Genomic DNA, 141,988 nt, shown 5'->3' with positions numbered 1-141,988 from the left:
TGCAAGGAAACAGGGATATACGATCTCCCTAGGTAACACAATCTCTATACGCAGTTTTTGTGTTTTTTGCGGATTTTGCGCACCAATCTTCGCACGACGATGAACATCTTTTTGGGAATCGGGGATTTTTGTTTTCTTGTTCTTCCGCTGCGCATATGATGTCGCCCCCCCTATGATTTCCTAACAGTGGTATCAGAGCCAGGTTGTTCGTGCGAATGATTGGTTTTGAACTGCGTGTATTGTGTTTAGGAAGAATTTTGACGTCAAAATCGTTGACGCAAAAGCAAGGAAGGGCAACAACAGTTGCTGCCCTCGATCTGCATGCCTGCAGCCACCTGCAGCGGCAGCCGCAGCCGCATCCAGGCAGCACAGCGCCGGCGCATGCGCAAGCGCTGTGCCTGCAGCAGCCGGCCGGCGGCCTGCTTGCAGCAGGCTTGCTGCCGGCGGGGCTGGCAACCCACGGGCAGAGGCGCCGCAGGGCAGCGGCGCCTACCGCCGAAAGGAAGCGGCGCCTGCCGCCGCAGGGCAGCGACGCGCGACGCCTGCCGCCGCAGGGCAGCGACGCGCGACGCCTGCCGCCGCTGCTCCCGCGGGCGAAACCCCCCCCACAGGGGCGGCCGCCCGGCGGGACAGCACCGCCTGCGGAGGCAGCGGCGCCCGAAGAGGGCGCCCACCCGCAGCGGCATCGCCGCCAGCGGGCGTGCCGCCTGCAGGCGAGGGCAGTGCCCTCGCCCCGCCGCACAGGCCGCCGCCGGCACGGTGGCGGCGGCGGCAGCAGCGAAAAGGGGAAAGGGTATTAGGGTTTTCTGCGCAAAAGACAGTTTTGCCCCTCGGAATTTGAGAAATTCTAGTTTCTGTCTTTTGTCCAAATTACGAAAATACCCTTAGGAATTGAGAAATTCCCTATATATCCCTGATTTCAGAAAATATTAATTAATTAAAAGGTTTAGTTGATTATTATTTTTATTATTATCTAGTAGTCCTACATGATGATGATTATTTATACATGTGATGTATGATGAGTGGACGGATGATCATGGACCGTGTGATGTGTGTACTTGTGATTATTATTATTGAGGTCTGCGAACCTCCATTATATTTCTCGTTTATTGTCGGGCCTGCGTGCCTATGATTAAGTTGTAATCACATGAGGAGGCGCAGCGGGAGCGTGGAAGCCATAGCGGGACCCACGAGACGGACGATCGTGATGCATGGAGATGCATCAAGATGTCGACGGAACCGACGAGGACGAGATGGACGATCACAAGGCATGGAGATGCACCGTTGCACACATAGATCTTGATGTGAGTGATTAGGCCTATTGGCTCGGGCCTAATCATATTAGGTTGTGGTCCATGATCATCTGGTGTGATTGCTTATACACATACTAGATATGTATATATATTTGCATGCGATGTAGATATATATTAAATATGTATATGTGTGACATGTCATATTAGGAGACCAAATCATAGAAACATCTCTCGATAATATTAAGTCGGTAAACGTGAGGTAATTAGATTGACCCACGTGGCCTTCCATCGTTATGAGTAGGAACCGAATCCCGGTGTAGGTTGAGTTGGTCGAGTCCCTCGAGACTCACCTATATCGCGATTCGCTATCTTGCTTACGACATAGAGATGTCACCGGTGACCTGAGGGCATGATATGCTTGGTCGAGTCCCTCGAGGGTATATCATCAAATCAGACTCATCTTGTAACGAAGGTGTTGACTTAACCGAGCATCATGGTTGGTCGAGTCCCTCGAGGCCATGGTGATTCGGAGGCCGAACAGGACGGGAATCACAAGGAGTTGTGATCGGCAAGAGTTGTCTACCTTTTAGGCTTAGTGTGATTGGTCGAGTCCCTCGAGGTTACACTAAGACGCTGATTGGATCCTGATCCTCACTAGAAGTCTGCCGGAGACTTCCGTTTCACGTGCTGAGGGTGTCGCGTGACTCGTTAGTAAAATAGTGGGAGCATATTAAGATAGAAGTCCATATCTTGATAGTTTATTTCTTGCAAAATCTGCATATTATTCATTTTTGCTACATCTTTATTTTCAGAAAATGTCGCTTTCAAATCCCTTACGTGGCATACTTGATGTCAACCGCCTCACTGGTCCAAATTATACGGATTGGCTCCGTAACTTGAGAATTGTTCTCACAGCGGAGAAAATCATGTACGTCCTTGATACAGTGATGCCTACGCCCGAAGAAGGGGCAAGCGAGGATGAGATCGCTCGCTACGTGAAGTACATTGATGACTCCACTCTTGCTCAGTGCTATATGTTGGGCTCTATGACTCCAGAGTTACAGAGACAACATGAAAAGATGGATGCCAGATCCATTCTCCTACATGTCCGTAAATTGTTTGAGGAACAGGGAAGGACTCAACGATATGAGATATCCAAGAGCCTTTTCCGCGCTAGGATGACTGAGGGGACACCGGTTCAGAACCATGTCCTAAAGATGATTGAGTGGATAGAGAAACTCACAGGTCTAGGAATGGTCCTAGAGGATAACTTGTGTGTGGACATTGTGCTTCAGTCCCTACCAGATTCCTTTTCACAGTTCATAATGAACTTTAATATGAACAAGCTTGAGGTGACTCTCCCAGAGCTCCTCAATATGTTGAGGGAGGCAGAGAGTACTATTAAGAAAGAGAAGCCAGTTCTCTACACTGGTGAGACCAGAAAGAAAAGGAAAGCAGAAAGGTCCCTTAAGAAGGGAAAGGGCAAGGGCAAACAAGGTAAAGCAAAGGTTGCTAAGAAAGACCCAACAAAGGACAAAGGCCAGTGCTTCCACTGTGGTAAAGATGGGCACTGGAAGAGAAACTGCAAAGAGTACCTTGCAGAAAGGGTGAAACAAAAGCTTGATGAAGCTTCAGGTACATTCATGATCAGTCTCCATTTGTCAGACTCTTATGATAACACATGGGTATTAGATACCGGTAGTGCTTATCATATATGTAATTCGTTGCAGGTTCTGGCAAGGCCTAGGAGACTAGAGAGAGGCGAGATGGACCTCAAGATGGGTAATGGAGCAAAAGTTGCTGTATTAGCTGTTGGCGAGGTCGCCCTACATCTGCCTAGTGGAGCTTTTATTGCATTAGATGCATGTTATTTTGTTCCTTCTATTATCAAAAACATTATCTCCATTTCATGTTTAACAGTTAGTGGATATAAATTTGTTTTTGAGAACAATGGTTGTTCGATATTATTAGATGATAAGATCATCACGAAAAGAACATTGTATAATGGTTTATTTATGTTAGACACCACTCCACATATCATGAATATAAATGTGTCCAAAAGGAAACGAGATGAGTTGAACAGTGCATACCTGTGGCATTGTAGGCTAGGTCACATCCATGAAAGAAGGATTCAAAAGTTGCTAAATGATGGATATCTAGATCCATTCGACTATGTGTCATATGCAACTTGTGAGCCTTGCATTCGTGGAAAACTGACCAACTCTCCATTTAGTGGAACTGGAGAGAGAGCCACTGAGTTGTTGGAACTCATACATAGTGATGTATGTGGACCCATGTCAACTCATGCCATTGGAGGTTACTCCTACTTCATTACATTTACTGATGATTTCTCAAGGTATGGATATGTGTACTTAATGAAGTACAAGTCCGAGGCCTTTGAGAAATTCAGAGAGTATAAGAATGAGGTGGAGAACCAGACTGGAAAGAGTATCAAAACTCTTCGATCAGATCGAGGAGGTGAGTACTTAAGTACAGAGTTTACTCACTTCCTCAAGGACCATGGGATATTATCCCAATGGACACCTCCTTATACACCTCAGCTCAATGGTGTCTCTGAAAGGAGAAATCGTACATTATTAGATATGGTACGGTCCATGATGAGTTTCGCTGACCTACCCATCTCATTCTGGGGATATGCCCTAGAAACCGCAGCTTACCTTCTGAACAGAGTTCCAACTAAGTCGGTGGTGTCTACACCATATGAGATATGGAAAGGGAAGAAGCCTGATCTTAAAGTAGTTAAGATTTGGGGCTGCTCTGCCCATGTTAAAAGACACAACCCCGATAAGTTAGAATCAAGGACAGGGCGATGTAAATTTGTGGGATACCCCAAGGAAACTTGTGGGTATTATTTCTATCATCTCGAGGACCAAAAGGTCTTTGTAGCTAAGAGAGCAGTGTTCCTTGAGAAGGAACACATTCTTGGCGGAGACAGTGGGAGAATGATAGAGTTGAGCGAAGTTAGGGAACCAAGCTCAAGCACCACTCTACAGCCCGAGTCTGTTCAGGTATCTAATACACAAGTTTCAACTTTACGCAGGTCTGATAGAGTATCCCATCCTCCTGAGAGATATGTGGGACATATTAGAGCAGAGGATGTAGAGGATATTGATCCTCAGACCTACGAGGAGGCTATTATGAGTATAGACTCCGGGAAGTGGAAAGAAGCCATGAATTCTGAAATGGATTCTATGTACTCCAATAAGGTTTGGAACCTAGTTGATGCACCCGAAGGTATTGTACCCATCGGTTGCAAGTGGATCTTTAAGAAAAAGATCGGAGTAGATGGAAAGGTAGAGACCTATAAAGCAAGGCTAGTGGCTAAGGGGTATCGTCAAAGGCAAGGTGTTGACTACGACGAAACTTTCTCACCCGTAGCAATGCTAAAATCCATCAGAATTCTATTGGCTATTGCAGCACACTATGATTATGAGATCTGGCAGATGGATGTGAAAACCGCATTCCTCAACGGGAACCTGGAGGAGGAGGTGTATATGATGCAACCTGAGGGATTCGTGTCCAAGAACTGCCCAGATAAGGTGTGTAGGTTGCTTAGATCCATTTATGGACTAAAGCAAGCTTCCCGAAGTTGGAACATAAGATTTGATGAGGCAATCAGATCTTATGACTTCGTTAAGAACGAAGATGAGCCTTGTGTATACAGAAAGGTAAGTGGGAGCGCTATTAGCTTTTTGGTGTTATATGTGGATGACATCCTCATCATTGGGAATGACATAGGAATGCTATCCACAATAAAGGCTTGGTTATCTAGACACTTCTCCATGAAGGACTTAGGAGAAGCATCTTATATCTTGGGGATTAGAATCTATAGAGATAGATCCAAAAGGATGCTTGGCTTGTCCCAGTCCAGGTACATAGAAACTATTGTCAAAAGGTTTGGCATGGAAAATTCCAAAAGAGGTCTCATACCGATGAGACATGGGATATCGCTTTCTACGAGTATGTCCCCAAAGACTCCAGAAGAAAGGGTGAACATGGATATGATACCTTATGCCTCAGCAATAGGGTCTATCATGTATGCCATGCTATGTACTAGGCCTGATATAGCGCATGCTCTGAGTGTCACGAGCAGGTATCAGGCGGATCCAGGCTTGGAGCACTGGAAAGCAGTAAAGTGTATCCTTAAGTACTTGAGAAGGACTAAGGATCTTTTACTAGTATATGGAGGTAATAGCCTTAAGGTTGAAGGCTACACTGATTCAAGTTTTCAGTCTGATGTCGATGATAGCAAGTCGAATTCAGGGTATGTGTACACCTTGAATGGAGGAGCAGTGTGCTGGAAGAGTTCCAAGCAAGATACCACTGCTGACTTGACCACAGAGGCGGAGTACATTGCTGCATCAGATGCAGCAAAGGAGGGAGTCTGGGTGAAGAAGTTCATCACAGATTTGGGAGTCGATACAGATAGCGACAAGTCGACTTCCTTATATTGCGACAACTATAGGGTGATTACTCAAATAAGGGAACCCGGGTCTCATCAGAAGTGTTCTGAGGAGGTTCCAGCTTATAAGAGAGATCGTGACCCGAGGAGATGTAGCAGTGGAAAGAGTTCCATCCGAAGATAACATTGCAGATCCACTAACAAAGCCATTGTCTCAGATTGTCTTTGAGCGTCACAGGGGTCTGATGGGGATCAGACACATAGGTGATTGGCTTTAGGTCAAGTGGGAGATTGCTAGTCATAAGTGCCCAGCAAGCCAATCACGTGAGTGATGGCACGTGTGACTTGATACAGAATCTTTTTGCTTATTATATTTTGGCATATATTACTTTATAACTATTGCATAAATGCATATATATTGTGATGTCCTTGGATTTGTGCAATGGGAATCGGATCGTGATGAGATCACGATAATGAGATCGATTCACCTTTAAACACATATCCTAAATAATCCCGGTCATAGGTTACTCGAGAGGGACATCGTGATAACCGGATAGACTGGTGTGCTGTATACCCGTCCATATGATGGATGCAGCTGGTCTCATAGCTGCTCGTGTAGGGACACTAGGGATACAGTACAGGTGCTCATTGGAGAATGAGTTCACTGATTGATCCGCTTACGGAATGCTGGATGGTTGATGATGCCTTATTGTCAGACAACGATTCCGTAGTCCTAGTGGTGTATCTGGTTCTTAGACTTGAGACACCAAGGATGTCCTGTATGAGTGCTCCACTCTTTGATACCAGACTTATAGGTTTGGCTGTTCCCAGATCTAGTACAGCTGGTCATTGGGAGTGGTAGTCGACCTTACGAGGGCTATTGAGTGTCGATAGAGGATCATCCACTCTCGGTATCATGAGAGGAATATCCCATGTGTTCTTGCTCAGACAAATCCCTGGCCAGGGTCATTCGGGTTGAGAGAGAAAGAGTTCTCCAGGAGAATCCGATTAGAGCGAGACTCGAGTAGAAACCGTATGGGTCTGACAGCACCATGCTCGATATACGGTCTCTGGGATATTAGATGGATGAGGGACTATAGGTACATGGTAACTGAGGACAGACAGGTCCAATGGATTGGATTCCCCTGTATCGTCTGGGGACTACGGCATAGTGACCTAGTACTTCCGTAGTCGATGAGTCGAGTGAATTATTACAGAGATAATAATTCACTGAGTTAGAAGGAGTTCTGACAGGTATGACTCATGGCCAGCTCGATATTGGGCCTAGAGGGTCACACACATATGGTAGGCATTGCGATGAGTAGAGGTTCGGATATGAGATATCCGACGGAGCCCTTGTCTTATTGGATGCAGATCCAATACCCACTAGGGAAAGGACCCATTAGGGTTTTGACACGGGATCTCTATAAATAGGAGGGATTCACAGCCTCATAGGCTAGAGTCTTTGCTTGCCCTTCCTATTCTCCTCTCCCTCTCTACCTCAGAGTAGGCCTGGAGTTTTGAGGAGCGTCGTCGCAACCCTGCTGTGTGGATCACCGCTAGAGAGGAGGACGCTTGACCTCCTTCACCCTCTCCTAAGGATCTGCAAGGAAATAGGGATATACGATCTCCCTAGGTAACACAATCTCTATACGCAGTTTTTGTGTTTTTTGCGGATTTTGCGCACCAATCTTCGCACGACGATGAACATCTTTTTGTGAATCGGGGATTTTTGTTTTCTTGTTCTTCCGCTGCGCATATGATGTCGCCCCCCCTATGATTTCCCAACACTCACCACCTCCTTGGTATCTTTTGGTGTAAACAACTTTTTTAGCCGTGGCCTCGGGGCCGACACGGCTTGTTCGGGGGTCCGAATGACGAGGATCTAGCGTGGCGTTTCTCGGGGTCTCCCGGTGGCCGATCGCGGTGGTCTGGTTGGAAGAAAAGCTTCGCCGCGGCGCCGGGTAGGGACGACTCCGGTCTAGCACCTGCACATAGGTCGGGTCGGAAGTTCGGCCCGACCCCTCCGACGATCAAGTCAGTGATGTGGAGTGGGGTTTTGGATGAGGAAGTGCTTTTTTTGTGTTCCCCCCCATTTTGTTTGGAGCCCGGGGGTATTTATAGGTAAGTTTGGTGTTACCTGATATGCCAGCCTGTCGGAGCAGGACCATACCTCTGATGGCGTCTGACATCGCTGTTGGTGTTGCGTGGAGGACAGAGCTGCCGCAGGGTATGGGTGAGCTTCGGTCGACGCTTTCCCCTGCCTCGGTCTGTCGTGCGAGGTCAGACGATGAGGTCGTTTGGGAATGGTTGACGTGGGTGCGCATTAAGTCGGCGTTAATGCTCACTTCCTTGGGCAGTGTGTCGTCCAGGCGTGGCTGACGTCATGGCGCACCATGTCGCCATTTTTGTCCTTATCATATTCCCCCCCTAAGGAAGCTATGCCTCGATTGATGTGAGGGGAGGTCCGAGGCATGGCTTCGGCTTTAAGAAACTATACCTGCCGGGTGGTTGCCGGTCTGTTGCCAGGGGTGTGGGAATTGCGGAGCTTAGCAGCTAAGGAGGGTTGGACGCGTAGCGGTGATCTCGGGCAGTGTGTGGCCGTGGAGCACGGCGCAGGCGTGGTCTCGGGCAGCGTGTAGCCGAGGAGCACGATGCAGGCGGGCTGGCCGCGCAGGTGTGGTCTCAGGGAGCATCAAGCCGAGGAGCACAACGCAAGCGAGCTGGCCGCACAGGTGTGGTCTCGGGGAGCATCAAGCCGAGGAGCACGACGCAGGCGAGCTGGCCGCGCAGGTGTGGCCTCGGGGAGCATCAAGCCGAGGAGCACGACGCGGGCGGGCTGGCCGCGCAGGTGTGGTCTCGGGGAGCGTCATGCCGAGGAGCACGACGCAGGTGGGCTGGCCGCGCAGGTGTGGCCTCGGGGAGCGTCAAGCCGAGGAGCACGACGTAGGCGAGCTGGCCGCGCAGGTGTTGCCTCGGGGAGCATCAAGCCGAGGAGCACGACGCGGGCGGGCTGGCCGCGTAGGTGTGGCCTTAGGGAGCATCAAGTCGAGGAGCACGACGTGGGCGGGCTGGCCGCGCAGGTGTGGTCTCGGGGAGCGTCAAGCCGAGGTGCACGACGCAGGTGTGGCCTTGGGGAGCGTCAAGTCGAGGAGCACGACGCAGGCGGGCTGGCCACGCAGGTGTTGCCTTGGGGAGCATCAAGCTGAGGAGCACGACGCAGGCGGGCTGGCCGCGCAGGTGTGGCCTCGGGGAGCATCAAGCCGAGGAGCACAACGCAGGCGGGCTGGTCGCGCAGGTGTGGTCTCGGGGAGCATCAAGCCGAGGAGCACAACGCAGGCGGGCTGGTCGCGCAAGCCCGAGGAGCTGCTTGTGCTATTTTCCCTTTTTGCCTGCTTAGCCGTAGCGGGGGGCGAAAAAACTTTCGTATTTGATTTTCTTTTTGAGGGGGAGCCGGTTGCTTTCGCTGCACGCTTTCGGGCATTGGGATCGAGGCGTCAGCCCGCTGCCGCTTCAGCGGGGTTGCCACGTCAGGCTTTTATTAAGGCGGGGCGCTTTTTGGCATTTTCGATGCGACATGACGGTTACGCACGTGCGCGGGTGGGCTGTCGCCCCACTCTCGAGAGGTGAAGGGGCGTTGGTTCTGGCGGTATATCTCCTTTAAATAGCGGATGCCCAGCTTTACTTCTATCTTTTGCTGCTGAGTCTCCCTCTTCTGGCCTTGCCGTCCCCTTTCCAATCTTCTGCTTCCTGCGTCGTCCTCCCTTTCCCCGTAGCACCTCCTTGTTAAGGTTAGTTGAGATGTCGTCCTTTCCTCCTTCCCCTTCTTCCCCTTCCCGTGTAGCTGAGGGGGGACGTCCTTCGATGCCCCCCGTAGAATCCTCTGATGGGGAAGCGGCGCGGGCCCTAGAGGCCTTGATGTGGCCGCATGACTTTGACTCCACCGTGAGTGGGTCTCTGCTGGGGGGGCTCCGGGAGCGCTATTGCATCCCGGAGGACCACATCCTTAGTGCCCCAGAACTGAGACAGCGGGCGTATGACCCCGTCCCAAAGGGTTTTGCGCTGACTTTGGATGCCCTGGAGGCGGGTCTTCGCTTTCCCCTTCATCCCCTCATTGTGTCCTGCCTGTCTTTCTGGCGGATTTCTCCATCTCAAGTGGCACCGAACTCTTGGCGTTACCTAGTGGTATTCCTAGGGGAATGCCACTACGCCAATATCACCCCCACCCTCAATCTCGTTCTTTCCTGTTACCGCCTTTCCAAGGGTTCGGGGGGTTACTTCCTATCTGCCCGGACGGGCTTTCGAGTCGGAGGGGCCCCTTCCAATAATAAAGGGTGGAAGGGGAGGTTTTTTTACATTTGCCATGCACGGGACTGGGGTTTTGGGGTTCGGTGGTCTGCGAGGCGATCGACAATACCACCCCATGCTTAGGCAAAGCAGAGCGCCAAGATCTGGGGAGGCTCAAAGAGATTCTCCCCAGGTCGCAGGCCATATGAAACATGACCGAGCAATGGCTGGTCGAGGCTGGTCTCAGCCCGATGCCTCTGGGTACGTTAGTGACGTTTTGTTCGGGTATTTGCGTGGTTCATTTCTGGTACTAACACTTTTCCTGTTTTTTGTAGAAATGGTGAACCTCCGGTTGCTTTTGGGGGGTCAGGCATCGCAAGCTCCTCCCCCAGCTCCGCCGGCCGACCTACAGCCCGGCTCGGAGGAAGCTCCGATGGAGGTCGAGGCCGGGCGCCCTCGAAAGAAAGCGAAGGCAGCACCTTCAAAGGGGCCTGAGGCGGGCACCAGTCGGGGCGAGACCAGGCCTAGTCGGCGGGCGGCTGGGAAGGGTCCGCGCCCTACCTTCGTACGTGACTTGTGCCGACTACCAGCCGGGGACGGGGCGCCGTTCCAGACGTGGCTGGTGAGCGAGATCCCACTCGGGGAGTCCAGCGACCCCCTGGTCGCCCGATGTGGGGGCTTGTCCCGGGGGGACAGAGTGTGGGCCGGAGGGGACCCCTCCGCAGCATTCCTCCGAGGCGCGCTTCATCCCGACATGGCTCGGGATTTGTACGTCCTGCCCTCGGAGGTGCTGCTCAACAAGTCTGCCCAATCCTTGATCTGGGTAAGTACTTCTCCTCTTTTCTTGTTTGGGTTTGTTCGTCTGACGCCGCCCTTTCTAACCCGTCTTTCCTTTTGCAGGGCCTCCATTATGCGACGGCCCTGATGGACAGGGTGCGTGACACCGGCCGGGTTATCGGAGGCCTCGTCAACCGCAACGCCGAGCTCCACCGCCAGGTCGAGGAGGTCCGAGCCGAGGCCGGCCCGGAGGCTGTGGCGGTCGCCGAGAAGCGCGCGGCGGAGTCTGAGGCGGAGGCGGCTCGCCTCAGGTCGGAGCTCGAAGCCGCCAAGAAAGCAAATGAGGAGCTCCAGAAAACAATAAGAGTGGAGCGGACTGAGCTCCGTCTGTTGAAGACGGAGGCGAGCGCCCTCAGCAAGAAGCTAGAGGAGGTGAAGGCCAAGACGAGAGCGACCTTGGAGGCATTGGCGGAGGAAGCCCGTCTTCGACCCACCAAAGATAAGGAGCTCCTCGAGGCATATAAGAAGTCCGAGGGGTTCGAGTACGGATACCGAGTCACCATGTCCCGTTTCCACGCTCATAACCCCGGCCTTGAGGTGGAGGAGGACCCCTTCGCTCCTCACCCCGAGGATCTAGGGGTAGACATGCCCGAGGACATCCCCTTTGACAACCGCCTGGTTGTCCCATAGTAATAATAAGGAAGGGTCCTGTATTTTAAGGTGCTAGTTAATTTTGTAAGTCGGGATCGAGTCCTGTAAGTCGGGGTCGAGTCCTGTACTCTTAGTTTTGAAATATAAAGCAAATTTTTCTTCTCGTGTGTTGCTTGTCTACTTCTTCTTCCTTTAGGCGAAAAAGACTTCCTCTTCCCTTGGGCGAAAAAGCTCCTTCCTTAGACGAAGAACTTCTCTTCCCTTAGGCGAAAAGTTTCTTTATTTAAGTGAAGAACTTCCTAAGGTTCTGGACGTTCCATGTTCTTGGTAAGAGAGAACCGTCCATTGTCGCGAGCCGTTATGTACCCAGTCAGACTATTTTGTCGACCCGATAAGGTCCCTCCCATTTGGGGGCCATCTTCCCCCTCGCGCGGGTCGGGTCGCTGACCTCGGTCTTACGTAGGACTAGGTCGTCTAACTTAATCGGTCGGGGCCGTACCTTCCGGTTGTAGATCCAAGCGACAACTCTTTTGTAAGAGAGGGCCTTCAGGTGCGCGTCGGCACGCCGCTCCTTGAGCAAGTCGAGGCCGGCTCGAATTCCTTCGTTCGTGATTTTCTCATCGTAGTTTCTCGTCCGAAGGGTGGCGATGGCTACCTCGGGTGGTAGGACGGCCTCGGTTCCGAACGCGAGGCTGTAGGGGGACTCTCCAGTCGCGGTCTTGGGGGTGGTGCGTAACGACCATAAGACTCTCGGGAGTTCGTCCGTCCAGGCTAATCGTGCTGCGGACACTCTTCTTTTGAGCCCGTCTAGAATGGATCGATTGGTTACTTCCGCTAGCCCGTTCGTCTGAGGGTGAGCCACCGAGCTGAACCTCGGTTGGATTCCATGGCTTGCGCAGAACTACCGAAACCTTCTACCGGAGAACTGAGGCCCGTTGTCCGTAATGATGGTTTTGGGCAAGCCAAACCGGGTCACCAGGTTCCTCCACACGAACTTCTCCATTTGCCGCTCCGTGATCGTGGCCAATGGTTCGGCCTCGACCCACTTTGTGAAATAATCCACTCCCATGACGATGTACTTCCGCTATCCCGAGGCTAGTGGGAAAGGCCCGAGCAGGTCCAGACCCCACTGCGCAAATGGCCATGTGCAATCGATGGGGGTGAGCGGGATCGTGGGCTGCCGGGGCATGCGGGCATGTTCTTAGCACGAACTGCACCGCTACACATAAGCCTTCGCGTCGCGGCACATGGTCGGCCAGTAGTAACCTTGGCGAAGTATTTTGTGTGCCAGGGTTCGCCCGCCGATGTGTTCCCCGCAGACCCCCCGGTGGACTTCAGCCAGAACCGTCTGAGCTTCGTCGGGCTCCAAGCACCATAAGAGGGGGTATGTGAAGGACCGCTTATAGAGCCGTCCACTCACCTCGGAGTACCATGCATGCGTACGACGCAGGCGCCGAGCCGCAGCCTCGTCGGGAGGAAGGGTCCCGTCCCGCTTGAAGCGTAGTAACTCCTGCACCCACGTGATTGGAGCGCCACTGGAGACCGCGGCTACGATTTCGATGGCATGGGCAGGGAGCTCGTCGATCTCGGGCCGGACTCCGGGGGCTGGCTTCGACGCCAGTTTAGCTAGCGCGTCTGCTCGCTCGTTTTCTCCCCTCGAAACATTGGATAATGCAAAGTGAGAGAACTTGGTGGTCAGGTTCTTTACCTGCGCCAGGTACTTGGCCATGACTGGGTCCCGAGCCTCGTATCCGCAGTTGAGTTGTTCGGCTACCAACTGCGAGTCGGTGAGGACGTGTAAGGCATCCACTTGCATTTCAAGGGCCAACCTGAGTCCGGCTAGGAGCGCTTCGTATTCCGCCTCGTTGTTGGTGGCTTAAAACCCGAAGCGGAGGGAGCGCTCGAATGATCGTCCGTCGGGAGACCGCAGCACCAGCCCTACACCGGCGCCCTTTGAGTTGGCCGACCCGTCCACGTGCAGGACCCATGGTTCAGGAGGTTGCTCCAGATCCGTGTCCTCGGTCTGGGTTAATTCTGCGATGAAGTCGGCCACGGATTGGGCTTTGATGGCAGTTCTGGGCACGTATCGTACGTCATGCTCGCCGAGCTCCACCGCCCATTTGAGAAGACGTCCCGCAACATCAAATTTAGACAAGACCTGCCGAAGTGGTTGGTTGGTGATGACCTCCACTGGGTGAGCCTGGAAGTAGGGGCGTAGCTTCCGGGCTGATAGCACAAGCGCCAGTGCCAGTTTCTCAATCGGTGGGTATCGTTCCTCCGGCCCGTTTAGGACATGGCTGACGTAGTAGACCGGTAGCTGCTCGCCGGAGTTTTCTTTGATCAGAACAGAACTGACTGCGTGCTGGGAGGTAGCCAAGTAGAGGCCGAGCTTTTCCCCGGGAGAGACAAAGGCAAGTCGGGGGAGGCTGGCCAAGTGTTGCTTCATTTGCTTGAAGGCTTCCTCGCACTCCGCCGTCCATTGAAAATTCTTCGGGTTCTTCAGCGCCCTGAAGAAGGGGAGGCAGCGATCGCCCGAAAGGGCAAGGAAGCGTGACATGGCGACGAGTCTCCCGTTAAGGCGCTGTAGGTCTTTGATCGTCCGAGGCGACTGCATGTTGACAATTGCCTGGACCTTCTCTGGGTTGGCATCGATCCCTCTTTCGTGTATGATGAACCCGAGGAATTTTCCCAAGGTGACGCCGAAAGCGCACTTCGTGGGGTTGAGACGCATGCCGAACCTGCGTAGCGTGGCGAATGTCTCGGCCAGGTCGGTAAGATGAGTTCTTGCCTCTTGGCTTTTCACGATCATGTTGTCGACGTAAACTTCCATGTTTCGCCCGATCTGGTGGGCGAACATCTTGTTCACTGTTCTTTGGTACGTAGCCCCGACGTTCTTCAATCCGAAAGGCATGACTTTATAAAAGTATACCCCTTGATCGGTGAGGAAGGCCGTGTGCTCTTGGTCTTCAGGCGCCATTCTGATCTGGTTGTATCCTGAGAAGGCATCCATAAATGAGAGGCGGGCGTGTCCGGCTGTGGCGTCTACCAATTGGTCGATCTTTGGGAGGGGGTAGCAATCTTTAGGGCATGCATTGTTGAGGCTGGTGTAGTCAACGCACATCCTCCAATTTCCATTGTGTTTCCTTATGAGGACTACATTGGATAGCCATCGCGAGTATTTGGCTTCTTCTATGAAGCCGGCCGCTAAAAGTTGGTCCACTTCTTCTCGTATGGCGAGTTGCCGATCAGGGGCCTGGCGCCTGGGCTTTTGCTTTACCGGGCGAGCGTCAGGTGAGATGCTGAGGCGATGTTGCGCGAGCTCTGGGTCGACGCCCGTCATGTCAGATGGCGACCAGGCGAAGACGTCGGCATTTTCCTATAGGAGACAGACGAGCTGCTTTCATTCCCGCTCGGGTAACTCCAACCCGATTTTGACCGTCTGATCCGGCCGCTCTTCTAGCAACGGCAAGTCGACGGTGGATTCCCTTGGCTCGGGATGGGGGGTCAGTCTCTTCATCTCCCGAGGATCCTCCAGCGGTGGTTCGATCCTCGCCCTCTTGTTTAACGAGACGACTGTCAAGTAGCAACGCCTGGATTCTCGGGGGCTTCCCGTGACTTCCCCGACCCCGGCGTGAGTCGAGAATTTGATAGTTGTTAGGATCAAGAGCACTAAGATGGGGAGGGGGTGAATTAGTGCAGCGGAAAACCTTTTGCGATTAAAATCGAAAACTGCGTTCATTCGATAGAAGTGATTTTGGTAAGAAAGCCGATTCGTAAATCACTTCAACTTTTGACTAGGAGAGATGCAACAAAGATATGAACGCAGTTTGCAGTTATGATAGAAATCAGAATATAAGCGCAAACTGAAATACGACGTTCGTACGATAAAAGCGATTTCGGTATAAAAGCTGATTCGTAAACTACTTTAACTTGAGATATGGCGAGATGCAGTTAAAGCAAAGATATAAAGGCAGTTTGCAGTTATAATGGAAATCAGAACGTAAGCGCAAACTGAAATACGACGTTTGTTCGATAAAACTGATTTGCGTCTTAAACCCTGATTCGGAAAGCACTGAACTTTGAAACATGTTCGTAAAAACACAGAAGGCAGTAAGCTATTGAGGAGGTTTGCAGTAAAGATAAGATGCTCAAAGTAAATGCAAACCGAGATTTAGAGTGGTTCGGTCAATCTTGACCTACTCCACTTTTGGCTTCCTCCACCGACGAGGTCACCGACGTCAACTAGAGGCTTTCCTTCAATAGGCAAAGGCCAACCACCCTTTTACAGTTTCACTCCTTTTGACGGGCTTAGGAGACAACCTTTACAGAATTTTCTCTCCTCTCTTTACAACTCAAAACTTAGAAGAAAAGAGGGAGAAAAACTTTTGGCTTTTACAATAATTTTGAGCTCTAAGAATCACAGAAAAAGATCAAGATTTCGATGTAAGTTCATGCTCTTTCAGTGCTGACTGGGTAGGGTATTTATAGGCCCCAACCCAGTTCAAATTTGGAGCTCAAAACTATCAATTCCCAGAATTCCGGGATCAGGCGGTTTCACCTCCTGACTGGAGCGGTTGCACCGCCTGGCAGAGCTCAAAGACTGAGCCTCTGGGCGGTGCTACCTCCTGTCAGGAGCGGTTACACCTCCTGCCAGTGCTCGAAGACCGAGCTCAGGCGGTTGCACCTCCTGACTGAGGCGGTTGCTCCGCCTAGCAGAGCTCGAAGACCGAGCTCAAGCGGTGCCACCTCCTGTCAGGGGAGGTTGCACCGCCCAGTCTCACTCGAAGACTGAGCCCAGGCGGTGCAACCTCCTGCCTTGGGCGGTTCAACCGCTTGGCAGAAATCAGGGTCCGAATGGGTTGATCCATTCGACCCAATTTGGGTTTTTTAGGGGCCCAATTGCCCCAAGATTAAGTTAATGGGATCACCTCCCATTTCCAACTTAATCATTGTGCTAACTACGATATTCCCTAAAACATTTACTGCAACTTGCTCCGGTGCGTCAATCGCTTCTTCCGGCGAGCTTCCGGCGAACTTCCGTCGATCATCCGATGAACCCTCGGTGATGCTCCTGCGGACTTCTGGCAAACTCCTGAACTTGCGACGATTCACTCAGCGAGTTCCGACGAGCTTCTTCGGCAAGCTTATGGACTTCTCGGATTTGTTCCAGCAGAACCTCCGATGACTGTCCAAACTTCCGTCGAACTCTCGAACTCCCAACGTGATCATTGTCATGACTCCAGCGCAACTCCTGCTGCATGTCTTACTTTCATCGTAGTTAATCCTGCACACTTATCTCAACATACAGATTAGACAACAAATGACAATTGACTTCATCATCAAAATCCGAGATTCAATAATCTCCCCCTTTTTGATGATGACAATCAATTGATAATGGAGTTAACCTTAACTCCCCCTGTCTATATGCCATACTTGAGATAAGTCATTCTTGAATTCAAAACCTAAGAATTCAAGAGACATATTGATAAGTTAAAATCATTTGAACTTATCAATACTCCCATCGTGATTCCCATCATGATGTATCTCTTTGAAGATGATGTCAAGGCTTGACATTCATTTTCAAATTTTACATTACAAGTTTGAATGATGGTAATAGTAGCAATTCATCATATTGTAAGATATCAACATGTAAAGCTGCGAAGTAAGATTTTGATATCATTACATGATGCACACATTTCAAATATTTTAGCAAGTAATGCATTTCATCACATGGTAAGATATCAACTCGTAAAATTACGATGCAAGTTTTTTGTCTGATATCTTGACACGATACAAACAAGGCATAATGCAAATTAATCATAGCATCTGTTTATGTATCTCTTGGTGATGCAAGCATGGCATAATCATAGCATCAGTGTGTATAGCATCAATTCATATATTTCTCGGTGATGCAAGCATGGAATAATTATAGCATCAGTGTGTATAGCATCAATTCATATATTTCTCCCCCTTTGTCATCAACAAAAAGCATGGTAGTTGTGATACCAAGAGAACAATATAAGCAAATTTTGAGCATAAGTGCGATAATTGTTCATGCCTTTATTGGGTTATGTTATTTTCCAATAGTAAGTGATAGGAAATCAAGCATATAAAGGAAGGCATGATACGTAGATTGCTTTGAATACTTCTTCCTTTTTATTTGTTATAATCTTTTTGCATGAAGGAGGAAAGCCATTTGTGATACCAGCTATTTGTGAGTTTACTTTGAGTCAAGATGTGTGTGAAACCGCTCTTTGCAAGTAAAAATACTATCATCCATATTTCAAGATGGAATTCATAAGCAGGAATCATTTCATCAAATCCATTTCAGAAAAATATTTTTCATAAGAGTGTATGAGAAAATCTGATTTTTAGCATTCCAAATGTTAAGCGAATCCGAAAATGAAATGAACACTTTCATGCATTCGGACAAGACTATGCTACAGATTTTCAAATACAATCATGAAGACAAAACATTTTTGTATTCAACACATAATTTACAACATATTATTTAGGCATGTAATGGCAATCACGTGATTTGATCATTCAATAAAGTCTGAAAAATAATTTTAACTAGTTTATGTATTCGGACACATCAACATTCCTAATTCTCTTCTTATGAAATCAAATTATTCTTCACTTAGAGGTTTTGTAAAAATATCAGCTAGTTGATGTTTAGTGTTAATATCATGGCAATGTCATGACTTATCAACCGCATTGGTATATCATTTTTTCAAATTATATTTATCATGGAAATCAAGGCACAAGGTTTTCAAAACATTTAGTTTCAATGTAAGATCCGAGATAAACAATGAGAGATGTTTGTAACTCTGCATATGCTCAAAAATATATCAGGTAACCATATCAAGGATCAAGGCAAAGCCCATCATGGTGAGTAACATAAGGAGTTTACAATAACAACAGGTGATTGTGTTCATACAAGCTCATTCATGAGGTGGAAAATTAAAGTGCCTAAATAAAGAGTCAAATTGTCGATGAATTTGCTGCAGCTCAGATAGGATTTGATCTTGTCGATGTTCAAGCCGTTCTTGTCTTTGTTCGAATCAGTCCATCCGAATCCAAATATCTTCGACAAATGATGTATGAGTTTGCTCAAATGGATGTGTTTCCTCAAAGGGACAGATCGGAGGAGATTGGGTACCCCTAAAGACTGGTATTTCCGGTTCTGGTTCAGGTTGAGGGGGATCGGTTCTTCTAGGCATTCTAACCCAGTTACCGTTTCTATAAAAACATCTTAATCGGTGAAGTAGATTTTTATTTATTATGCTAAACCTATCTACTTTTATTACTTCTTCTTCCGGTGGTATTAGAATATCGTAGGCTTTCATTATTCTAGTGATTATACCACCATATGGGAGCACCATGTCTTTCTTAGATAGTTCTAACATGTTTTGTTGGATAAGATAACCAAGACAGATGTCATGTCTTTTCATAATCAAATATATAGTTCCTAATTCTAATTGGCTTACTTCATCATGATGGTATTGTTTAGGGAGAATGATGCTAGTTAGGATATGATGAAGTACCTTAGTGTTTAGAGGCAGTAGATGTTCACAACTTTTAGGAACAAATGCTAAGTTGGGATTGGCGAAAATTGTTCCTAAGGCTTCAACATATGTTGTTCCAACAGTTTCATCATCCCATGATCCTCTAAAGTAAAGTCCTTTACTTTTTATGGGAATGCCTATCATGTCGCAAATTAATTTATCTGTAATGGAGATGTGTTGTCCTAAAAGATAGGTAGACATTCTTTCTTCTTCATCTATTTGTATGTTGTAAAATAATCTAACAAGTCTTGGATAGATGGGTTCATTAATTTGCAAAGGAGTAGATCTAAATTTGTAAACTATTGGATTATCTCTAAGTCTCTTAGTTCATTTAAATCTACATGTTTTCCCTTATTGACACTCCTAAGTTCGAAAGAGGAAAACTTTTCAGCATGGTATTTTGAATCGAAAAGGGTGAGATCAAAATCTTCCACTAATCTCCTATTCCCTTTGTCCCTTGAGGATCTTCTAGATCCCATAACTACTGCTATTTAGAAGAATAGTGATGAGCAAGAGTAAATGAATCAAAAACAGAATTTAAGGGCTTCTTAGAGAATACCTTAGTGAGATCTTCAGGAGAGGGAAGGATTGTTGATGTTTTGCTCCGAAATGAGGAGTATTTGGGATGCTATGAGGGGAGAAATGGGGATGGAGGAGCTTTGGAAGAGTAAAGAGGGGAAGGGAGTGAGTTGGGGTCGGTTTCACCGCCGGCCCTAGCTTGGGTTAAAAAGGGCAGAGTTGCGGGCGGTTGCACCTCTGGCTGGGGCGGTGCAACCGCTTGCAACACGTGACAGCTGGAGGTGCTACCTCCAGCTGGGGCGGTTCAACCGCTATAGGCAGTGAGCATAGTCTTGAATGTTTTTGACTTTTTATTTGTGGAACAATCAACTTCACTTACGTAATTACGTAAGAATAAGAATTTTTGCACGATCAAGATGCATACTCTCAATGTCGTACACATGTTTGTGATAGATTGTTCAAGTTGGTAAGCCTTGCAAGTTCATGACAAACTTAGTCAGTTCATGATATAGAATCGGATTCGAAAGTTACGAACGGATGAAATTGATGGGTTCGAAAATCCAGAGGATATGTGAATTGGGAATCATGAGTTTCCAATTCTGAGAAATCAAATAGGATTGTATTCAAATCGTATTTGTGATTTTAATTTTCTAATCCTCTTCTGTTATTTGGGGTAGAGAGCATTGCGAGTTCCATTTTGGACTTCGGGTCATGAATATCGAGAATCCAAGGAGCAGGATATTATTTTTTACTCCAGCTTATAATAATTTTTTATGTCTTTACAGGAAAGGATGATTTTTAGGTACCCATTTACTTTTGGGTGCTTCAAAAATAGATCTATATTATTTATCATGTTGCATAGAATTTGTCATGGTTCCTTTAGGAACCCAAATTAATTTATGGGGACTAATTTTCTTGAATGGACAATAATGCGTTTTGTGTCCAAGTTTGCAACAAAAGTTGCATTTGCTTTGGTGTCGAACATGTAAGATGGGGCCTTTTATGAAGGTGGTTGGATTTTGGTGAGGACTTCTCACAAATCCAATTCCACTTCTTTTGGGAACGTGACCCTTGTTTGCAAGGATCATGTTCAATGACTTGCTACCAACCTCGAATTTCTTCAAGGTGTCCTTAAGTAGCAAGTTTTCCTTTTGGAGAGTTTCTAGATCATGGCATTTTATGCATGAGCCTAAACTATCATGATATTCAGCTTTTAACTTATCAAAATTACAAGTAAGACTGTCATGCTCCTTTTTTAGCAATTTATATTTTCTACCAATAATCTTGCATTCATCAAATAAGTCATGGAAGGCATTTAATAATTCATCAAATGATAAATCTGCATCTATTAAATTCATTACCTCCTCTCCGATGGCCATTAAGGCGTAGTGAGCAACTTGCTCGGTGTTGGACTCCTCTTCTTCGGACGCGCTCGAGTCATCCCACGTTGCTTTGAGCGCCTTCTTCTTTGATGTTCTCTTTTTGGCTTGGGGACAATCACTCTTGTAGTGTCCCGGCTTTTTGCACTCATAGCAAATAACTTTGTCCTTTTTGGGTTCAAGTTTATTTTTTGCGTCATTCTTAAACTTGTTTCTTTTAATGAATTTTTTAAATTTTCTTGTTAGAAGTGCCAAGTCATCATCACAGTCCACATCACTTGAGTTTTCTCTCAATTGGTCTTCTGAAGTTCTAAGTGTCATATCCTTCTTGTTCTTTGGAAGGATGTCTTCTTGCTCTTCATGAGCTTTGCAGGTCATCTCGTAGGTCATTAATGACTCGATTAGTTCTTCAAGAGGGAAGTTGCTTAGATCTTTCGCCTCTTGAATAGTAGTGACTTTAGGATCCCAACTCTTAGGAAGGGATCTTAGAATCTTATTTACGAGCTCAAAATCCGAAACACTTTTTCCGAGTCCTTTTAGACCGTTGACAACATCCGTGAAACGGGTAAACATGTCGCCAATGGTCTCACTCGGTTTCATCCGGAAAAGTTCGAAAGAATATAACAGAAGATTGATTTTTGACTCTTTCACTCTACTTGTGCCTTCGTGAGTCACTTCGAGTGTGTGCCAAATATCAAATGCGGTTTCACAAGTCGAAACACGGTTAAACTCGTTTTTATCAAGTGCACAAAATAAGGCATTCATAGCCTTTGCATTAAGAGCGAAAGCCTTCTTCTCCAATTCATTCCAATTGATCATTAGAAGAGAAGACTTTGAAAATCCATTTTCGACAAGATTCCAAAGTTCAAAATCCATAGAAATAAGAAAGATCCTCATTCGGGTCTTCCAATAGGTGTAGTCCGTCCCATTGAACATGGGTGGACGTGTAATAGAATGGCCCTCTTAGTTTCCGGCGTATGCCATCTCTCTTGGGTTTTAATCCGTTAAAGAGTTAACCCCGCTCTGATACCAATTGTTAGAATCAAGAGCACTAAGAGGGGGGGGTGAATTAGTGCAGCGGAAAACCTTCTATGATTAAAATCGAAAACTGCGTTCGTTCGATAGAAGTGATTTTCGTAAGAAAGCTGATTCGTAAATCACTTCAACTTTTGACTAGGAGAGATGCAGCAAAGATATGAACGCAGTTTGCAGTTATGATGGAAATCAGAATATAAGCGCAAACTAAAATACGACGTTCGTACGATAAAAGCGATTTCGGTATAAAAGCTGATTCGTAAACTACTTTAACTTGAGATAAGGCGAGATGTAGTTAAAGCAAAGATATAAAGGCAGTTTGCAGTTATAATGAAAATCAGAACGTAAGCGCAAACTGAAATACGACATTCGTTTGATAAAACTGATTTGCGTCTTAAACCCCGATTCGGAAAGCACTGAACTTTGAAACACGTTCGTAAAAACACAGAAGGCAGTAAGCTATTGAGGAGGTTTGCAGTAAAGATAAGATGCTCAAAGTAAATGCAAACCGAGATTTAGAGTGGTTCGGTCAATCTTGACCTACTCCACTTTTGGCTTCCTCCACCGACGAGGTCACTGACGTCAACTAGAGGCCTTCCTTCAATAGGCGAAGGCCAACCACCCTTTTACAGTTTCACTCCTTTTGACGGGCTTAGGAGACAACCTTTACAGAATTTTCTCTCCTCTCTTTACAACTCAGAACTTAGAAGAAAAGAGGGAGAAGAACTTTTGACCTTTACAACAATTTTGAGCTCTAAGAATCACAGAAAAAGATCAAGATTTTGGTGTAAGTTCATGCTCTTTCAATGCTGAATGGGTAGGGTATTTATAGGCCCCAACCCAGTTCAAATTTGGAGCTCAAAACTGTCAATTCCCGGAATTCTGGGATCAGGCGGTTGCACCTCCTAACTAGAGCGATTGCATCGCCTGGCAGAGCTCAAAGACTGAGCCTCTGGGCGGTGCTACCTCCTGTCAAGGGCGGTTGCAACTCCTGCCAGAGCTCGAAGACCGAGCTCAGGCGGTTGCACCTCCTGACTGAGGCGGTTGCACCGCCTGGCTGGAGCGGTTGCACCTCCCAGTCTCGCTCGGAGACTGAGCCTAGGCGGTGCAACCTCCTGCCTTGGGCGGTTCAACCGCCTGGCAGAAATCAGGGTCCGAATGGGTTGATCCATTCAACCCAATTTGGGTTTTTCAGGGGCCCAATTGCCCCAAGATTAAGTTAATGGGATCACCTCTCATTTCCAACTTAATCATTGTGCTAACTACGATATTCCCTAAGACATTTACTGCAACTTGCTCCGATGCGTCAATCGCTTCTTCCGGCGAGCTTCCGGCGAACTTCCGTCGATCATCCGATGAACCCTCGGTGATGCTCCTGCGGACTTCCGGCAAACTCCTGGACTTGCGACGATTCACTTGGTGAGTTCCGACGAGCTTCTTTGGCAAGCTTATGGATTTCTCGGATTTGTTCCAGCAGAACCTCCGACGACTGTCCGAACTTTCGTCGAACTCTCGAACTCCCAACGTGATCATTGTCATGACTCCGGCGCAACTCCTACTGCATGTCTTACTTTCATCATAGTTAATCCTGGACACTTATCTCAACATACAGATTAGACAACAAATGACAATTGACTTCATCATCAAAATCCGAGATTCAACAATAGTTTGGTAGTAAGTTGAGACGACGGCTCTGACCTTGTTGAGGGTTGGTCGGCCGAGGATGGCGTTGTACACGGTGGGGAGGTCGACCACTAGAAAATTGGTCATTACTGTCTTCGACCTTGGCGGGGCCCCCAAGGTTAAGGGCAGGGTGATAGCTCCCAGCGGTGAGATCGAATCTCCGGTGAATCCGGTGAGCGCCGAGCACATTGGCTTCATGTTCTCCCTAGCCAAGCCGAGCTTTTGGAAGGCATCGAAGTAAAGTATGTCGGCTGAGCTCCCGGTATCGACCATGATCCTCCTTACTTGCGCGTTGGCGATCCTGGCAGATATCACAAGCGCGTCGTCGTGCTCGGGTTGTTCGGATGCTCCGGTCGGGAAAGTGATCTCGGGTTCGGGCCCGTTCCCGTGAGCTTCGGTCGGGGCGGCTCTGGCGTAAGCCTTTCTTCCCGTCATGGAGCCCCCGCCAAACGCGGGGCCGCCGGCTATCACATCGATGTGTCGCTCGATAGGGCCCTCCAGTCACGGCGAAAGTTCCTTGTATGGTCGAAGGTACTGGCCGAGATGCCATCTATGGATGAGCTCCTCGATCTGCCTTTTTAACTCACGACACTATTCAGTGTCATGCCCATGCTACCGATGGAAGCGGCAATATTTTGATCGGTCTGCCAGCTCTTGCGGGCTCCTCATCGGGTGAGGATCTTTGAGTAGTCCCTTCTCCTTTATGTGGAGAAATATTTTTGTTCGGGACGAGTTCAAGGCGGGGAGAGGGGACCTTGGTGTCGGCGGGTCGAATCTATCTAATCTACGCCGGGATGCGGCGGGTTGTTGCTACCGGGGCGGTTCCGACTTGCCCCTCTACGTTCTAATCATGGGAATCATTAATTTTTGAATCACTATTGGTGAATCATTTTCTTTGTAAGAAACCTAAAACACATTTCAATGATATGTACAGTTGAATGATTTAAAATATATTTTGATGGCACGCGTAATCGGATTAATCTAATGTACATTTTGATGATTGTGCCACCCAACTATTCTAAAGTTCATTTTGACAATAGACATAGCTTAATCGGCCTAAAACGAATCTCGACGACATACGTGATCGATCATATCGACGTAAAGTACAGATCAATGTAAAGTATTTTTTAATGATATACATAGCCAAGATAGTCAAATGCACTAAATAACTTATGATTAGGTTTAGTATCGATTGTTTAACAAGAGTCACTTCCTGACTTGACCTCATCAAACTCTACATGCATTGGGTGGGGCAAACGAAGAGCGATAAGAATGTGACGATACCTTAACACCACATTGTCAACAACTTAACATCATATAACTGACACCTTGGTACCATGTGATTAGTATCTCATTACCACGTGATGAGTACGTGGTTGACATCTCGGCATAAAACTAAATTAGTTAGATCTCACTATATTCTGGATTCGATATGACCTAATCATTGACGTTATAATTGACGTTAATCACAAGAGTAATGATATTAAGAGCCCACTGTGAAAAGCTCACAAGACAGCTCAAAGCATAGGACCAACCTTTCGACCCCACAGCTTAGGCATCGTCGAAGATGACGATAACACTGGTATATAGGTTGATTTTGGAATCATCAGAGTGTGGTGATAGCTGAAACAAATCTAAATTAAGTTGTGACTGCACAACTTAAATCTCGATCGGCTCCAAATCATTATTGGCTTGGTCAATTAAGTTGTGACTGCACACCTACAACTTGATTTCCATTGGTTAACGAGTTTATAGTCGATCGATAACTGCATGTCATGTTTGGAACTTTAGTCATTATTTTCTCAGCGTTAGATTCCTCCTTGAGGCGTGTAATATATTACTTAGAATAACGTATGTTAGTATGACAGAGTATCGGAAACACAGGCTAGAATTTGTGTTGGGACAATGTGTTTGTGAGAATGCATGACAACAATTTCATACGGTAAGCTCTGCTTTATATAGCTTTCTTTGTTTGATCGCATGACTTGGCTCGAATAGAGTCACAGTACAGCTTTGTCTGTTTGCTCCATGACATGTTCCGAGTGGAACCACAAAATGGTAGTCCTAAAGGCAGTGATTCCATCCATGGCGTTGTGTGCAGGCGATGTTTGACGAAGGAAGAAGCTCGTTACGACACGGAGCAGATATCTAAGAGGAGGGTGCCACTCCTCTGTTCCCATCCAGTGAATTGGACTCGAAAGAAGGTAACATGGTATCCTTCCAATCTCTAATCATACCCACCCAATTAATTGGTTGGATGGATTGACAAGAGCATAATTATTTTGGTTATGTACTCTATGCTGCTTATTAATTTGGTATAGATTTCGGTATCTTTACGAGAATGATGGTTGCCTCAAGAAAGAGACGATGGAAGAAGGGAAAAAAAAGCAGATGCAGCATATTCGACAGGAGCCTGACAATTACGAAGAGAAAGAAAACAGCATATCTTAATTGGACTTTCCTATCGATCTGATGGTTGCATCTTTCTATGACATAATAGCCAAAGTAGTAAAACAATCTTCTACCCTACCGAGGATTTTGTACTGCGAACGTTGATTCCTCAGTGGAGCACAACGGTCTCGAAGCAGTTAAGCCCGTCGAGTTCCACAGCAAACCGTGCTGCCCTCCGCTGCGGCTGCAACTCATTGTTCGGCGGAGCGAGGCCGGACTCGTTGCTCTCATCTCTGTTCTCTTCTTCCTTGTCCTTCTTCCCGAACCCTCCTCCTCGGGCCTTCCCTTCGCCGGCGAAGAAGAAGCTCCCCGTCGAGCTAATAAGAGAGCTGAACCACTGTGTTTTCGGAGCGGCCATAAGGTCAGTATGCACGAGCGTAGTCGAGGCGAGGAAGCGCTGTGTGTGTCGAAGACGAAGAGGGCAACACGGCACGAGGGCTTATATAATGACAGGAGAAACGGGAGGGAAGAAGGCACGGAGGAATCCTAATTTGCTCAGGGGAAGGAAAAGAGAGGCGTGTGGAATCGTCGAGATGTTGGAGATTCACGAGCGCTATTGATCGAGGCTCATCATTCGGTCCGGCATCGGAATCGATTTCGTTACCGAGTCTTCAACCGTCGACATCATTAGAAATTATAGAACCGACTTTTGGGTTATGCAATTGGGACTCGTGCCATAATCCAATAGGGACAACGATTTCGGTGACGGCGTCGTGCCGAGGCACGTGGATCACGATTCCGAGGAATCATTTGAATTCTCACACGCTGTGTACATCTAATTCTTTCACATCCCCCTTAAAATCTCAAATTAAAAAGATATGATATTCCTCAAATTTCTCGAGAGTAACTAAAATTTTAGTTCGTTTGCTTGTTTTATGTTTAACTAAAAATTAAGTAAATTTTAATTTCTCAAAATTTTCAAATTAACTAAAATATCTCAAATTTCTCAAATTAATTTCTCAAATTTTAATTTCTAAAATTAAGTAAATTTTAATTTCTCAAATTAACTAAAATATCTCAAATTTCTCAAGAGTAACTAAAAATTTTAATTTTAACTAAAATTAAGTAAATTTTAGTTAATTTACTTAACTAAAATTAAGTAAGGAATCTAAAAAATATCTCAAATTTCTCAAGCATTACACCTATGCTTGTTTGTCTTGTTTAATAGGATATTTGTTCTCTTACTTAATAAGAGTGCTAAATATTGGGCAGATAGTCTATTATTCAATCCATAGTAGATTTTAATAATTCATAGCCTATTTTAACTTAAACTCTTTTTTCTTTTAATCTAAAGGTGTGACGAATAAGGATAGAAAAAGAAGGTAGTGGTGATTATGAAAAAGGAAGAAGCACAATGGCAATTGAGGATAGAAGAACAAGAGAGAAAGAAAATAGAAGAAGACGAGGACAACGAAGAGGTTGTTCTCGATCATCCATACAGTATTATCACTTCATGTTAGATCAGATTTATAGTCGATTCTTGTTGTAATCACTTGGAGAGATTTTAGATATTGTACACACTAACATAATCCTTGTATCCTAATTATTCTCTTGTGATTGTTATTTGAGTTTTAAACAAGAAACTCCGAGATGTGTACATTCATTATTGTTATATTAATTTTTTTCTTATTTATCTCATGGTTTTTACCGTTCGTGTTGGAGAGGTTTTTGAATGTAAATCTTGGTATCCTATTTGATTATAATTTTTATTTAATTTTACTATATAATTTTTTTTATCACATCACTAAAGACATTTCCCTTGATTGTTCTATCTCGCTACCATTAGGGACTTCTATTAGTGTTTATCTCTTTATTTTTTCTGTTGTCAGTTCATGACTTGATGTGTTAGTATTGTTGCATCAGAATTTGTTTTGTTTTTGGGCAATTGCAGTTTCTTTGGTATAGTCAATTTCTTTTGGCAAGTGTAGTTTCTTTAGTAATAATGGATCTAAATGGCTACTCGGCTTTCGTCCAATTAAAGCCTTGTCCTCCCTTTTGCTCGTCACGTCCTATTGATTTATTTCTTCAAATTTTTGATACTCGATGTATATTTATAAGAATAAATCTTAATTATTTATTTATTTATACTTAAATCTTTATTTAAAACTAAATCATCTTACCTAAATCCCTGATTAAAAAAATTAAATTTAATTAAGATTCCTTCCGATAGTTAACTAAAATATTTACCAAAATGATTGTATCACATCACAAACTATTCAGTGATTATAAAAATAATGGCGCTATTATATATTCCAATGTTCCAGTATAATCTAGATCTGAAATGAGAAATAATGATCATGATCACCCATCACCTTGATTCAAACTTTCTTTCTTGCTATTCTGAATGGTGATGACACAGGACATGAATCATGATCCTCATTTTTCATTTCCACAATCATGTTTTTTGCCCAACAAAGACCACACTACGTGGAACATTTTATTTTGATTAATAAAGAAGATACCATGCGTGGGATTGGAACAGTTCTGAATACTGCCGTGTACCTCATGAATGAAAGTCGTATGACATCTTGTCACTATTTTAGTGGAATGCCCAGTGGATTCGCTATCTTACAGTGAAATGAAATGGCAATATGCATCTAAAGATGTAGGATGTTGCTGGTCTCAATCATCAGCGCATGCCATCACTGAATTCTGTGCGAGTGGAAAGGAGCACAGGCGATGACGTCGGACACCGAAGTGCTTCCACACCACCAAACCATTATTTATTGCTGCTCGCAGTGCCTCTTTACATCATGCAATGCAACACCTTAGATCCAACTCTCGTTAGATCCTTGTCAGCGGAAGAAATCAAGAGTCTGCGAAGGAGGAACATGGCATGCGACAGAAGAGCAGCTTAACAGTACAGGCCATGAGAAGGTTTTGTGGACATGGAAATCCCAACACCCGCTGTTCCATTCCATCAAGCACACAATACAGAGCACCCTATACACGTAACACTCCACCGCCCACCCCGGAAGCACGAGCGCCCTCAGGCGGATGCTGCTGCAGCCACGCACACGGGGAGGTCCTTCTCGAAGTTTGGCGGCGCGCTCAGGATCGGATTGCTCTCGAAGAAGTTCACCGGCTTGAGGTCGAAGCTGGCGGACACGGTCGGCATGATCGGGTAATCTTCCTGGCAAGGGATGTGGTGGAATCCCAACGTGTACCACAGCACGATGTCCCTGTTCTCGATGGCCCTGTCCCTGCACATCACAGCCTCTCATGGTCACTTCACTCGGAGACGAAGAGCACCCACAACTCACCGTTACATCAGTACTGCAGCATCGTTCCTTACCTCTCAGACCAAACAGCCAGTGTGTCCTCCCCTTTGCTCTGGTACACGAACAGCCCGCCCGCCCATTCCTCGCTCTCGTTGTACGGTGTCACCCATATCTAGCATCCAAAGGAGGCGTCAGTGCGAGCGTGGAAGTGAAGCTGTGAGTTCTCATGGTAAACACGGTCCTCATCACCTGGTTGTTGGTGAATGCGCCTCTTCGCTGCGGGGGATCGTCGTGGTCGAGCAGGCTGGCCGCCGTGGCAGCGGGCACCACCTTATAGCCGACGGGGTTGCCGACCCTCGTGGTCTTGGACGGATTGATCACATGGAACTCCGATGGCTCGTACAGCTTCATCTTGATCTGCGCGTCCTTCTCGGTCTTGGCGACCTGCCTAGTGGCCTTGATGTAGCTCGTCCTCGGCGACTCCCCGGGGTTGGCGTCCTCTCTCGCCATCTTGACCTTGACGAAGGAGTTGTTGGCGCCGTCGACGTCCAGGTCGAGGTGGAAGGTGATGTAGTGGTCGTGGATGACGCCGATCACGTTCTCCGACAGGATGGTGCCGTACATGTCCTCGTTCTGCGGGAATTGGTTCAGGTGCGAGAACGGGGTTCCTTTCACCATGAGAATGCCGCTGAGCCCAACCTGCTTGTTTCATTTCAAGCACAGAACACAATGCATCGCGAAACTAAGACTCTCATGGTGTCAATATGCCGGAGAGCAATACGTCTAAGAAACAGAGCAAGCAGTGCCGCCGCCGAAGCATACGCTCGTAAATAGCATCACCAAACAGAGCACGTCTCTGCATCTATTTGTACAAGAAGAATCTACAGCTATGATCTTTGTATGTTGTCTTCCGATGCAGGCATCGGTTGAAGCCTTGCGATCAAGACTTCCTAGATGAGGAGCTGACGAGGACAGGAAGCCTAAGATTTTTTGCATTAGTGAAATCCAACAATTGCGGGCTAGAAGCGTTGGATGCAGTCAACTTATGTCGTTGGCTCCTGCCATCAACATGTCCTATGTCCTATGTCAGACGAATTACGTTGCCACTTGCTAACGTAAAGAGGAAGAACAGAGGGAAGAAAGGAACAAATGAGCAAAAAGATCTGAGTGCATGAACGCAAACCTTGACACGGATCAGCCCATCTGTTTGGAACTCCCAGTCGATGATGTAGTCGTAGTTCGCCACTGACGCTGCCATCCTCGCCATGAGCGTCACCTTCGGCCTCGCCTCCCGTATCTGCTCACAAGTCACACTAATGATGCATTTCATTCGATCAGATTGGCGTGACCGCCTTTGGATTGTGTCTTCTGTGAGCTTACATCCATGCCAGTGATCGGACTCTCGGAGTGGCGCCACGCGATGTCGCCCGCATACCGCTCGAAGATGCATACCATGTTCTCCCTGACGTAGGGCCGGCCGTCGGCGGCGGCGAACACGCCATCCATGTAGTGCGCGTTCCGGGGGCAGTCGTTGAGCGGCACGAGCGGCATCGCCTGCAGGCCGAACCCGTATTCGCCGGCGTCCATGTAGGTCTTGAAGTACCAGGCGTCAGTCGGGTCCATGTACGGCACGAAGAGCTCCGACACGAAGCCCTTGTGCATGACGCCCCGCCACTCTCCGGTGTCCGGGTCCCTCGCCCGAACTCGCGACACCACCACCCCGGCCCGCGCGTCCGCCTTGAGGTGGAACTCCCACCCGGCCCACCGCACCATGTGCCCCCCCTCCTCCACCTCGAAGCTTGGCCCCGCCGGCTGCTCGATCGATATCGGCTTCAGCCCCAGCCGCGGCGGGTCATCGTTAAATCCCGCCACCGCCTCGTACCGGTACTCGGTGCCGGCCGACTTGGGGATCGGGATGCCCCGCCCCTGTTCGGAGATGCTCACCACCTCCTTGGTATCCATGTCGAGGAGGACGGTTAGGCCCTCAATAGGCCGCATGTAGAAGTTGGCCGTGCCCTCCGCCGAGTAGCACTGCACCTTGATCAGCCGCCGGCCTTCCTCCTTCTCACCGTACCAGCCGGGAGAGATGGGGAGGCAGGCCACGTCCGAGAGGCGCACGCCTCTGGCGAGGACGGTGCTGTTGAACGCCGCGTCCGACAGCGGCGCCCACGTCGAGGACGACATGTCCTCGATGGTCATGGTGGGGAACCCGGAGGCCGGGATGGGGAGGGTGGTCAGGGCGCCGGAGGCGAGGTCGACGGTAAGCGCGTAGGACTCGCCCTTGAAGCGCGCCACTACCGAGGCGCGGCGAGCGGGGAGAGGAGAACCTTTCGACCACGCCTCGACGGAGGACTTATCGGGCTCCGAGAGGGTGAGGGTGTGAAAGATGACGGAGGATGGGGAGGAGGAGAAGGGAGGCTGGGAAAGGAGGATGGACCGGGCGGCGGAGATTTCTCGCAACGTCAGCGGGTCGAGGGGGTGGCGCGGGACGTCGTCGGAGTGGTCACGAACAGCGGCAGAGGAGGAGGCGGACCGAGTTGTGGATGAGGAAGAGGAAGGTGTGGTCTGCTTGGTTTGGATGCGATTCTTGGAGGTGCACCAAGAGGAGAAGCGGTTGCAATCAAGTAAATCAAGCTCATCGGCGGCGGGGGAGGGGAGATGGATCCATGAGCGGGTGAACAGTAGGAGGACGACGGCGGCGAGGATGAGGAAGAGGAAGCGGATGAAGGAAGTGGACTCCATTGTCCTTTTCGACCTAAGCTCTATGTGGAAACGAAGTGGGGGGCGTGGTGGCGTTTAAGAAGGACTAGTGAAGGCTGACGGCATAGATAGAGACAGAGCAAAGGACAGCTCTGCCGGAAATATCGCTGGAGAATCTCCTAATTTTCTCTCGGAATCAACACATTTCCATATTTTTCTGAAACGACATAAATAAACGATCACTTCCCAAAATAAAAAGGAAGGCTTGATCGAGCAATTATTGAAGGCCAAGCACGCAGCATCCAACACACTCTGACGAGGATGCCATTAGTGGACCCAATTTGTTTGTCAAGATTCGAGATGGCTCTTCTGATTCTTTTGGAATCTCCATGGTTACCCTACTTTTCGTACGGTGTAAAATTAAATATGTTTATCAATGCTCTTTCGTGAGGAGTCAAAGTCAAATTGTTAAATTAAAAATTAATTATTGAAATTGGATATTGGTTCAAAGCTTATATCTATCACAGTTCGATCTTCATCGGTATACTCATTCGGCTTTGTAGATTTAGAATCCTATAGAACTGTGTTAGAGATATTCTAAATATTTTTTCTCTAATACTTAAATTGATTTTAGATTTATATTTTCTAAAGTATTGAATTAGTATATTGAGAATATATATGATGAGTCATTTTACATTCATTCTTATGATTATCACTCTTTCGATCAATTACGAAAAGTAAATATACATGCTCTTATTGGACTGATCATAATCATTGACACGGAAGTGCTTAATTTGTTACAATCTGCTTATATGAATTTTGCTGATGCTATAGTATATTTTTCGGCCTATAATATTGTCTCATAGTTTTTAACTCGATCATTCAAATATGATAACTCATGAGCATATTTTTTGGATAAAATTATAACTGTTTCAAGGTACTTTTCTTAATAATTAAGGAATAAATTAAAGAAGTTAGTTCCTAACTATAGAACACTTAATTTCAAATTCTGAATGATTGTTTCATATACTAATACTTATTTTGGTATTTATGAGTTAGAAATAATTTTAAAAACTGATGATACGAGCACAAGCTCTCTTGGAATGCTCTCTTAAACTTTGTATCTCTTGGATGCATCCTTGAGTGGTGAGTCTTGTGGTGATTTTTCTGTATTTATTTTTGATTTTATGAGTTCATTCCTTTTCTAGTATCGACTTTCTTCCTAAATTCATTATGCATTACCTCCGGTATCAATCATGTGTGAATTTGGGATAAGTAATATATGCTTAAAGAAAAAAAAAAAAAGATAACTCCCCAAGTCCAAATACTGATTCAATACGTGGGTGGTTCTCCCTTACATATGGGAGGAACTTAAGATGATAATTCATCGATAACGCAGAACCAGCGAGAATCGCGTTTCATATCTTACTTGCATATATTTGCGCCACGATTCTATCCTCTCCTGTGGAATAAAGAATGGGCAGTGCAGGGCGCCCCTCCCTCCCCTGGAAACGTGAATCTATATCTGGTGGTCATGGCTCCCGAGAGACAATACAATTTGATCATAGGGATCCGAACCTGCCTAACGTGTTTGGTTATGTCTATTTTGAATGCCTTTGAATGATCTTACAGCGGTCATTTGGGATCCAAATCCGATCTCATACATGGAATATTTGACACGGTCATTGTCAAGGGTTCCAACTTCCATGCACTGATGATTAAAGGCCCATTATTGGCCCAAGCCCATTCAAATAGCTATCGTTTCACGGGAAACGCCTTCTATATTGCATGTAACAAATTAGACTACGAGAAATTTAAGATCTCCTGATGGGGGTTTCCTACAAAGAGGGGCGGAAGGGTTTCCCGCTCCCCTCAAGGCTTCGGGGTTTGAATACGGGTTTGTTACATCTCCCGGCTTCTCGCCTCCCACGTTTCGTGCTCCAAGAAAGAATCGAGCGCCCGAAGGGCTTCCCCTTCCCCTTTCCCTCCCCTTCCCCTTTCCCTCCCCTCCCGCTGCCTTTCTATGCCCCCTCCGCGCGATCGGACCGCCGGCTGTCCTTTTGCAAGCCCCGCTTTACCCCTCCTCTCCGTCGCGATCCCCTTCCTCCGTGGGTCGGTTTTTATCGGAAGCCACCCAAGGAAAGAAACCGGCCTAGAAGCAAACGGCGAATGGCTCCCGCTCGGCCCTCCCTGAGCCGCTCACGAACTTCCGGGATCTTCTTCCTCCGACGCATTGTGACCTTATTCGGATGGTCCGCTCTCTGCGCCCTAGGTGAGATTTTTCAGATCTTGTAAAGACCCCCTTCAGTCGGCCGCCCCAATGACTAGATCGGGGCGGGTGCCGCTGTGTCGAGGGGGCCGTCCTCTCATATTACGCCATGGCCTCCCCGAACCTTCCTCCAACGATGCTTTCAGACCCTTTTCTGATGGCCCGCTTTCATCATCCCCCGTAAGATCTTCCAGGCTTGGCGAATATTTCCGTATATTTTGGATCGAAGTTTCCAGATCGTCCACGCTGGATAGATCGGGACGCATACCGCCTTGATGGGCGGAGCCACCCTCCTGTCTCGCCGTCCCCAGTTCCATATGACCTCTCCAGATCTTCCTCTTCTAATTCCGTTGAAAACCTTTCTGCGAGGCCGCTTTTTGCACCATTTTCAAGATTTGGTGAAGAACCCTTTTCAAGTCCTGGATTGAAATTTCCCTTCTGATCAATGGCCAGATCAGGGCTGGCGCCTGATTGCTCCTGGTTCGCCCTCTCTGAGTCTGTCATGACCTCCGCAAATCTTCTTGAAACCCTTCTTCCATGGTGCTCTCTCTGATAAGATTTTCCTTATTTAGTACAGAATCCCCAGGAATTTCGTATCCAAATTTCCTGGCCGACCAAATTGTAGATCGGGCTCGCTGCTATGATCGGAGAACAGGCCTCCTTGCTCTCTCCGTCGGCCATGTCCTCCCAAAATCTTCCTCCTCCTGACCTTTGAAACCCTTTCTCCGGTTTCCCGATCACTGCACCTCCCCAAGTCTTCTTCCAATACTTCGAAACAACTTTCAGATGGCCCGCCCTGTGAAACCCTTGCGGTATTTTCCACATCTGGTAAAGAAACCTTACGTGTTTATCTTATCTCTCTCTTGCTTTTCAGAACTAGAATTGAACTAGAGCCAATATCGTTTTCCCAATATCAGTTAGAACCTGGATTTTGGAAAGATCATTTTGAAACTACCTAGATACTCCTGAATTGGTTTACGGTCAAAGCTAAAGAATCTAAGCCTATGCATCATGTTCTAGCATTTCATTACGATTCTTCTGTACTGGGCCTAAGTTTTGGATTTGTTGGCTAATGGTCTGTAATAATCTTCAATTACGGTGTATTATTATCTAGTACAAGACAGACTCATTTGGAGGAATTTGTTTTGAGATATAATACATTCTTGAAAATGGAACATTTACATAGTTTTTGGTTGTTGCTTTGTCACGGATAAACTTTTAAACAGGATGTATGATGTAATGCTTATATATATTCGTCTCTTTTGGTATGTTCATGCTTTGCATAGCATATAGAGAGACGGTCGAAGGTTTAATAGTTTCATTTTAGTTAGGTTTGATAGTCGTTTTAGGCTTGTAAATAGAGGTTGTATTATGTGGACACTTGTGAGAGATTATTGACCTATAATGGATCATTTTGACCCTTTGTTGTGTAACTGTTCAGAGCTTATAAAGTCTGTTTGTAATTTATATTGTTTATGAAGTGTTTTTGGAAATATTTGCTTGTGGATTTCGAATGAGGCGTTTTTCTATCTCGTTCTCTCTTTTGTGGGTCTTTAGGGACCATGAGAGGCTTTGGGGAGGATGACTTTTGTGGAAGGATATGCAAGGGTGTCGCATGATTTAGGCAAAACTAGCTAAGTTCGTGACAGATGGTATTAGAGTGGGACAAGCACTTATAGAAACACTTGACGTGCAAACGTGGGGGACCTAGCGGGGTTGTGTTGAGGGCAATCAGCACACGCGCGATCGTTTGAGGGGGAAAACAGACATGATGTAGGGAAAGGAGTCGCTCGGAGGGGCGAACATCTGTGATTGACATTCAAAGGAATGAACCCTTCGCGCAAGAGGCACCACGAGAACAAGCAAGCTTGGAAGAATTCAAAGCGCACAAAGGTTGAGATGGCTAAGTTCGAGCTACGACTCGACGTTGACAATTATACTTGATAGTGCTCAAGGCAAGCGAGAAGCTTGGTAAAGGATGAGACAATGTAAGGTGGAATGAGTTGCTCAGCGATCGAAAGAGTTGTGCAAAGCTCACAGAGGTCAGGGGAATTGCTAACTCGAAGAATTTGGTACTCATGCATGGGCTTGTATGCGGACGATGGAATATTCGTGGCCATCCCAAGGCGATCGAAACTCGGCGCTATGGAACATTGAAATTTTCTCTTCGTCATGTGAAGGATACGTCCGTAGGAGGCTGAAGTGTGCAATGAGTTCAGCATATTGCTAGGCCTTGAGTGGTGTAGCAAGGGACTGTATTGACATGGAGTTGCAATCTAACAAGTGCGTTTGTAGGAGGCAGAATAATGCACAGTTTGTTCAGCAGATCGGAGTAGTCCAAGGGGATGGTGGTCTCCGAAATGAAGAGAGATATTGCTCCAACAGGATAGATATCCAGGAGGGATAAGTTTCAGCTCTCTGGAGAGAGAATCATGTGCAACAGACCGCACATGTTGAGGAGGAGTACCTCAACAAACAACAACTCCACGAAACTCAATAGACCGAGTAAGCAACGATGAGTTGTTGAATGATATCACTTGAGAGAATGCATTGGTGGATACATTGTGAGATCAAGTGGGGGAGTGACCCAAAGCAACATAAATGAAGGCACACTTGGAGTTGATATTGAGATCGGACTTAAGGAAGGGTTGATCCATGGAATGGTGGGTGCAAGTGCCACCATCAACTTAATGCAAAAATGAGGAGCGGAGCAACTTGAGTGTAACTTTGCGAAGTACCCAAGCCGTATGAAGGGAGTTAGCATAGAAGATAGAACATGAAGCGGAGGCACATTGCTTTCCTTAGACAGAGGTCAAGGACATGAACTCTTGCAGAGGCAAGAGTATGATCAAGTTGTTCCATGGGTCTTTCATTTTGACGGAGCAAATTTATCTTGCATGGTGCCAAAGATGAAGGGAGCTTCTGGGCACATGTATCTTATCTTGGAGAAGCATTTGATGGAGGAACTAAGGCGACTCAACTTGCGGAGGCGAAGTTGGGTTCAGAAAGCCTTGGCACGGGGTAAGAGGATGCGAAGGTGGGTACTCTTAAAGAATATGCCACAATGTTGCCATGAAGGAAGCGGTGCGCAGCGAAGATTGTGCTGGTAGGGGCAAAGGCCCAGGATCCAGACAATGGTGTACTAATTGCAGCGAAGTCGGGGAACTTCGGGAGCTACTAGGTGATGAACTGTCCTAGAGCGGTGCTTCATCTAGGTGTGACCCAAGAGTGGGTGAATGAAGATCGATTGTCAAAGAAGCGAACAAAATCGAAGGTGAAAGAAATCCTGCAATGTATTGGCAGAGGCCACACATGGAGGGATCACAATTCGAGTTCATCCCACAAGGATCATAATGCAATGGAGATGTCACTAGGAGGCGACATGGTGCAGCGGATCGTGGTGGAATAGTTCATGGCAATGCGATACACATGAATGTGTCCCGTGAGGGACTAGATCATACGGAGGTATGATCGGGAGCTACTGAAAACTCCACTTCGGTGAACGACACGACGACAAGAAGGGCTATGGATTCAAAGAGTGAAGGCCATGGTACCGCAGATGCGGGTCTTTCGTGCATGTATCGAATTTTGTATCGGATGAAAGCCTTAGTTATCAGCATATGACGGTTGTGTTTCACCAAGGGAAAAGTTCGAATGCAAGTACCAGTGAGTCTCATAGGAGGGACTTGATCATGTAGAGGTATGATCGAAGCAGTTGGAGAGTTGGACTACTCCAGAGCCTATATTCGCTTAAGGGAGCTCGACAAGTCAGAGGACAAGGTCGAGTAAGCGAACGTTGCTACCAAGGAAGCTAAGGAAAACAGAATCGGTGCAAACCCTATAATGTGATGGTAGAGGCCATGTATGAGAGTTGCAGTTTGTCTTTCCATCGACCAAAGGGAGCTACTTGGAGAACACAGAGGTGTTAAAGCAGGGGGTTAAAATGGGCGAAGAAGCGACAACGAGTCCAGAGGGACTTAGCTACCCAAAATCAAGCATCAGTTAGAATGGAGGTGGACTCGGAGGAGTGCCACAGAGACATATCTACTGATCGTGAAGAAAAGAGACGTAGATGCGAGGCAACGGATAGTAGGGCCATAGCATAGCAGCTCCATGGTATCGCAGAGGCGGGACTTTCGTGAAAGCCATTGATCCCTTGCTCTCATGGAGTGAGAGCGCTTGGTCGTGAAAGGGGCCAAGGATGTGGAGCATGCAGAGGTAAACTCTAAGTACCGAGATAAGGCTGAAGGGCAGAGGCCAAGGAACTTCGTAAGACCGATGTCAACGAACTTCTCATCAAGATAACCGAAAGTGAAGGATTTCGGGTCATGCAAGAGTGCACGACTAAGGAACGAAGTAGGCAGTACGTGGTGCTGTACTTTTGCTACTCAGTGGAGTAGGCGATTGGGTTGATGGATAAGACGGTACAATCCTAGAGGCGATCAATTCTATTAAAGAATTACTCCAAGTTGGGGTGAAAACTTCATACATTCCAGAAGTTCGATGGCATTGAGAAGGTAAATCATAATAACTAACTCAATGCAAGGAGTGCGAACACTTCAAATGCTTCAGAAGTGTGAGCAAAGAGCAGGCGAAGGCCAGTAACTAGCTCGATGCATAGAGTACAACCTCGAGGAGGCAGACGAAGTCAAGTAACATTTGCCTTTTAACTCTTAAGAGAATGGGCAAAACCGAGTACCCCAATTCTCTTATCCAATAGAGGAGCTCTGTATAGGTTCAAAGATCATTCGAAGATAATATAAGACAATAGTTGTCAAATTCTCACCAATGATGATCAGTGCTACTGAGAGTAGATTGTCCGCTTTATTTCCTAACGAAATGTCAATCGAAAGCGAAAGTGATGCAAATCTACTTGGAAGTGACAACTAAGTGAAAGAAGAGTCAATGAGCAAATTTTATGGAGGAAGGACCCAAAACATCAGAAGTTTGTGAGGCGATGCTCGTTAAAGCTCCAACAAGCATCCACCCAGTTCAAGCAGCATGAGGCATTTGAGAGATTGGCGCATAGTAAGAATGGCCTTTTCCTTCATCTGGAGGATTCACAGGAACCAACAGGGATCAACACAACTCAGCCAACCCCATACTAGAGTCTGAGTCATTGGCGAGTTGAAGCAGCATGGCGGATCAAAAGGTTCGACTACTTAAAAACAACAGCGAAGAGCAATTGGGAGCCAAGAGGCGCATTGCAGCTGGAGCAGAAAATTGAAGATTCAGTAAAGACGTGGAGTTGCAGTGTCGGCAAAGGCTTCGACGAGGACGTCGAAGGAATAAGTGGGGGAGAATGTTATGGACAAACTTCTAAACAGGATGTTTGATGTAATGTTTATGTATGTCTGTGTCTTTTGGTATGTTCATGCTTTATACAACATGTATAGGGACGGCCGAAGGCTTAATAGTCTCATTTTAGTTGGGTTTGGTGGCCGCTTTAGGCTTGTAAATAAAGGTTGTGTCATGTGGACATTTGTGAGAGATTATCGGTCTATAACGGACCATTTTGACCCTTTGTTGTATAAATGTTCAGAGCTTGTAAAGTCTATTTGTAATTTACATTGTCTATAAAGTTTTTTCAGAAACCTTGTGGATCCCGAATGAGACATTTTCTCTATCCCGTTCTCTCTTTTGTGGGTCCTAAGGGACCATGGGAGGCTTCGGGGAGGCTGATCTTTGCGGACAGACACGCAAGGGTGTCGCATGACTTAGGCAAAACCAGCTAAGTCCGTGACAACTCGGTAATATGAAGACCCTAATGCACACTAATTGAATTCTTTGGTAGAAAAAATTTAGTTCTCTTCGTATAGACATTTCCTGCTCATAAATTTAAATGCTCAGTAGGATAATCTTATGAATGTCTTCTATCATATTTGCAGGAAGAGTTGATATCTTTATCAAAATTTGTACCTTCATATTATAGTGCACTTTCATATTCCGTGTGCTTTTTTGGACTTAGATGCGTCCAAAAAAGAATGGCTGAAAATGCTGAAAATGCTTGCTTGCTTAATAAGTGAAAAAAAACATTTATATAATTTTCATGTAAGCTTTTACATTAAGAATCCATTTATAGGTGAAACACTAATTTTTTGTATCAAAATATGTACTTGTAATTGTTTTGAGGCTATATTTTGCTTTCCATTTTCATTAGGTGTTTTACAACACAGGCATACTGCCCTTTCAGTTGTATCTCCTAGGCTTGAGAATGTTAACAAGTACTGTATAGATGACTGTTCTTAATTTTGCTGCTGGAATTGTGACTGAGGTTTTGGTATGTTCTTGTAAGGAATGCTTTCTTTGATAGTGTTCTCTGTTAGAAGTCCAGGTAGCACAAAGGATAAACTAAGTTGAGGCTGGCAACAGGTTCTGAAGGTTATCACAAAACATTGATCATGTAGAAATCAAACATTAATGTGAAACTAGACAGCATCAATCAATTGAAGGTATGATTTGGTCAGTGGGCATTGATCTAATCTTTTTGTTCACATTTTTCCATGCAACACAAGGAGAATGAGAAAATGTCCATTGTGAGTATTTTATGCTTTTAGTTTGAGTGTAGGTATTCCATTACTCAATATCTTTAAGCTGAACGAAGCATTGCTCGATTGTATCCACCTTTTGTGAAAACAATTTGAAGTATACTGACTAGGAAACATCCACTTAAAAAGAAGTAAAGAATATATTGTTGTAGCTTTTATTCAGAACACCTTTGCTCCCACTTATCATAGAAACATCTCTAGACCTGGCAACGCAATTCCAGCATGTTTTGTGGAATACTCTTGTTGTAGGTTGCACAAAAACATGACCTTTGCCAGTTTATGCCTTCTGATTGCTAGTCCAATGATTTTGGATTAGACCAAAATGACCTTTTATGTGGATGAAACTTAATTTCTGTATTAGTTTTTAATTTTCTCATGCCTTTTATGTTTTGCACCACAAAATTTATGTATCTTTTGGAGGAAAAGAATAGGTATCACAACGCAACAAAAGGGCAAAGCTCCCAACAAATGTTAGCCAAAAATTCTTTTGAATTAGTTGTCTTTTTTATTTGAATGTTGCTAAGAAATGGGGGAAAGCGGTACAAACGAAGCACGATATTTTAAAATGTTTTGTGGGGATTAAAACTATTAAATACATGCTGGCAAATACATGTAATACGGCAAGAACATCTAAACTGCAAACAATCAATTTAATTATATAATATGGTTTTAGCATATATATGACAACATATCCTCTATATTTTTATACTTTTACAATGTTGTACTGCAACAATGTGACGATAAATGAAGCTTGCACGAGAATGGATAAGGGAATCAAGTACTTTCATGCTGCCAGTCTCTCTGCGCAAGAAGTTGGCATTTAAACTATGATCGCTGGGTCCCGTATATTCAGGCTGAAGGTTACTGGCGCCACTGGGTCCCATAGGTTCGGGTTGTTGAGGATCATCCGTGGCACCACTTTCTCCATGTCCAGAAGGATTATCGTAGTTTGAGGTATCATCACCATCTCCATCTTCTAAACTATCTTGTACTTTGTCTGGCTGTGCTTCAACCCCAACCCGTCTTAGATGAAGCTGCCATACCTCTGGTTAAGTCACGCATGAGGCAGAATAACTGCTAACGAATCTGAAAGATTTACCTGGAGGTACAGGTTGACCTCATCAGAACGAGAAAGAAAAGGGAAATCACCACCGGTCTTGAGGATTGCTTGACTAGCTCCAGGAAATCTTTCGCTCACTTGATCTTTCAGCTGTTGGGGAATAGCACAGTAGTCGTTTGTCTGCAGGGAATTGCATCAGTTAATGAACATGGGACCAATCACAGTGCCCTAATTCAGTGTCCCTCTTCCTCTCTCTTATATTATGACATCCTTTCCTTCCCCTGGCCTCTGTGTCGCCATTGGCCAGCAACCCTGTGTTCTAGCAACTCTTCCTATACACCTCAACCATTCGAAGCTGCTGATACTACCCAGCCAAATACGTAAGAACCACCATTAAATTAATCTAAAACAATAGTCAGATCCAAAGCCAGAACAGGTCAGAATGAACCTTTTATTATCAACTTTTTAACATTGTAACATTATAAAATTTTGGTTACCTTGTATAAATGAAAAACTGAAATCATAGCAGGCCTAATTCCATATTGAAATCAAACTGACGTTTAGGTTGGGCACCATGACCTCAGTGATCCATCTGGGATCGACAACCAAACAGAGAGCATATGAGTTCGAGCAAAAATAGTTGTATTGAAAACTAAATGCTTCTATAATCTAATATGGGCCCTCTGAAAATCCAAATAAGCAAACAGATGGCTGTTTATTAAAAACTATGCACCAAAACATTATCGTTGCAAGATATTGGAAATCCATTGTCGTTGCAAGATTGATTTGCTTCTGTCAGTAACACCACAAAAATCTTATCTTCCTTCAAACCTTATGGGAGAATATGATGGCATCTGAAAAGATGGTGGCAACTTCAGTTTTGATAATAAAGTTTTTTTTTTCTCCCAACAAGAACTAATTGTTCACATGTAATTAACTAAAAAGTGTTTTGGCTTGGCAAAACATGATCATAGGGCGATGTAGAATAAAGAACGGTGAAACCATACATACATACATACATACATACATACATACATACATACATACATATATATATATATATATATATAAAAAGAAAATTTTGGGGGCATCTCCTGATAAATATGATAGAATAACATAAATTTAAAATAAAAAGATGTAGGTATTGAACTTACATCCATGATAGTGATGAAGGAATCTGAGAGCAACAGAGGGCCAACTGATGCAACATTAACATTCAGCTTTAACCTTGATGATAGATCCTCCCTAGTCAAAGTCTCAACCTACACATGGAAATGTTTCTCAATATTATAAGGGAAACAAAAGTAAATAGGTGCCTGCTTGCTTCATTAATAAAAAGGAAAATGATGCTCTACATCAACCGATGATGGACATTTAAAAATATGAGGGTGTCTCCTGATCTAGCAACTTAAGAAAAATATCAAAGTGGAAAAAGTTCATCATTTAAAAATGATAACCTAAGAAAAAAATCATTTACAAATGCTAACCCACGAAAGGGACAGGACAATATCCAAGCTTAGTCACTCAACCCATGGAAGGACAGGACCCTCACCCACCTTGAATAACATGTGAAATACATACTGGCAAGCAAGAATAATTTTTTTTATAATTATAAGCTCCACATAATTCAAAAGTTGGTGAAAAGTTGAACTGTTCCAAGAATGAATCTGGCTTGATATTAAGAGACTATGACTAGTATTTGTTGGCTTTGCCTTGTCAACATCACCTGTTTGTGGCATGTATCTTCTTATACTTCAAATCAAGTGTGAAAGAAATTATTTATCTGTCTCAAAGATTCTCCTTGTATTCCTATGGAAAGATCAGCTACTGGGATTATTTTAAACCCCCCATCAAGCACCGGGACTGGAACAACAACTACAGGCCACTAATTTCTTCTTCAAGCAATTTTGTGGAGTCAATAAAAAATCAATTTTATAATCAAGATATTTTTGTAGTTGGGATGTGCAAATCAGGAGCCATACTGGTTCATGATTACCCAAAGAGGTATCAGTCCAAAAGATTAAAATCCTCCATCTTAACACAGCTAAAGTTAACATAACAACTGCACAGTATACTTGTACAGATGAAATTCAAGAAGCATATTCTATCTAACTACTTTAAGCTCAGCAGACAGAAAATGAAGTGAAACAGCACGTGTGGAACTTGGGGGTAGAATCAATGGTTATAAAGGATGAATTATACCGATTAACATAACTGGATCATGTCAGATTTTATCATATGCTACCCCAACAGAATTTCTACTAGTACATTAAGTTCCCTTTTGTCAAATTAATATTTAAGATTATTGTTTAACGATATTATTGCAATAGCATGCACAACTCAGCACTGGTAAATTAAGAATACCTGGAAAACATACTGAAAGGAAACCATTTAAAGATAATGGATCACTTAAGCTGGACACATTCTCATGAACATACCTGTGCAACAACAAAGTCTACTGAGTCAGCAATGAATGGTTCATGTGGACCATCACGAATTCCTGATAAGATGTACCGCTTCAGCAAAAATGAAGGTGTCCAGTTAACACTGCAATATCAAAAGAATAAAGTCCAAACAAAGCTCCCTTTTGGCTGGAAGATAATAAAGTTGGCTGGAAGAGTGATACTAGAACATGGAGTATGAAATATTCCACCCCATATCAACCATAAGAGTGTTATGCATGCAATCAAATTTCCTTGCTTAACAACTTCGTACATGATAAAGTAGAAGATTATCGGTGCCAAGGCTATACCAAGTATAAACAAAGCTTACAAAGATACATAAACATCATTTAACAAGATTATTAAGCAAAAAAGGAGCTGCATCTTTATCAACACGTTTTTAGCATGACAACAGAGAAAAACTGGTTACTCAAATTTTATATTTAAGAATGAGCAGTTCAAGCTTTATCTAGTATTTAGGAAGTTAAGGCAAGAAAAATACACTGAAGACCATGGCATGGAAGCTGCAAACTTGTGTGTCTCCAAAAATGCATTTGAAAGAACCAATGACTTAACTCGCCTTGGACGGTGTTGAGCAAACACTAATGCAAGGAATCCACCCAGTGATGTTCCATAAAGGTGTACCTATCATACAGTCAAGTCATCCACAAACTAAACCAATTTGGTATTATATGCATTAAATTTTGATTTGGATGTAACAACAATACAGCTCAAAACATTACTTGCATGTCTTCTCTAGACTTTAAAGAAGCTAGTTGGGAACAAAAAGTTTGAGTTATACATGGATATATTTAGCTTATCAGCATGTGTTAAATTCTCACCAGGCCATTCAATGTGTAGAACATAAAGATTCTTTAGATTATTTATACTTCTAAGCAAGGAATGACGTTTCGCTCGAAAAGGACGGTATGCACTAATCTGAGTAACAACAAGTAGACAAATTGCCCCCGGTCCGGTCCACCATATAAAAGGGGAACCATGATCGCTTCCGCTTCTCTAGAATGCCGCCTCAGCTTCTCACCGCGATCGACGTTTCCGTCTTCTCATCGTGACTTCTCACCACGACCGACCTCCGCTACTCACGCAAATCACTACTGACAACCACTGCTTGCCACGATGTTGCTGCATATAACCACCATGCATGATCTTTGCCCAAATCACTTCTCGAGCATGCCTCTTCTCCTCTTTCTCTTCCTCCTCTACTATCTCCTCTTCTTCCTTCCTCCTCGCTTTGTTCCTCCACCGTCCCTTCCCTTTCTCCCTCCTTTTCTACCTCTCTAAAGCACTAGTACTAACTAGTATGTACCGGTCCACGAATCACCGAGACGAGTCCAATACCCAAAACAACAATCCTTGCTTCCTAGGCCGGAGACATGTTAAATCTCTAGTGAAACATGTCGATTGGTTACTTCATGTGATAGTTCTCTACCAACATCACACTCCAACAAGAACTTCAAACCACCAACCCCCCTCCAAGACTCCATAATGGCTGCAGTACCACCACCTCTCCAAGCCTGATACTGCTTATCACCTACTTCACCTCCTCCCTCGTCCATCAAAGAAGCTGCATAGACCGAGTATTTCATTGAAGTCATTTGCCAACCACCCTGATTGCAAGAGGAAGCCCTCAAGATCTCCCACTACAACTGATATGCATGTCTACCCAATAACATTAGCAAGAAAGACTTTATCATTAACATCTCACTAGAGCGTGATGACTATTCAAGCAGAAGCTGTACTATGAGGAGAATCACTTTTATTGACCGCTCACCACCATTATCTACTGGACGGCAGAAATTGATCCAATATGATGAAGATCAGCAAAGCATAAGATGTAGAGTTGCATCCTTGAGTTCCTTTTTTGCGAGTTCGGAAGAAATGGAGAAACTTCTTTCATTTCTATAGATAGGTCTATAGATTGACCCATGTGACTATGATAAACTCACCTGCTATATTAGTATTAAACAAATCACACAGATAAACTATGAGCAGTTAGCATTCAGTCACATGAATTACACTGCTATCAATAAGTGGTATGACTGCATCTTGCATGGCCACCATCATACCAAGCACCTGATCTTCACTAGACACATGTAAGTGATGCTTATCTATTTAAGGTAAGAAGAAATATACTTTCTGAAATCATTACTGAAAAGAAGAGTATACTCTCTAACATGCTAAAATCCAAAAGAGCATAACAATTATGCAATTGGATATTAGAGGCAACAAAATTTCGTGAACAAATGCATATACATACATGATATATACTGAGTGTATCCAAGAATTTCTCAAATGCATGAGCCCACTCATGGTGACTCCAAACATGTGGTACATCAACAGAAATCACTCGGTAACCCTGCAAAAAGCTCATGATTATACTCTGGCAAGTGCCAAATATTTTCATGTTGCAAAAACTGTGGAGATCAAAAATGATAATATTACTGCAAAAAGATAACAGACAACAACGGTGCTGATCCAGGAAAACAAACAGATTACTATGAAATACTGCAATGCAACAATACGAGGAAGGAGTATTTTCCTTTTCCTATCTGTGCAGGATACAAAACAACATGGCATCCAGAGATTAGAAACAAAACACCTGCTGCTTGCCTTTAACACCTTAATTTGGGTACAATACAAATTTGAACAGCGCTTTTTCATATACATGAATAATAAAACAACTGGACCCTTAAATATAACAAGATCAAAGTTGGTGGTTAAGAATGACATCAAGAAAGGGAAAGAACAAGTCGGTTGAATATAATAATGATCAATTTTTTAAAAACCTTTCAAGAAGAAAAAGGAACACGGTATCTTTTAGGAGAGAGAGAATATAACATCAGATCATTGGTAAGATAATCATTTATATCCAAAACAAATACAAACAAAACAAGTATGAACTTAATCAAATCACAAGAAAAAAAACATGCACAATAACAGAGTTATCCCCTGATTTCACGGCATTAACTGAAAGAAGATAAAACCAATATTTCATTCAGGAATGATGCAAAGATTGATTTACCATTATAGAGAGTTATCTATTGCAACATTCACAGTGCGTCCAATCAAATGGCTGAACATGATGTCAGATAGGACTTATGAGTAGCAAGTTCAAGTATAATACAAGGTATTAAAAGGACTAATGGGGAAATTGAGAACATGGTTAGAAACTTGGGTAATAATAGTTGGTATTTGACATGGATTAAAAGCAAGTAAATAATCAAACAAAACTAGGAAAGCAGTGTAAATCATCAAAAAAGAAACTAAGAAAACTTGAGGTCAAGAAGTTTCACTGTCTCATTCCTGAGCATGTTGAAACCAATGTTGTTGGCAAGTAAAAATGTAACCAATATCAAAATGACAGGACTCAAGACTTGATGAAGAGTACAACTCTACTCCTTGTGCCTAATCAGCAGGTTGTTGTTCTGATGTTCTATGGTATCTCTTGATAGAGGCTTTAGTGCTTATAACCACTTGTTAGTAGAAGTTTATAATCCTGCCAAATTTTATAACAAACAATTATGCAAATATGTAATAATAAGTTTCTCAAGTCATCACAACATACATAACAAAAACAGATCAACAACAAATTAGAATATCATAGAGATTGAAAAAACAAGTTCAGCCAATACCTTCAGTATATTGTATACTCATCTCACATGCAGTAGCTGCACAACTAATTAATAATCCTTTAGCCTCAATTTCCCATATTAGGGAGTCTCTAGGGTTTCATAGCGAGAAAAAATACTGCAATGTATTTTGTTGAAAAAAGACAGGATTTATGAGCCTTACACTTTCCTGGCTCCAAAATACTCTTGTAGCTTTTTCTCCTATAGTTTTTGTATTATCCAAAGTTCTGTAAAATTATGCATATCACTTTCTCTTAGTTACATCTACATAAATGATAAAATGATAATCTTGCTTTCAATATCATGCATAATTAATTTGGTATTACAATAGCTAATCATGTGTTGTTATTTGAATTTCCACTAGTCCAAAAGGAAATTGGCAACTACAGCATCAAAGAGTGTAATCACCAACAATTTCTCCCTTAATATAAATTAATTACTATAAATGATATATTACTTTATTACTAACTTCTATATCTGTGTACTATAGTTAAGAAAATAATTAAATTTAGTTTTATTAATCACATGGATAAGTTAGGAATTCTACTAATCAATTAAATTATTAATTGATTTATTTCCTAATGAGTGATTTGATATTCAGGAAGTAAATAGTTTACATTCCATTTTTGTGTGTGAACAATAAGATATGAATATTATATTACTTTCTTTATGTGTGAAAGTAAACGAAAAATAAATTAAAAATAAAAATTAAATTATTACTTACCTTTCGGAGAGATCTCATCTTCTCCTATATAAAGGGACTACTTCTCCCTCATTCTTCACTAAACCTAACAATGGGAGGATTGAGGAGATGACTTCCCGAGGAGATGATATCGAGGAAGGGATAATCGAAGAGAGGTAGGATCCTTTCTTTTTCAATTAGCTTTGATTTATGTTTTGAAATCTTGATATTGAGATTATTATTATTTTATGATGCATAATAATATTTTACTTTCAAAATTTCATGAGTAGTAAATAATGATAATTGATTTGAGATGTTATAATGATTATTTGATTTATCTCAATCTCTTGAGCTTAAGTGAATTTTAATATTGATTTAATTATTAAAATTCTTATTTTTGGATTAACATAGTAGTTCTAATTTATTTAATTAGATATATCTATGTTTCAAAAATTATGTATGAATTTCTATAATGTAATTAGTTTTAAATTTAAGATCATGAATTTAAAGTTTTAATTAATGAATTTGAGTCATTCTTTAATAATTTTAAATATTGAAATATAATTTGATAAGAGGAGTCTAATTGGGGTCTGACTTGAGTCAAGTTGATCGATCAGATCGAATCAACTCAACCCATGTGGTCATTTACGACCTAACTCATGTGACCAAGTACAACCTAGCCCATATGACTTGGCATGACCAAACCTATGTGGCCGGGTAGAAGCCAGCCCATATAGTAAAGTACGACCCAACCCATGTGGCCAGGCATGACCCAACCCATGTGGCTAAGTACGATATAGTCCATGTGGTCATGTATGACCCAGCCCATGTGGTAAGGTATGACCCAACCATATGGCTAGGCATGAGCCAGCTCATGTGGTTAGGTACGATCCAGTCCATATGGTCATGTATGACCCAACTCATATGGTAAGGTACGACCCAACCATGTGGCTAGGTCGGCCAACTCATGCGGTAGGTACGACCCAATTCATGTGGTTAGATACGACCCCAACTCATGTGTCTAGGACCAACTCGCGAGCCAAGCAAGGCCTAGTTTAATGGCAAGGCTCAGCCCAACTTATAAGTGAGGCTTAGCCTAGTTCATGAAGTTAAGCCTGCCCAACTACACGATTGGCATTAGACATATAGTCGCTCCTTTTATATAACCTGTCGTACTTCAACTCAACTTAGTACTTGGAACAAGTATATGCAGTGTATGTGGAATATATATATGCAGTGTATGTGACCCGCCCAAGACTCAGGTGGGTTGATTCGGTTTGGGTTAGCATTATACGACACAATCCAATTTCCTCCCTCTCTATTGGTTCGAGCTCATTAATTGACTAAATCAAACAGGTTTGATCAGTTAAAGCTGGTTTAGGGTGATTCCACACTAACTTGACTAGTTCAAACTTATTTGACCTAATTGAGATCAATCAAATCTAAATTAGACCAGTCTAGGGTGATTCCAAATCGGTTCTATAAGGATTTGATGTTGATTCTATTAGATCATAATCAAATTGAGTTTGGTTTAAGTCAATTGAGTTATTTCAATTAGAGTTTTGGTTGATTGAGGATAATTGAGATATTGATATTTTATGCTTTGATGATTTAATGAATTTAAAGGTTTTATCTGAAGATGTCATTTGAAAATAATTATTGGTTTTCTATTTTCTTATGTTTATGATATTGATATGATGAGTATCATGTAGTAGATGTGACTAGACTAGTAGTTCACATTGGGAGTGCAACCTGTGAAAGGAGCTACGGGCCCATCATAATGCGGAGCCACCAATGAACATAGTCTAGCAGATTTACATCAAGTATGGTCTCTCATAGTATTTAATCATATTGATTTCTTGATGTATGCATGAGTGATTAAATGAGTGTAAATGAATGATCATGAATGTTTATGTATCCCTGCCGAGGGCAAGTATGGCGATTCCCTTCGAGGATTAACGAGCCGTCAGACGTGATGGTTAGACGGTTCCTCCATCCGCTGTTGGGAGGAACGTGTCCCCACTTGGGCGGGTGAGGGATACCACTCCATCCGCTGTTGGGAGTGCGATATGAATTATCTCCATCCGTTGTTGGGAGGAATCCATCTCATGGAATATGCCTCTCCATCCGTTGGTAAGAGAGTACACCATCGGATGATGTACGCCTTTGTTATTATGTATGTGTTGCATGTGGCTGATGCATAATTTTATTTATTATGTAAGAAATTATCATCATTTTTCTGATGCATAAGTTTTATGATAAATAGATATATTTTCTTATTGAATTATTGATACTTGTTTATATTTCATGAATATTGAAAATTAACTTTATGATTTTTCTAAGGTTCCTACTAGCATGTGTGATTGCTGATATGTTTTTATTTTATATTTATTTTCAGAATAATTTATTACTATGTAATAGATCTGAAGATTGGGTGGAAGAGACTTGTGACCTTATCAAGAAGATATCATTTTTTCTGATTAATAGAATATTTACTACTATAAAGACAAAGATTTGAATTCAAAAACGAATGAAAAGAAAAGGAGGGAGTTTATTATATAAATTATGGATAATAAAATACTGATTTATTATTTTTTTTATAAATTCGGGATGTGACAAAGAGTCTTCTTAAGATCCAGTTGGAAACCCTTTTAGTGGAATCTTAATATGGAAGTGCCAATACAGTTGCTGCATTATGTCCATATTTTTACATGGAGAGCCTCATGATCTGAAAGATCTTATCCTTAAAAATATGTTGTATTATGATAATGAAGATCTTACATGAAGAACTGTCTTTCACTTCCAAACAACTCCAAAATCATAGCGGCAGTTGAAATATGAAATTAACTATTTTTTTCTAGTCAACACAGTTTTGGAGTCATAGCAAAACAAAATACTAAATAGCAGTATTACAAGGTGAAAATCTAATTCCCCTGTGGTACCTTCATTGAAAGGGACATGATCTGTTTGTAATAGACATCTGTAGTGCCTGCAATTCCAGGGATACAAATAAGAGGAGGTACAGTCTTGGGGCCAAAATCATAGTATCTCCACTGTTTATTTTCAATCTGCACAAAAATGTTAAGCCAATATGATCAAGACACACATAGGCAACAACAACACAAACTAACAATCAAATATGTGATATGAAATAACACAATAAAAAAAATCAGTGGCCTGAATCAACCTGGCTTCATTGGAAGCCTTACAAAAACTGACATCCATCCCACACTTCTTCTTGAGTGGGATGGCATATCCACCCACTGGGTCAAGCGTTTGTAAACACATAAACTAGTTCACTAAGTGTGCTTCTAAATCTGCTAAACCATATTAGTTTATTGTCTTGCGACAGAACATGGCATGCAGCGCTTGATATTTTGAAACTATATTAAGGTATGCAAACAATTAAGCATTTCGATTGAGGTTTCACTGAGACCACATGTTATAAGCAGAAACCTAGACTTTACAAGTGACTTACCACCATCTAACTACAGAGTGATTGACCTTCAAAATTTCCTACGACATCAAAAGTTTTCTAATGTGGTTCACTGACATTTATTATTCACTATATACTTATCAACTCTTACCTAATGATCCCAACAATAAAGAGCAACCTTAGTTGAATGGGTTCACCTAAGGAGCATTTGTAACATATCATTATATGCTCTGTGCGCATTTTCGCCAAATCAGATAGCATGTCGCTGACGATCGCTGGTAACCAAACCCTTTCTTGACTGCAAATTAGAAATCCAGCAATGCAACTATAGAAAAGCACTACCACTACAAGATCTTATGGCTCTTACGTATCTCCAAATCAAGAACAAGAAATTCCCTCATTCTATTAGAGGCAAAGAACGATGCACGGGCAAGTGCGAATAAATTTAGGTCAAGTGAGATGATCGAGGAGCAAAGAAGAAAGAGATTCTAGAAATGTATTGTCATACCGATACATCAACCATCAAGAAAGGTGGCAATCAAGTCGACATATACCCCAAACAACGAATCCCAATGCCAGGTCAAGAACTACGTCTCGGACAACCGGGTTGACATCAACCCCTTCCCTGAACCGCAGATCCAAACTATCAAGCAACGCAAAGCAAAACAACTTCAAGATCCGACGGTTCTTGCGCGCCCACCGATTCAAGAACACCAAAATCTCTCCTCCTCCAAGAGGAAAAGAAAAAAAATGCACAAACCACAGCAGATACGGTTCGATCAACCGACGATCTTCGCAGATCTTACAACAGCAAAGTAGAATAAGAAGTTGGGGTGGAACGTACGAAGATCTTGTGAAGGGGGACTTGCGACTTGAAGTAGACGTAATCCCCAGGCGCCGGTGACATCCCTCCCTCTGGTCTCAAGAATGATCGCGAGAATAATGTTAAGGGTGTCGATCAGAGAGAGAGAGAGAGAGAGAGAGAGAGAGAGAGAGAGGAGAAGGGGAGAGGAAGAAAGGGAAGACGTCGTCGTCCGACGATGAGACGGGAAGATGCCGAGGATGAGGAACTGGCGATGGTTGTTGCTAAATCTTGAAGGCCGGGCGCACTATAAACCGAAGGTGGCGGATTTCTTAGGGGTCGTTTGTGCGTCTGGGGATGCCTAATGCAATTATACAGCGCATAACAAACATGTGGTCGACTGGTAGCTACCACCAACCCGCCTCAACAACACAGCTTGGGAGGCCCCACCAGAGGACGAGATGGGCCAATCCCGAGGAGGGGATTGGAACGGGTTGTTTAGATGAATAAGGATTATTATTATTATTATTATTATTATATGATTTTTATTATCTTGATAAAAATATTATACTCGACTTTTACATTAGTTATGTTATTTTAAAATAAGACTATCGTATTTTTTTTATACATATAAATATTATAACTGCAGCAGAACAACGACTCAAAACATAATATAAATAAAATTATCAGGTTTGAAATATGTATTCTTATTGATTTAAAAATAAAAATAGAATAGTATTTTTTAATAAAATTATAATATCTTTGACACCTCAATAAGAATATTATAAGTCTATATAAAACATTATAATTGATATGTTTATCTTATGGACCGATTGAATGGAAAGGATAGAAGATTTAAGAGCATTTTTGAGACTATGAGAAACGATAGATACTAATAAAAAAATAAAAACAATGGAAAGGAGAGTGGGTGCCTCTTAATATCTAGAAAAAAATTAAAATGAGAAGAAATTTATCTACAGATACAATTGAACTTTTCATAATTTTGTTTACGAACCCAATCATAATTTTTACATGATTGAGATGACTTTCTAAAATTGATATAAATAAATATATCAATAAAATTTTAGATCAATGCCTTTATTTTATTATGAATTATTCGGTGTATTATTTTATAAAACTAACCTTTTAATACATCCCCATACGGAAAATTATTGAATCTCGGATTTTGACGATGAAACAAATTTATAGTGTTTATCTGATGTCTGTTTAAGTGATGTATGACTAGCTTCGATCAAAAAAAGTAAATCGATTAAAGTAGGAGGAATCAGACGTTGGGCAGAAGCAAACATATCAGAAGATTAGATGTCAAAGCCAGAAGATCGATCGACGTATCGGTAGAGAATGCTTTGGTTCGTGAATTCGGGCATCGGGCCAAGAAGATCGGACATTACGCTAAGGAGATCATATATTACGAGAAGACAACATGTTGATTAGGCAATACGTTGAAAGGAGATGATGATACGCCGAAGGATCGAACGAAGCACCGGAATAACCAATGACATGCCGGACAACATGGGATTCGCTTATAATAGATTATCTCTAGATCGAGTCTAATTGAGTCAGTTTATAATGTAATTAGGCTAACTCAATTAGGGGTCAACTGGGTTCAAGTTTGGGCTGCGTTGGGCCAAGTAAAAAGGCCTAAATAGTGACCTAACAGATGAAACCGTCATGGCATAGTCTCATAGACTATGTCAAGCGGTGGTATCGTTGGTCTTGGCGGTGGTACCGCTCAAACACAGTCTCCGAGAGATTATCAGGCGGTGGTACCACAAGTTTGGATGATGGTACCTCCTAGTGTCAGGCTGCAGGCGATGGTACCGCCTAGTGCAAGCGATGGTATCGCCCGTAACCCGAAATATCGGGGATTTAAATTTTGGCTTCAAGTTTTCAAGTCATTTGTATCACACCCCAACAATAATCCATTCTAGGATCCAATCACACATTTGAGAATACTGAGAAAGCATCCAAGTCATTCATATTCATAATTTTATAATTCATTAAACCTGTGCAGTTTAAATTCATATACCACATCACTCGATGAATCATAAAATCTAAAACCAACTCATCAAGATAAGAACCACCTCATAAATCCACAAGTGTCGGATTCTATGTTATCACAAAAATCGATATTTACCATATGTTTATATCATTATACAAATTAAACTTATGCTCCAAAATCTAAGAGGTTCTTTAAACTTTTACAAAACTCGTAAGTTCATATTTACCATCAACTTTCCATTAGACACTAAGTGTACTTATACAACAAAAATATATTATCCACTAAAGGTTTGCCTAAAGTCTTCTATCTTTCCGTAGCTTTAGCCCAATTTAAACATTTTAGCAAGTGATAAGTTATCCTGAAAAATTTATATATCAACGGGGTGAGCATATAGAGCTCAGCAAGCGACTAACATATCCATAATGAAAGAGGATAGTTTCAAACAAATAAGATACCAAATACGGATATAAGAGTTTATAAATAGCCACTCAACGAATGCAGAATTACAATGTCATTTTATTCGAAGCATATTTTGTTCATAACAAAGGAGTAAGATTAGTTGGATCAAATTATTGACGTAAGGAGCATTTCGAGACATATCAATGGTGTATGAAATATTACGGAGCATATCAACATATGAAATATTTCGGAGCATATCAATGGCATAGGAAATGTTTCCAAATATATCAATGACACATGAAGCATTTTAGAGTATATCAATGGAGGATAAAACATTTTGGAATATATCAATAGTAGATGAAATGCTTCAGAATATATCAATGGCATATGAAGCATTTTGGAGCATATCAAGGATGTATGAAATGTTTCGGAGCATATTAATAACAACAAATAAAATATTTTAGAACATATCAAAGAACAAATACGAAACAAAATCTTAACATCGCATTTGACATTGAACACAATTCATTCTTATCCAAAACACATATAAAAGCACATAACCAAAGCTTTGGATATCATATTAAACAAATAGAAGGTGAAGTGAGATCTCAAACAAAATATGGTCCATCCATTTCTGAATGACCATCAAACATAATCTAGAGCATCGTGGGCTCTAAGCACATACCCTTTACCATTTTTAGCAAAGGTCAATATAATCCCTTTACTATTTCTACCAAAGGTCCAAATAATTCCACAAACACCAAAGGTCAGTATAATCTCTTTACTATTTCTACCAAAGGTCCAAATAATTCCACAAATACCATAGTACAAAAGGGTATGGTGAATAATAAATTGAGACATATCGAAAACACATGCGGAACAACGGAATGCATGTGCCTATATGAAACATTGTGAGACAAACATAAACTTTACATTATAGATTTAGGTATAAAATAATTGAAGGACAAGAGTATACAAAAATTTCAAAGAAATAATGTAAAACTTAACTGAAGTAATGATTTTAGTTGAAATCAATTTCCAAAGAGATGAAATAAGAATAGGTGAAATACACCAAAGCTCGATTCTGACAGAATTTGAGAGGCACATTACATAAATTATTTGGATAATCAATTATACTCCAATTTACATAAATTAGATATCATTCGAAAGATATATCAATCTAAATTTAGATAAATTAAGTTTCGTATGAATTGGAGATTCCAACATTGAGTTATCAATAGTTTAGTAACCAAATGTCAGAGAATATTATCTTTATTTTACAGAATTTATAGAGTTGATTTGAACAGATGTTTTAATTGGCATTTATGCTCCAAATCAGATATACACAGAAAGATCTATGAGTCTAGTTTCTGATAAATCATATATTGCATAGATTAGAGTTTTTAATAGAAAGTTATAAGTAACAGAAAGTTATAAGTAACAGAGTACTGAAAAGACAAAATCGACAATATTTGTTTTATAGATTTCATATGGTCAATTGAAATAATAGTTTGGATAGGCAAATAAACTTTCAATTTACTATTCTAGTGTCAAAAGAAAGAAGTATAAGTCTATTTTCAGATAAATTCAGTTTCGACTGAATCAAAATTCGATGCAGAAAGTTATGGCTAGAATAATTCAGAAAGGTCAAATCTTCAAAAAATTTCAGATTCATAGTTTTGTTCCCAAACAAAAAAAATTATCATGTATGAAGCTAAAATCTTTCAATATTTTCAGAATTAAGATGAAATCAGATATTAAGAGTTTTATATGAAGGGATTAGAACACTTGTCTTAAACAAATTTGAGTCTCAAATATGTGGAATTGATGCAAAATCTAAAGCCAAAGAAAAGCTTTTTCTCCTTCTACTTCAATTCCTTTTCCCTTCTCCTCTTAAACCCACGTTGGCTGTAGCTCTTAAGTTTTCCTCCTTTAATTTCTACTCTAATACATTAGATTTAGCTAATATAAGGATTGTAAGGTGGCAAGCATGCATGAAAGAAACCTATGTGACATCCTCAGAGCAAACATAGGTGGCTGACCTTAGGTTAGCTAGTGACACATGTCCATCATTTTTTTTAAATATAATATGAATCTTTCATAAATTATATCACATTTCTAAAATTAACATTTAGGTCGCTATATTATAAATAAGACCTTATAGAATTTTTAAAAATGAGGGGTGTTACAATTTGGGGTGTAAAGGTTCTCTCATGAACTTGTCAAAAGGAGAATCGAGGTGTAAAAGGGTAGTTACGCCACTCTGATTTGATATCCCCGATCAACTCTTTCATCTTACTTAATTAATCAAATTAGATGAAGTAAGAGGACCAAATGTCCTTGTCATCCTATATTCCTAAAATGCATCAAAGAAAATTTTTATCGATCACTATAGTTCACTAGACTTCAATATATTTTAAACATGAAATATATTAAATATCTCAGAGATCCTCAAATCATGCTCTGATACCACTCTGTCACGCTCCAATAATAATCCATTCCAAGATCCAATCAGGATACTGAGAAAGCATTCAAGTCATTCATATCCATAATTCCATAATTCATAAAACATATGTAGTTTAAATTCATATACCACATCACTCGATGAATCATAAAATCTGAAATCAACTCATCAAGACAAGAACCACGTCATAAATCCACAAATGTGGGATTCTACATTATCATAAAAATTGATATTTACCACATGTTCATATCATTATACAAATTAAACTTATGCTCCAAAATCCTAAACATGAGAGGTTCTTTAAAAACTCGTAAGTTCATATTTACCATCAACATTCCATTAGACACCGAGTGTACTTATACAATAAAAACATATCATCCACTAAAGGTTTACCCAAAGTCTTATAGCTTTCCACAGCCTCAGCCCAATTTAAATATTTTAGCGAGTAATAATCTATCCTAAAAAATTTATATAGCAACAGGGTGAGGATATAGAGCTCAACAAGCAACTAACATATCCATGGCAAAAGATGATAGTTTTAAAACAAATAAGGTACCAAATACAAGAGTGAGATATAAGAATTCATAGATAGCCACTCAAAGAATACAGAATTATAATGTCATTTCATTCGAAATATGTTTTGTTCATAACAAAGGAGTAATATTAGTTGGAGCAAATCATTAACATAAGGAGCATTTTGAGGCATATTAATAGCGTATGATATGTTATTGAGCATATCAATTATATATGAAATATTTTGGAGAATATCAAGGGCGTAGGAAATGTTTCAGAACATATCAATGACATATGAAGCATTTTGGAGCATATCAATCGTGGATAAAATATTTCAGAATATATCAATGGCAAATGAAATACTTTGGAACGTATCAATGACATATGAAGTATTTCGAGCAAATTAACGATGTATGAAATATTTCAGAGCATATCGATAACAAATAAAATATTTCAAAACATATCAAAGAACAAATACGAAACAGAAGCTTAACATCGCATTTGACGTTGCATACATTTCATTTTTATCCAAAAGACATATAGAAGCACATAACCAAAGCTTTGGATATCATATCAATTAGATAGAAGGTGAAGTGGGATCTCAAACATAATATGGTCCATCCATTTCTGAATGACCACCAAACATAATCTATAGCATCGCGGGCTCTAAGCATATACCCTTTACCATTTCTGCAAAGGTCTAAATAATCCCTTTATCATTTCTGGCAAAGGTCCATATAATCCCTTTACTATTTCTAGCAAAGGTCCAAATAATTTCACAAATACTAGAGTACAAAAATGTATTGTAAATAATAAATTGAGATATATCGAAAACATATGCGGAACAACAGAATGCATGTGCCTATACGAAACATTATGATACAAACATGAACTTTACATAATAGATTCAAGTATATAAATAATTGAAGGACAAAAGTATATAAGAATCTAAAAATAATAATGTAAAGCTCAACTGAAGTAAGATTTTAGCATAAATCAATTTTTAAAGAGATTAAACAAGAGTAGGTGAAATCGACCAAAGCTCGATTCTGACAGAATTTGAGAGACACATTGCATAAATTATTTGGATAACCAATTATGCTCCAATTTACACAAATTAGATGTCATTCGAAAGATGTATCAATCTAAATTTAGATAAATCAAGTTAGTATAAATTGGAGATTCCAACATTGAGTTATCAACAGTTTAGTAACCAAAGGTCAGAGAACATTATCTCTATTTTATAGAATTCATAGAGTTGATTTAAATAGATGTTTCAATAGGCATTTATGCTCCAAATCATTTAAATCAAACATGCACAGAAAAATCTATGAGTCTAGTTTTTGATAAATTATATATTGCATAGATTAAAGTTTTCAACAGAGAGTTATAATCAACAGAGTACTGAAAGGTCAAAATTGATAGCCTTTGTCTTATAGATTTCATAGGGTTAATTGAAATAATAGTTTGGATAGGCAAATATACTCCTAATTTACCATTTGATTGTCAAAAGAAAGAAGTGTGAGTCTATTTTCGGATAAATTTAGTTTTGCTTGAATCAAAATTCGATGTAAAAAGTTATGGCTAGAACAATACAGAAAGGTCAAATCTTTAAAATATTTCAGATTCATAGTTTTTTTCCCAAATGAAAGAAATATCATGTATGAAGCCAAAATTATCTAAAATTTTCAGGATTAAGATGAAATCAAAGATCAAAAGTTCTATAGGAAGGGGTTAGAATACTTGCCTTAAACAAATTTGAGTCTTAAAGGTGTGGAATTGATGCAAAATCTCAAGCTAAAGTAAAGTTTTTTCTCCTTCTTCTACTTCAATTCCTCTTCCCTTCTCCTATCAAAACCATGTTAGCTTCAGCTCTTAAATTTTCCTCCTTTAATTTCTCCTCTAATTCATTAGATATAGGTAATATAAGAATTATAAGGTGGCAAGCATGCATGAAAGAAACTTATGTGTCATCCATACAATAAACATAGGTGGCACCAACCTTAGGTTAGCCAGTGACACATGTCCACTATTTTTTTTAAAACATAATATAAATCTTTCACAAATTATATTATAATTTTAATATTTATATTTAGGTCCCTATATTACAAATAAGACCTTATAGAATTTTTAAAAATGAGGGGTGTTACACTCTCCCCTCCTTGAAAGAAAATTTTAGTCCTCTAAATTTGTCACACCTTCTTCGACGAAAAGTTGAGATCAAGAATGCACTTGGATAGAGGTCATTAATATCATTAAGTCTTGCTCTTTCTTAATAACATTCAAATTAAAATTTTCTTATAATAACTTCCATTGTTTTGCTATCAATGGATCATGCTCACTACGCTTCCGCTACGCCACTCTGACTTGATATCCCCGATCAACCCTTTTATCTCACTTAATTAATCAAAATAGATAAAGTAGGAGGACCAAATGTCTTCATCATCCTATATTTCTAAAATGCATCAAATAAAATTTTCATCGATCACTATAGTTCACTAGACCTCAATATATTTTAAACATAAAACATATCAAATATCTCAGAGATCCTCAAATCACGCTCTGATACCACTATATCATGCTCTAACAATAATACATTCCACGATCCAATCACACATTTGAGAATACTGAGAAAGCATTCAAGTCATTCATATCCATAATTCCATAATTCATAAAACCTGTATAGTTTAAATTCATATACCACATCATTCGATGAATCATAAAATCTGAAACCAACTCATCAAGACAAGAACCACCTCATAAATCCACAAGTGTGGGATTCTATATTATCACAAAAATCGATATTTACCACATATTCATATCATTATACAAATTAAACTTACGTCCAAAATCCTAAACATGAGAGATTCTTTAAACTTTTATAAAACTCGTAAGTTCATATTTACCATCAACATTCCATTAGACACCAAGTGTACTTAAACAATAAAAACATATCATCCACTAAAGGTTTGTCCAAAGTCTTATAGCTTTCCACAGCCTCAGCCCAATTTAAATATTTTAGCAAGCGATAAGCTATCCTAAAAAATTTATATAGCAACGGGTGAGCATATAGAGCTCAACAAGCGACTAACATATCCATAGTGAAAGAGGACAGTTTCAAAGCAAATAAGGTACCAAATACAAGACTGGGATATAAGAGTTCATAGATAGCCACTCAACGAATGCAGAATTACAATGTCATTTCATTCGAAAAATATTTTATTCATAATAAGGAAGTAATATTAGTCGGTGCAAATCATTAACGTAATGAGCATTTTGAGGCATATCAATGGTGTATGATATGTTATAAAGCATATCAATTATATATGAAGTATTTCGAAGCATATCAAGGCCATAGGAAATATTTCAGAACATATTAATGACATATGAAGCATTTTGGAGCATATTAATGGTGGATAAAATATTTCAGAACATATCAATGGGAGATAAAATGCTTCGGAACATATCAACGATATATGAAGCATTTCAGAGCATATCAAAGATGTATGAAATGTTTCGAAGTATATCAATAACAAATGAAACATTTCATAACATATCAAAGAACAAATACGAAACAGAAACTTGGTGAAGTGAGATCTCAAACAAAATATGGTCCATCCATTTCTGAATGACCACCAACATAATCTAGAGCATCTCTGGCTCTAAGCACATACTCTTTACCATTTCTGGCAAAAGTCCAGGTAATCCCTTTACCATTTCTAGCAAAGGTCCATATAATCCCTTTACTATTTCTAGCAAAGGTCCAAATAATTCCACAAACATCATAGTACAAAAGGGTATTATGAAAAATAAATTAAGACATATCGGAAAGACATGCGGAACAACGGAATGCATGTGCCTATACGAAACATTGTGATATAAACATAAACTTTACATAATAGATTCAGGTATATAAATAATTGAAAGACAAGAGTATATAAGAATTTCAAAGCAATAATGTAAAGCTCAACTGAATTAACGATTTTAGCTGAAATCAATTTCCAAAGAGATGAAACAAGAATAGGTGAAATCGACCAAAGCTCGATTCTGATAGAATTTAAGAGGTAATTGCATGAATTAATTGGATAACCAGTTATAAATCTAAATTTAGATAAAAGTTTCGTAAGAATTGGAGATTCCAACATTGAGTTATCAATAGTTTAGTAACCAAAGGTCAGATAACATTATCTCTATTTTGTAGAATTCATATAGTTGATTTGAACAGATATTTCAATAGGCATTTATGCTCCAAATTAGATATTCACAGAAAGATCTATGAGTCTAGTTTTTGATAAATCATATATTGCATAGATTAGTGTTTTTAACATAGAGTTATAATTAATAGAATATTGAAAGATCAAAACCGACATTATTTGTCTTATAGATTTCATAAGGTCAATTGAAATAATAGTTTGGATAGGCAAATAGACTCTCAATTTACCATTCTAGTGTCAAAAGAAAGAAGTACGAGTCTATTTTCAGATAAATTTAGTTTCGGCTGAATCAAAATTTGGTGTAGAAAGTTATGGCTAGAATAATACAAAAAGGTTAAATCTTTAAAAAAAAATTTAGATTCATAATTTTGTTCTCAAACGAAATAAATATCATGTATGAAGCTAAAATCTTTCAAAAATTTTAGAATTAAGATGAAATCAGATATTAAGAGTTCTGTAGGAAGGGATTAAAATACTTACCTTAAACAAATTTGAGTCTCAAAGGTGTGGAATTGATGCAAAATCTCAAGCCAAAGCAAAGCTTTTTCTCCTTCTTCTACTTCAATTCCTCTTCTTTTTTCCTCTCAAACCCACGTTGGCTGCAGCTCTTAAGTTTTCCTCCTTTAATTTCTACTATAATATATTAGATTTAGCTAATATAAGGATTACAAGGTGGTAAGTATGCATGAAAGAAACCTATGTGTTATCCTTAGAGCAAACATAGGTGGCATCAACGTTAGGTTAGCTAGTGACACATGTCCACCATTTTTTTTAAAACCTAATATGAATCTTTCACAAATCATATCATATTTCTAATATTAACATTTAGGTCCCTATATTATAAATAAGACCTTATAATATTTTTAAAAATGAGGGGTGTTGCAATTTGGGGTGTAAATGTTCTCTCAAGAACCTATCAAAAGGAGAATCAAGGTGTAAAAGGGTAGTTGCGCCACTATGATTTGAGATCCCTGATCAACCCTTTTATCTCACTTAATTAATCAAAAGTAGATGAAGTAAGAGGACCAAATGTCCTTGTCATCCTATATTCCTAAAATGCATCAAAGAAAATTTGCATCGATCACTATAGTTCACTCTACCTCAATATATTTTAAACATGAAACATATCAAATATCTCAGAGATCCTTAAATCATATTCTGATACCACTCTGTCACGATCCAACAATAATCCATTCCATAATCTAGTTACACATTTGAGGATACTGAGAAAGCATTCAAGTCATTCATATCCATAATTCCATAATTCATAAAACATGTGTAGTTTAAATTCATATACCACATCACTCGATGAATCATAAAATCTGAAATCAACTCATCAAGACAAGAACCACCTCATAAATCCACAAGTGTGGGATTCTATATTATCACAAAAATTAATTTTCACCACATGTTTATATCATTATACAAATTAAACTTACGCTCCAAAATCCTAAACATGAGAGATTATTTAAATTTTTACAAAACTCATAAGTTCATATTTACCATCAACATTCCATTAGACACCAAGTGTACTTATACAATAAAAACATATAATCCACTAAAAGTTTGCCCAAAGTCTTATAGCTTTCTGCAGCCTCAGCACAATTTAAATATTTTAGCGAGCGATAAGCTATCCTGAAAAATTTATATAGCAACGGAGTGAGCATATAGAGCTCAACAAGCGACTAACATATCCATGATGAAATAGGACAGTTTCAAAGCAAATAAGGTACTAAATATAAGATTGGGATATAAGAGTTCATAGATAGCCACTCAACGAATGTAAAATTACAATGTCATTTCATTTGAAATATGTTTTGTTCATAACAAAAGAGTAATATTAGTTGGAGCAAATCATTACCATAAGGAGTAGTTTAAGGCATATAAATGTCATATGAAATGTTACGGAGCATATCAATTATATATGAAGTATTTCGGAGCATATCAAGGGCGTAGGAAATGTTTCGAAACATATCATTGGCATATGAAGCATTTTGGAGCATATCAATGGCGGATAAAATATTTTGGCACATATCAATGGCAGATGAAGTGCTTCGGAATATATCATTGGCATATGAAGCATTTCGGAGCATATCAAGGATTATTGAAATTTTTCAAAGTATATAATAACAAATAAAACATTTCAGAATATATCAAAGAACAAATACGAAACAAAAGCTTAACGTTGCATTTGACGTTGCACACATTTCATTCTTATCCAAAACACATATAGAAGCACATAACCAAAGCTTTGGATTTCATATCAAATAGATAGAAGGTGAAGTAGGATCTCAAACATAATATGGTTTATCCATTTCTTAATGACCACCAAATATAATCTAGAGCATCGCGGGCTCTAAACACATACCCTTTATCATTTCTGGCAAAGGTCCAGATAATCCTTTTACCATTTATGACAAAGGCCCATATAATCTCTTTACTATTTCTAGCAAAGGTTCAAATAATCCAACAAATACCATAGTACAAAAGGGTGTTGTGAACAATAAATTGAGGCATATCGAAAACACATGCGGAACAACGGAATGCATGTGCCTATACGAAATATTGTGATACAAACATGAACTTTACAATTTAAGTATACAAATAATTGAAAGGCAAGAGTATACAAAAATTTCAAAGCAATAATGTAAAGCTCAACTGAAGTAAGGATTTTAGCTTAAATCAATTTCCAAAGAGATAAAACAAGAATAGGGGAAATCAACCAAGCTCAATTCTGATAGAATTTGATAGGCATATTGTATGAATTATTTAGATAACCAGTTATACTCTAATTAGCACAAATTAGATGTCTTTTGAAAGATCTATCAATCTAAATTTAGATAAATCAAGTTTTGTATTAATTGGAGATTCCAACATTGAGTTATCAATAGTTTAGTAACCAAAGGTTAGATAACATTTTCTCTATTTTGTAGAATTCACAAAGTTGATTTGAATAAATATTTCAATAGGCATTTATACTCCAAATCATTAAAATCAAATATGCATTCTATGAGTCTAGTTTCTGATAAATCATATATTACATAGATTAGAATTTTCAACATAGAGTTATAATTAACAGAGTAATGAAAAGTCAAAAATGATAGTCTCTATCTTATAGATTTCATAGAGTCAATTGAAATAATAGTTTGGATAGGCAAATAGACTCTCAATTTACCATTATAGTGTCAAAAGAAAGAAGTATTAGTCTATTTTCAGATAAATTTAGTTTCGCCTGAATCAAAATTGGATGCAGAAAATTATGGCTAGAATAATACATAAAGGTCAAATCTTTAAAAAATTCAAGATTCACTGTTTTGTTCCCAAACGAAAGAAATATCAGGTATGAACCAAAATCTTCTAAAATTTTTAGGACTAAGATGAAATCAGATATCAAGAGTTCTATAGGAAGGGATTAGTTCACTTATCTTAAATAAATTTGAGTCTCAAAGGTGTGGAATTGATGTAAAATCTCAAGCCAAAGCAAAACTTTTTCTCCTTCTTCTACTTCAATTCCTCTTCCCTTTTCCTCTCAAACCCATGTTGGCTATAGCTCTTAAGTTTTCCTCCTTTGATTTCTCCTCTAATGCATTAGATTTAGATAATATAAGAATTATAAGGTGGCAAGCATGCATGAAAGAAACCTGTGTCATCCTTAGAACAAACATAGGTGGCACTAACCTTAGGTTAGCTAGTGACACATGTCCACCATTTTTTTTAAAACCTAATATGAATCTTTCATAAATGATATCATATTTTTAATATTTACATTTAGGTCCCTATATTACAAATAAGACCTTATAGAATTTTCAAAAATGAGGGGTGTTACAATTTAGGGTGTAAAGATTCTCTCATGAACTTGTCAAAAGGAGAATCGAGGTGTAAAAGGATAGTTGGTTTTTGCCCATTCAAGGAAGACTGGTTGTGGAAACCAATAGCTTCAAGTGAAGAGGAATCGGGAGTGGATGTAGGTCATGACGATCGAACCACTATAAAATCGGTTTGTTGCCTTTTACTTTGTTTTTTACCTTTGCTGCAAATCATTTTACTTGCTCATTGCTCTACTTCCTCATTACACACTTACAAAAGTGTTTTTTTGTTAACTTCTTTCTGATCAATTTTCAACGAACGAATATTTTTCAAAATCGATGACTTTTATCCACTGTTCTAATTCACCCCCCCTCTTCTTAATGTCGACTCGTTCTTAACAGTTGGTATCAGAGCCACGTCTCTTCTTATTTGGTTTAACACATAAGAGAAATGACTCTTTTCGGCTTTCAAGAGGGCTTTTCTATCATTCGTCCTCCCATGTTCAATGGGACAGACTACACTTATTGGAAAACTCGAATGAGAGTTTTCTTGATTTCAATGGATTTGAATTTATGGAATATTGTCGAAAGCGGTTTTCAAAAGTCTTCTACTCCAATGAATGAATGGAATTTGGAGAAAAAAACTTTTTGTTTGAATGCTAAGCTATGAACGCTCTATTTTGTGCTTTGAGCAAAAATGAGTTTAATCATTTTTCTATTTGTGAAACGGCTTTTGATATTTGTTATACACCTAGAAATCACACACGAAGGCACTAGTAAAATTAAATATTCAAAAATCAATCTTTTGATGCATGATTTTGAACTATTTCAAAGGAAGCCATGCAAAACCATTATTGACATGTACACCCATTTTACAGATGTCGTCAATGACTTAAAAGCTCTTGGCAAATATTTTTTCGAATCTTAAACTTGTTAATAAAGTTTTACAATCTCTTTCTAAAACTTAGGATCCTAAAGTAACGGGCATTCAAGATGCCAATGATTTGAATACTTTCCCTCTCGAAGAACTTATCGGGTCTTTAATGACGTATGAAATTAGTTATATGACACAAAACGAACATGAGAACAACCTTTCAAAGAACATGAAGGATTTGATACTTAAAACAAATGAAAACCACTCGAACGAAAGCTCAAGTGATGATGAACTCGAACTTCTCATTATAAAATTTAAAAGGTTCATTAAACAAGAATTAAAAAATAAAAATTAACTTAAAACAAAGTTGTCAAAGAAAAAGAGAGCACTCAAGGCAGCTCCGAACAAATCGAGTTCATTCGAAGATGAAGAACAAAACAATAAAGGCGAGGTAGCAAACTACGCCTTAACGATTTTCGACGATGAGATAACCAAAACCCCTTTATCTTATTTCGAAATAACTTAATATTTTTTCATGAGTTATTTTTAAATTAGTTAGTAAAAAATAAAAAATTATAAAATTATAAAAAATATATCATGCTTCTTTTTCTAGCTATTTTAAAAAATGATCATGATAATTACATGTTTTATGAAAATATAACAAAATATTAGATTTAAATCTAATGATTAATCCTATGTATGTTTTTAAGAAGCAATAGTATGTATCATGTTGATTTCCAGATTGCTTTTTGATTTTGATTGAAGATGTTTTATGTTTAATGAAACCATGTTTGATGTTTTAATGAAAATATTAAGAGCTTTTATATCATGCTTAATGAGTTTATAGTTTGAAATTATGCATGTTATACCTTGAAAACATGAAACCATTTTTTGGTATCATGCCCAAAGTAATGATGCATAATGATCATACTTAATGAGTTTATATTTCGAAATTATATATGTTGATTCTTATAATTTATGGCTTATTGATCTTTGTCGCAATGAAAGTTATTTTTTCAGTTTTAAACAAGATGGATAGTTTTCATATAAAAAACTTAAGCATATTTATATGAAATCAATCACATAAAATAAAACACATAAAAAGGAAAATATATTATCATTAGAATTAAAATAATAAATTAAATCTCTTGTTTAAAGAAGTCATATGTTTAATGTGTTATATTTTTGGTAATGATGATGAAATTTATTTTTCGATCTTAAACGATGATGCATGTTTTGACTTGGCATAAAAAACTTGAGCATGCTTGTGTGAAATAAATCAAACAAAAAAGGGGAAGGAAAATATTTTTCTTAAAGAATTTCTCAATCTCTACTTTATCGATTTTTTAAAAAGGGAGATCAATAAATATATTTATCTTATTTTATGAATCTCTTGATAATAATTTGATGATTTGATAATTTGAAATTGAATGAGTTTTATTCAAATCATAATCTTGATGTCTTGGAATTACTTGAGATTTTTAATCAAGATCTCTTCTTTGTACTCCTACAATTTTTTTATATTTTATTTAAAGAGGAGATTTACTATATGAATCATGTCGTTTGGTATTCACATGATCGATATGATTTTTATAATTCCTTGTATTCATGAAGTATATCTCATCACTAATTTTTTCTTGTTATCCTTCATGTGATAATATGAAATTATGCAATACTCATGATATTATGTTGATGCATATAAATAAGAAGTTATGATCATATATGGTTGGATGTAATGTAATTTGATAAATTGATACCATCATGATGTGAAATATTTATGATTTGGAATGATGCATACAATACTTATGATGATATACATGATGTATTGCATATAATGTGAATCATTATTAAAATTACTTTTGACTTGAATACAATTTGAATTTAAGATTTATCTTAATTATGATATATTGTAATAAGAATAACACTTTATCTTTATCATAGTTTAAAAATTGATATAAAGGAAAATGAATTGCACCATTGTTTTATTATTCTCCTCTTTTTGCATGACAAAGGGAGCGAAAAAATTACTAGTGTGCACATCTCAAAAAAGATAGATTTGCTAGCTTACATAATTCAAGAAGATGCAAACGTATGCTAGCTTGCTCACCTCAAAAGAGAAACAAATATTGCTAACTTGCATAATTCAAAAAGCAAAATTTACTTTCTTAAACATCTCAAAAATAACTAGCTTATATTTTCTAAAACGATATAAAAATTTGCTAGCTTGCATGATGTAAAACTTATTAGAATTGCTAGCATGAATATTGCAAAGGAAGCAAAAATTACACTTCTCAAAGGAGAGAAAGAACTTGCTATCTTAAATATCACAAAAAATTGCTAGCTTGCCTATCTTAAGAAGCAAAAGTACAAACTTACAAAATTTATAATCTTACACATCTTTAAAATTAATGATGATTTGGTAATTAGGCATGTTGTAAAGTGATAAAAAAATTTGCTAACTTGTATGTTACAAAATTTGTATATCTCTAAAACTTGCTAGTTGCACTTCTCCGTTTTGTTGATGACAAAGGGGAAGAAGTTATGTTGATGATCATGCATTGAATGATATATTAAAAATTTGATTATGCATGATTTTATGTTACTTGGGCTCATAATGATTTCTTGATTAAATTTGCTTTGACTTGAATTCAACTTAAATTTAAGGTTCTATTAATATGGCATATTGATAGGGGGAGTTTGTTTAAACTCCAGGAGTTTGTTTGAACTTCATCATCAATTGGTTGTCATCATAAAAAAGGAGAAGATTGTTGAATCTCGAATTTTAATGATGAAACCAATTGATAGTATTTATCTAATGTGCGTTTAAGTGACGCAGGACTAACTTCGATCAGAAAAGGCAAATCGATTAAAGCAGAAGGAATCAGATGTTGGGCTGGAGCAAACATATCAGAAGATTGGACGTCGGGCCGAATGATCGGTCAACATGTCGACAGAAGGCTTCGGTCCGTGAATTCGGGCATCGGGCCAAGAAGATCGGACATTACGCCAAGGAGATCAGATGTTACGATAAGACAACATGCTAATTGGGCAATATGTCGAAAGGAAAGGACGATATGCCGAAGGATCGAACGAAGCGTTGGAAGAACCAATGACATGCCGAGTAACATAGGATTCGCTTGTAATAGATTATGTCTAGATCGAGTCTAATTGAGTCGGTTTAGAATGTAATTAGGCCAACTCAATTAGGGGTTAATTCGGCCCTAGTTTGGACTATGTTGAGCCAAGTAAAAATGCTCAAATAGTAACCCAACAAGTGAAACCGTCATAGTACAATATCCGATACTGTATCAAGTAGTGGTACTGTCGGTTTGGGCAGTGGTACCTCTCAAACACAGTCTCCAAGAGACTGTCAGGCGGTGATACCGGTAGTCTGGGCGGTGGTACCGCCCAGTGTCTGGCTACAGGTGGTGGTACCGCCTAGTGCAGGCAATGGTACCGCTCGTACCCCAAAATCTCAGGGATTTAAATTTTGACTCCAAATTTTAAAGCTATTCGGGGGTCTATAAATACCTCGGCTATTCCTGCATGGAGTAGTAAGAAAAGTAAACAAAAACTCTATGTTTCTAGAGTTGAAAACCCTTATAAAGTGTAGAGTCCCTCCTCCTAAAGTTTAGAGACCATTCTAAGGAAGAGTGTGAGGGTAGCTTTGTAAAAAAGAGGTGTAAAGATTCTCTTCTGAACCTGTCAAAAGGAGAATCGAGTTGTAAAAAGGTAGTTGGTCTTCGCCCATTGAAGGAAGACCGGTAGTGAAAACTAGTGGCCTCGAGTGAAGAGGAATCGGGAATGGATGTAGGTCACGACGACCAAACCAATATTGCTCAAAATATTGCCTCTCCTATACTTCTTTCTTTCTTTCTTTCTTTCTTTCTTTCTTTCTGTAGAAGTTATCGTGACTTGAGAATGGCTTCTGATACTACACATTTGCATATATGAACAAAATGTACAACCTATATCCATGGATATTAATCACATAGTTGCATTATATCCATGCATTAGGTTTCTACATCACATCAATTATAATATGTATATATATATATATATATATATATATGATCTCAATCTTATTCTTTTTATTTTGATTTCTCCTCTTCCTCCCATCAGCCCACTTAAGATGTCTGATTCTTTTATTTGGCTCTCTTGTTGACCCAAAGTGCCGGCTGCGTCACCACGTATCGTCACGATTCCTCTGTCTCTCTCTCTCTCTCTCTCTCTGGGTCGCTGCTCTCTTCTCAACCCCAAGGCAACCGGGATAAGTACGGCCACGTTACCAGAGAAGGGCGACGTCTTCGTACCTCCCACGGACGCCACTTGCTGCGTGCTTGTCAGAAGTCAACCACCTTCGTGAGCAGCCACTTAGAGATCACAATTCTCGGGCGTCCAAATCAACCCACCACCTGCTCGATTGCACCCAGCAAAACCACCATTGAGTATTTCACGCTTCTTTCTTGACGAGTAGTGTTCTGTCTCAGTGCGAAGCTCCACAAAAAGACATGCACAGTTGCACTTACTTTAAAGCAGCACGCCCACCGAACAAAAAAGCTGAGCTTGTCCGCTTACGCCGCTGCAATCCACATCGGCATGTTGGCGGATCGTTCCAAATGTCAACGTTCCACGGGTGTATTATAATGCTTAGATTCTTTCTTCCTCCACTTAAAAATCCATCCGCAGCCCCACTTTGTTCAACGTCCAAAGCCCAAAAGAAAAGAGGAGGAGGAGGAAGAGAAGATTGCAGTGAGAGATGAAGCTGGTTTGGTGCCCTGAGACTGCCTCCAAGGCCTACATCGACGCAGTCACGGCCCTCGCCGATCGGAACCTCGAGGAGATCAACGTCGCCGAGCTGGTCTCCGCCATGGCTGGGGGTTGGAAAGCGCAGCTCATCGTGGAAGCATGGGCTCGCGATGCCGGCGCCGCCACCGGCGTCGGGCTCCGAGCTGCCGCCAAGCACGGGCGAGGCCGCCACGTGTGCGTCGTTCCCGGAGAGCAGTCGGCGGCGGAGTACGTCGACGCGATGCGACGGGCGGGAGCTGCGGTGGAGGCGGAGTCGGTGGTGGTGGGGGAGGCGGAAGAGGTGATGCGGGAACTGGAGGGGGTGGACCTGATGGTGGTGGACTGCCGGCGGAGGGACGCGGGGAGGGTGCTGAGAGAGGCGCGGCCGGGGCCGAGGGGGATGGTGGTGGTGTGCAAGGGGGCGGGCCGGCGGCGGGGCGGGGCTGCCGCGGCGCTAGGCGCGGGGACGAGGGTGGTGCGGTCGACGTACCTGCCGGTGGGGTGCGGCGTGGAGGTGTTGCACGTGGGCGTCGGAAACGGGCCGAGCTTGAGTGGCGGCGGAGGCCGGTGGATTAGACACGTGGACCGTGACACCAAGGAGGAGCACGTGTTCCGCCGGTGGTGAGACCGATCGGTGTCAACCTCTTAATCCTGTCTTTAATCTGTTTCAGTACTCAACTAAATCTTCTGTGAACAAGATATATAAACAAGAACGCCAACAAGGTTTTGGAACTGCAATATTTTCTATAAATAATTGCTGAGGTATTTGTTTTTTTTTTGTTTTTCTCTAATGTATCCTTATGTTATCAATACGGCGGTTCAAAACGTTGATTAAATTCTTTAAAATTAAAAGTAAGCATAAAAAATATATTATAAAAAATATTCCCCATATAATTTAATTAGCACCTTCAATCAAGATTGAAGTGAGATACATATAAAAGAAAATTCTTAATTGACTCCGAATCATTATTTAATTCGAATAATTAATTTTTAAGTTATTTTTATTTTCAAAAAAATTAAAGGATTTTGCCCGTGTTAGGTATTAATTCATATTTGAATGTAATTATGACTCATTCCAAATAGTAAGAATCTAATTAGGATTCATAAAATATTTACCAACTCTAATACTACATTATTCTTGTTCCAATAAAAATCAAATTAGCATCCATTTTCACAGGCGTTAAATTTTTTTAATTTTTTGTACAAATGCTAAGTAGTCTTGATGTGGATTTCAGATATAACATCTTATACTCTTAATTCAACAAACCTGATGAGGGTAATAATGGTGACAAGACGCGTCACGACGTCAGTCACGCCTGGACGACACTCTGCCCGAGGAAGAGGACAATAATGTCGACTCGATGTGCGTCGACGTCACCCGCTCTCAGACAACGACTTCATCGTTGCCTGACCCCGCACGCTTGGCCGAGGCAGCGGAGGACGATGACCGAGGCTCGCCCATACCCTGCGACAGTTCGGTTCTCCATGCAATGCCAACGACAATGTCAGACGCCATAAGAGGTACGATCCTGCTCCTACGGGTAGACACATCAAGTAACACTAAACTTACCTATAAATACCCTCGAGTTCTAAACGAAATGGAAGGTACCTCTTCATACAAAAATCCCCTCCGCATCCACTAATTTGATCGTCGGAGGGGTCGGGCCGAGCTTCCGACCCGACCTGTGTGCATGTGCAAGAACGGGGTCGCCTCTTCCCGATGTTGCGGCAAAAGCTTTCCTCCCGATGCGACATCCCGATTGGACAGTCATAATCAGCCACTGAGAAATCTCGAGGAATGCTACGCGAGATCCCTGTCATTCTGATCCAACCAAGCCGCGTCGATCCCGAGGCCACGACATAAAGTGGTTTGAACTAACAAAACCCGTAATCTCAATTTGGACATTTTAGTGCACTGATGTGGACGGGGAGTTATTATGCACGCTTTTATTTCACCTATGAAAATACACTTAGTGCGTTCGAATCCCTTCCTCGACCTCTCATTTTGTAGCATTAATATCCTGACTGCCTAAACACCGCCAATTCCTCGTTTCGGTTCTCACACCACACTACACAACAACAGGACCGAAATGATTGCGTCGGACGTCAACGCCGTGCATGTAATGCAAAGCATGACACGCCACCATACATCATCGGCGTGTATCATTAATTGTATTTTGGATCTTTCTTGTACAGCCGAACAACAATCGAGTCACATGTTCGGCTCTCGAATATTACTGCGACGCATCTACTCCGACCGATTTAATTGCCGAACCAAGATGGCAATTTGGGTTGGGTTCAACCAGAATGGGGCATTAAGCGGTTGCCAATAAGTTGACTCAAGCCGATTCGATGCCACCCCATATTTATGTCTAAACATGTTCTTTTTAATGCAGTATATCAATCAATTAAGATTTTTTTTTCAACTGAAAATTATATATATATATATATATATATATATATATATATATATATATATATATATATATACATATTAACTGGACATGTTACCCAGATCCAAAATCTTATTAAGTATGAACAGCCTCTCACTGAGGGGGGGGTAAAAACATAAAAATAAATAAAAATAAAAACAAGCCAGGAAATGTTATTGCTGGATATTCTGCACGCACCACTTTGGGCAGTATTATTTCTTTCCTACACTGCAGCTGCGAAGGTCTCTCGTAACCATCGTCGTGTCACTCCGACCGTTGTTACCGCACTCGCTGTTGTACGCGCAGAGCACCGTGCATTTGACCACCCCACCGCCAACGTTGTTGTTGTACACGTGGAACCCGGGAGCCACCATCGCACGCACGCTCGCTGTGGTCTGCCGCCTGGCCCGGTCGGACGCGACGTCCTCCATGAACCGGCCGTCGAAGCGCGCTCCCCGGCCGGCCCTCAGCGCCGGGACCGCCGGGTGGACGGAGCGCGCCATGAGCCGGACCACCCACGCCCCCTTTGCCGCCCCGAAGAAGGCTTGCAGCAGCCCCTCTGGCCACGCTCGCGCCAACCCGACCATCACCACCACCTCGCTCATCTTCCGGTCGCAGAACCGGCTCAGCCCCTCGCTGTAGTGCCGCGTCCCATTGCTGAGAACCTCTTCCCAGCCCAGCCCCCGGACCGCCTCGTAGCCCGCCCGGCTGGCCGCGCACCGGACCGCCGGATCGATCTGCCTCGCCTCCTCCTCCTCGTCCTTCTCGAACCCGTCATAGAGCACTCGGTTCAGCAGCGCTTCCATGTAGAACACCAAACCGCCGGGGTTCCTCTGCCACTGGACCGCGGCCCGGGGATCGTACGACTGGATCAGCGCGGCGACCCGGTCGGAGGACAGCGACCCGGGTGGGCTGAGTCGGAGCTGAGCGATCAGAGATCGGGCGAGGTGTCGGACGGCAGCCCGTGCATCGGCAACTGCGAGGTGGAAGGACTCCGCCGGGAAGGTGCCGGAGGACGGCCCAGGAGCAGGGCCGGATTGGAGGGCGGCCCGGAGGTCACAGCAGTGGGACTCGAGGCGATCGATCTTGTCATCCAGCTCGGCGAGAGACTGCTTGAGGCGGGAGGCCTCGAGCACGGCTTCGTCACGCTTCCGCGTGGTGTGGATAAGCTTCCGGGAGAGCTCCGCCGCCAGGAAACGCCATTGGTCCTCGCGGATAGCAGAGGAGGCTGCTGCGGCGGAAGAAACGGCGGGGCTCCGTCGGGTGAGAGAGAAGAACAAGGAGCGGAGGAGGCCGCCTTGACCGGGAGACGAAGAGGAGAAAGCGGTGGGATGTTGGCGGCCAGAAGCAGTGTCGAGAGGAACGACGGATATGAGCTTGTCGCGGGAGGTCGGTCGGCAGTTGTTGCAGGATACGGACACACCCTCGCTGTCGTCGTGGCCTCTGGAACGGGAGGGTCGCCGCGTGGTGGCCATTGGTAAGGCAATTGCCGCCGAGGACGCGGTGGAGGCGTGGTGCTGCGCAGGGTTGTGCACGGACGAAGTACTATCGGTTACGGCCGCAGTGGATGGCTGTTCTACAGGCACTGCTTCCTGCGGCTGCTCTTCCTCCTCCTCCTCTTCTTCCTCGTCGTGTTCGGGAATCTATCAACGACGTACATGCACGTGTGAGAGCTTTCTAAAGACTCAAACCAATTGAGGAAGAATTGAGAAAAGAGAGTGCTGCTTACAGGGGTGAATACCGAAGAGCGCGGAAAGGGCGGAGGAGGAAGAAAGGAAGAGGAGGAGGCCATATCGGAGATGGGCTAATTCTCGTGTCGTTACGTCTGTGTTCTCTGCGGGGCAGGGTTGAGTTAAATGCAGTGTCCAAACGTCACTCTCACGCAATAAATTGGCTGCAGTCTTCGTTTGCTTGCGCCATTGTGGTTAGTCTGTTCTCTTTTGTCTCTTTATCCGCCTCCCATTCCTCTCGACTGTCAATTGCAGTTGCAGAAACATCCATCAACAAAGCAGCATTTAAGCCGACAGCAGTACATTTTGGACGCTCAAAAACAAAGGAAGGATGGACGTCGAGAGTCATTGACGATTCTATCGTTATGAAATAAAAGGGTTAAAAAAAAAGATAAAACTTTTATCTGTAATCTATTTACCCGTTTACTGTAACCTCTTAATAAATTATAAGTTTTTATCCATTTAAGCTAGTTAATATCTTAATATTAACTAGGATGAATTCATAGAAAAAGTTTGTTATTAAGAAATTTTAGCATAGCATTGCATGAATTAATAATTTTACCTTTGGCCTTTGTTGGATTCATCGTCGTCTACGTTTTAGATTACTCCTATCTTAGTTTTTTTCCCCCTTGTTCTACTAAATTTATCGTTACTTTTGTTAATCCTATGTGATTCGTCGAACTTATCTCACCCTCAAGCAAGGAGAGAGAGGGCATAGAAGCGATGACAACTCTTATTTGAGAAATGAGGGATACCAAGTGTATAGACGAGATGCACAGGAGAGAGTTTGACGAGGTTCCATCTTATCCTCTCATTCCTCGTGCAAAGATTAACACAAGATAATGAAACAATACAAGGATAGTACATAATAAAGAAGACGATAGATTTGATGAGGCTAAAAATAAAATTATCATTTATGAAAAAAATAATTTATAAAAATTTTAAAAAATTAGATGCTTGTGAAAATTTAACAAAAATATGGATTTTTTCTTTAAAAAATCGTTTTCTTGATAATTTAATATTTTAATTTTTTTTTAGGACCACGTAGCTGCCGGTCTTCCCCGCATGTGGTCATTCATATCCTATGTGTGCCGATTTTATCCGTTATGGAAAATTCTGTGGAGAGGGATATTATAATACGCTGTGAGAGAAATATGTTAATTTATATATTAATTAAATCGTTAAAAAGAAGAGTAAAAAGACACAGATAACAGTCAGTTTCAAGCTGGGAGCGTGAGTCATGGTTGATTGTCTGAAGCGACGACCTCTCAACCGCCTGCAATTATACACATCATATTCCATTCACAAGTCACACCCCGTGACGGTACCACCGATCCCTAAGTCGCAAGTTGCGGGCGGCCGTCCCCAAATGGGGCGTGTTTCGCATACACGTGTGTGCCGGCACGCGCGCCACACCTCCATACTGCCAAACCATTGGATAAGGATACGGTCCCGCTTCGAGGGCAAAATTCTAGGATATATATATATATATATATATATATATATATATGGTATATAAAATTTGTAAGGGTTAAATATCAAGAATAAAAATAACAGGGAGAGATTCCAGTCTAAGTCTATCATATTAAGATCAAAACGGGGTTAAGATGTCACTTTAAGATGAGAAAGTGTCATAAATCATGGTTTGAGATAATATGGGGGACACAGATGAATCGTATGAGAGAATATATTTGGAAATATATTTAAAATATAAATTAATGTTTTATATTTTTTTTAAAATATATCTGGCTTAGATACTACATTAAAAATAATTAAATGCTAGTATTTTAGTATTTACATGATACAAATATAATTTTTTAAAATTCTAAATATAACCTGTGATAAATCAATATGGTTTATATTTAAAATAAAAATAAAACTTTATTTTATTTATTTTTATTATTTTATTTAAATATATATTCAATTTTGAATAAATATTTAAAATATTAGATAGATAAATTTATTATAAAATATTTAATGGACTTTTGAATACATTTTGACCAAAACAAAATCTACATCAATGCATATTTAAAATATATTTTTTCATATATTATTTACCAAACACTTAAGGTATTTTACAACCGCACATTCATTTGGAAACATATAAATATGTTTCCAAATGTAACTTTAATCATTTAGAAGGATGATTAAAGTTATAACGAGAGATCCACTTCAATGGACAATACGATGATTAAAAGAATTATATATTTAAAGAGTAAATATCGTGATATATGCATACACAAAACTTTATGTCAGATAAAAGACTTTCTCAATTTCCTTCGAAGTATGCAAATCATACCATCTTAAGATCCATCATCACCGGTAACGCAGCAATTGTCCTCAGTGCTATCAACTAACTACATCAAATAACATTCTCTCTGGCAGTATGGATTTGTGAGGCTCGTGGGTTTGGTTACATCAAGTTTGTGAGGGATTACCGCATCACAATTATATTTTAGGATTATTAAAAAGTCAACTTAAATAAATTAATGGTAATCATATTTATAAATGATTAATCTGAGTTTTCTAGACGGAAATTAATGACAGTAGCGATTAGATTTACGATGACAAGTATGCTTATAATCAAACTTTGCAAGAAAACCCGAGTAGAGTGTTCATTGCTACATGCATTCCAATCACTGCCACAAAACAAACATTAGCATAAGTAGTGTTCATCATGAACTGTAAAATCACCAGCGAAAGCTCACTTCATGAGTGCAAAAGCTTCCCTCGATATCAACATGCTGCTACGAACACACAGCTTTTTTTTGCATGGGAGCAGAGGAGCAAAGGTAAGCCATCCTTCTTAATCGCGCTTGCCACTCATGTCCGTCATTTCCCCATGCTGCTTATCTGCATCACTCTGCTCCCTCAGCAGCTGTTAACATGAAACAGTGAGTCAACAAGAGATAGATAAATGTATACATTGCTTGAAACAAATTATCAAGACAATCTAAATGCTCAAACTCATCAGTAGAGTGTCTTTATGGGGGACAGAAATTTGAATCCACCACTGCGTCACTTGGAAATTTAAAGTTTCAGCTGCAACATGTACAGATTTTGGCTAGGAAACACACATGATTATTTACCTTCACAGACACTGCTTTGTGATATCTGTATCCCTGCAATTGTCAAGGCGGAGGCAAATTAATTCACCACTTGTTTGCATGTGAAATGTGCAGGTTTAGACGATGAACAGATGGTGCTAAATAACCTTATCAGTCCCATATATGTAGTCACAGTAGGTGAAGACCGATGCAAAGTTGTTGTGACTCTGCCCTCCTACGTAGTGATGGTAATCATGGAACTCTGCTCCTCCGTAGAACGGGATGTACTTGGTAGGGGTTCGAGGGAAGTCGTAGCTGCCACATCCCACCATGTCAGGGGAAAATGCCGAGTGAAACGGAGACGAATGTCAAGGCCGGAGAGAGAGAGAGAGAGAGAGAGAGAGAGAGAGAGGGGTACCCGCAGTGTATCTCGATGGCTTCGATGTGGCGGAGCACGAACCAGAGCCAAAAGGTGAGGATGTGGCCGGGGGCGATGGCGGGGCCGAGGAAGGCGGGCAGCCCCAGGATGAGGACCTCGGCCCAGTGGGCGTACGGCGCCGCGAACCCGATGGGCGCCGTGAACTCGTGGTGCACCCTGTGGACGTGCTCGTAGCCCCACCGGCAGTGCAGCGCCCGGTGGAGCCAGTAGTTGAAGTAGTCCTCCACCACGAAGTACACGCCCAGCTGCGCCGCCACCTCCCACGCCGAAGGCAGCGGCAGCCCCAACCGAATCCCCCACCACTGCAACCTTCCCCAATCATACGTCAGAGAGCTAGAAGATGTGACGCACCCACGCGGGTGATGGTCATCGGCTAACCCTTCGGCCCTACATAATCCCCTTTCCCGGACAAGTTAGCCAATGGCTCACACACTCACTCACCACACAACAGCATCTTCCTCCAGATGGACTTATGATCGAGGTGAAGCTTCTTAGAGAGATGGTGGCCACAATGCTACCTTACAATCCTCTAGAACAGATCACATGCGCTCACTCTCCAGTTATTTTTGAGACACGATTCAAATCATAAACATATTTACGCATGCAAGAAATTGAATCGAGGTGCATGAAGGCCTATGCACCTTGATGGTGGGGAAGGAGAAGAGCTGCAGAGGACCGACGGCAAAGACGAAGGTCTTGACGACGTTCCTGTAGCACCTGAGGACGTCGGCGACGGGGACGTGGATCTTCGGCTGGAGCTTGTACCTGTGGATGGCCTTGGGGCGCATCAGCTCCACCAAGGCCACGGGGAGCGGCGCCAGAGTGTAGACCAGGAGGATGAAGACGATGTTGTGGGCGTAGAGCCAGAAGTCATGCATCCCGGCGGAGTACTGGAACCAAACCGTTTCCGCCGAAGTCAGGTTCCTCCCCAGTGCCGCCTCCGCCTCGCTGATGCTTGCGAACGGCAGCATGGTGGCGGAGGCCAAAGCTACGGGGAAGGAGATAAGGAAGGGGAGGTGGAATGGTGATGCCTCTAACAGATCTTCTTCCTGCACATATATGCAGGCATGGCGTCCGAACACTATCCACCCACCCTCCTTGATTGCACTAGGGCGTCAATGTCTCGATTCCTGGCAGCTCCACGTAAGAGGAAAAGGAGCAGTGCTTGTTAGGCAAGTTGAGGTTGACTACAGAGAGACGAACTCTATCTCTCTTCCTCCTCAAATGACGTTGCTGTAGGGCGACCACATCGTGGAAGAGCCGATCCCTCCACTGCTTTCTTGTGATATTTTTAGCTCCAACATGGGCAATTGCCTGTAGGAAAACAGATGACGATTGACAACGGATCACAACCTTCATTTAAGATCCAGAGATTACAGCACGTAGCGTGTCATGGCATGCCATACTACCATGTCGAGCCGTAGTACAAGTAATTAAATCAGCACCAGTCTTAGTCGTTTATTGAAGAGATTGACACTGTACTAGCGCGTGTCATGGCATTATATATATATACTTCCATCATGATTATATTATCAAAATAATTAGTAGACGTATACTCTTAATAATAACTCTCACAGACATCGCATATAGTGTGTATAACCTATTACCCTAAAAAAAAGTTTGATAGATTAAAGCTTGTGAGTTTAAAGAAAATAAAAAAAATTATTATATCAAATGAAGTAGACTCAAACTTAAGATGTATCACGTCGATAATAATGCACTGATCAACTCGAATATCTTAACATAGACTTGATTTATACAAATCATGAAAAAAGATGTCCCATTCTTTTTCTTTTGTTTCTAAGATACGTGATTTTCGAACTCCGATAATTAAGTTCAAACTGAATTAAGAGAGCACGTTATTTTTTTTTTAAAAAAAAACTTATATTGTTAGTTAGGATTGATCGTTTGTTATTATTATTATTATTCGTAGTAGTTCGGACAAGTTAGGTGATAGGTCATGCAACTCATGTATAGATTGTCTAATTATGAGCATGTGATGGGAATGGGCTATAAGTTGTTCGATAAGAGTCGGTGTGGGATATCATTAATCGTCTCTCATCCATCATCACTCTTTTCTTTCTTCTTGTCGAAGGAAACGTATTTATTGAGATGCATCGATTGCTGGCCTCTTATTTATCCGTTAGTTCTTCAAGCTGATTCGACGATAACGCACAAAATAGTCATTACCTCTTCGCGTATTAAACGCTCCTTATTATAATGTTATATTAAAGTTAATGCAATTAAGTCTATTCATGGTTGGCAGCTAAGAAAAGGGATGCGTCTGTGCAATAAAGTTCTTAAATTCCAACCATTAAAACAGTATTTTAAGCGTGAAATTTATTGAATAAAGTTTCGCCCATCCGATGTTGATAAATGATAAATATTCATCCGATTAAATTTTTGAGTATCGACATTAGATATATCAACCGATATACTAACATCATGTGTTTTTATACCTAAAACATTGATCGGATAGTGACGTGCTAAGTTGCTTACTAAATTTTATAGGTTGAAACTCGACATATTTTTAAAAATAATAATTAACTCGGTTAGTAAATATCTTGATTGTTTATTATAAAGTCTTATGTACTCGAATATCACCATCCCACTTATCCTTAAATAAATAAATAAATAAATATATAATATAAAATTTATTGAATAAAATTTTGAAACATTAGGCTTTAGTAAAAAAAAAAGTAGATAAAGATTTTAATCCTAATAAATGGATCTAATATACCATACCATCAGACCAATACTTTTGAGATGGGCAGGTCATCCGTCATTATGTTAAGTAATTAAGGATTCGGTAAAGAAATTTTTGCCTACCACATATTCTACTTCTTTTGGCCAATGGGGACTTGGGAGCTCTCTCTCTCTCTCTCTCTCTCTCTCTCTCTCTCTCACACACACACACACACACACACGCACACACACACATCTATTGAACCGTGTGAATCTTGATTAATTAACGAGTTTTTCTTTAAAATAAAAAAAATCGATTTAGTTATGACTAATGATAGTAAATATTAGATTATTTGAACATGATTAAGTATTTAAAGGATATTAGTGTCATTTAAAGTTTCAATGACAATTACATGCATGGAGGTTCTTAGATTTTTTTAGGATATATACGTATAGAAGAGAGAGAGAGAGAGAGAGAGAGAGAGAGAGAGAGAGAGAGAGAGAGAGAGAGAGAGAGAGAGCTTAAATATAGAAGGTCACCTATATCGAAAGAATTATGAGAGAGAGAGCTTAAATATAGAAGGTCACCTATATCGAAGGAATTATGTATGTGTGTTCATTGGAGTTTGGCCGGAGAGAGAATGGAAACAGATAGCCTTCTGATTGGACGTATGGATGGTGAGAGACATTAAGTAATGCTCTCGGAATTATGTACGGAGACATCAAGTATGGCCGGAGAAAGTGTGGAAGTTGCGAGACATGAACTCTAGTAAAATTAGTTAGAAAATCAACCTTATTGTTGATGTTTGTAGTGTTATATTACTTGTGTAAGATTAAACTATCATGAGGAATATATTTAAAATTTAAATTATTATAGATCAAGAATACGATGATATTATCAGCTGAAGCCTCCGTAGATTTGCACCCCCATAACTCTTCACCAGAAGAAATTAGGCTCCTCCCTTCTTTTCTCATTTCTGCGATCAGAGCATAGACGAGTTGAGACTTCCTTAAAATCCACCGGTATTGTTCTGTAAGGTGCCACTCATGTCATCGACCATCCGGGCTCTTTGTTTTGTTAGGTTTCACAGTCTATTCCATGCATCATTCATTCCTTTGGACTCCGTCTACGTTCTGAGGGTTCTGGTCAAGCTCATTTGTCTTGCTCTTCGATCTCACCAGTGTCCGGTCCGTCTGCACGCATACCTTTGATTGCCAAAACTGTGGAGGAGGAGGAGGAGAAGGTTTTCCCCGGCTAAGCAGCTTGTTATAGACATTCAACAAGCAGTATGGTCCCATCTCTTTGCTGTATTGTCCGCCTAAAGGGTAGCACGTCCCCATCTCCCTTTCATCTGTGCGTGCAAGCCGTCAAGGGCTTTAAAGAGCCTCAGAATGAAGTCATGGGGAGGTGGTCAGTCTTCTCATCATTATATCCCACTCTCACATGCACTAGCTCGAATTGATCGAATACCAGATCTCCTTCATGGTGGGATCCGAGTAATGGTCACCAACGTCTGCGTCAATGCGGACCATATCCCGCCACCGGCATCGAGTGGAGGCGACCGTGTTCTTGCACGAAGAAGAAGGTGGGCGGGGCGGCGCGGGGGGAGGGATTCCTCCACCCGAAACCTTCTTTTCTTTTCCTCCGCCTCCACCGCATGCGCTGCCTATTCTTCCCTTCTTTTGTTTTCCTCCTCCTCCACTGCATGCGCTGCCTATTCTTCTAAAGCTGCAGCAGTCTCCTCCACTGCATGCGCTGCCTCTTCTTCGGAAGTTGCTGGTTGACGTCGAGGTGTATGGAGCCGGCAGGCCACTTCGGCCTGTCACCATTGATCCACCTGGATTTCCAAAACCCAAGCCTTTATCCCTTTGTCAACTCTCACATCCATTTCAATCCAGCTATCGGTCAGCAAATGCTTCCATAAACACCACGGTGTGTTCTGCTCCATATTCCCATACAGTCGCCTGCACGTAGTTTCCATATGGCTTTGGTACGTGGACCATTATATATGACGTACGTAGCTGTGTCTCAGAAACATGGAGATCTGTGTCTATCTTCTAATCTTAATGCTGTTCAAACTCCAAACTACGTAAGGAAAAGTCAAAGCCGTGGTCAGCAACTGGTAGAACACAGTTTCATCCGCATCTGATGAGTCAACTGTCGTTCGACGGATGCCACAGGGTTACTAGGGAGATATTTCGTGTGAGCAGTATGAGTTCCAAGGATCACGTCATGGATGCTGGTTTTGTGGGTCAAACGGATCTCAATTGGTGGACTGCCCAATGGTCAACCCTATCCTCTCATTCTCTTATTTTGACCTCAGAAATCAGATAAACATTTATCACTTCCACGGTGGCTATAACTATAAATAAGATTAAATCAGCCCACCATCGTTCATTTGATCTTAAATCGAACTTAATATTTTGGCCGGATTTGGATGTGAACTTATTATATGCCATGTGGCATATGGCTCTACATAGAAAAACATCATGGCATTGCTTTGCTATACTTTGGGTACTGATGTCTATCACAAAGCACCTAATCGTGGAATCTTGGGATACGAGGACAACATTCCATGAGAGCACCGACACCAAGTTAATAAGTAGCCATGTTGGCATAATCGAGTAGTGATGGGTGAGAAGAATTTTGGTGCTAATAAACGCCTTATCAGATAGAACACTCCATTTGGTATGTTTGAATTCATTAGAAAATGCCAAGAACATTCTATTGTGTTTGGGGGACTGATGATGATTGACCCCTTGTTTGACCTTCACTAAAATATAGATCCCCTCCTTCTGTATCGAAGCAACAACGCGGTGGAGATGCGTGGAAGTCAAAGGTGAAGGTGTTTAGCCTCACAAGTATTCGTTGCTGTGGATCTTAACTCCACAGCTTACTAATGATGGAAATGGTGACGAGTGGGTATCTGCATCGAGTCAAAAGGAAAAGCTAAGTCTTCACGCTATTTATATGCTCGGTTGCCTCTCCATTCCTCCGTGCTTGTTGGCTTTCAACAGGCCATGATCGAACACAGCGAGGAAGTAGCTTTTTGCTCGCTGCTCTTATTTGTTCACCCATCGACCCTGCAACCCCTCCTCTCTCTCTCTCTCTCTCTCTCTCTAAAAAGATATAACCCAGTTCTGCTTTGCCATTTTATTCCCTTGAGCTAGCATGAGTACCATGGCGTTAGACTCATGGCTGAGCAGAGTGAAATCGGCCATCTTCACCGGGCTCGAGTCCGTCCGATCGACCATGAACGCCGACGCCGCCGACTCCGCGCTGGACCGAAAGAGGGCCACCGTTGGCATCCTCGCCTTCGAGATCGCCGGCCTCATGTCTAAGTTGATCCACCTGTGGCGCTCACTATCCGACGCGCAACTCGCCCGCCTCCGCAACGACACCATCGCACTGCCCGGCATCAGGAAGATCGTCTCCGACGACGACTCGTTCCTCCTCGGCCTCGCGTGCGCTGAGCTGGTCGAGTCGCTCCGCCTCGTCGCCGAATCGGTCTCCATGCTGAGCCAGCGATGCGTCGATCCGGCTCTGCGAGGATTTAGCGGAGGATTCAAGGAATTCTCCGACTTTGGCCACGATGCCAATCGGTGGGTCATGGGATGGAAGGAGATGGAGTCGAAGGCCAGGAAAATGGATCGGTACGTGGCGTCGACGGTCGCGCTCTACAAGGAGATGGACCAACTATCAGAGACGGAGCACAGCCTCAGAAAGATCGTGCACTGCGGTGGCGAGTGCAACCGGAGCATGTCGACGAGTAGGCTCGCCATGGTGGCCGAGATCCAGCAGAAGATCTTCTGGCAGAAGCAGCAGGTCAAGTACCTGAAACAAACGTCTCTTTGGAGCTGCACGTTCGACGCCGTGGTGTCGCTTCTGGGCCGGTCCGCATTCACGGTGGTCACCAGAATCAAGCACATCTTCCGCGTCGGCAGCGAGTCGTATCCCTTGCCTCGAAGCCTGTCGGGATCCGCTGCTGTGTACCCGTCCTCCGACACGGTTTCGCCGCCTTCGAAGTTTTTGTCGGGGCCACCGCTGCTCCCGTCGAAGCACGAGCAAGGAGGCTTCTTCGAGACCGGCTCGTCGATGCTGGTGCCGCCGCCGTCGACGCTGGGCGCGGCGGCGCTGGCGCTGCTCTATGCCAACTTGATCATAGTGCTGGAGAAGATGATCCGGTCGCCGAGGGCGGTGGGGGCGGACGCCAGGAACGACCTGTACGGGATGTTGCCGGCGAGCGTGAGGTGTCAGCTGCGGGCGAGGCTGAGGGGGGTGGCGCAGGCAGTGGCGCGGGACGTTGGCCTGGCCGCCGAATGGAGGGCGGCGCTGGCGCGGATCGCAGAGTGGTTGGGGCCGGTGGCGCACGACACCATAAGGTGGCAGGGGGAGCTGAGCTTCGAGCGGCGGAGCGCGGCGGCGCCCAGGGCCAACGTGCTCCTGCTGCAGACGCTCTACTTCGCCGACAGGGAGAAGGTAGAGGCCGCCGTCACGGAGCTGCTGGTGGGGCTCAATTATCTGTGGCGGTTCGAGATGGAGATGAGCGCCCTGGCGTTTGCCGCAGATCACGGAGCACTCCAACAGTAAACGACGGAATGCTTCCATGTGTTCATCTTTACCTGGTTTGAGTTTGAGGACGATATATGGTGCCATCGAATACTTGAAAGGCTGCAGTTGAGGAAGTCCGTATAGGAAGGAACCGTTCGTTCTCCTTCTTATCTGGTGTTCTCTGCAATGTCCAAACTAACATGCAGAGCTTTCCTTCTTCTCCTTCTATTGTTTGTTTGTTTGTTTAACTTCATGAAGATGATGGAGTACAAGATGACCTGACGGTGAATGAAATAGTGTTCGACTCTGTTCAGAATTCTGCACTTGTTAATTGACAGGGGTTTGCCTTCTCCTCCCTCTTTGCCTACGACTCTGTTTCTGCTTGTTGCACATAATCCATCGATCGCTCACACGCTGTTCGCTCAACCTCTCCTGCACCAGGCCACTAAGGAGACGGATCGTGTACCTACGATGACTAGTTTTACGCATTTAGAATACACGTTGGTAGAGTGGTTTTGTCTTATGCTCGCAAGGTATTCGACTCCGGGCCGAGAAGGGGAGGGAGTTTTTTAGCCCCCGCAACACATGGGAGTCAGTGGACGCAATCATGGCGAATCCATCACATGCTGCTCGCTCGCTCGATGGCGTCCGACCGGCCTTTCCCCACCTGCAGCCACCGAGTGCTGCATTGGATCATTGTGGCCACCAGCAGCTGCTTCTCAGCTGGCCTTTCTTTTCTTCTATTTCTTCCTGGGATGGGAGACTTCAACGAGAAGAGAGAAGACAGAGACTGCATCAGATTTTCCAATATATTTTAGCGATTAAACTATACACAAAATCAGGATATAATAGATCGTATGTAAATATTGATGTCTCGGCTGTGACTTTCCTAATCATAATAATTTATTTCGTCTTTTCTGTTACCGTAAGGCATGAGTGTGGAATGGAATCTGAAAGAGAGCAGCAATCGTAAGTCATGGGGTTGGCCTTTATAGAACAAGTCACACGCTAAAAGTGGAGCCATTCTATCCTAATGAGTCAGCAGACTGGCCCGTAATTAAAAGTGTGTCGTGCGGTCTCATTTATGTATTGACACATTATTGGGTAGGAGAAGATTACGGACTTTTACTAAGGAGATTTCCGGCTACTAAATATTGTGTCGGTTGGAGGTTACGTCCAAGTCGATCATTTTAATATCAATACCTTTAAATCCTTAAAAAACTTTTATATAGAAGTTTGATTCACGCAACCTCCAAAATAATAAATATAATTTTACTATTCATGACCCATCAATTATTATTAATATTATTATTATTATTATTATTATTATTATTATTATTATTATTATTATTATTATTATTATTATTATTATTATTATTATTATTATTTTCTCCATAATCTCTTTTTCATCACTTATGATCGATTATATATCTTTTATTTTTTATAGTTAAGATTCATGGTTTTAATGAACTACTTAAAGTCCTTATAATTTATTTGTATCTAAAACAATCCATATATTTTTAAAAAAATAGTATATAAATTTTTTTCGTCAAATCTGAGTTAACAAACGTTAGAGTATGCGTACGTGACAAATTGATTCACAATAAATCATTAATATAATAATATATATAATTTAAGTTTAAAAAAAGTTAAGATCCATTTTAACCCACGTGATTTCGATTATGGATCACTTAAAGCCTTTATGGTTTATTCATGTCTAAAATAACTCGTATATTTTGAAAAATATAGTATATAAATCTCTATTGTCAAATCTGAGTTAACAAATATTAAAGTTTGTTTACATGGTATGTTAACCCATAATAAATCATTAATATAATGACATGTATAATTGAAGGTTAAAAAAGGATTAAAGTCCATTTTAGCTCCCATGATTTTAGTCATGGACCACTTAAACCCTTATGATTTATTCATATTTAAAATAACCCATATATTTTTAAAAACATAACATATAAGCCCATCTCGGTCTAAGTTAAATAGATGTTAGAGTCTTGTTTACATGCTAACTCATAATAAACCATTAATATAATTACATATGTAATTTATTTTTTTTTTTAAATTGAGACTACCATCAATGGCCGGAGGAGGCATTGTTATGGAAGTGACCACTAGTAGCAGCACCAAGTCGCTATTGCCTAACAGGGCGTCATACACATGCAGCCTCTCCCACGTTGACGACAAGCTTAGGAGCTTTCAGTCTTGCCTCAAATAGATATGCGTTGATTAGTCCGACGCTAGGCACGTAGAGGTCTCTTGGCCCCTCTATCTCCTCATAAGTGTCTTCATCTCCATTGCCTCATACTTCATCCTTGCGTATGTCCTCACCCATCGTGCCTATGACATGATAGTCCAATTTTCTCTCACCTTCGCCTTCGATCTCTCCTACCTCTACCTCTCAGCCTTCGTTCGTCACTATGACCTCCCTCGCTTCCTCTTCCTCGACAAGATGAACCTTAATCATCTTATAAACTTAAACTACATGTTTTATTGTATTAATTATTTATTATAAGTCAGCATGTCACGTAAGGAAACTCTAACAACTATTAACTCAAACTTGATGGGAGGGGCTTATATACTACGTTTCTGAAATTATATTGATGTCGGGAGCCTACGACCTATGGGCGTGATCAACCTCGGTACTCCATTCAACCGATCGTAGCCTCTCGACATCGACCCGAGGACCAAGCCGAGCTGACTCACCAGCCACGATGCATCAGTTCATCAATATTTATGGTGCTAGAAGGAGGACCAATGTCGTAGGAACACCCCGCAGGAGGTCACCCCTGTTAGGTTCGGAGCGGCACTAAGAGGGGGGGTGAATTAGTGCAGCGGATTAAAACTTCGGTTTTAGACAAATATTTCGTACGATAAGAAATCAGAATTGGAAGTGCTTAACTTAAAAGCGTATTCGCAAAGTTGTGCAGTAAATGTAATGAGGAAATAAAGCAGTAAAAGGGTTTGCAGTAATGTAAATAGCAGTAATGAAATGCAAACCAGAGATTACGCTGTTTTTAAAGTGGTTCGGTCAAGTGACCTACATCCACTTGCGAGGCCCCTCTTCGATGAGGCTCCCACCTTCCACTAGCAAATCTCTTGAAAGGGAAGGGTGAATACCCCTCTTACAACTTTTACAAGCAGTTCACTCTCTTACAGATTTTCAGCAAGAAAGAAGGAGGTGAACACTAGCAAATGAAAACAAGAAAGGCAAAGACTCTTCTAAGACTTTTCTCTCAATTACTTGCTGCTCAAAAGTTGTTCTCTCAGCTGAGATTTGAGGGGTATTTATAGGCCTCAAGAGGATTCAAATTTTGGGCTCCAAAATTTGAATTCTCTTTGGGTTCCCGGTGCTGGAGGTGCCACCGCCCAGCGCTCGGGTGCTGGACGGTGCAACCGCCCAGCCAAGGAGGTGTCACCGCCCAGCTCTCGGGTGCTGGGCGGTGCCACCGCCCAGCACCGCCTGGCTCTTCGATTTCACTGGTTTGGCTTAATTTTAGCCCAAACCATATCTGACTTTGGGCCCAGTTGGCCCCTAACCAGGATATAAGATTATCTCTTAATCCTAATCCTAATTACAAGTGAACTACATAACAAAAAAACACATCCTAAGCAAGCTTTCAACCGCGAATGTCGAGTCTTGTTTCGGCGAGCTTTCCGACAAACTTCTTCCGACGGACTCCCAGCAAGCTCCCGAACTTGTGATGACTTTAACGAGTAGCCGAGCCTTCTCGGTGATCTCCGTGAACCTCCGACGATCTCTTCGGCGAACTTCCGAAAATTCCGACAGGTTCCCGATTTCTTCTCGATTGGTTCCGGCAACATCTCCGACGATTCTTCGGACTCTTAAACGTCCATCGAACTTGACTCCGGTATACTTGCTTTGTGTTTTCTGGTTATCGTAGTTAATCCTGCACACTTAGCTCAATAATATGGATTATATCAATTAACCCATCAATTGATTTTATCATCAAAATTCGAGATTCAACAATCTCCCCCTTTTTTATGATGACAATCAATTGATGACGGAGTTAAACATAACTCCCCCTATCTATATGCCATATTATGAGAAGATGAAAACACTTAATTTCATCCATTGAATTCAAGCATAAACCGATAAGTTCTAACCGTAGAACTTATCGTTATTCTCATTAAGCAATAGTAAATGCGAAACTTCGATGAAAATCATAAGTCAAATGATATGGGACGATTTTTACTATGATAGGAGATAAATATTTTCAACATGAATTTCATGATATAGATGTAAGGCATGCTTTCAATATGATCAATCAATCTTGTGATATTCTCAAGGATTTTGCAAGGCATATAAGACATTCTCAAGGATCAATCAATTTTTATATAAGTCATGCTTTCAATATGGTACAAGTCATCACTTTTCTCCCCCTTTGTCATCAACAAAAAGGGAATGAGACTTGAAGCACATAATTTGTGATTATAACATTGATCATACAAAAATTTTATCATCCAAAATTAAGTATGCTAAAATGTTTATGTCGAGTTCATCATAAAGGAAAATTCAACATTCATCCATTTTATTAAATCTCTTCTTTCTATAATAAAAAATTATAGGTGTACAAGGAAGAGATCGTGATTAAAAAATTCAAGTAGTAACTCCAATAAGTCAAGATCATAATTCGAATACAAACTCATTCAAATTGTCAACTTGAAACTCATAATCAAGCCATCAAAATCAATTTCGAGATTCATAAAATCATTAATCTTGATCAAGCCATCAAAATCAATTTCGAGATTCATAAAATCATAAAATCTTTCAGAGAGAATGAAAAACTTTACGGAAAATCCATTCAAACACATTTATTCTTTGGGACAATTTAACATACCTAATTCCCTTCTAATGAATTCAAATTGATCTTCGTTCAAAGCTTTTGTAAATATATCTGCTAATTGATGCTTTGTGTCAATGAATTCTAGAACAACATCATTGTTAAGGACATGATCGCGTATGAAATGATGCCTAACGTCGATGTGCTTAGTTAGAGTGCTGAATTGGATTTTTAGTAAGACATATGGCACTAGTATTATCACATTTTATGGGAATGTTTTTAAAGTGAATTCTATAATCTTCTAATGTATTTTTCATCCAAACAACTTGTGCACAACATGCACTTGCAGCAATGTATTCGGCTTCCGCCGTAGATAGTGCAACTGAATTTTGTTTCTTGGAAGTCCAAGAAACAAGTGCATGTCCTAAAAATTGGCATGTTCCGGATGTACTTTTTCTATCTATCCTGCATCCGCCAAAATCGGCATATGCATAAGCTATTAGATCGAATTTTTCAGATTTTGGATACCACAATCCTAAATTTGGAGTTCCTTTAAGATACCTAAATATTCTTTTAACACTCTTAAGATGAGATAATTTAGGATTAGATTGAAACCTAGCACAAAGTCCTAAACTAAACATAATATCCGGTCTACTCGCGGTGAGGTAGAGTAGACTACATATCATTCCCCTATATGTTTTTTGATCAAAATTTTCACTATTTTCATCCATATCTAACTTAGTCGCAGTGCTCATAGGGGCGTTTATTGCTTTTGAATTATCCATGTTAAATCATTTTAACAATTCTAATGTATATTTAGATTGGTTAAGAAATATACCATCACTAAGTTGTTTGATTTGTAATCCCAAAAAGAAAGTTAATTCACCCATTAAACTCATTTCAAATTCAAGACTCATACATTTGGCAAATGATTCACATAGTGATTCATCCGAAGAGCCAAAAATAATATCATCAACATAAATTTGTATAATAAGAAAATTATTTTCAAAATGTTTAATAAACAATGTAGTATCAACCTTGCCTTTAGTAAAATTATTTAAAATAAGAAAGGAACTAAGCCTTTCATACCAAGCTCTAGGAGCTTGTTTCAAGCCATAGAGGGCCTTAGTCAATTTGAATACATGATTAGGAAGAAGAAAATTTTCAAATCCGGGAGGTTGTTCGACATATACTTCTTCGGAAATAAAACCATTCAAGAAAGCACTTTTGACATCCATTTGAAATAGTTTAAAATTATTGCTACTAGCATAGGCAAGGAGCATCCTTATGGCTTCTAATCGAGCCACGGGAGCGAAGGTTTCTTCGTAATCGATACCTTCTTCTTGGTTGAAACCTTTGGCCACTAATCTAGCATTGTTTCTAACCATGATACCATTTTCGTCTTGCTTGTTTCTAAAGACCCACTTAGTACCTATGACTAAGTGGTCACTTGATCTAGGAACAAGCTTCCATACCTTATTCCTCTCAAATTGATTCAATTCCTCTTGCATTGCAATAACCCAAAAATCATCTTTTATGGCCTCGTCAATGCATTTAGGTTCAATTTGAGAAAGGAAGATGACATTAGCACAAAAATTCTTGAAAGAGGAACGAGTTTGAACCCCTTTTGATGTATCTCCTATAATTAGCTCCTTCGGATGAACATCTATATACTTCCATTCCTTAGGTAAGGAAATTTCGGAAGAAGTTGCATCCAAGTTGCTATTTTGAGGAGGAGGTTCATTTAAATTCAAATTATCAAAACTAAGATCATCATCAAAATCATTTTTCTTTAAATTAGAAATTTCATTAAAAACTACATGAATAGACTCTTTTATTACTAACGTTCTTTTGTTAAAAACCCGAAAAGCCTTAGAAATGGAAGAGTAACCAAGAAAGATGCCTTTATCGGATTTAGCATCAAATTTTCCTAAGACATCTCTTTCATTCAAAATAAAGCATTTACAACCAAAAACTTTAAAATAGGAAATATTTGGTTTTTTGTTATTCTACAATTCATAGGGAGTTTTTGATAAGGATGGTCTTAATAGGACTCTATTCATGATGTAGCAAGCCGTATTTACGGCTTCGGCCCAAAAATACTTAGGTAAACTATGTTCATTTAACATAGTTCTCGCCATTTCTTGTAGGTTTCTATTTTTTCTTTCAACTACTCCATTTTGTTGGGGATTCCTCGGAGTGGAGAAGTTGTGATTGTATCTATTAACTTCACAAAAATTTTGAAAGTCATGGTTTTAAAATTCGCCACCGTGATCACTCCGAATTGATGAAATCATGAAACCTTTTTCGTTTTGAGTGAGTTTACAAAATTTAGAGAAGCACTTGAAGCAATCACTTTTGTGAGCTAAGAAATAGGTCTAAGTGTATCTAGAGTAGTCATCCACAATCACAAAAGCATATTTGCTTCTACCTAGACTTGTTGTATCAATTGGTCCAAATAAGTCCAAATGGATCAATTGTAACGGTCTAGTGGTGCTAATTTGAGTTTTTGGTTTGAAGCTTGTTTTTATTTGTTTGCCTAGTTGACATGCATCGCATACCTTATTCTTAATAAACTTTATATTCGGAATCCCTCGTACTAATTCTTGAGATGAGATTTTAGATATTATTTTCATCCTTGCATGGCCTAATCTCCTATGCCAAAGCCAAGCATCATCATTTACGGCGGAGAAACACATTTCATTACTTAGTTCATCAAGATTGATGGTATAGACATTATTTTGCTTTAAAGCAATCATAGTCATGTTATGATTTGGTTTTTCAATAATGCACATATTTGATTCAAATCTAACGATATAACCTTTATCGCATAGTTGACTAATACTCAAGAGATTATGTTTCAATCCATCAACTAGTAAAACATCATCAATGGAAAAACTAAATTTGTTACCAATAGTTCCCGTGCCAATGATTTTGCCTTTGTTGTTGTCTCCGAAGGTGACGTACCCTTCTTCTTTGCTAGTGAGCATAGAGAAATGAGATGGATCTCCAGTCATATGTCTTGAGCATCCACTATCGAGATACCATCTCTTGCTCTAGCTTGTGGGTTTGTCTACAAAAGAGGATGATTTTTAGGTACCCATTTGATTTTGGGTGCCTCAAAAATTGACCCACTAACATTGTTATTTATTTTTGAATCCTTTATAGTTCCTTTAGGAACCCATATTAATTTTTGTGAACTAATTTTCCTAAATGGACATTTGTAGGCAATATGTCCGGATTTGCAATAGAAGTTGCATTTCATATAGGAGGAAACATGTAATGTAGGTCCTTTTATGAAAGTGGTAGGATTTTGATGTAATCCTTTTACAAATCCAATTCCATTTCTATTTGCGATGTGACCCTTGTGTGCAAGGATCATATCTAATCCTTTGCTACCAACCTTAAACTTGTTTAAGGTTTCCTTAAGAAGCAAATTTTCATTTTTTATTGCTTCTAAATGCTCACACTTAGAGCATAGAGGAGTTTGAAGACTATCAAACTTATCTTGTAGCAAAGCATGCTCTTTCTTTAAGATACTTAACTTCTTGCTAACAGTTCTACATTCATCAAATAATTCATGAAAAGCGATAGAGAGTTCTTCAAAAGATAAATCTTCATTAAATAAATCACATACCTCTTCTCCTAAAGCCATTAGCGCGTAATGAGCAACTTGCTCGGTGTTGGACTCCTCTTCTTCGGACGCGCTTGAATCATCCCATGTTGCCTTGAGCGCCTTCTTCTTTGATGTCCTCTTTTTGGCTTGAGGACAATCATTCTTGTAGTGTCCCGGTTTTTTGCATTCATAGCAAATCACTGGTCCTTTTTTTGTTCAAATTTATTTTTTATATTATTTTTAAATTTGTTCTTTCTTAAATATTTTTTAAAATTTTGAGTCAAAAGTGCAATGTCATTGTCACTGTCCTCATCACTTGATGTTCCTTTCAAGTGGTCTTCTTGTGATTTGAGTGCCATATCCTTCCTGTTCTTTGGAAGGGGGTTCTCGAGCTCGTCATGAGCTTGACATGTCATTTCGTAGGTCATTAGAGACCCAATGAGCTCTTCAAGAGGGAATGCTTTAAGGTCTTTGACCTCTTGAATGGCCGTAACTTTTGGATCCCAACTTTTAGGGAGGGATCTTAAGATTTTAGTTACTAATTCAAAGTTAGTAAATTCTTTACCAAGAGCTTTGAGTCCATTGATGACATCCGTAAACCGGGTGTACATGTCTCCAATGGACTCACTTGGTTTCATTCAGAAAAGTTCATAAGAGTGCACAAGGATGTTGATTTTGGACTCTTTCACTCGGCTAGTGCCTTCATGAGTGACCTCAAGAGTTCTCCAAATATCAAAAGCCGAATCACACATTGAAACACGATTAAATTCGTTTTTGTCTAATGCACAAAACAAGGCATTCATAGCCTTTGCATTTAAAGCAAAAACCTTCTTCTCTGATTCATTCCATTCGCTCATCGGAAGAGAAGATTTTTGAAATCCATTCTCGACAATAGACCAAAGCTCAAAGTCCATAGAAATGAGGAAGATCCTCATGCGAGTCTTCCAATATGTGTAATCCGACCCATTAAACAAAGGTGGTCGTGCAATAGAATGGCCCTCTTGGGTATTAAACCAAATATGAGAGATAACCTCGCTCTGATACCACTTGTTAGGTTCGGAGCGGCACTAAGAGGGGGGGGGGTGAATTAGTGCAGCGGATTAAAACTTCGGTTTTAGACAAATTTTTCATACGATAAGAAATCGGAATTGGAAGTGCTTAACTTAAAAGCGTATTTGCAAAGTTGTGCAGTAAATGTAATGAGGAAATAAAGCAGTAAAAGGGTTTGCAGTAATGTAAATAGCAGTAATGAAATGCAAACCAGAGATTACGCTGTTTTTAAAGTGGTTCGGTCAAGTGACCTACATCCACTTGCGAGGCCCCTCTTCGATGAGGCTCCCACCTTCCACTAGCAAATCTCTTGAAAGGGAAGGGTGAATACCCCTCTTACAACTTTTACAAGCGGTTCACTCTCTTACAGAATTTCAGCAAGAAAGAAGGAGGTGAACACTAGCAAATGAAAACAAGAAAGGCAAAGACTCTTCTAACACTTTTCTCTCAATTACTTGCTGCTCAAAAGTTGTTCTCTCAATTGAGATTTGAGGGGTATTTATAGGCCTCAAGAGGATTCAAATTTTGGGCTCCAAAATTTGAATTCTCTTTGGGTTCCCGGTGCTGGAGGTGCCACCGCCCAGCCAAGCGGTGCCACCGCCCAGCGCTCGGGTGCTGGACGGTGCAACCGCCCAGCCAAGGAGGTGTCACCGCCCAGCTCTCGGGTGCTGGGCGGTGCCACTGCCTGGCTCTTCGATTTCACTGGTTTGGCTTAATTTTAGCCCAAACCATATCTGACTTTGGGCCCAGTTGGCCCCTAACCAGGATATAGGATTATCTCTTAATCCTAATCCTAATTACAAGTGAACTACATAACAAAAAAACACATCCTAAGCAAGCTTTCAACCGCGAATGTCGAGTCTTGTTTCGGCGAGCTTTCCGACGAACTTCTTCCGACGAACTCCCAGCAAGCTCCCGAACTTGTGATGACTTTAACGAGTAGCCGAGCCTTCTCGGTGATCTCCGTGAACCTCCGATGATCTCTTCGGCAAACTTCCGAAAATTCCGACAGGTTCCCGATTTCTTCTCGATTGGTTCCAGCAACATCTCCGATGATTCTTCGGACTCTTAAACGTCCATCGAACTTGACTCCGGTATACTTGCTTTGTGTTTTCTGGTTATCGTAGTTAATCCTGCACACTTAGCTCAATAATATGGATTAGATCAATTAACCCATCAATTGATTTTATCATCAAAATTCGAGATTCAACAACCCCGAGGGAGAACTACCAGCTGATCACCCCCCTCTTGGACTCGGTGATCAGCCCCTCCCCATCCTCAGGGATGGGGTCATCCTGGCCCCGATGCTGGATGTCATCTATTCAATGATCCAAGGCTCTCTCCCTCGGATATACTGTAGGACACTCGACGGTTTCACCCGAGGCGTTCCTCGGCTTGGCTAAGCAAGTACAAACCTTGGGGGAATGATGCAAACGATCATCCAGCTCATTCCACATATCATGCACCTAGCAGCTCCCCCAACCGACCCGACACAGCAAAGGCCGAGCAGGGAACAAGTCAGGATGGAAGAAGCCCGAGAGCAGATAGCAAACCTGAGAAGCCTCCCCGAACAGAGCGCGCCCGCATCCTGTCAAGTTGCTCCACCCCACCCCGAGCCCAATACCTTATCATCGGACTCGACGGATGACTCATTCAAGGTCCAACTGTCCATAGTCAATCGACGCCTAGATGAGTTCCAACACAAATTCCAGAAGTCGCGTGGTGAGATGGGTGAAGGTAGCTTGGGTGGATCCCCATTTGCTTAGGAAATACAAGACAAGCCTGTGCTGCTCAACTTTAGGCTACCGACATTAGAAATGTACGATGGCGACTCTGACCCCACGGAACATGTCGCTGCGTTTCGAGCTCAAATGACCCTTTACGGAACCTCCGATGCCCTGATGTGTCGGGCATTCCCAACTACTTTCAAAGGACCGACACAAACATGGTTCAACTGACTACACCCATCCTCAATCTCATCCTTTGACTAGCTCGCGAGAGAGTTTGAGCAAAACTTCCTAGCCAATGTGTGACCCAAGCCTTTTATGGCCACCTTGCTCGTATTATCCCAACGCGAAGACGAATCGCTCTCCCAATTCGTGGCGTGCTTTGCCACTGAAATTCGGGGATTCCCGAACGCTCATCCTTCTTTGATCATGAAGGCGTTTCTGATGGGCTTGAGCCCCTCGAGGTTCCTCTGGTCACTGATTAAGAAGCCACCCATGACCATCCTCGAGATGCTCCAACGTGCCAACCAGTACATCATCGTCGAAGCCCTAATGGCGGGGAGGCACAAGGATAGCAAGAGGCCAAGGATGGAGCAGACCCGAGGAGCAACTTCAGCAACACCAGTGCAACCTCGCATGAGGCCCAACTAACCTGATTAGCTACTCCCGAGGCCCCCGCCTTTGCCTCTGAACAGGTCCTGTTCCGAGATCTTTCTCCAGATCAGGGAGAAAGGCCTCTTGCGACAACCCAACCCCTTGAAGGCTACTCACAAGGACCGATCTAAATATTGCAGGTTCCATCGGGACTACGACCATGATACGGAAGATTGCCACGACCTTCGAAATCAGATTAAAGAATTGATTTGGAGAGGTCACCTCGGGCGCTACCTCAAGGAACCAAGAGAAGCATCTCCACGCCCTAGGGTCCAGTCGAGAAACAAATCGACATCATTACCGGTGGACCAATGGTTGATGGTAGTAGCTCGATGGCAAGGAAGACCTACACTTGCAGTATGGTGGAAAAATGCCCCAGACTCGAGTCTGAGCCCGAAATCACTTTCGAAACCGAGGAGGTTGAACGCTCCCACCATGATGATGCGTTGGTGATCTCCATCCAGATCACCATTGCCTAGATCAAGAGAGTGATGGTCGACACCGGGAGCTTTGCCGACGCCTTCAAGAAGCTTGACCTAACTAATGAGGACCTCACTCCCATGATGTCGACACTTATCGGATTCATCGAGGATTCCATCTCCCCACTCGGGACCACCACCCTCCCTGTTACCATTGGGGAAGAACCAAGAGCTAAGACGACGATGACTACCTTCATGGTAGTCGACCTGCCCTCGGCTTATAATGTCATCCTCGGCCGCCCGACACTCAACAAACTGAAAGCGATGGTTTCCACTTACCACTAGGCCATAAAATTTCCAACTTCAACAGGGATCAAGGAATCCCAAAGCGATCCGAGATAATCAAGGCAGTGCTACCTTACAACTACCACTCTTCCAGAGAAGTCGCACCCCTATCAAGCCCCGAATCCCCGTAAGGAAGCCAGGACACCGACACACCTGGAGCCCCCTGAACAACTCGTCGAGGTACCCTTAAAGAGGGTCTGACCTGACACTCCCCGAAGCAAACCAGCTCCAACTCATCGACTTCCTAAGGAGGAATGCTGATGTGTTCACATGGTCCTCAAAAAACATGCCAGGGATCGACCCGAGAATGACTTAGCACCACATTAACATCCACATCAACATCCACCAAATATATATATACATATATATGTATACATATATAAATATACATACATATATATATATACATATATATATATATATATATATATATACACACATATATATATATATATATATATATATATATATATATACATACATATATATATATATATGTATGTATGTATGTATATATATACATACATATATATATGTATGTATGTATGTATATATATACATACATACATACATATATATATGTATGTATATATATATATATATGTATGTATATTTATATATGTATACATATATATGTATATACATGTATATACATATATATACATAAATATATATAAATATAAATATAAATATATATATATATATATATATATATATATATATATATATATATATATATATATATATATCATGATATTACGATAAACAATCAATTTTAACCGATTAAATTAACTGACACATTTATTGGATCGGGCTACACGATCAAGGCCCACTTAAATTACAGACTACAGATATGATTCATCTTATATTATCTTACATTATACTAAATCAACCTTATTTACTCCATTTTGGATGGTAACACAAGAGATAAATTAACCAAACGAAGCCGTCGTTATAAAGGCGGGATGTGTTGGTCAACACTTTTCTCCATTTTAAATCGAAAGTCAACTCCATTCTCGATCGGCGGATTCACGTTGCGTATCTCCCGACTCCGCCCGTTGGGATTTGCTGTGAGAAGATCAGATCGGATTGGGATTTGTTATCTCAACCCAATTTTAAATTGGGTTCGGGCGGAACAAGAAACAAATCCGATTGGACTGGGATTCAATGTTGCGGGTTGAACCTGAAACCCGGCCGATGATGATGGCTCTATTTCTTGGCATATAATTAACGGATCGCAGGAGATCAAATCTATTCTTAGTAGCTGCACCAAAGAAGTCGCCCTGCCCATGCCATGGTGGTGGTGTTGGATGTGAAGCCCAAGCCGGTCCAAGTCTTCTTCCGCGGTCCAGAAACCAGATCTGAACCCCTCCCCTCTCGCTGCGTCCCTCCCTCCTTCAGATCCAGTCTTCCCCCTCCCCTTCTTCTTCTTCTTCTCGCGAAGAGAAGCGAGGGACGATGGGGAGCAAATAGAGAAGCCACAGATCTCATCTCGATCCCCTGTCGACGCCTCCGTCTCCTCCCCCCCGTAGTTGCCTCTCCACTCCCAGATCTGACCGGTGTCCCTTGAATTCGGGGGGAATGGCTTCCGCGGAAGCCGATTCCCGCGTCGCCCTCCTCCTCGTCCCCGCCCTCGAGAAGATCGTCAAGAATGCGTCCTGGCGCAAGGGCCACTCCAAGCTCGCCCACCAGTGCAAGTCCCTCATCGACCGCCTCTCCCACCCGCCTTCCTCCCCGCCACCGTCCTCCCCCAACTCCTCCTCCTCCCTCCCCGGGCCCCTCCGCGACGGCGGCGCTGCCGTCTACTCCCTCGCCGATTCCGAGACCTACCTCGTGCCCCTCGTAGCCGCCTGCACCTCTGGCTCCCCCCGCGTCGCCGAGCCCGCTATCGATTGCGTCCAGAAACTGATCGCTCATTCCTACCTCTACGGCGAGGCCGACCCCTCCGGCGGCCCCGACGCCCGCCTCCTCGCGCAGCTGGTCGAGGCCGTTTGCGGATGTTACGCCCTCGGGGGAGCCGAGGACGCCCTCGAACTGCTCGTCCTCAAGACCCTCCTCTCCGCCGTCACCTCGACCGCCCTCCGCATCCACGGCGACTCGCTCCTCCAGATCGTCCGCACCTGCTACGACCTCTATCTCGGCAGCAAGAACCCTGTCAACCAGGCCACCGCCAAGGCCTCCCTCATCCAGATGCTCGTTATCGTATTCCGCCGCATGGAGGCCGACTCCTCCACCGTCCCCGTCCAGCCCATCGTCGTCGCCGAGCTTATGGAGCCCGCCGACCGATCCGCTGCCGTCGCGGCTGCCGACGTCAACTTCGTCCAGGGTTTCATCACAAAGATCATTAGCGACATCGACGGGGTGCTTAACCCTTCGACCCCTCTCGCCAGGACTGCGTCCGCTAGCAAGCACGACGGCGCGTTTGTGTCCACCGCGGTGGAGAACACCAATCCTGCGGACCTGCTGGATTCGACGGACAAGGATATGCTGGACGCTAAGTACTGGGAGATCAGCATGTACAAGACGGCACTAGAGGGTAGGAAGGATGAGTTGGGTCCGGAGGTCCGGGTGGACAGGGATGACGACACCGAGGTTCAGATCGGTAATAAGCTGAAGCGGGACGCCTTTCTGGTTTTCCGGGCTCTCTGTAAACTCTCCATGAAGACTCCTCCCAAGGAGGCAGTGGTTGATCCTGCTCATATGAAGGGAAAGATTGTGGCCTTGGAGTTGCTCAAGATCTTGCTAGAAAATGCTGGAGCCGTGTTCCGGACTAGTGAGAGGTACTTGCTTGCTCATTGTTGCATCATTTCATATCCCAATTTATACCGCAAATTTTGTTTCCAGTTTTGATTCATCAATGCCCCATGTTTTCGTTAGCTACACAGAGATTAATTGGTATCACACTGGTGGGCGACACACATTTTTGTTTGAAAACTTGAATTGTCATTTTCGGATGGAGTGCTAAACAACTTTTTGAGATGATCAAATTTTTCTGGATATGTCAGGTCAATCTAGGTTAAGAGTTAAGCTACTTTGAGTCATCAAGAGCTCTATGTTTGAGTCTATTAAGCTAGCTTAAGATTTCATATTTTTAAGTCATGTCTGATGGATTTTATCATGTTATGGTTGGTGGATTTTAAAAAATTATCAAATATGCTCCTTTTGAATTCATCATTTAAGAGTTTACTGATGGTGACTCCACGATTGATATTCATTTTTTGTTTTGCTCCTAACCTTATGGAACTACTATTTAGGTGAGGTAGAGTTTCAGTTGCTTTTAGTCAAATTGAGTGATTGAGAAAACAAAGCATGGTGAGAAACTGATTGAGAAGTTTAAGTATTGATGCCACCTGCCTTTTTTTGTTTTATGATATTTCTTTACCTTATTTTCCTTCTTTCCTTTGTTATCTATAATACTTTCTTTCGTATACTGCCTTCTTATTTAACTTAGAAAAGAATTGCTATCTTTGAGCACAGATCTAACTGTAAATGTCTTATTTTCAGGAAAAACTAAACCAAAAGAACTTTACTATCTCATGATAACCCAAAACAATCATTACCAATGGTATCAGAGCCTTCTTATCATTTGAAGCATAAATAACAATGTTGGCGGTGCCAACCCGTGCAGTTCAGCATGCACCATGTGTTGGCATGGTATTATGACCTATTACCCCTGACAACTTGCTCATACCACCTTTAGCAGGTTGCTTTTGTTTGTTTCTTCTTTGACTTTCAACTGTAGCTTAGATGACCATTAATGGAGAAAAACTGATTGTCACATCACTGCCTGGGGAAGGGATCTCTGTTGCAGTAATGAAATGGTGTAGCCAGGCTTCCTCTTGGTCTAGGTTTAATTTCTAGGAGGTATAGGTGTATTTTCCTATTACTCAGATGCTTTGGAAGGGCATCCACTCAAATTATTTTGTTGTCTTTTATAAATCTACGTCTGATTATGGTTACTTGCAAAAGAGTAGGAATCAGCTGGGAAGCAAAAGGGGACCAAGAAGGTTGAAGTGTTTCTCAGATAGAATAGAAACATAGAGTTTTGCAGGCTCCCGGTCTTCATATGTTACTCCCTTTCTCCTGTTTGTTTATTTTATCCCTGATGTACTTGGTTAATAAGTAATAGGTTTTACCCCAAATCATGCCATCAACCTTGGATCCTCATGATGCAGAATCATAAATTGAAATAGCCCAATGCAAAAGTGGACCAAGATCCAGTTACAAATCTTAGGCTGCAATTTTACTTCATCACCTGCCCTAGAAGAAGTTTTCCAAAGCCTTTTTTTAAGTTCTCTTGCTCGTGTGGCATTCCAAGTGATTTCAGTTTTGTGTTTAAAAAGTATGTTGCATCTTAAAGCAGCCTCCAATCTGAATAACCTGCTTCCTGTCTGAAAAGACTAAGGAATTTATATGGCTGAAGGTTAATCTCAACTTTCAGATTCAAATACAACATCAACAATTTATATTTTTGAGGTCATGTGTCTGTTGATATTGTTACATGCTTGTAGATAACCTAATTAGCATCAATAATTCACTTATTTGTAATTGAATATCAATATTGCTGCTGAATCTTTTCTTGTTCAAACTCAAACTCACATAACTTGTTTGAATATCATATCATACTGGACCTACATGCCTGGATCTGATGAACTCCTTTCAATCAAGCAGGTTTCTAGGCGCTATTAAGCAGTATCTATGTCTATCTCTTTTGAAGAACAGTGCTTCAGCCCATTTGATTGTTTTTCAGCTGTCCTGTTCTATTTTTATGAGCTTAATATCAAGATTTAGACCAGGATTAAAGGCAGAGATTGGAGTGTTTTTCCCAATGATTGTACTTAGAGTTTTGGAAAATGTTGCTCAACCAAATTTCCAGCAGAAGATGATTGTGCTTTGTTTCTTCGAGAAGCTGTGTGTGGATTCTCAAATCCTGGTGGACATATTCATTAATTATGATTGCGACGTCCACTCTTCAAATATTTTTGAAAGGTACGTTTGCTTCTTTTTGACACGTTTGGGAAATCAGCTAACATTTGCAATGCTGGATACCCTTCATTTATGGAATACCATAGTAATCAACATTCTAGGTTTAAACTTTCAAATGCTGTTAAACATTTGTATCATATCAAGCTTCTTTGTTTCATTAGGATAGTAAATGGTCTGTTAAAAACTGCTCAAGGACCTCCCCCAGGGGCTCCTACAACACTGATACCACCACAAGATACTACAATGAAATTCGAAGCTATGAAGTGTTTAGTGGCAATTTTGAGGTCAATGGGAGATTGGATGAACAAACAGTTGAGAATTCCTGATCCTCAGTCTCAAAAAACAGAAACAATTGATGGCAGTGGTGACAGTAATGAACTTACTTTGGCAAATGGCAATTGTGATGAGACGGCTGAAGTAAGTGATTCTAATTCTGATACCCCAAATGGAACATCAGAAGTTGCATCTATCGAGCAGCGTAGGGCATACAAGCTAGAACTTCAGGTAATTTTCCAACATGAGTTTAGTTTCATGAAAACTACGTTGTTTAGTTGTTCTTTTATGATCTAATGTAAGTATAAATTACAGGAAGGGATTTCGCTTTTTAATCAGAAACCTAAGAAAGGGATTGAATTTCTTATAAATGCAAAGAAGGTGGGTGATGTGCCTGCTGACATAGCTGCTTTTCTTAGAAGTGCATCAGGCTTGAACAAGACTCTGATCGGTGATTATTTAGGAGAGAGAGAAGATTTATCCCTGAAAGTCATGCATGCATATGTGGATTCATTTGATTTTCAAGGAATGGAGTTTGATGAAGCAATTAGGTGCTTCCTAAAAGGTTTTAGATTGCCTGGTGAAGCACAAAAGATTGATCGCATCATGGAAAAATTTGCTGAGCGCTATTGTAAGTGCAATCCTAAAGCTTTTACAAGTGCAGATACAGCTTATGTTCTTGCTTACTCTGTAATATTGCTCAATACGGATGCTCATAATCCAATGGTGAAAAACAAGGTTTGTTCTTGATTTGCAAAGGCTCATTATTTGCTTAAATTGGTGGTAGGTTATGTGGTCATAATATTAATATTGTTGTTGATGCAGATGTCACCGGATGACTTCATAAGAAACAATCGAGGTATAGATGATGGAAAGGATCTGCCTGAACAATTCTTGAGATCCCTATTTGACAGAATTTCCAAGAATGAAATCAAGATGAAAGAGGATAATTTGGCCCTTCAACAGATACAATCTTCAAATTCGAACAGAATTCTAGGCTTAGATAGCATTTTGAACATTGTGATACGCAAGCGAGATTCACCAACAGAGACTAGCGATGATATGATCAGGCATATGCAAGAGCAGTTTAAAGAAAAAGCTCACAAATCTGAGTAAGTGCCCAAATAAAAACCAATCACAACTTTTATTGTCTACACCTATATTTTGCCACTCTAAGACCACATTTAACATTGTAGTATTATATAGGACATGTGCAGTTTAAGTTGCTTACACTTTGTCTTTTAGGTCAATATATTACTCTGCAACAGATGTGGTAATTTTGAGGTTTATGATTGAGGTGTGCTGGGCTCCGATGTTAGCTGCCTTTAGTGTTCCTGTTGACCAGAGTGATGATGAAACTGTGATATCATTATGCCTTGAAGGATTTCGTAGTGCAGTTCATGTTACAGCAGTGATGTCTATGAAGACACAAAGAGATGCATTTGTTACGTCACTTGCAAAGTTTACGTCCCTTCATTCAGCAGCCGATATCAAGCAGAAAAATATAGATGCTATTAAGGTTTGAGTTGACCTCATTTGTGTATAAATATTTCACATTTTTGATACTTTTCTCTTATCTTTATGTACTTTCAGTTTAAAGATAATGTCTTGATGCATTTCTGAGGTTGTTGCCCTTGATGTCTAATGATGTTTATTTATCATGGTTTGCATCTAAGTGTTAACCATATATTCTTATGGTTTTGTTTAGATTAGCTTTAGGAAATGCGAAAATCTTTGAAACAATTTTACAAAACTATCAGAAAAATCTTGTAGTTTCGATATTACATATCTTTAGGTTGCAGTCATCAAGTTGAAAGCAGAGTTCATAAGTACTTCCTTTCTGTTGTAGGCATTTCCAGTGTTCTAATTGTATACATCACGTGTTGCTGCTCAGTTATTATGGTAAGTTTTTTAGAACAAGGGCACACATTTTTTAAGAGTCCACAAATTTCAATCTGAGACGGTGATGATTATAAAGAATAAGGGCCTTCCTATTTCTTTGCCTGTCATTTGTTTTCCTTGTTGACAACTTAAGCTTTTCTCATCATCAGTCAGCTTCATGACTGGGTCATAATCAAGATGTTGATATTTATTTAGTAGCATTTCACTGATTATATCTATGTTTTGTTGAATCCCACAGCTTCTTTAATTTTCCTACAGATTCTTTACACACACCAACGACAATAGCAACATAAATGACAACAACAGCAGCAACAAACCATTAGAGCCGCAACTTATGAGAACAACCATATAAATGATGCGTTCTGCTGTTGTCTATTGGTTCCAAAATCTTTGTTGTTGGTTGATGGAGAAGATCATATAACTACATCTAGGGTCATCTGTGTGATCTGCGAAATTGTGGGTTATCATATTAACTGTAGCAGGAACCTCTTATACATCTAGGCACTTCCCACATGGTACTTGCTTATTTGAAATTGTAATTGAAACTCTCAAAGCTACAAATAATTGTTAGTTCTCTAGTAGCGATTATCTGTTAAATAATATGTCACCTTACTGGAGCCTGTCTGTTGCTAGTACCACCATGCTAACATCAGTATTTTGTTGCACCGCTATTTGATGCAGTATTCACTGCAAACTGGAAGAAAGAAAATCTAGAGACTAGTTCCTGGACATTCAGGCCATTACTTTTGGTGATTTTATGTGAAAGTAGGAATACATGTCTTTGTTTTTTCCTCATGAATTCTGAAATTTATTGATGCAATTGACTGTGATTTCAATGGCTTTGTCGAGTAAATGCTTCGGTTAAGAAGATTTTTAAACAGAATTTTGTTTCTTGTAAAATTATTCCAGGCAATTTTACACATTGCGGATGAAGATGGTAACTACCTTCAAGAAGCTTGGGAACACATTTTGACATGTGTTTCTCGATTTGAACACTTGCATCTTCTGGGAGAGGGAGCTCCCCCTGATGCTACTTTTTTCACAATACAACAGACTGAAGTTGATAAATCTAAACAAGCCAAGTCATCAATTCTTCCTGTATTGAAGAAAAAAGGACCTTCATCTATAGTTGCCAGAAGAGGTACCTATGACAGTGCTGGGGTTGGTGGCCATGCATCCGGAGCTGTTACATCTGAGCAAATGAATAACTTAATTTTGAACTTGAATTTGTTGGAACAAGTTGGGATTGCTGAAGTGAATAGAGTATTTATACGAAGTGAAAAGCTAAATAGTGAGGCAATAATAGATTTTGTTAAAGCCCTCTGTAAGGTTTCAATGGAGGAACTGCGCTCTACATCTGATCCACGGGTTTTCAGTCTGACAAAAATAGTTGAGATCACGTAAGAACCATGCCTGAATTTGCTTTTGAAATTTTCTCCTATAAAATTAGCACACTATCTCATTGATTTTGTTTGTACAGGCATTACAATATGGATCGTATCAGGCTTGTGTGGTCAAGCATTTGGAATGTGTTGTCTGAATTTTTTGTTACCATTGGCTGCTCTGAGAACCTTTCAATTGCAATCTTTGCGATGGATTCCTTGCGCCAGCTATCTATGAAATTCTTGGAGCGAAAAGAACTGGCCAACTATAACTTCCAAAATGAATTCATGAAACCATTTGTCATTGTTATGAGGAAAAGCAGAGCTGTTGAAATCAGAGAGCTGATCATCAGATGTGTCTCTCAAATGGTGTTGGCTCGTGTTAGTAATGTCAAGTCTGGGTGGAAAAGCATGTTCATGGTACTTTCCTTCTTTCCATTGATTTCAAAATTGATGGGGAGTTAGCATGGCATTTTTTTTTCAGAATATTTAGTTGTTGTCTCACATGTTCAACAGTTCAAGCCCATCAGTTAACTAAGTGAATGATGTATTTTGCAGGTTTTTGCTACAGCATCATATGATGATCACAAAAATATAGTACTTCTGGCCTTTGAGGTCATTGAGAAGATTTTAAGGGATTACTTTCCCTACATAACTGAGACTGAAACTACCACCTTCACGGATTGTGTTAATTGCCTCGTTGCATTTACTAATAGTAGGTTTAACAAAGACATTAGTCTCAATGCAATTGCTTTTCTTCGGTTCTGTGCGGCTAAGCTTGCCGAAGGAGACATTGGTGCCTCTGCAAGATTTAAGGATAAGGAGGCTTCTGGGAGTATTGGTCCGCCTTCACCTCACATTATAAAGGATGAAAAACAAGATCCTCCATCGATCATCAATAAGGATGATCACCTACACTTATGGTTCCCACTCTTAGCAGGTGAGACAGATTCCTTTTTGCTTATTCTAGGTTATCAAAAAAATCCTATGATACTTGTAAATGAACCTTTTACCAGGGTTGTCTTAAATTTTTTCTTGTTGCTTTTGCAGGTTTATCAGAACTTACCTTTGACCTAAGACCTGACATCAGACAAAGTGCCTTGCAGGTGCTATTTGATACACTACGAAACTATGGTAATCATTTTTCATTGCCCTTGTGGGAGAAAGTGTTTGACTCAGTCCTGTTCCCTATATTTGACTCTGTAAGGCATGCCGTTGATCCCTCTGGGGCAACTTTGCAAGGACAGGGGTTAGAAAATGATACAGCAGAGCTAGATCAAGAAGCTTGGCTTTATGAGACATGCAAGCTGGCCCTTCAGCTAGTTGTGGATCTGTTTGTGAAATTTTATGACACAGTAAATCCACTTTTGGAAAAGGTCTTGACTTTGCTAACAAGTTTTATTAAGCGTCCCCATCAAAGTCTTGCTGGCATTGGCATTACAGCATTTGTTCGGTTAATGAGCAATGCAGGGTCTCTATTTGTTGAGACCAAGTGGGAAGTTGTGGTTCTGTCTTTGAAAGAAGCTGCTAAAGCTACTCTCCCTGATTTTTCATATATTTCATCTGGAGCTTATCTTGATAGCGCCACATCAGAAAATGGGAATTCTTCTCTGAGACAAGATAATGGTGAATCCAGAGGATCTGCAGATGATGATTTTGAAGGCCTTAGAGCAAGAAATCTGTATTTTGCAATTGGTGATGCCAAGTGTCGTGCTGCTGTTCAACTTCTCTTAATTCAGGTCAGTGTCTTTTATTCAATATTATTCTGATTGCCACTTGGTTTTTGGGCCTCTTTGGACATCATGAAAACATCCCATATAAATGCATAATGAAGCTTCGTTAGAGGGATAACATATTGCCTATCCTACCTCAAGGTATATTGCAAGAGCTTGGTTTTCATCTGTGCACATGTGTGCTTGTGTGTGCGGAAGGAATGATTATATGAGGGAAAAGACATAAGAAAAGAAAATATGAAGCAAAAGAAAGGAAAAAGGCTAACCAGCTCTAATGGAAAGTAAGAAAGGATTCATTTATAAAACTTCAGATGTTTCGAAATGGTCTATTTGTTTGCTTGCAAAAGTTCAACAATCTATATTCTTTTATTGGTTGAATCAATGGTCCTTTATTGATAATTCATATCATATGTAATATATAAAAGAATTTGACTACTAGATGGTTTAGTTCTTGTAGATATGCACAAGACAAATGTTATGTTGACCTTTTTCATGTATGCATATTTAGAGATTAAAAAAAAACATGATCATATTAAAGCATGATGTTTTCTCTGCACAAGTTGTGGTACAACCAGCTGTACGTAGATTGATCTTTTAAGTATCAACAACAATCCACAATGTCCCCAGTTCCCAACTATATGGGATTGGCTACATGAATATTTTCCTGCTGACGAACTTTGTGATGATCTTTTGAGTGTCCTCTGCTGCATTTCATCGAGGACAAAAGTCATGTCATTAGCACCACCATGTGCTTGCATCAACCACCTTCTAACAATGAGCACATAATGGAGCGTTCCTATCTATCTTTCAATGGATCTTCTAATAGTTCAACCAAAGTTCTCTGTTTCCTTGTGAACTTCTAGCCTTTGGATTCAGATGTAAATAGAAGGTAGCGGTGACACTAATTTCGTCTGCATTTATACTGTCTGATCCTTGTTCTGAATATGTTAGTCCACGTTGACATTTGCTATTGTTCTAGTAATATTGCTAAGCGAGTGGCTAACACTTGCATTCCAGAGATACTATGCATACTAGATTTTGTGCAAATTATTGTCAATTCACCTTAGACTTTGATATTTGCAGGCTGTGATGGAGATACATAATATGTACAAAGCACAAATATCAGCAAAAAACACACTTATATTTTTTGAAGCATTGCACGTCGTGGCATGCCATGCACACAAGGTAAACAGTGACACTGACCTAAGATATAAGCTACAGGAGCTTGGTTCCATGACCCAGATGCAGGATCCTCCATTGCTACGCCTTGAGAACGAGTCCTACCATTCATGCCTCGTTCTGCTTCAAAACATTGTCACAGACCGGCACCGTAATTGCAACTTAGAAGCGGAAGCAAGCCTGGTTGACCTCTGTAACGAGGTGCTGGAGGTGTATATTAGAACAGCGACGGGGCAGTCTGGTGAAGCTTCGACTGGTGCTCAACCAATAAGTCACTGGCTTATCCCAGTTGGTTCTGCGAAACGGCGAGAACTCGCAGCGCGGGCACCCGTTGTTGTGTCCACCCTGCAAGCTATATCCGGATTGGGTGATACCTCTTTGGAAAAGAACCTGGCTCGGTTCTTCCCCCTCCTTGCAGGTCTAATAAGCTGCGAGCATGGCTCAAGCGAGGTACAGTTGGCGCTAAGTGATATGCTTAGCACACGTGTAGGTCCAGTCTTGCTTCGGGCATGTTGACCATGATTCGTTTCGATTTACTAGCTTTACTTTTTTTTGGCTCCTTCATTGTTTACTTTGTTGGTAGTCGTCCATCTTTGGGAACTGATGCACAGTGTATGAAAAGGCAGGGTCAAAAGGTTTGATGTTGTAATCTAGCTTTCCAGGCATCATCGATCTATAGTCGTCACTGTGTCACCGTCTCTGATGTGAGTTCAGTCAAAGAGTTTCCTGTTTGGCTGGAGATAACTCGATAATTCTTCCCTCTTGAACTGCAGGCTACAGTGGTATGTAGTGGAACTATAGAGTATAGAAAAGAGTAGAAAACATAACATGGATAGGGTATTTATTGACAGATTTCAAAATGTTTTTGCTGGCTTTTTTGGTAGGAAGATGCAGCGATATCTAATATTGCTTCATCTCTTTGTGCTCCCGTCCCGTCATGCTCTGCTTTCCTAAGGCGTTAAGCCTTACCGGCCAAGCTCCGTGCGTTGCCGGCCTCCTCGTCCCAATCGATGCACGCCACGAACACCACCAACAACACGGCGCTGGCTAATGTGCCCACCAGGAAGCCCAGCAGCAAGCCGCCGAGGCCGAGTTTCGCCGTGAAGCCCATCACCACCGCCAGCGGCAGCGCCACCAGGTAAAACCCGCCGACGCTGGCATACATGCCTAGCCACGGCCTGGCGGTGCCCCGGACGATGCCGCCGCAGGCCGCCAGAGGGAAGTTGACCACCTCCACCAGCGCCATGAGCCGCATCATCTTCCTCACCCCGTCCACGACCCCCGGCTCGTGGCTGAAGAGGCGCCCCCACCGCCCCCTCGCGCTCGCCATCGCCGCTCCCCCCGTGAAGCCCGCGAGGACGCTGAGGACCAGCGACACGTAAGCCGACTCGCGGGCGGCGCGGGGCCTGCCCGCCCCGAGCTCGTTGGACACCCGCGTGGACGCGCACGTCGCCAGCGAGAGCATCACCGAGTAGAGCAGGTAGTCGAAGTTGAGCACGACGGCGATGACCGACACCATGCGCCGGGCGTCGGGGAGCCGCCCGGTGAGCAGCACCAGGATCTCGTAGCACCACCACTCCAGGCACGTCGTCAGGCAGCAGGGGGCCGAGAGCTTGAGCAGAGTGGCCCACTCGGCCAGGCTTTGCTCCCACCACCGCCGCCCTCCCTCCTCCGCACACCCCCCTGCGCTGTCCTCTCGCCGCCTTGCTCTCTCGGTCACCACCACGTAAGACGCCAGCATGAGCACGACGGTGAGGTCCGTCAACCAGATGGCCGTCGACACGCCCTGCAGCCCCTTCGCCTTCGACAGCGCGACGTTGAGGGGAACATGGAAGGCCAGCGCAATGGCCGAGCTGAAGAGGGTGGGGAGGGTCACGCCCTGGGAGCTCAGATAGGCCTTGAGAGGACAGAGGAAGGACGTCACGGCCAGGTCAGGGAGGAGGTACGTGACGTACCTCCTCGCGAGGCCGGCGATGTCCCTCTGTTGCCCGAAGCGCAATAGGATCCTGTCGACGTTGAGCCACAGGAAGGAGATGGGGAGGGAGGCCAGCAGTAGCAGGATCGTGGCCATGAGGAGCGTCTTGCGCAGGAGCTTGTAGTTCTTGGCGCCGTAGGCCTGGCCGCAGATGGGCTCCATGGCGGCGCAGAGGCCGGTGAGAACCGAGAAGCCCGTGACGTTGGCGAAGGTGAAGCCAAGGGCTCCACCGGCCAGCTCGAGCTCCCCGAGCCGTCCGAGGAACGCGGTGGTGATGGCGGTCTTGGCGAACCACGTCAAGTTCATGGCGACCAGGGGAAGCGCGATCCCTCGCTGCGACCGGAGCTCCGAGAGGACGGTCCGCTTGATGATGCCGGCAGCCCATCTCGGCGAAGACGAAGGTAGTACTACCGCTGCTGCCGGGGCTTCTACTTCTATTGCAAGGGGTGGTGGTTTCATGGCTGAAGGATGAGTTGGGAGTGTCGTTTGGTCGGGTTCCGGTTCTTTTGCTCCTCTTGTAGGAAGACGATACGTGGATACTTTTGTGCATGGGAATCGTGAACTCATGTGGGGAGAAACAGAAAGCGACTGCTGCTTGTAGCCATTCCCCAACATCGAAGTAGTAGTAGTAGTAGAAACAGAAGTTTAGCTTCCATACTCTGTTGGGTGTTTTGGTCATACATCACTTGTGGTCGAAATGTCCACAACTCTAATTCATATCACTTCATTCATCAATCCTATAGTGGTAGGAGGAGTCGTAACAATGCTGCTACGAAGGCGTACAGTTCCATCACTGTAATTTAACTATAGATAACTAACGGAATATTCTGTCTCCAGCGAAAAGGACATGATATAACAGAGCAGTTGAGAGAGATTAAACCTGGATGACGGAGGTGAGGGTGAGCTGAAGGGAGTGAAGTGACGTAGTGGGGATGCGTCGCTGCGGAAATGCCCTGGTCATGTCTGTCCACCACCAATCCAAAAGACCCTTTCCCTCTTCCTTTCTGATAATATAATGAAGGACCTGGCTTCCACTCGAACCACTTCCTTTCCGGTTGTGGCCACCCATCTTTATCCATCTAACCTCCTTTCTTATCCCACCATTGAATGTTTAGTTAGGATCAGTCCACTAAGAGAGATTCTAATTCAAGCTCCATAGTGGGAACACCGAGGAAGGAATCGGGAACCGGGAATCCGGAATCGGGAACGGATCGTTACCTCCATATCAGACCATCATCGGATAGATAAATGTACCTACCGAGGACGATTCTTTCCCGTGGCTATTCGCTTCTTAGTTAGCAATATGCATCGGCCACTAACTCATCTTCGTAGAACTTGGAGTGCGTTCCTTCCCAGTGGAATGTTGGGTTCTTCTCCTTCAGAGGCATATTTAATTCGAGGCCTGTAGAGCCACACCAATGTCATGCGTGAAGTAGTACTGAACACCACTCACGGTTGGATCATACTGTCAATACAAGACGGATTGATCCTCTGCGGTCCTCCCAGAATCAGTGCCAGCAAAATCTGCACTCACTATTTCTTTTTCCTTGATAATACAATCCTCCACAAGATTTGGCAGGTGTAAGTAAGATAAGCAACCATCAATTCTCTCTCCCTCACCCACGAACCCTTCTTCAAAAACTAGAATGCTTTTTTGCTTTAACAATTTGCCGTTTTGTGCTTTCTTCGGTGGCATCGTCCTGCGCTCACTGTCGCTATTGAAATGCCTAAAGCTGTGACCTGCATCTTCTTTAATCGGCCACATCTTACCTCAACTCTTTTGCAAAAGGATTTGAGAAACCACACGCAACTTCGTGGCTTTTCTGATCCCCATCATGATCAGGCAGCTGTGTAATGGAAATCTGCTGCCAAAAAAGGTAGAACATGAGAGGGAGGAGGGCATGTGGTTTGGGCAAGGCGAAGCCGTCTATTGCTGATGAAGATGAGTCTCTGCTCCAAAAATGATGAAGTGATTTTCAAGGGAAAAGAATATACTTGTGGAAAGGATCAGAAGTTCAGAGCTCTGTCTGTTTCGGTGCGGAAAACAAACTGTACAGCTTCCGATTGAGCGAGTGCCTTCCCTTTATGAACCTGTAATTTCAGAGAGGCAAGAAGTGGAAAACTGTCATTGCATCGCAAGAAATTGCTACACATAAAAGTCATTTCTCAGAGACAATCCTGTGCTTTTCGATGTGAATAAAGCAATGAATACATCAAAAGTTATTTTTTTCTCTATTAAATTACATGAAAATATTGAGGCTGAAATCTCTGCGAGCAAAAAAACTGTATCGAGAAAAGCACATGGAAAACAGAATGGTGAAATGAGCACCAAGAAGATCCACCGAGTTGTAAAACCATACCAGGCTAACAGCATTGCACAGCTCTTCATAAGTAATGTGCTTGTCATTACCCATAATCACATGTATCAATCCTGCGGATTAATAAGTATCAACAATTTGCATCAGCGGATGCATAAAATAAGTCATTATGAAAACGAAAAAGAAAGGGAACTTACCAGGCAAAGTGCAAGATATACTCAGGGAACATCACCAGGTGAGCTCCATGTCTGTTCACTAACCTCAAAGGAGGAAAACAGGTCACTTTTTCCACCTTCACCAGAAGCAAGAATTATTGTCAAGTCATCGGGTGACTGCTGATATTTCTGGCCTAACATCCTACCCCTTTCTCTGTTCTCACCATTTAAATCTGAGAATTGCAAATAACATCTCTCATTACATCTACTTTGTTTTTCCTTCGGAACACCTGAAAAGAACTAAAACCGCATTAGGCTAACCCTAAACTTGGCATGAAGATGATACATACATTGATAGTTAATCAAGGAAATGGAATTAAATATACGGTTAAAATAGAGGTATAATGAAACAAGGATCACTCACCAAAGCTTCGTCCTTTCCTCTGGACACTACCAATGGCGGAAGTCGGCTGTAAGCCAGCAGCTTGCCAGACACGTGGCATCCTGGGAACTCTGTGAGAGCTATTTAGTCCTTGATACAACAGTAGAGCAAGCTGACAAAGGGAAAGAACTTAATAGCCTGATGAAATAGGATTAGATGAACTGGTAACTACATTCAGTTTGGTGTTACCTCTTTGTCACTCAAAGTTCGTTGCAAAATTACATCAAGCAGGTAATTGTATAAGAATAGGGGTACTTCACCCTTTTGACAAAGAGTACATGGAGCTGGTTGATTGCTCTGCTCGATTCGTTTGAGTTGTGTTTGGTTAAACAAAATCAACCTGAGAGTACAATGAACAAGTCACATCATCACTCATGACCTCTTTGCCCAAAGCTTTCACAAATTAAAAAGGAAATTCTTCCTTTAAATCCGGTACCATATGCTCATAGGCAAAATTATGAAAGGTTCAACTAACTTTGTGATGCTTTAAATCCAGAAAATAGTTAACTTAGTGACCTTTTGCTGAATTTTCTGAAACCTCTCCCATATTTTCTTCACCTGGAATTGGTGCCACTTTGTGTTTTGGCAACATAACTTGTCATCTTTCCTTATGTTTGCTTGGTTGATTAACTAGCCTTACGAGCTGAGGATGATGGAGCAGGAGGCATGTTTCGTCCAAAATCAATGATTTCAAGACAACAGGCAAATGTGAAGTTGAAGAATCCTTTATGAAACCCAGTGCCAAGTTCAATATACCAGGAATCAAGGCGTTTAAATCTTTGGATTTTGAGTTTGCAGCTTCATCAGAACCCTTTGAACCATCTTGTCTCCAGGCAGCCTATGTTCTGCTGAATCCTCCACTCCATCATTATGCTTCTGAGGGTCACCAGTTCTTGAAGTTATTACTTCTTCAACTTCATTACACTCGCTTCTATCATCCTGAAACAATTCTGTGATTTGGCAAACTGGATTTATTTTGCTTGTCACGAATATTCTCAGATAACTAATTCAATAGCTGTACAGGTCGTTGGCTACCTACAGCATGCAACTTTCCAGCAGAACTAAGAGACGAGAAATTTACATTCCTGTCGATAGGCCATCAGCCCCTTCACTTTTTCCCCGTTTATGTCTGCTTTAATGGTTAGTTTTAGTGCATCATCTAGGTCTGACGTTAATGTTCATCCAGCAAAATAACCACTTATAAGGTCACCTGTGGCAGGCTTTGGAATTCTCAAGTCCATTAAAACATCAGAAGAAGCTTGTCTATACACCCTTCAAAATTGCTCTCATCCTTGGGTTGTTTAAAACAATATATGGCTCTGCCACGAACCTGGTAAACATTCAAACGAAATGTATTACCCACAGCATTGTATAAAAGAATTTCAAATCTAACAATAAAGTGGTGAAACTTAAGAGGAAGAAAAACAAGCTGAGAGAGGGGTTTATTTTTAAAGATGTAATGTGGGTAAATCCTAACCAACCACGACCTACAATGAATAGTGTTTTGTCCAAAAGAGGAATCAAGCTGGTTTGCAAGAAATCCTGACCCAACTTGAGTCCAGGACAAGCTCAGGTTTGGGGGGTTTGGTAACTTAAACAACCTAAGATAGTTCAGATGCTCGATATGATACAAATCTATGTAGCTTTTCATTCTAAATCCTGTGAACACATCCTCCCCCTTGTTTTTACATGCCAAAATAATTTATTTCTATACAATTTGCCCTCACTAACTCTGTCCATAGACACCTAAACCACCTCAATCTAGAGCCATAAATCTACATCTTCCAAAGATATTGTACAATTCATTGTTCCTTTAAAATTTTAACTTGAATAAATTAAATCTTGATACTATTTCTTCTTTCCCTAATGATAGAGCATATTTTGGTACCACCCAACTGGCAGCCACCTCAAATCACACATGGTGCCACTCCAATGAAAGTAGCGCACATATCTCAAAGCAGTGCGAAACAACACAGATTGATTCAGGAACGGTTGTGTCCTGAAGCGATGCAATTCAGCTCAAAAGCGATGCTGGTCGGCTTCGAAGCGGCACATAGCAAATCCACGCCGTTCGGAATCAAGCGAAGCTTGCCAACGAGGATACAACCCCACAAGGCATGGGGTTAAGAGGATGGCCCCGGAACAAACAAACCGCCCGCTGGAAAAGTTGGTGGACGCCAACAAGCATAGGGGAGCTGACTTCCTATGAAAGGTATAAAAACCACCCCCAGGTGGATGCCGGGGGGATAGGATTCACTATCCACAAAAACTAATTTAAGTTTCAAGGGGGGCCAAGCAGACAATAGCCTCTCTACTTTCTCATTTACACAGCTAATATTGTTGTCTTCCTCCCCCTCCGCCTTTCGCTGACTTAAGCATCAGAGGGGTTGAGCCAGGAAGCCCCCAGCGCACACCTGTTGTGAAGGACCACCGACGGTCAAGAGACGACTCCGCTGCTAGGACGCAGCCTCGCAGCCACGAGGCAACCCTTCGATCGGAGGACAACCCATCCGTCCGTAGAGAGGACCTCACAGTCAAGTAGATCCTGGTTTCACCACTCCAAAGCCAAATCGACCCTGGCGAACCACCTCCCTTGCGGACCTCCTACATCGGTTTGCCACGTTAGCACTCCCACATCAGCACGGTGTAGAGCACAAGGATGAACCTGCACCTTCGGTAGTGAACCAACGGTACCGACTCACCAGTCGACGGTATCAATGATCCGAGGCCTCAACTCCGCTGCTGCTAGGTCGGCCTAGTCCTAGATGAACCGAGGCACGACGGTATTGATGGTCCGTCGGTGCAGGACCACCGACGATCAGGAGACGACTCTACTGTCAGGACACAGCCTCACAGCCACGAGGCAACCCTTCGACCGGAGGATAACCCATTCGTCCGAAGAGAGGACCTTGTAGCCAAGCAGATCCTGGTTCCTCTACTCGGTCTCACCGCTCCAAGGCCAGATTGACCTCGACGAACCACCTCCCTTGCGAACCTCCTATGTCAGTTTACCATGTCAGCAATCCCGCATTATCACAGAGGAGAACACAAGGATGAACTTGCAACTTCGATGGTGAACCAATCGTGCCGGCTCACCAGTCGATGGTATTGATGATCTATCACCTAATAAATAACGAACACAAGCTTTTTCTTCGTGATATAATTTCTCAAGTTCATATAACCTATACATAATTTTACATTTCAATTTCAAAAGCATTAATTGCAACTCAATTTAAATTATCATTTCTTCAACTTTTACTCCTAAGATGGTATAAATTGGGTACCAATCCTCAAAGCTTTTGTCATTAAATGTTCTATAGTACATTGGATTTTTTGGTCTTGGAATTGTTTCCGTACCTATCTATGATCTTTGCAATGAATCACTCTTCCATATTTTGATTGAGCTAGACAATACCAAATTAACCATGTGATCCAAATTACATTGTGATCTTATTAAGGGTTAAATATGGCTCAGCTTATCATTGTATTCCTAACTCAAGCAAGGAGAACAGCTCTAACCGAGCTAAGCCAACCTAGGCAGCACCCCTAACTGTCTTACCGGAAATTCTGATATTGAAGCAGTCCAAAATTCTAGATTAGGTCTATAGTTCCTAATCCGAAATCTTAATTTGCTTTCTAAATCATTTGGCTGATCTTTTTATAATTGTTCAAAATCCTATTTTATCTAAGATAATGGCCTATGAGACTGTTCTTAGGCATAGGTTGGCTGGGAAAATCAGAACTCATGTTTTTGGAAGATCTGTCTCTTTATATATAGTTTTATTATGTAACATTTCTTTAAAAAGAAAGAAAAGAAAATCTTATGCTGTAAAATTCTGCTAATCAGAGCTCTATTTATTATAGTACTGCACCTGAATCTTAATCCATGAGAGGGTGGCTTTTACTATGGCCAGCATGCCTTTTCTTATTTTCTTATCTTTTATCTAGATACAGCTTCCACATTTCTTTCCCCACAGATGCAGTCAAGACACAGTTTATTCAATTTCACTTATCTACATGAAAAGCATAAACTCACATGTCAATGGTCCGGTGAACTACTACATCAATTCATTTTGCTATCTTGTTCATAGATGAATGATATCGGCATCGGAAAAATGTACAAGAAATGTCTTTTGCCTTCTATCATAGGGTATGTGATCCCAATAACTTGTATGGTTAACCAGCAAAATTAAAAGTTACATTGATTTCAGCTTCATTTAATTTCTACATAGCTAACAGTTTTAGCATGACCCGATAAGATACCTGATCTATACTTGATTCTTTTCTGCTGTCACTTACACCACCTTGAGATGCAAGGTTCATTTTTAAATTGCTCTCATCGTTCACAGTTTTTAGCCGATCAGGTGTCTCAAGCTTCACTTGTATTTTCATAGTATTACTTCGTTTCATCTGCAAAACAGATGAGATTTCTGTGTAATTATCAAACGATGGATGTTTGAGCTTGTTGCTGTAACTCATTACCTCTGACTGTCCTGCATAAAAGGACTCCAAGAGTATTTCTTCTTTCTGATCCCCATTTTTCAGACTTCGAAAGACTGCTCCTTCAATCTGGATATCCTTGTCCTTGTGGAACTTGGATTTCCTCATGGATTTCCTCATAGCAAGAAAAGGAACAGACCCTAGGAAATTACACAAACGCAGAAGCAGACAGAAGAATCGATAGAAATCTTGATCACTTGAGCTTCTGTGCAACAAACGGGAAGCATCCCACGCAATAACTAATCTATTCTCTTGTCATCACCCACAATTTTATCAGGAGAAGTCCTAGCTTTCTTCTTCGCGCCGTGGTCCTCTGCTTCTCCGGGCTCCTCCTTCCTCTTCTTATCAAGATTCGCCTGCCCAAACACCTGAAGCCCTCTCGCACCCTTCGCTCTGCAACTCCGCAACAAGATGTTCGCTTCCTCCTCCTTCGCATCCTCATCAAACTTCTTCACCGTAATATACGGAATAATCTTTTCTGAGAATGAAAACTGCACGTCAGCCCCTCTATTGGCTGGATTCTCGTTCTCCTCCCCCTCCTTGCCCTCCTCCTCCCAGCAAGGGAACTCCCGGTACCGGAAATTGATCTTTTTGGGTACGTAGCCCGTGCACCTCCAGAGCTGCGATGAGAAGACCGAAGAGAGATCACCAAAGAGGTAGGGGTCGCCGCCGGGGACGCCCTGCACGTGGACGCGGTCCTCGAGAGGGATTCCTGCCCAGAGACGGCGCCGGTGCGGCCCGACGGCCGAAGCGGAGGCCTGCAACGGACGCTCGGGCAGACAGGGTTCGATCTTGGTGGGGAGCTCGGGGAGGAGCCGGGCGACCTCGGTCTCGTCGGCGTCGTCGGGGAGGGTGAGCGACCCGGAGGCGAAGCGGAGCCTCCGGGCTGCGGCCTTGCAGTAGTGGCAAGCGAAGGAGGCCTCGCCGCGGACGTAGCCGGAGCAACGGGTATGGACCCACACGCCGCACTCATCGCAGCTCACCATCTCCTCGCCGTCGTCGAAGGTGACGCCGCAGGAGCAATCCACCGTCCACGACCCCTCGCGCCAGTCGTCCGAGGGCTCGGCCACGGGATACCGCTGCGACCACTCCTTCATGACCTTTAGCCTTCAGCCGATTCCGTTTCGCCGGATCGCCAATGGGGAGGAAGGGAAAGGGAGAAATGGAAGATAGGGAAAGAATCGGAGAGCCGAGCCGGTTTCTTATTCTTGGGAGCGCGGATTAGGAGGGATGTTATTGGGTGCAATTTGACGAAGGCGAGTTTCCGTTTCCCCTAGGAGCGTGGATGTTATTAGATGCAATTCGACGAAGGCAAGTTCCCGTTCCCCTGGGATTCGTGGGTGTTATTAGATGCAATTCGACGAAGGCAAGTTCCGTTTCCCGTTTCCCCTTGAGCGTCGATGTTATTAGGTGTAACTTGACGAAGGCAAGTTTCCGATTCCCTTGGGATCCGTGGATGTTATTAGATGCAATTCGATGAAGGCAAGTTCCGTTTCCCGTTTCCCCTTGAGAGCGCCGATGTTATTAGGTGTAACTTGACGAAGGCAAGTTTCCGATTCCCTTGGGATCCGTGGATGTTATTAGATGCAATTCGATGAAAGCAAGTTCCGTTTCCCGTTTCCCCTGAGAGCGTGGATGTCGGAGGCGTTTCAGCAGGCCGGAGTTCGACCGGGGTTGGAAAGTAAACAAAACGCTTCGATCGAACGCACTGGACGAGTCATGGAAACCAATTTTGAGAACCATTCAAGAAATGCATATACGACGAAACAATAAGAAGGCTGTCACTTGAGAAGGTGATGATGAAATAGATAAGCTTGACGAAGAACAATAACACTATCACCTGACACTGACATTGACATTGACATTTTGGTTAATGATGACCCATGAGAATCACAGCACAATGCACATGCAATCGCCACTGTTCCAGACGACACACGGTCGGAAGAGAGAACGTTTTAAGCCAAGATGGCGAGGAGGAGGGCGACTCCAAAGCCAATCCAACGCCCCGCTCCTCCGCCGGAGCACCCACTGTCGTAAGGCGTGTTGTCCACCAGCGGATGGCCGTTGAACCCGAACGCCTGGCTTGCCCCGCCGAACGGATGCTGCGGCTGCACCTGGTCGTACATCGTGTTCGACTGCGGCGGCAGCAGCTGTTGCTGGACGCTCGTCGCCGGCTGCCCGAACGGAAGATTCTGATCGTCGCCGCCTATCGGCACGGCGAATGGAGGCGCAGCCGGCGCCATACCGGGAGAGCCGGGCAGGCCGCAGTTCTGGTTCGCGCGCGGGTCGTCGCTCGCCTTCCACGCCAACTCGCCGTCCTTGTCCCGGATGCGCATGTCGCCCAGGTCGACCAGCTCCAGCGTCTCCAGGAAGTTGTCGTCGGCGGACTGGGCCCCGGTGTCCCACACCGGGTTGCTGCCGTCGAACACCTGAAGCCCGTAGGCGGTGAATACCGCGGCGCACGTGTTGTCGCTGCTCACGGGGCCGCACTCGGACTCCCACATGCTCCGCTCGGCGCCCGTGTCCTGCACCTGGATGTAGCAGAAGTCGTTGCCCAAGCCGCCGGCGCCTGGGGCGGTCTGGCGGCGGACGAGGCTCGCTGTGTACTTGCCGGAGGGCGAGGTGAGGAAAGGCACGGAGGCCTCGGCCGCATGGGGAGGGATGCTGGCGAGGATCTGCTGCTTGGTCGTCCTTTCGATAGAGCCGGGCACGATGGTGGCTCGTGCGGGCGGTGAGAGGAGGAGGAGGAGGGATGCGAGGAAGAGGGGAAGGAGCGAAGTGCGGGAGTCCATTGCCGCCGGCTCGCTCGGTTGCAAGGCGGTGAAGGTGAGTTGTGATGGGGTTGGACGATGGAGGGAGAGATTTAAAGGCCTGGGAAGGAGGATTACGTGCGACGCAAGTGGTTCTATAATGGGGTTGGACGCGTTCGTTGTGTTTGGTCTCACAACTGATCCAGTAATAAGGGGAGTAGGAGATGATGATGGTATTATTATTATTATTATTATTATTATTATTAATATGGCTAAAATTGACGATTGATTGTATTGTCATATGTCAAGCCACTGTCGGGGAAGAAAATTTTCACTATCAATTTTAAAATATATAAATTAATTTAAAATTTTGTATAGCACTAAAAGATATTTTAAATTTTATAAAAATTAAACGTAATTTGTAAAAAGGGTGGATAGATAGAGAATGAGAACCGAAGGGAGAGAAAGCTGAAGGAGAGGGGCATAATGCTTTCTTTCTCCCCCAATCCTAATTTTCACTCAGTGCATACCCTTCTTGTTTCATGTGGATCATCAAAAAATCTCCGCCCAGTTTTTGCAGTCCGACCACTTGATCGGATCTCAATTTTATAACTATGCATACGACATATCTTGTATTTTGCTAATTTAGGCAGCGTTATATATTGGCAAAAAACCACAATACAGTACGAAGAACACCATTTATTTACTTGCAAAAAAAGCTAGTATTTAGAAACCGAAGGAAAAAAAGGAAGGCAAATTCAATTATACATTACCAAAATCTGAATCAGCACTGAGAGAGAGAGAGAGAGAGAGAGAGGAGAAAACAAAAAGAAAACCCAAATAAGGCTTGAAATTCGGAAATTGATGCCACAGCAGGAAAACAAAATTCTTACCATAGTAACCTCAAGCGACAATTCTAGCAGGCTATTCATTCTATTTCATACATAAAGTAAAAAATTCCACCAAAAACCTTTTCCTTGGGGTACAAGAGGAACCAACAGCTTCTCATGTTACCCCTTTCTCATAGCCAACAGCTTACATAAACTGAGACGAACCAAATAATATTTTGTTGACATTTCTTAATATGGGAACAAAGGCGAGCAGAGCTATCTGAAGATGTTCAGAGCTATTCAGACGAATACCGAATTGACTTGTTCCTTTGTTGCTCAGGTTAGCATGACCGATTACATTAGTTCCTCTGCCCAAGGGAAGCTGAGATTGAAGATTGCAGCCAAGTTGGAGGTCTCCATGCCAATCAACGATAGACAGTGCAAGAGTTGAAAGAGCCCGTCCTATAGGATAATCCTTGTCCCTTAAAGTTGCCTCAAGACGGCCTCCATAAGCTACATCACCTCTACCAGCCATTGCACCACCGGTCAGAAGAACTCTGAATCTTTTGCTAATCATCAACTTATCTTCAAACTTTAGGCCAGCTGACACTGAATCCCCAAGTACAGTAACTGAAACTCCTGCGGCTGTGTTGTTACGCCTGATATTTCTAAAACTCGTTTCACCACGTAATGTGTAGGCTATGTCCTTCCCAACAGTCTGCATATCCAGGCATAATGAAGTCGCTTTTGATTCACTATGCTTGATTGAACTTGCCACCTCCATTTGAAGAGAACATTCCTTCTTATCCTTTGTAAGCTGGCCAGAGACTGACATTGGGATCTTATCTTTGATAACAAACACTCTTTCCACATTCAAGCCTTCATAACCAATATCATGATCCCAGCCAAGGGAATCAAGCACAGGCCTGACAAGCCATTGGTTCGAAGAATCCAGAAACCTATATCGGTGAGTAGGATTATCAGAATCAAAAGAATTGGGAAGAACATAATCTGGCATAGGTACGGGCACAGATGCTGGGCCACTAGTTTCTTCTTCCATATCCCCATTACCGTGCCCACCTTGCATATCCTTGGCCATATCTGCCATTTTCTTCGCAAATTTTCGGTGCCTCTTCTCCTCCTTCAACTGTTTCTTATAAAAGAGCCTTTCCCTGTAATCTAGTTCCTCAAAATATGCCTTCTTCTGTAATTTGCTCAGCTTTGCCAATTGAGATCTGGTGAGAGGCTTAAAAGGCGGCAATTCATCATAATCTGAACCCTCATCAGAATCAGATGTCCCATCCACATCTTCATCCAAGTTGTCATCATCACCAAACTGCTCTCCTGGCAATTTAAGTTGGGGTCTTGACTGGAGAAGAGAGGACAACAGAAAAGGTAACGGAGGAACTCTTGGACGAGAACCAAACAGCTTACCAGGAGGACTATCCTGCAACTTCAGAAGCATGTTGGCCTCGGCCAAAATTTTGGAAGCAAATGAAAGTAGTAACAACTGTGGCTTCCAAACCTGACCATTTGGTAGTACTCTCTGGCCAGCCCTATTCATTCTACAAGCTGAGTGGTTCTCTACCAGGGAAACAGGGTTCATAAGCCGTACATCCCCAGCAGCTTGACGAATTGCTTGCTGAACAACATGAGACCGCTGAGACACAAACGTTTCATAACTCAAAGGACTACCATTTGGACCTTCAGGAGGAGCAGATGCAGCATGTGTCAGAATAACAATTGCATTGAACCAAATGGATGCTCCAAATATGCTGGTGATGGTTCGTAGCAGCGGACCATCCCCATAATCCCTACTCTGCATGTCCAACCGATCAAAGTAAAGAACGATATCTGGAGGAGTTTTATTGATGAACCTCTTGACAGAATGAAGTACTTTCTCATTGCGATGCTGATCTGAACAGGAAGAGACCAGACCAGGTGTGTCAATAATCCTAACCTTGATCCCCTGTACCGTGCCCACTACTTCTTGGACCTTCTTCGTGCCCATCTGGAAGGCATCTGTTGGCAACTTAATCTCATCAACTATAGAATTGATGGTAGCACTCTTGCCTACTCCTGTTTTTCCAATGACCATTATCGTGCAAGAGAAGTCCAAGGTCTCCCGACCAGCAGCCTCAAGTTGCTCTGCCATAACACTAGCTCGATCAAAGCTGAATACACCTGGTCTGTTTGTGTTTCTCTTAAGTTGTTCGGCCAGACCTAACCTGTATAAAACCTGTGCAACTACCACATTGTGGGGTGTTTGCCCAAGCCTATGAGCCAAACGGAGAAACTTAACCCGGATCATTTGGAGCTTTTCATGTGTCTCATCATTCACCTCTCCATCATCAGCAGGTGGCTCTTCAGATGGCTGAGATAACCTCCAGGGAGCAGAGCCATTAGCCTTGGGTTGCTGAAGAGAACGACCAGAAGGCTCCAATAAAGGAACAGAGGAGCCAAGGCCAGCAGGACGAGACAAGAAACCAGGATGCCCCAAATTTTCAGGATTTGGGATAGAAGGTGTTGGTGATGGTGATGGACTAGCATTCTTCTTGTTGTCATCACTTATAGAACTTGAACAGCTTAAAATTTCAACAGATTCTATTTGAAGTTTTTTGGTGGTTACATGGATATCTGCCTTGTCTTCTTTTAGTGGACCATTAGCTGTACTGGGGACATGAGAGCAGGATGATCCATCTTTTTCCAAAATAGCATGTCCGTTAGTTGCAACACCGCCATCTTCTTTTTTCACAGAAGCATGTCCATTCCTTGGTGCAAAACCATCATCAGGTTCAGCACTATTTTCTTTCAGCTGCTGAAATTTTACTGGCTCTTCAGAAACAGCTACTGATTGAGCTGTTATGTCCATCTGTTGTCGCCCATTTTGATGAACAAACTGTTCATTTGATTCAGTGTCATTATTTTTTCCACACTCATCAGAAGTTACTTCAAGGGACTCTCCATTTTCAGGACCTTCATGAGGAAGACCACCTGGCCTATCTAATTTCATCCTCTCGATCTCTTCGAACTTGAACTTGTTTCCAGCAAATTCCTTAATACCATCCCCAACAGTTAATTCCTTGTCATCCACAATAAAAGAAGATCCATTTGTAACTTCACCCATCCCACCTGCAGCCTCACTACTTGAAATAGGATAATTTGATTGAATAGACATGGGTTCTTGCACATCTTCCGGTTTGCTGCACACACAGTCACATTCATCACAAGTTCTGGTCCCTTCCTCAGATACAACCACTACATGTTCTTCAAAATTCTGATTGATATTTTGACAATCAATTGATGCATCCAACTTACCAGAAACAATAACTTCTACTTCTTCGTTTTCTTCTTCTTGTTCTTCCTTCTCCTCATCTTCTTTTTCATGTCTCTGAAACAGCTGAGTTGATGTGTCCAACTTTTCTTCTTCTTCTCCCTCTTGAACTTCTACTTCAGCACCATAAAATTTTTCGACAATCATTTCTTCTTCATTAAGCTCCCTCTCATGCACCACGGTCTGTAGCTCTCGCGACTCAATGGACAGTCCTAATTCAGTCGCTGCCCCATCCTCAACTCCACTCGCCACACCAGAATCGGGAAGAAAATGCTGCGGCGGCGGCTCTAAGGCCTCCTCAAAGACCTCGATTTCTTTATAAAACTTCGATCCATCCTCAGTTTCCTGAGAATCACATTCGACGCCCTCATCAAATCCGCCCCGCGAATCCCCATTTGCCGCTGCCATCCTCACGTCCCCCGTCATGCGCTCCTCTTTGGCGGCGTCCGCCCAGTTCTCCATCACGAACCTAGCGATCCACGCCCAAAGAGAACGAATCAAGACGCGTAGCTTCCGAATAAGAACGAAATCGAGACCAAGAACTTTCGACCCAAACCCAACCAGCACCAAGCTCTAGGGTTCCAAACAAATCGAGAAATCAGAAAATAAAGATGAACCGAAGTGCAAACCTCGCGAATGGAGATCACACACCGGGCGAAGGGCAGCGGAGACCTGACTCTTTCTTCGCCCAGATCTCTTGATCGAGCAAACTCTTGAAAGAAATTACTAGGAGACGAGAGAGGGAAGGGGAGAAAGGGAAAGGAGGTAAAGGAAAGAGACGATAACGAAAGGTGGTAGGAGGAAGAGGAGCGAGGGAGGGAGGTTGGCGTCGAGCAAAGGGCGTCGCTTTTGACGGACGGGGGAGCGCTTTGGTTGTCTTTGGATGATACATCGTCACGTGCTTCCTACGTCGGGAAACTGATTTCTGGACCCCCGTGAGAATCGTGGGACCGAAGCAGTCTCCACGAATAATAATTTGCATCGTTAATATTATTTAAATATGAGCGAATTTAATAAAAAAACTATATTTCAAAATTTGCAATCCAAATTTCAAAAATTCAGACATGGCACTTTTTATTGTTTTCTCTAAGCGATCTAATCATCATGTACCATCTCCCTTCCCCTCTATCTTATTAGATGTATGATGGCTACAATAGACGATGACAACCTCGTCGAATCCTCCCTACGAATAAGACTATCATCGTAACATCCTCACATTTCTCGTATGAGACTGACACAAGACCAATGAAATAGAGGAGATGAAAGACAATGCAAAGCAGAGCCAATAATTGATTCGAAGAAAATAGGGGTAAATGTCTTTCGAGCGAAAAGGGATGCTCCTTGAAAATTTTGAAACTTAAAGGCAAAATTTTATTAAGGACAGATTTTTTTTTAGAAATTCAACCTTTAAATATCTTTTTACTTCTTGTTCAATTAGATTTAGAAAATAAGGATACTATTGTCCTATGGTTCAATAAATAACCAGGTAGATTAATCAATCCAATCCGATTATTTTACCATTTTTGACCTTTAAATGAAATCAAACCGCTCAACCAACCCGATAGATCGGGTTCCATTCTAATAATTAAGATCGAGATTAATCTGGTCCAATCCAATTGGTCTGATTTTTATCATCTCTACAGAGAGAAGAAAATGCAGCCAAAGAATAATTATCAAATATTAGATCGAGAAAGATAGTATACATAATTTATCATCGTTTTGAACCATCCTCGCCCATCATGTCTCGCAGAAGACCTCATTTGGTATTTTGATATGAATAATATCATTTATCACACTATAAAAAATGTACATCAATTTACATACATTCTTATACTTGGCCGACATCAGTAGACAGAAAAACTCATGTGGTTGATATTTTCTTTTCTTTTTTGTCACAGTGATATTATATTGCCGGTATGGTTTAAATAAGATCCACCCATTACCATCCTTTTTCCTCCTATCATCAGGAAAAAAGAGGCATATACTAAGTCTAAAACACAGCTTAATCTTAGCAATGTCTTTAAAAAGGCAACAATAATATTCAAGGGAAGCAGATTTCTCAACTTAAATATGAGTGGCTTAATATTTACAAATCAACTCCATGAATTGTGATGACTTACCTTTTCTTTCATCTCCTCTTGTCATGCTGGGGAAAATTTTACTTGTTTCTTTCCTTTCTTCTTCTGCTGTTCCCTGCCAAAATAAATAAATAAATAGCCCATGAACATAGAGATAGAGAAAGCCAAATCAAAGTTTATACTGTCCCTCGTCTGACCCGTATCGACGAAAGCCTCAAGTGTTAAGTTGTCCTTTTCTTATTATTATTGCAGATCAATAAGAACAAACCTGTCCTAAATTGTTTCTGCTTATATTACAGAATCATAAGAACCAATTTGTTATAATCACTATTGATACATCATATTTTGACCCTGGATGAATCATCAGCGAACATCACCAACTGACAGCCACGAACGCAACGCCACACGCCGCCAGAACCACGGGGTGCACGCCACGTCAAGTTCGATACTGATACACTCTGCGACTTGACCAACCCAAGGGCTCGGGGCAGTGTCGTCTGCTTTTGGGACAGTGCCATCTGACGCCACTCGAGCTCCCCCGAAGACGCCACTTCATCAGAAGTTGTCTCGCCCTCACAAAGTCAGTGGCCACGCTGAACCGAGGGGAACCAACTCTCACACGTTGGTATAAATACCCCGATCCCAAGGAAGGGGGAGAAAACAGAGAAAAAAAAAGGGGAATCCCAACTAAACTGACTTGTTTGTCGAAGGGGCCAAAGTCGGGAGATACCCGACGAAGGCCGTTTTGCAGGAAGGTGATCGCCATGGAGCAACGAGCGTCTGTACCCCAAAGTCGTCATCCAGTGCGCAGAGGAGGGTGGACCAGCGGATCGGGTCCCAATCAGTGCCAGCCTACACCTTCCATCTCAAGGGCGCGCCCACGAAGAAAGATTACCAACTATCCCGAGGACGAAAGGGCACATCTCGTCATAAACGACACTCAAGTCGGTTGGCCTTGGAGTGCTAACCCCCGGCCGCTCGAGAGGACTCAGCCGGCCCTTCCGGCTCAACCCTCGCCCGAAGCGCTCGAGAAGCATAGCCACCTCATCATCCTACTCATTCCACCAGAAGTTCCCGACGTCAGCCTATGGACCAAAACGTGCTGACTCATCAGCCACGGTATTTTTTTGTTCACTAACAACTATCATCATTTAATAATTTGAATCAACTGTCAAACATTAGCAAATTGACATAGAGTATATGGAAAGGAAGCATAGTAACAAAAGAAGCTGTTTCTCCTACATTAGCTTATTAATGCATTATGAGTATATAATTAACATTGTATTTAGTAGTACTTACCATCTCACAAATAGAAGTATCAACATCAGTGGTGCCCATGAGTTGCGGTTGTTGGTGAACAGATGTGTCGTGGCTTGATTCACGGGTCGATATCGGGAGTCTTCTATAGGCTGAGTCGAATGCCGAGGTAGGCTGGGCCCTCGCGACGGGGTGTTGATCAGCGTTTCTCGATCCGAGCACCATCAGCGTTGAGCAACGTCTCTCCGTCTCCAGGCTGGTTGGCAGCTTGCCTTCGTTCATCGGATGGCAATTCCCAGGTTGAGACGCTCATGGCTCGAGGGTAGCCGCTTTCCTGTAAAAATGACCTTCGTCGGGTGATTCCCGACTTTGGCCCCTCCGACGAGCAAGTCAGTAGTTGTTTTTCTCTCCTTTTGTGTCCTCTCTCTTGGTCTCTTACCGGCCAGGGGCTTTTATATTATTGTACAAGGGTCGGTCACATGTGGGTTCGGCATGGCGGTTGATCCTCAAGGGATGAGACGGTACTTCTATGCGATCGTCGTCCTGGGATGCATGAGATGGCGCCAAATGGCACCATCCCGAGCTTTCGGGAGGGGACATGCCAAACAGCACCTCGGTACGGATTCTAACTTGGCGTGTGGGGGTGCTCCCCTTGCTGACTCGGCTATAGCGCGGGTTGCTTATGAGGGAAAGTTGGATTGGCCCGTTGCGAGACAGTTTGGAGGGGTGGCGTCCCGTGCCTCGAGAGAGGTTAGCTCTGTTGGTCGGGCGGCTAGGACTAGATGAGATAAGATTGTCGTGTTGTAGTCGGATAACTGGTTTGGTGCAGCTCGGAGTTAGGGCCAGTGAGTCACGAGTCGGAGATCGAGCTGGAGCGACTCGATAAGAGATCTGACGAGTCGCAAGTCGGAGATCGAGCTGGAGCGACCTGGTAGAGGATTGGTGAGTCACAAGTCGAGGATCGAGCTGGAGCAACTCGGTTGAAGACTGGCGAGCCGCAAGTCGTGGATCGAGCTAGAGTGACCTGGTAGAGGATTAGCGAGTCGCAAGTCATGGATCGAGCTGGAGCGACTCAGTTAAAAACTGTTTGTGGGCCGAGTAACTGATCTCAGACTCAGGTTTGGGTGCTGGCGGGTCGCAAGTCAGGAACCGATCTAGAGTGACCCGGGTGAGAGATTTGGCAAGTCGCAAGTCGAGGATCGAACTGGAGCGACTCGGTTGAAGACTGGGCTTGTGGGCCGAATGGCTGAGCTCGGGCTCAAGTTTTGGTGCCGGCGGGTCGCAAGTCGGGAACAGATTTGGAGGGCCCTGGGCAAGAGATTTGGCAAGTCGCAAGTCGAGGATCGAGTTGGAGCGACTTGGTTGAAGACTGGGCCTGTGGGCCGAGTGACTAAGCTCGGGCTCAAGTTTTGGTGCCAACAGGTCGCAAGTCGGGAACCGATCTGGAGCGACCCAGGCGAGAGATTTGGCGAGTCGCAAGTCGAGGATTGAGCTAGAGTGACTTAGTTGAAGACTGGGCCTGTGGGCCGAGTGACTGAGCTCGGGCTCAGGTTTTGGTACCGGCGGGCCGCAAGTCGAGAATCGATTTGGAGCGACCCGGGCGAGAGATTTGGCGAGTCGCAAGTCGAGGATCGAGTTGGAGCGACTCAATTGAAGACTGGGCCTGTGGGCCGAGTGACTGAGCTCGGGCTCAGGTTTTGGTGCCAGCGAGTCGCAAGTCGAGAACCGATCTGGAGCGACCCGGGCGAGAGATTTAGCGAGTCATAAGCCGAGGATCAAGCTGGAGCGACTCGGTTGAAGACTGGGCTTGTGGGCCGAGTGACTGAGCTCGGGCTCAGGTTTTGGTGCCGGCGGGTCGCAAGTCGGGAACCGATCTGGAGCGAACCGGGCGAGAGATTTAGCGAGTCGCAAGTCGAGGATCGAGCTAGAGCGACTCGGTTGAAGACTGGGCCTATGGGCCGAGTGACTGAGCTCGGGCTCAGGTTTTGGTGCCGGCGAGTCACAAGTCAGGAACCGATCTAGAGCGACCCGTGCGAGAGATTTGGTGGGTCGCAAGTCAAGGATCAAGCTGGAGTGACTCAGTTGAAGACTAGGCTTGTGGGCCGAGTGACTGAGCTCAAGCTTAGGTTTTGGTGCCGGTGGGTCGCAAGTCGGGAATCGATATGGAGCGACCCGGGCGAGAGATTTGGCGAGTCGCAAGTCGAGGATCGAGCTGGAGCGACTCGGTTGAAGACTGGGCCTGTGGGCCGAGTGACTGAGCTCGGGCTCAAGTTTTGGTGCCGGTGGGTCGCAAGTCAGGAACTGATCTAGAGCGACCCGTGAGAGAGATTTGGTGGGTCGAAAGTCAAGGATCAAGCTGGAGCGACTCAGTTGAAGACTAGGCCTGTGGGCCGAGTGACTGAGCTCGAGCTTAGGTTTTGGTGCTGGTGGGTCGCAAGTCGGGAACTGATCTAGAGCGACCCGTGCGAGAGATTTGGTGAGTCGCAAGTCGAGGATTGAGCTGGAGTGACTTAGTTGAAGACTGGGCCTGTGGACCGAGTGACTAAGCTCGGGCTCAGGTTTTGGTGCCGGCGGGCCGCAAGTCGAGAACCGATTTGGAGCGACCCGAGCGAGAGATTTGGCGAGTCGCAAGTCGAGGATCGAGTTGGAGCGACTCAATTGAAGACTGGGCCTGTGGGCCGAGTGACTAAGCTCGGGCTCAGGTTTTGGTGCCAGCGGGTCGCAAGTCGAGAACCGATTTGGAGCGACCCGGGCGAGAGATTTAGCGAGTCAAAAGTCGAGGATCAAGTTGGAGCGACTCGGTTGAAGACTGGGCTTGTGGGCCGAGTGACTGAGCTCGGGCTCAGGTTTTGGTGCCGGCGGGTCGCAAGTCGGGAACCGATCTGGAGCGAACCGGGCGAGAGATTTAGCGAGTCGTAAGTAGAGGATCGAGCTAAAGCGACTCGATTGAAGACTGGGCCTGTGGGCCGAGTGACTGAGCTCGGGCTCAGGTTTTGGTGCCGACGACTCGCAAGTCAGGAACCGATCTAGAGCGACCCGTGCGAGAGATTTGGTGGGTCGTAAGTCAAGGATCAAGCTGGAGTGACTCAGTTGAAGACTAGGCCTGTGGGCCGAGTGACTGAGCTCGAGCTTAGGTTTTGGTGCCGATGGGTCGCAAGTCGGGAATCGATCTGGAGCGACCCGGGCTAGAGATTTGGCGAGTCGTAAGTCGAGGATCGAGCTGGAGCGACTCGGTTGAAGACTGAGCCTGTGGGCCGAGTGACTGAGCTCGGGCTCAAGTTTTGGTGCCGGCGGGTCGCAAGTCAGGAACCGATCTAGAGCGACCCGTGCGAGAGATTTGGTGGGTCGCAAGTCAAGGATCAAGCTGGAGCGACTCGGTTGAAGACTAGGCTTGTGGGCCGAGTGACTGAGCTCGAGCTTAGGTTTTGGTGCCGGTGGGTCGCAAGTCGGGAATCGATCTGGAGCGACCCGGGCGAGAGATTTGGCGAGTCGTAAGTCGAGGATCGAGCTGGAGCGACTCGGTTGAAGACTGGGCCTGTGGGCTGAGTGACTGAGCTCGGGCTCAGGTTTTGGTGCTGGCGGGTCGCAAGTCAGGAACCGATCTGGAGCGACCCGGGTAGGAGCTGGACCTGTGGGCCGAGTGGCTGAACTCGAGCTTAGGTTTTGGTGCCGACGAGTCGCAAGTCGGGAACTGATCTAGAGCAACCTGGGCAGGAGCTGGAACCGAAGGCTAGGTGGCGTCATTGGGCGATGAGCCAGGTGGAGCGACGCGGGACTTATCGGGAAACTTTTGTTTTGAATGGCCTCCGGCGGGGGATTTTTGGTGACGAGACGCCTCTGGCGGGAGCTCCGAGGCCAATGAATCTGGCGGATCCAAGGGGTTATGATGGGTTTTAAATGCTGCGACTATCTCTGTCCTCAAGAAGCCCAATCGTCGTCTCGCAGCGGAGTAGCCTACCCTTTATAAATCCCCTCTAGAACAGTTGCCATCACCTTTGCTTCAGTCCTTCGTCCTGCGCCCCGGCTTCTTTCTTGCAACCTTGAGGTCAGGATGTCTCCGTCTTCATCTTCATCTTTGTCTTTATCTTCTTCTTCATCTTCTTCCTCTGGGGGCCCACGAGCTGAAGTCGTCAGTGTGTCCTCCGGTAGCTCTATCGCGCTTGAAGCTATCAAGTCGTGGCACAATGTGGACTCGGTGGTGACCGGGGATCTTTTGAGGGTACTCCGGGATCGTTATCGCATCCCGGAGTGTTATGGCATTCACACCCCTCGGCCTGGGCAGCGACCGTATGATCAGTTTCCCAATGGGTTTGGGTTGACCGTAGGGGCTTTTGAGGTAGGGCTGCAGCTCCCGCTGCACCCCGTCATCGGGGAGTGCCTCCGTCAATGGGGAATATCGCCGTCCCAGGTGTCACCAAACTCTTGGCGCTATCTGGTGGCCTTTATTGGGGAGTGTCGAGGAGCTGGGATCGAGTCATCTAGGACCCTCTTCCTGGCCTGCTTCCGCTTGTGCAAGGGGCGAGGCGGGTATTACCTGACCGCCCGCAGTGGTTTTAAGATCAACGATGCACCTTCCAACAACAAAGGTTGGAAGAACCGCTTCTTCTTCGTCAGTTGTAGTCGGGGGTGGGGTTTTAGCACTGGGTGGACCTTCCGGACCATTGATAATACCTCCCCGTTGCTCTCTGTCGGAGAAACAACAGACATGGATCGGCTGAGGGGCATCTTGTCCTCTTCTCGGGCAATCAAGGAGATGACCGAGGAGTGGCTGGTTGAAGCAAAACTGAGCCCCACCACTGGGGGTATGGCCATTCGCATACGATGGATCGTTCGCTCGTCCCGAACTATCTGACCGACCGATATTTTTTGCAGAGATGGTGGATCTTCGATCGGTGAAGAAGACGCCTAACGCCAAGGCTGCTATGCCACCGCCTCGAGACGAGGAGGGTTCCGGAGCTGGGGTTGCCCCATAGGAGGGCACACCAAAGAGGACGTCGGGGTCTCCGGAAGGGCGTCGCCCTCTAAAGAAGATGAAGACCTTGGTCCGGAGGATGCCTACGGACCCGGCTGCTCGCGTGAGCGCCGTCCCGGGATCATCTAGGGCTGCTCCCTAAGGCGAGGGTTCAGGGAGCGTGAGGGGGAAGGGGGCAGTCGGGTCATCCGGTGGTGACCCTTCCAGGAGGGCGCCGGCGCGCCCGACATCGATGCGGGATTTGTGTTGCGTTCGTTCTCGGGCTGAAGGCGAGCAATACTAGGCCCTAAACATGGCCGACCTTTCATCTGGGGAGCCGGGAACCCCTTATGCCTCTCGGTGGGCGACTCTCAAGGCTGACAGTGCTTCACCCGACCATAGTGAAGGATCTTTACTACTCCCCCTCGAAAGTACTGGCAGACCGGGCGGCCAAGTCCCTTGTCTAGGTAGGTGACGATTTTCTTTCCTTGCTCGATCCTTCCTTGCGTGAGTCCTAACGCCGATCTTCGTGCAAGGCCAACACTACACCATGGCGCTGATCGACCGGGTCCTCGACGCCAGGCGGGTGATCGAGCGTCAGTTGGACGTCTACGCTGCCCTTCGCTTGGAGAACCTAGAGCTGAAGGCCAGGGGAGGCCCGGAGGCCATTGCCGCGGCCGAAGAGCGCTCCTCAGCTCTGGATAAGGAGGTGAGCCATTTGAAGGTCGAGCTGGAGGAAAGCCGGTCACACATCTGGACATTGGATGACGAGTTGCTGACCCTCTCCCACGATGTCGAGATCGCCAGGTCTTCGACTTGGGCCGTTGAAGAGGTCCTGAAGGAGGAGCGGCTGGTGCTACCCCAGAAGATCGAGGGGGCGATCACTGAGTACAAGGCGTCCGCCGGGTTCGAGCGCGACCGTGTGAGGTCGTGGCGGGCCACATATGAGTTCGGATACCGGGTGGCCTGTGCTCGCTTTCGAGCAAGGTACCCGGACCTGGAACTAGAGTCGGACCCGTTTGTCGACCATCCGGAGGATCAGGACGTTGATATGCCGGCGAGCGTCCCCTTTGATGACGGGCCTGAGACCCCTCCTCCGAACTAAGGGCTTTCCCTTTTTCCTTTTGCTTTGGTCGGGTTGAGTTTTAGAACTGTATAGCCCGACCACAATGTGTATTTCTTTTTTATAAAAAAAAAACTCTTATTTTGGAATTCTGACTTGTCTTTTCCGATTGTGGATGTGCATGCTTCGTACAACATATGTCTTCCCTCCACCCCGACGCACTTCTTTTACGGGTAGAACTTTTTTAGATTCGCCGCGTTCCACGTTCTTGGCAGGGGGTTTCCCTCTATATTCTCGAGTTGGTAGGTCCCTTCTCGGACCACGTCGTAGACTTGATAGGGGCCTTCCCAGTTAGGCACGAGTTTTCCTCTCACTCGGGTCGGGTCGCTCACCTCTGCCTTTCGAAGGACGAGGTCTTTTACCTTAATCAGTCGCGGACGAACTTTGCGGTTGTATATCCGAGCCGTTGCCTTCTTATACGCTAGGGTATGCAGATGTGCTTTGGCTCTTCTTTCTTCGAGGAGGTCTAGGTTTTCTCGTAGGCCCTCCTCGGAGCCTTCTTGTTCGTAGTTGGAGGTGCGCAGGGTCGGGAACACCATCTCGGGCGAGAGGACCGCTTCGGTCCTGAACGCCAGGCTAAATGGAGACTCCCCCAAGGCGATTTTGGGAGTCGTTCGCATTGCCCACAAGATGCTAGGGAGCTCGTCCACCAAGCTCTGTGCGCGCCCGAGATCCTCCTCTTGAGGCCCTCTAGAATTGCCAGATTCGTTACTTCAGTCTGGCCATTAGTTTGAGGGTGCGCAACCGAGCTGAACCTCAATTGTATCCCATATGACTGGCAATAGGCCTTGAACTTAGCGTTGTTGAATTGAGCTCCGTTGTCGGTGATGATAGCCCTCGGGATCCCGAACCGGGTGATAATGTTCTTCCACGTGAAGCTTCGGATTTGTTTCTCGGTGATGGAGGCCAAGGGTTTGGCTTCCACCCACTTCATGAAGTAGTCGACCCCGACTATAAGAAAGCGTCGTTGTCCCGACGCTGGAGGAAAGGGTCCAAGGAGACCAAGTCCCCATTGGGCGAAGGGCCAGGCCACATCCATCGGGGTAAGAGGGACTGCTGGTTAATGTTGCAGTCGGGCGTGCCTTTGACATTGTTGGCACTGCTGCACGTATGATACGGCATCCCGACGCATAGTTGGCCAGTAGTACCCTTGTCTGAGAGTCTTGAAGGCCAAGGTTCGTCCCCCGATGTGCTCCCCACAGATCCCCTCGTGGAGCTCGGCGAGGACCGTTCCAGCTTCTGATGGCACGAGGCAATGCAAGAGAGGTTGAGAGAAGGCCCTGCGGTACAGCTTTCCGCCGACGACGCAGTACCAGGCTTGGGTTCGTCTCAACCATCTCGCAGCCGCCAGGTCATCGGGCTTCGTTCCGTCCTTCTTGAAGCGGAGGATTTCTTCTATATAGCTTGGCAGTACTTCCATTTCGGCGACCTCGTGAGTCGTCACTGTTGGTGCCATTACGGACTCAATTACCGGGGTCAACGCCGGGCTGCGAGCAGAGGCCGATTTGGCCAATGCATCGGCTCGCGTATTCTGCGCCCAAGGTATTCTAGTGATCGAGAGGCGATTGAAGTGATGGGCGGGCCGCTTCGCCTCTGTCAAGTATCATGCCATCGTTGGGTCTCGGGCTTCGTAGCTCCCATTGATGTGTCCCATCACCAGCTAGGAGTCACTAAAGACTTTGAGGTTGTCCACATGCATCTCCAGAGCGAGGCGTAGGCCGTGAAGTAGCGCCTCGTACTCGGCCTCGTTGTTGGTGGCCTGGAATTGTAATCGAAGCGACCTCTCGTAGGTTTCTCCGGACGGGCCTTTGAGGATAAGCCCGACCCCGGCTGCTTCGGTAGTGGACGAGTCGTCCACATGCAGGGTCCATGTGCTCTCGTTGTTCTCCTGCCCAATAGCATGGTCTTCAGGAGTTAGCTCGGAAATAAAGTCAACTAGTACCTAAGCTTTGATGGCAGTCCTGAGGGAGTACTGAATGTCGAATTCGCCGAGCTCGACCGACCACCGCAGCATCCGACCCAATGTGTCGAAGTTTGAAAGGATTTGTCGCAATGGCTGGTCGGTGATCACTTTGATTGTGTGAGCTTGGAAGTAGGGCCGCAGCTTTCGGGCCATCTACATTAGCGTGAGGGTTAGCTTCTCGATCGGGGAGTAGCACGCCTCAGGTCTGACGAGGACATGACTGACGTAGTATACGGGTTGTTGCATTGGTGGCGTTTCCTAAACTAACACTGAGCTGACTACCTGCGTCGAGGTCGCCAAGTAGAGACCAAGGGTTTCGCTTGGCTCGGGTGAGGCGAGTCGGGGCAAGCGGGCGAGGCATGCCTTCAACTTTTCGAAGGCTTCTTCGCATTCCGGGGTCCATGTAAAGTTATCGGCCTATCGCGGAACCCGAAAGAAAGGGAGGCACTTGTCGCCCGAACACGACACGAACTTGTTGAGCGCTGCCAACTTCCCGGCGAGTCGCTGCACCTCCTTGATCGAGCGGGGGGAATGCATATCAGTTATGGCCCGAACCTTTTCTGGGTTGGCATATATCCCCCACTGGTGAATGACAAAGCTGAGGAACCTCCCCGAGCTGACCCCGAAGACACACTTCGTAGGATTCAGACACATGTTGAACCGTCTGAGGGCTTTGAATGTTTCCGCCAGGTTGGTCAAGTGCGCACTTGCAGCCTTGCTATTTACGATCATGTTGTCAACGTGTACTTTCATATTACTCCCGAGCTGGTGCTTGAACAGCTTGTCGACCATCCTTTGATAAGTCGCCCCAGCATTCTTTAGACCGAAGGGCATCGCTTTCTAGCAATATACCCCTATGTTGGTGATGAAGGCGGTGCTCTCTTGATTTTGATTCGCCATCCGGATTTGGTTGTAGCCCGAGAATGCGTCCATGAACGTAAGGAGTTCATAGCCCGCGGTGGCGTCGACTAGTTGGTCTATCCTGGGAAGCGAATAGTAGTCCTTGGGGCATGCCCGATTGAGATCGGTGTAATCAACGTACATCCTCCATCTTCCATTGGATTTCTTAACGAGAACTACATTTGACAGCCATCAAGGGTATTTCACCTCGGTAATGAATTCTGCTTCTTTAAGGCGATCGACCTCGTCGCTGATTGCCTTCTGTCGGTCGGAAGCGAACTTCCTTGTTCTTTGCCTCACCGGCTGAGCCTCGGATCGATGTTGAGCTGGTGCTGGGTCACTTCCGAGTCAATCCTAGGCATCTCCTCGGGGGACCATGCGAACATATCGGCATTTTTCCTCAGGAAATCGATAAGGTGGACTGATCTGCTTTGGGGAGCGTCGTCCCAACCTTCACGGTCAGATCGGGACGGTTCTTTTTAAGGGTTACCTCGGTGAGTTGCTCGGGGGGCTCCAACTGCATCGGCGCTATGGGTCCCTCATGAGGGTCGGGGACTTGATGGGGGCGTGACTTCCCTGGGAGAGTAATCGCCGTAAGATAGCATCGCCTTGACTCTCCTGGATCACTTCGGGATTCCCTGATCCTCACCGAAGTCAAAAACTTGATGGCCTTATGGTAGGTGGATACCACCGCTTTTAACTTGTTGAGCGCCGGTCGGTCGAGGATGACGTTGTAGGCCAAGGGCAGATCGACTACCATGAAGGTGGTCATTATTGTCTTTGCTCTCGGCTCTTCCGGGATGGTGATAGGGAGGATGGTGGTCCCGAGCAGGGAGATGGAATCCCCCGTGAATCCAGTGAGTGCCGACGCCATGGCGGTGAGGTCCTCCTTAGTCAAACTGAGCTTCTTGAAGGCGTCGAGGTATAGGACGTCGGCGGAACTCCCGGTGTCGACCATCACCCTTTTGACCCGAGCGTTGGCGATTCGGATGGAGATCACCAAAGCAACGTCATGATGGGAGCGCTCGACTTCTTTGACTTCGAAAGTGATTTCAGGCTCGAGCTCGGGTCGGGGACGTTTCTCGACTGCGCTCCGGGCGTAGGCCTTACTCGCCGTTGAGCTACGGCCGTTGGCTACTAGTCCTCCGGAGATGACGTCGATCTATCTTTCAACAGGTCCCCTGGGGCGTGGAGTCGCTTCCCGAGGTTCCTTGGCTATCTCAAGGAGACCTCTCCGGATCAGTTCCTCGATTTGATTCTGGAGGTCACGGCAGTCTTTCGTGTCGTGGTTGTAGTCCCGATGGAACCTACAATATTTGGACCAATCTTTATGAGTAGTTTTCATGGGGTTGGGCTGTTGCAAGAGACCCTTCTCCCTGATTTAGAGAAAGATCTCGGTATGAGACGTGTTTAGGGGGAGAGGCGGGGGTCTCGGGAGTAGTAGCTCTTGTCGGTCGGGCCTCCGGTGGGGTTGCGTCGGGGCTGCTGAGGCCATTCCCCGGGATTGTTCTGCCCTTGGCCTCTTACCGTCCATGCGCTTTCCCACCACTAGAGCTTCGACAACGATGTACTGGTTGGCGCGCTAGAGCATCTCGGGGATGGTTACTGGCGACTTCTCGATCAGCGACCAAAAGAACCTTGAAGGCTTCAAGCCCATCAGAAACGCCTACATGATTAAAGAGGGGTGAGCGTCCAGGAATCCCCAGATTTTGGTGGCGAAACGTGCCAAAAACTGAGAGAGCGACTCATCTTTGCGCTAAGATAACGCGAGCAAGGTGGCCATGGAAGGCCTGGGTCGCACGCTAGCGAGGAAATTCTGCTCGAACTCCCTGGCGAGCTGGTCGAAGGACGAGATTGAGGACTGGCGCAGCCGGCTGAACCACGCTCGTATTGGTCTCCTGAAGGTGGTCGAGAATGCCCGACACATCAATGCATCGGAGGTGCCATAGAGGGCCATATCAGCCCGAAACGCGACGACATGCTCCGCGGGATCGGAGCCGCCGTCGTACGTCTCCAATGCCAACAGCCTGAAGTTGAAGGGCACAGGCTTATCCTGTATTACCTGAGTGAAAGGGGATCCACCTGAGCCGCCTTCGTTCGACTCACTCAGCGATTTCTGGAACTCGCTCTGGAACTCGTCCAAGCATTGGTTGACCCGGGACAGTTGGATCCTGAACGAATCATCCGCCAAGTCAGACGATATAGTGTTAGGCTCGGAGCAGGGCAGTGTGATTCAGTAGGGCACGGGTATGCTCTGCTCAGGCGGACCTCTCGGGTCCATCGTTTACTCTCGGGCTTCTCCCGTCCCGACCTGCTCCCTGCCCGACCTTTGCCGGGTCGAGTTAGTTGGGGGAGCTGCTAACTGCACGATCTGGGGAATGAGGAGGACGAGCATCTGCATCATCCCCGCCATTGCTTGTACTTGCTTGGTCAGGCTGAGGAACGCCTCGGGCGACTTGGCCGAGGGTCCTGTGGTAAGTCCGGGGAGCGACAACCCCGGGTCGTTGAACAGGTGCCAATAGCGATCT

General features: G+C 43.3%; 14 protein-coding genes across 22 annotated transcripts in view; 3 read left to right on the top strand and 11 right to left on the bottom strand.

Annotated features, from left to right (window-relative positions):
* The window catches only part of LOC135680290 (amine oxidase [copper-containing] gamma 1-like), a 10,490-nt gene extending 2,622 nt beyond the window's left edge, over positions 1–7,868 (bottom strand). The window contains exon 1 of the mRNA XM_065194172.1: positions 7,817–7,868. Coding sequence (XP_065050244.1) covers positions 7,817–7,868 — 52 coding nt within the window. The remainder of the gene's footprint in view (positions 1–7,816) is intronic.
* Positions 7,869–28,724: 20,856 nt separating this feature from the next.
* Positions 28,725–32,032, bottom strand: LOC135587557 (amine oxidase [copper-containing] gamma 2-like). The gene is made up of 5 exons (XM_065079116.1): positions 30,628–32,032; positions 30,431–30,544; positions 29,497–29,946; positions 29,322–29,419; positions 28,725–29,229 (listed from the first exon to the last, which is right to left on the bottom strand). Exons 1-5 carry the CDS (start codon positions 31,987–31,989, stop codon positions 29,016–29,018), a joined length of 2,238 nt encoding a protein of 745 aa, XP_064935188.1. The 5' UTR covers positions 31,990–32,032; the 3' UTR covers positions 28,725–29,015.
* A 9,363-nt stretch (positions 32,033–41,395) lies between these two features.
* On the bottom strand, positions 41,396–53,195 carry LOC103995007 (uncharacterized). 7 transcript variants are annotated; one of them, XM_018829702.2, is made up of 9 exons: positions 52,878–52,889; positions 51,540–51,665; positions 47,309–47,782; positions 46,544–46,642; positions 44,768–44,910; positions 44,263–44,371; positions 42,979–43,086; positions 41,864–42,004; positions 41,396–41,798 (listed from the first exon to the last, which is right to left on the bottom strand). In XM_018829702.2, the coding sequence occupies exons 3-9, from the start codon at positions 47,309–47,311 to the stop codon at positions 41,460–41,462; spliced, it is 942 nt and encodes a 313-aa protein (XP_018685247.2). In that variant the 5' UTR covers positions 47,312–47,782; positions 51,540–51,665; positions 52,878–52,889; the 3' UTR covers positions 41,396–41,459. The 7 variants fall into 7 exon arrangements, 6 of the variants coding, with proteins under 6 accessions (XP_018685247.2, XP_009413768.2, XP_064935187.1 ...); XM_009415493.3 differs by lacking the exon at positions 47,309–47,782 and having other exon boundaries at positions 41,396–41,765; positions 52,878–53,195; XM_065079115.1 differs by lacking the exon at positions 47,309–47,782 and having other exon boundaries at positions 44,846–44,910; positions 52,878–53,195.
* An 18,605-nt stretch (positions 53,196–71,800) lies between these two features.
* On the top strand, positions 71,801–72,689 carry LOC103995008 (uncharacterized). The gene has a single exon (XM_009415494.3). It carries the CDS (start codon positions 71,888–71,890, stop codon positions 72,539–72,541), a length of 654 nt encoding a protein of 217 aa, XP_009413769.2. The 5' UTR covers positions 71,801–71,887; the 3' UTR covers positions 72,542–72,689.
* A 1,734-nt stretch (positions 72,690–74,423) lies between these two features.
* Positions 74,424–76,206, bottom strand: LOC103995009 (IRK-interacting protein). The gene is made up of 2 exons (XM_009415495.3): positions 76,078–76,206; positions 74,424–75,991 (listed from the first exon to the last, which is right to left on the bottom strand). The coding sequence occupies exons 1-2, from the start codon at positions 76,138–76,140 to the stop codon at positions 74,561–74,563; spliced, it is 1,494 nt and encodes a 497-aa protein (XP_009413770.2). The 5' UTR covers positions 76,141–76,206; the 3' UTR covers positions 74,424–74,560.
* A 2,449-nt stretch (positions 76,207–78,655) lies between these two features.
* On the bottom strand, positions 78,656–80,695 carry LOC135584370 (very-long-chain aldehyde decarbonylase GL1-10-like). 2 transcript variants are annotated; one of them, XR_010475910.1, is made up of 6 exons: positions 80,206–80,695; positions 79,544–79,866; positions 79,293–79,440; positions 79,168–79,200; positions 78,787–78,956; positions 78,656–78,717 (listed from the first exon to the last, which is right to left on the bottom strand). XR_010475910.1 is itself a non-coding variant. In XM_065079114.1 (5 exons), the coding sequence occupies exons 1-5, from the start codon at positions 80,533–80,535 to the stop codon at positions 78,885–78,887; spliced, it is 906 nt and encodes a 301-aa protein (XP_064935186.1). In that variant the 5' UTR covers positions 80,536–80,694; the 3' UTR covers positions 78,656–78,884. The 2 variants fall into 2 exon arrangements, 1 of the variants encoding a protein (XP_064935186.1); XM_065079114.1 differs by having other exon boundaries at positions 78,656–78,956; positions 80,206–80,694.
* A 4,543-nt stretch (positions 80,696–85,238) lies between these two features.
* On the top strand, positions 85,239–87,132 carry LOC135587554 (protein PSK SIMULATOR 1-like). The gene has a single exon (XM_065079113.1). It carries the CDS (start codon positions 85,422–85,424, stop codon positions 86,838–86,840), a length of 1,419 nt encoding a protein of 472 aa, XP_064935185.1. The 5' UTR covers positions 85,239–85,421; the 3' UTR covers positions 86,841–87,132.
* A 13,558-nt stretch (positions 87,133–100,690) lies between these two features.
* LOC135587552 (brefeldin A-inhibited guanine nucleotide-exchange protein 2-like) lies at positions 100,691–111,537 on the top strand. The gene is made up of 11 exons (XM_065079109.1): positions 100,691–102,209; positions 104,101–104,418; positions 104,577–104,919; positions 105,004–105,426; positions 105,514–105,800; positions 105,934–106,207; positions 107,500–107,990; positions 108,071–108,392; positions 108,531–108,912; positions 109,023–109,711; positions 110,789–111,537. The coding sequence occupies exons 1-11, from the start codon at positions 101,011–101,013 to the stop codon at positions 111,398–111,400; spliced, it is 5,340 nt and encodes a 1,779-aa protein (XP_064935181.1). The 5' UTR covers positions 100,691–101,010; the 3' UTR covers positions 111,401–111,537.
* Positions 111,538–111,701: 164 nt separating this feature from the next.
* LOC135585792 (protein DETOXIFICATION 56-like) lies at positions 111,702–115,291 on the bottom strand. 2 transcript variants are annotated; one of them, XM_065079111.1, is made up of 3 exons: positions 115,220–115,291; positions 114,855–114,950; positions 111,702–114,721 (listed from the first exon to the last, which is right to left on the bottom strand). In XM_065079111.1, exon 3 carries the CDS (start codon positions 113,472–113,474, stop codon positions 111,843–111,845), a length of 1,632 nt encoding a protein of 543 aa, XP_064935183.1. In that variant the 5' UTR covers positions 113,475–114,721; positions 114,855–114,950; positions 115,220–115,291; the 3' UTR covers positions 111,702–111,842. The 2 variants fall into 2 exon arrangements, with proteins under 2 accessions (XP_064935183.1, XP_064935182.1); XM_065079110.1 differs by having other exon boundaries at positions 111,702–114,950.
* A 680-nt stretch (positions 115,292–115,971) lies between these two features.
* On the bottom strand, positions 115,972–120,394 carry LOC135587553 (uncharacterized). The gene is made up of 3 exons (XM_065079112.1): positions 120,257–120,394; positions 120,038–120,184; positions 115,972–117,104 (listed from the first exon to the last, which is right to left on the bottom strand). The coding sequence occupies exons 1-3, from the start codon at positions 120,392–120,394 to the stop codon at positions 117,015–117,017; spliced, it is 375 nt and encodes a 124-aa protein (XP_064935184.1). The 3' UTR covers positions 115,972–117,014.
* A 119-nt stretch (positions 120,395–120,513) lies between these two features.
* On the bottom strand, positions 120,514–121,371 carry LOC135680289 (uncharacterized). The gene has a single exon (XM_065194171.1). The coding sequence runs from the start codon at positions 121,369–121,371 to the stop codon at positions 120,514–120,516; it is 858 nt and encodes a 285-aa protein (XP_065050243.1).
* A 673-nt stretch (positions 121,372–122,044) lies between these two features.
* On the bottom strand, positions 122,045–123,119 carry LOC135589015 (uncharacterized). Its single transcript, XM_065081339.1, has one exon. The coding sequence runs from the start codon at positions 123,064–123,066 to the stop codon at positions 122,230–122,232; it is 837 nt and encodes a 278-aa protein (XP_064937411.1). The 5' UTR covers positions 123,067–123,119; the 3' UTR covers positions 122,045–122,229.
* A 729-nt stretch (positions 123,120–123,848) lies between these two features.
* On the bottom strand, positions 123,849–128,064 carry LOC135587551 (translocase of chloroplast 101, chloroplastic-like). Its single transcript, XM_065079108.1, has 2 exons — positions 127,818–128,064; positions 123,849–127,657 (listed from the first exon to the last, which is right to left on the bottom strand). Exon 2 carries the CDS (start codon positions 127,648–127,650, stop codon positions 124,060–124,062), a length of 3,591 nt encoding a protein of 1,196 aa, XP_064935180.1. The 5' UTR covers positions 127,651–127,657; positions 127,818–128,064; the 3' UTR covers positions 123,849–124,059.
* Positions 128,065–139,860: 11,796 nt separating this feature from the next.
* LOC135680288 (uncharacterized) lies at positions 139,861–140,418 on the bottom strand. Its single transcript, XM_065194170.1, has one exon. It carries the CDS (start codon positions 140,416–140,418, stop codon positions 139,861–139,863), a length of 558 nt encoding a protein of 185 aa, XP_065050242.1.
* Between the last annotated feature and the right edge of the window lie 1,570 nt (positions 140,419–141,988).

The sequence above is a fragment of the Musa acuminata genome, chromosome BXJ1-8, assembly GCF_036884655.1.
Source record: "Musa acuminata AAA Group cultivar baxijiao chromosome BXJ1-8, Cavendish_Baxijiao_AAA, whole genome shotgun sequence".
NCBI classification, from domain to species: Eukaryota; Viridiplantae; Streptophyta; class Magnoliopsida; order Zingiberales; family Musaceae; genus Musa; species Musa acuminata.
Note: the sequence above shows the minus strand (reverse complement) of the source record. Positions and strands in the feature narration are given on the sequence as shown.

Bases quoted from the DNA above. Each gene is read 5' to 3' on its own strand.
- LOC135584370 (XM_065079114.1), bottom strand. From the start codon at position 80,535: ATGCTGCCGTTCGCAAGCATCAGCGAGGCGGAGGCGGCACTGGGGAGG. The intron at 79,867-80,205 runs GTGCATAGGCCT...GGAAGGTTGCAG, and splicing joins TCTCCTTCCCCACCATCAAG to TGGTGGGGGATTCGGTTGGG. The intron at 79,201-79,292 runs GTTATTTAGCAC...TGACAATTGCAG, and splicing joins ACATATATGGGACTGATAAG to GGATACAGATATCACAAAGC.
- LOC103995007 (XM_009415492.3), bottom strand. From the start codon at position 52,940: ATGTCACCGGCGCCTGGGGATTACGTCTACTTCAAGTCGCAAGTCCCC. The intron at 46,643-51,539 runs GTACCACAGGGG...AGCTTTTTGCAG, and splicing joins TCATGTCCCTTTCAATGAAG to GGTTACCGAGTGATTTCTGT. The intron at 44,372-44,767 runs GTATTTTTCTTG...TTGATATTGCAG, and splicing joins TCCATGCCATGGTCTTCAGT to TGTTAACTGGACACCTTCAT.
- LOC135585792 (XM_065079110.1), bottom strand. From the start codon at position 113,474: ATGTTGGGGAATGGCTACAAGCAGCAGTCGCTTTCTGTTTCTCCCCAC.
- LOC135589015 (XM_065081339.1), bottom strand. From the start codon at position 123,066: ATGGACTCCCGCACTTCGCTCCTTCCCCTCTTCCTCGCATCCCTCCTC.
- LOC135587553 (XM_065079112.1), bottom strand. From the start codon at position 120,394: ATGAGGAAATCCATGAGGAAATCCAAGTTCCACAAGGACAAGGATATC. The intron at 120,185-120,256 runs GTAATGAGTTAC...TCTGTTTTGCAG, and splicing joins TTTATGCAGGACAGTCAGAG to ATGAAACGAAGTAATACTAT. The intron at 117,105-120,037 runs GTATCTTATCGG...AATGTTTACCAG, and splicing joins AAGAATCAAGTATAGATCAG to GTTCGTGGCAGAGCCATATA.
- LOC135587552 (XM_065079109.1), top strand. From the start codon at position 101,011: ATGGCTTCCGCGGAAGCCGATTCCCGCGTCGCCCTCCTCCTCGTCCCC. The intron at 104,920-105,003 runs GTAATTTTCCAA...TATAAATTACAG, and splicing joins CATACAAGCTAGAACTTCAG to GAAGGGATTTCGCTTTTTAA. The intron at 108,393-108,530 runs GTACTTTCCTTC...TGTATTTTGCAG, and splicing joins GGTGGAAAAGCATGTTCATG to GTTTTTGCTACAGCATCATA.
- LOC135587554 (XM_065079113.1), top strand. From the start codon at position 85,422: ATGAGTACCATGGCGTTAGACTCATGGCTGAGCAGAGTGAAATCGGCC.
- LOC135680289 (XM_065194171.1), bottom strand. From the start codon at position 121,371: ATGAAGGAGTGGTCGCAGCGGTATCCCGTGGCCGAGCCCTCGGACGAC.
- LOC103995009 (XM_009415495.3), bottom strand. From the start codon at position 76,140: ATGGCCTCCTCCTCTTCCTTTCTTCCTCCTCCGCCCTTTCCGCGCTCT. The intron at 75,992-76,077 runs GTAAGCAGCACT...CGTCGTTGATAG, and splicing joins GCTCTTCGGTATTCACCCCT to ATTCCCGAACACGACGAGGA.
- LOC135680288 (XM_065194170.1), bottom strand. From the start codon at position 140,418: ATGGTCGACACCGGGAGTTCCGCCGACGTCCTATACCTCGACGCCTTC.
- LOC135587551 (XM_065079108.1), bottom strand. From the start codon at position 127,650: ATGGAGAACTGGGCGGACGCCGCCAAAGAGGAGCGCATGACGGGGGAC.
- LOC103995008 (XM_009415494.3), top strand. From the start codon at position 71,888: ATGAAGCTGGTTTGGTGCCCTGAGACTGCCTCCAAGGCCTACATCGAC.
- LOC135587557 (XM_065079116.1), bottom strand. From the start codon at position 31,989: ATGGAGTCCACTTCCTTCATCCGCTTCCTCTTCCTCATCCTCGCCGCC. The intron at 29,947-30,430 runs GTTTGCGTTCAT...TGAAACAAGCAG, and splicing joins ATGGGCTGATCCGTGTCAAG to GTTGGGCTCAGCGGCATTCT. The intron at 29,420-29,496 runs GTGATGAGGACC...TTTGGATGCTAG, and splicing joins GCGCATTCACCAACAACCAG to ATATGGGTGACACCGTACAA.